The 144,179-nt window shown below is 43.7% G+C and overlaps 1 long non-coding RNA gene across 1 annotated transcript; it reads right to left on the bottom strand.

Moving 5' to 3' along the window:
* Positions 1 to 44,510: 44,510 nt before the first annotated feature.
* LOC143787333 (uncharacterized) lies at positions 44,511 to 138,389 on the bottom strand. Its single transcript, XR_013218329.1, has 3 exons — positions 138,279 to 138,389; positions 72,770 to 72,815; positions 44,511 to 44,866 (listed from the first exon to the last, which is right to left on the bottom strand). It is a non-coding gene; the product is annotated as an uncharacterized LOC143787333 (long non-coding RNA).
* Between the last annotated feature and the right edge of the window lie 5,790 nt (positions 138,390 to 144,179).

Raw genomic sequence — 144,179 nt, 5'->3', positions numbered from 1 at the left:
CATAAGATGTTCCATATTAAATTGGCCCCATAAGATGTTCCATATTAAATTGGCCCCATAAGATGCTCCATATTAAATTGGCCCCATAAGATGCTCCCTATTGAATTGGCCCCATAAGATGTTCCATATTAAATTGGCCCCATAAGATGCTCCATATAGAATTGGCCCCATAAGATGCTTTCTATTAAATTGGCCCCAAAAGATGCTCCCTATACAATTGGCCCCATAAGATGCTACATATTAAATTGGCCCCATATACTGCTCCATATGGAATTGGCCCCATAAGATGCTCCATATTAAATTTGTCCCATAAGATGCTCCCTATAGAATTGGCCCCATAAGATGCTTCCTATTAAATTGGCCCCATCAGATGCTCCCTATACAATTGTCCCCATAAGATGCTCCATATTAAATTGGCCCCATAAGATGTTCCATATTAAATTGGCCCCATAAGATGCTCCCTATAGAATTGGCCCCATAAGATGCTCCCTGTAGAATTGGCCCCATAAGATGCTCCCTATTAAATTGGCCCCATAAGATGCTCCCTATACAATTGGCCCCATAAGATGCTCCGTATTAAATTGGCCCCATAAGATGCTCCCTATAGAATTGACCCCATAAGATGCTCCCTATTGAATTGGCCCCATAAGATGCTCCATATTAAATTTGCCCCATAAGATGCTCCCTATAGAATTGGCCCCATAAGATGCTCCCTATTGAATTGGCCCCATAAGATGCTCCATATTAAATTGGCCCCATAAGATGCTCCCTATAGAATTTGCCCCATAAGATGCTCCCTATACAATTGGCCCCAATAAGATGCTCCATATTAAATTGGCCCCATAAGATGCTCCCTATAGAATTGGCCCCATAAGATGCTCCCTATAGAATTGGCGCCATAAGATGCTTCCTATTAAATTGGCCCCATAAGATGCTCCCTATACAATTGGCCCCATAAGATGCTCCATATTAAATTGGCCCCATAAGATGTTCCATATTAAATTGGCCCCATAAGATGCTCCCTATAGAATTGGCCCCATAAGATGCTCCATATTAAATTGGCCCCATAAGATGTTCCATATTAAATTGGCCCCTTAAGATGTTCCATATTAAATTGGCCCCATAAGATGCTCCATATTAAATTGGCCCCATAAGATGCTCCATATTAAATTGGCCCCATAAGATGCTCCCTATAGAATTGGACCCATAAGATGCTCCCTGTAGAATTGGCGCCATAAGATGCTTCCTATTAAATTGGCCCCATAAGATGCTCCCTGTACAATTGGCCCCATAACATGCTCCATATTAAATTGGCCCCATAAGATGTTCCATATTAAATTGGCCCCATAAGATGCTCCATATTGAATTGGCCCCATAAGATGCTCCATATTAAATTGGCCCCATAAGATGCTCCCTATTGAATTGGCCCCATAAGATGCTCCATATTAAATTGGCCCCATAAGATGTTCCATATTAAATTGGCCCCATAAGATGCTCCATATTGAATTGGCCCCATAAGATGCTCCATATTAAATTGGCCCCATAAGATGCTCCATATTAAATTGGCCCCATAAGATGCTCCATATTAAATTGGCCCCATAAGATGTTCCATATTAAATTGGCCCCATAAGATGCTCCCTATAGAATTGGCCCCATAAGATGCTTTCTATTAAATTGGCCCCATAAGATGCTCCATATTAAATTGGCCCCATAAGATGCTACATATTAAATTGGCCCCATATACTGCTCCATATGGAATTGGCCCCATAAGATGCTCCATATTAAATTGGTCCCATAAGATGCTCCCTATAGATTTGGCCCCATAAGATGCTTCCTATTAAATTGGCCCCATAAGAAGCTCCCTATACAATTGGCCCCATAAGATGCTCCCTATACAATTGGCCCCATAAGATGCTCCATATTAAATTGGCCCCATAAGATGCTTCCTATAGAATTGGCCCCATAAGATGCTCCCTATAGAATTGGCCCCATATGATGCTTTCTATTAAATTGGCCCCATAAGATGCTCCCTATACAATTGGCCCCATAAGATGCTCTGTATTAAGTTGGCCCCATAAGATGCTCCCTATAGAATTGGCCCCATAAGATGTTCCATATTAAATTGGCCCCATAAGATGTTCCATATTAAATTGGCCCCATAAGATGCTCCATATTAAATTGGCCCCATAAGATGCTCCCTATTGAATTGGCCCCATAAGATGTTCCATATTAAATTGGCCCCATAAGATGCTCCCTATAGAATTGGCCCCATAAGATGCTTTCTATTAAATTGGTCCCAAAAGATGCTCCCTATACAATTGGCCCCATAAGATGCTACATATTAAATTGGCCCCATATACTGCTCCATATGGAATTGGCCCCATAAGATGCTCCATATTAAATTTGTCCCATAAGATGCTCCCTATAGAATTGGCCCCATAAGATGCTTCCTATTAAATTGGCCCCATAAGATGCTCCCTATACAATTGGCCCCATAAGATGCTCCATATTAAATTGGCCCCATAAGATGTTCCATATTAAATTGGCCCCATAAAATGCTCCCTATAGAATTGGCCCCATAAGATGCTCCCTGTAGAATTGGCCCCATAAGATGCTCCGTATTAAATTGGCCCCATAAGATGCTCCCTATACAATTGGCCCCATAAGATGCTCCGTATTAAATTGGCCCCATAAGATGCTCCCTATAGAATTGACCCCATAAGATGCTCCCTATTGAATTGGCCCCATAAGATGCTCCATATTAAATTTGCCCCATAAGATGCTCCCTATAGAATTGGCCCCATAAGATGCTCCCTATTGAATTGGCCCCATAAGATGCTCCATATTAAATTGGCCCCATAAGATGCTCCCTATAGAATTTGCCCCATAAGATGCTCCCTATACAATTGGCCCCAATAAGATGCTCCATATTAAATTGGCCCCATAAGATGCTCCCTATAGAATTGGCCCCATAAGATGCTCCATATTAAATTGGCCCCATAAGATGCTCCATATTAAATTGGCCCCATAAGATGCTCCCTATAGAATTGGCCCCATAAGATGCTCCCTATAGAATTGGCGCCATAAGATGCTTCCTATTAAATTGGCCCCATAAGATGCTCCCTATACAATTGGCCCCATAAGATGCTCCATATTAAATTGGCCCCATAAGATGTTCCATATTAAATTGGCCCCATAAGATGCTCCCTATAGAATTGGCCCCATAAGATGCTCCATACTAAATTGGCCCCATAAGATGTTCCATATTAAATTGGCCCCATAAGATGTTCCATATTAAATTGGCCCCATAAGATGCTCCATATTAAATTGGCCCCATAAGATGCTCCATATTAAATTGGCCCCATAAGATGCTCCCTATAGAATTGGCCCCATAAGATGCTCCCTGTAGAATTGGCGCCATAAGATGCTTCCTATTAAATTGGCCCCATAAGATGCTCCCTGTACAATTGGCCCCATAACATGCTCCATATTAAATTGGCCCCATAAGATGTTCCATATTAAATTGGCCCCATAAGATGCTCCATATTGAATTGGCCCCATAAGATGCTCCATATTAAATTGGCCCCATAAGATGTTCCCTATTGAATTGGCCCCATAAGATGCTCCATATTAAATTGGCCCCATAAGATGTTCCATATTAAATTGGCCCCATAAGATGCTCCATATTGAATTGGCCCCATAAGATGCTCCATATTAAATTGGCCCCATAAGATGCTCCATATTGAATTGGCACCATAAGATGCTCCATATTAAATTGGCCCCATAAGATGCTCCCTATAGAATTGGCCCCATAAGATGATTTCTACTAAATTGGCCCCATAAGATGCTCCCTATACAATTGGCCCCATAAGATGCTCCCTGTAGAATTGGCCCCATAAGATGCTCCCTATTAAATTGGCCCCATAAGATGCTCCATATACAATTGGCCCCATAAGATGCTCCGTATTAAATTGGCCCATAAGATGCTCCCTATAGAATTGGCCCCATAAGATGCTCCCTATTGAATTGGCCCCATAAGATGCTCCATATTAAATTTGCCGCATAAGATGCTCCCTATAGAATTGGCCCCATAAGATGCTCCCTATTGAATTGGCCCCATAAGATGCTCCATATTAAATTGGCCCCATAAGATGCTCCCTATAGAATTGGCCCCATAAGATGCTCCCTATACAATTGGCCCCAATAAGATGCTCCATATTAAATTGGCCCCATAAGATGCTCCCTATAGAATTGGCCCCATAAGATGCTCCATATTAAATTGGCCCCATAAGATGCTCCATATTAAATTGGCCCTAGAAGATGCTCCCTATAGAATTGGCCCCATAAGATGCTCCCTATAGAATTGGCCCCATAAGATGCTCCCTATACAATTGGCCCCAATAAGATGCTCCATATTAAATTGGCCCCATAAGATGCTCCCTATAGAATTTGCCCCATAAGATGCTCCATATTAAATTGGCCCCATAAGATGCTCCATATTAAATTGGCCCCATAAGATGCTCCCTATACAATTGGCCCCATAAGATGCTCCCTATACAATTGGCCCCAATAAGATGCTCCATATTAAATTGGCCCCATAAGATGCTCCCTATAGAATTGGCCCCATAAGATGCTCCATATTAAATTGGCCCCATAAGATGCTCCATATTAAATTGGCCCTAGAAGATGCTCCCTATAGAATTGGCCCCTTAAGATGCTCCCTATAGAATTGGCCCCATAAGATGCTCCCTATACAATTGGCCCCAATAAGATGCTCCATATTAAATTGGCCCCATAAGATGCTCCCTATAGAATTTGCCCCATAAGATGCTCCATATTAAATTGGCCCCATAAGATGCTCCATATTAAATTGGCCCCATAAGATGCTCCCTATACAATTGGCCCCATAAGATGCTCCCTATACAATTGGCCCCAATAAGATGCTCCCTATTAAATTGGCCCCATAAGATGCTCCCTATAGAATTGGCCCCATAAGATGCTCCATATTAAATTGGCCCCATAAGATGTTCCATATTAAATTGGCCCCATAAGATATTCCATATTAAGTTGGCCCCATAAGATGCTCCATATTAAATTGGCCCCATAAGATGCTCCCTATAGAATTGGCCCCATAAGATGCTCCCTATACAATTGGCCCCAATAAGATGCTCCATATTAAATTGGCCCCATAAGATGCTCCCTATAGAATTGGCCCCATAAGATGCTCCATATTAAATTGGCCCCATAAGATGCTCCATATTAAATTGGCCCTAGAAGATGCTCCCTATAGAATTGGCCCCATAAGATGCTCCCTATAGAATTGGCCCCATAAGATGCTCCCTATACAATTGGCCCCAATAAGATGCTCCATATTAAATTGGCCCCATAAGATGCTCCCTATAGAATTTGCCCCATAAGATGCTCCATATTAAATTGGCCCCATAAGATGCTCCATATTAAATTGGCCCCATAAGATGCTCCCTATACAATTGGCCCCATAAGATGCTCCCTATACAATTGGCCCCAATAAGATGCTCCCTATTAAATTGGCCCCATAAGATGCTCCCTATAGAATTGGCCCCATAAGATGCTCCATATTAAATTGGCCCCATAAGATGTTCCATATTAAATTGGCCCCATAAGATATTCCATATTAAGTTGGCCCCATAAGATGCTCCATATTAAATTGGCCCCATAAGATGCTCCATATTAAATTGGCCCCATAAGATGCTCCCTATACTACTGGCTCCATAAGATGCTCCCTATATTACTGGCCCCATAAGATGCTCCCTATACTACTGGCTCCATAAGATGCTCCCTATACTACTGGCCCCATATAATGTTCCATATTTGGGCCCTGACTGATGGTCCCCATATATTGCTCCAAATATAAAAAAAAGAAATACTCACCTCTCGTTGCTTGTCACTGCTCTGTCTCCTCAGCGTCTTCCTGTTCTGCGCTGTGACTGCTCAGGCAGAGGGCGCACACTGGTGACGTCATTGTGCCCTCTTACCTGAACGTCACAGTCAGAGGATGGAAGACGCTGCAGCACTGGAACCGGGAGAGGTAAGTATCGCAAGTGCTGGGGCCTGGAGCACGCCAGTGTCCCCGACGGCGAGTAGGCCCCCTGCCTGCTCAGGGCCCTACCACTTGCCCGGTTGCTTACGCCCGCCCTGGGAGGGTATTACAGGCAGCAGGGCGGCTCCCTAGGGACTTTTTTTCTGTGATCGTGAGCCACATGTCAGGAGCAGGCGAGTCACATGTGGCTTGCGAGCTATGGGTTGGGGACCCCTGATATAGGATATAGAAGGATTAAAGGGAATCTGTCACCAGGTTTTTGCTACCTCATCTGAGAGTAGCATGATGTAGAAAAAGAGACCTTGATTACAGCGATGTGTTAACTGGGTGCAGCAATTGTGATACAATCAGAGTTTTTCAGATGTAGCATGTAGCAGAGCTGAGAAAGCGGACCCTGCCCACACCACAGCTTTCTGTGTACAGTACATTTTATATTAAGAGTGGGGTATAATCGCACAGCTTGGGAGCCAGTCTGGGCAGTCATGATCTCATGATGATAAAACAAGCCCCAACATCATGCTGTCCTCAGATTACATTACGGAAAGCTGCTGGCATATTCAATTAAAAAGAAATTGGAGTGGAGAAAACTTTATACATCAAAAATGAAGTAAAAAAACAAGCAAGATTTTTCAGCCACAGTGGTGTGAAAAAGTGTTTTTCCCTTCCTAATTTCCCATTCTTTGACATATTTGTCACACTTAAACGTTTCAGATTACTAAACAAATTTAAATAGTGGACAAAGATGACACAAGTAAACCCAGAATGCAGTTTTTAACCCCTTTATGACCCCAGCTTTTTTCGGTTTTGCGTTTTCGTTTTTCGCTCCCCTCCTTCCCAGAGCCATAACTTTTTTATCTTTCTGTTAATATGGCCATGTGAGGGCTTATTTTTTGCGGAACAAGTTGTAATTTTGAATGACGTCATTGTTTTAGCATATCATGTACTAGAAAATGGGAAAACAATTCCAAGTGCGGTGAAATTGCAAAAAAAGTGTAATCTCACACTTGTTTTTCGTTTGGCTTTTTGCTAGGTTCACTAAATGCTAAAACTGACTTGCCCTTTCATTCTCCTGGTCATTACAAGTTTATAGACACCAAATATTTCTAGGTTATTTTTTATCTAAGTGGTAAAAAAAAATTCCAAACTTTGCTAGAAAAAAAAAATTGCACAATTTTCCGATACCCGTAGCGTCTCCTTTTTTCGTGATCTGGGGTTGGGTGAAGGCTTATTTTTGCATGCCGAGCTACATTTTTTATGACACCATTTTGGTGCAGATACGTTCTTTTGATCGCTCGTTATTGCATTTTAATGCAATGTCGCGGTGACCAAAAAAACCGGAATTCTGACATTCTGAATTTTTTTCTCGCTACATAGTTTAGCGATCAGATTAATTCATTTTTTTATTGATAGATCGGGTGATTCTGAACTCGACAATACCAAATATGTGTATATTTGGTTTTTTTATTGTTTTATTTTGAATAGGGGGGTGATTTAAGCTTCATATATATTTTTTTTCATATTTTATAAAACTTTTTTTTTTACTTTTGCCATGCTTCAATAGCCTCCACGGGAGGCTAGAAGTTGGCATAGCCTGTTTGACTCTGCTGCATAGGAGAGATGCTCAGATCGCTCCTATGTAGTAGAATTGCTGCATTGCTATGAGCGCTGACCACGGGGTGGCGCTTACAGCAATCTGGCATCAACAACCATAGAGGTCTTCAATAAACCTCTGGTTGTTATGCCGATGCATCGCTGACCCCCATTCGGGGGCGCATATGCGCATTTCCGTCCCGATGGCCGGAAGTGCTAGTTAAATGGAGCTGTCAGCGTTTGACAGTGGCATTTAACTATTTAATAGCGGAGGGTGGATCATGATTCCACCCACCGCTATTGCGGGCACATGTCAGCTGTACAAAACAGCTGACATGTCCCGGCTTTGATGCGGGCTCACCGCCGGAGCCCGCATCAAAGCGGGGGTTCTGACCTTGGATGTATTATCCCGTCCGAGGGCAGAAAGGGGTTAAATAAAGGTATTTATTATTAAGGGGAAAAGAAATCCAAAACAACAGAACCCTGTGTGAAAAACAATGATTGCTCCCTAAACCTAATAACTGGTTGGGCCACCCTTAGCAACAACTGCATTCAAATGTTTGCGATAACCGGCATTGAGTCTTTTACACTGCTCTGGAGGAATTTTGACCCTCTCATCTTTGCAGAATTGTTATTTAATTTAGCCACATTGGAGGGTTTCCAATCATGAACTGCCTTTTTATGGTCATGCTAAAGCATCTCAATCAGATTAAGGCCAGGGCATTGACTAGGCCACTCCAAAGTCATAATTTTGTTTTTCTTAAGACATTCAGAAGTGGATTTACTAGTGTATTTTGGATCATTGTTCTACTGGATAGCCAGAGTGCGCTTCAGTTTGAGGTTGTGAACAGATGGCCGGACATTCTTCTTCAGGATTTTTTGGTAGACAGCAGAATTCATGGTTCCATTTGCCACTGCAAATCTACTAGGTGGTGAAGCAGCAAAACAGCTCCAGATGATCACACTACCACCACAATATTTTACTGTTGGTATAATGTTCTTTTTCTGAAATGCTGTGTTACTTTTACGCCAGATGTAATGGGATATACATCTTCCAAAATATTTAACTTTTGTCTCGTCAGTCCACAGAATTTTCTCCCAAAAGTTTTGGGAATCATCAAGATGTTTTCTGGCAAAACTCAGCCGAGCTTTTATGTTTTTATTTCTCAGCAGTGGTTTTGACTTGTAACTCTGCCATGCAGGCCATTTTTGCCCAGTATCATTCTTATGGTGGAGTTATGAACACTAACCTTAACTATGTCAACAGAGGCTACAGGTTTTTGGATGATGTTGGAGGGTCTTTTGTGACCTGTTGGATGACTTGCTGTTGCACACTTTGGGTAATTTTGGTCAATCAGCCACTCCTGGGAAGGTTCACCACCTTGGTCAGGCAGGTCCTATTTAAGTGACTTCTTTATTGAGAACAGTGATTTTGAAGTGAGCTTCACAAATATGTGATAAAACACAGTTAATTTATGTTTTAAGTGGGAGACATTCACTTTTTTACACAGTGCACTGGAGGTTTGGATTTCTTTTTCCCTTAATAAAAAAGACCTTTTAAAAAACGGCAATTTGTGTTTACTTGTGTTATCTTTGTCTAATATTTAAATTTGTTTGATGATCTGAAACATTTACATGTGACAAACATGCAAAAGAGTAGGAAATCAAGATGGGGCAAACACTTTTTCACACCACTATAAATACTCTAAAACTAGTCGGATTCAGAAATGAAATTGAACTGATTGCCCTTATGATATAAAATTATTGATCCTCATTTAGTGCACTACTGATCAGATAAAGCTCAGAACAACACTCATAATGAATCGATAAAGATGCCATCATGTCATGTTAATCCAATATACCAGATGAGGGAGGATGCTATCGCCGAAATGTGTTTGGTGTTTGTAGTCTTTCATGTCACATCTAAAGAGCGGTTCTTACACGTGCTTGGAGGAAAAGTACGGATGGTGGTAGGGACCAAACAACCCTACCGCCATCCGTACTTTTCCTCCAAGTCACGTGCGCGGTCACGCTGCTCACTTCGGCACGCAGGTCCTTTGCGAGCGCCGCTCTCACTATTCACATCGGGTGGGACGCCTGCTTGCCTGGACGCCGCCACGAGCTGTGCTCAGAGGAGGGATATGCTGCCACCGGCCGGGGCAGCTATCGACTGACATTTGGACAATTGGATTCCATTGACATTTCTTCAGTGAGACTTTCCTCATCTTTATGGACTTCCGGTTAGGGTAAGAACTGTATTTATTTATTAGGGGTCCTTTCAATTTCTCTTGTGCAGCCTATTGGATTCGGGGGAAGTGCTTCGGATCCATGTCATAGTGCAGATTTGTTTCATTTTATCCTCATTTATTGCACATTGGTCTTTCCCCATAAGGGCTATAATCAGCGCGAATACCTACATATGCTATTCCTGCATATACCGATTTTTTGTCATTTAATAATAATAATTGTACTAAAAGAAAGCCAACATATTCCGCAGCACTATAAAATTATGCACAAACATGTACGAACAATGAAAACCTCACAAAGTAAGTATGAGGCTGAGGATGAGGATACTGGCTATGTACAGCATATGTTATTAGTTGTTATTTTAATAAAGCTAATTTGTAAGCAACTTCTTTTGGCTTACAAGTTATGTCTTACAAAACATCTTTTTCCCATTCTTTCAACTTTAAAAAAAAAATTCCCATCACTGTATACCATTTGTAAATGATGCAGGTAAATCTACTGCTGCTAAAAAGCTGTTTTTCATTTTTTCCCTTGCACAAACATAAGTTTGGTGAAGTAAGTTTGGTTTGAAAGGTTTTTGTATTTTTTCTCACTTTTTTTCCTTACCATTTTCAAGATCTCTGTTTGCTCTCAGAAAATTAGTCTTGCATTGTTACACTATGATATGTTGATAAAATACCTAAAACTCATATACAATCTCTTACTCGCTCTTGTCGCTTGCATCTAAAGAACATCTCTAGAATCCACCCCTTTCTCAGAATGGAAACAAGAAAAAACTTTCACTGTTGCCCTGATCTACTCCCTCCTGGACTACTATAATGCTCTATTAATTGGCCTCCCCCTCCCTTGAATTTCTCCTCTCCAGTCCTTCCTTAATGCAGCTCTCAGGGTCATCTATTTTGCTAATCGTTACTCGGATGCTTCCGCTCTGTGCCAGTCATTGCACTGGCTGCTCATACATTATAAGATCCAATTTAAACTGCTTGTTCTCACCCACAAGGCTCTCCACAGTGCGGCACACCCTGCATCTCCTCCCTCATTCCTGTTTATCAGCCTACCCACTCGTTATGCTCCGCAAGTGACTTTCGACTAACACCCACAGTAATCTGTACCTCTCACTTCAAGCTCCAAGACTCCTCCCATGTTGCCCCAATCCTCTGGATTGCTCTTCCCAGGACTAACCACAAATTATACAGGTTTAGGTGCACACTGAAAACACATTTGTTTAGGGTGGGCTATCATGTTCCTTAATCAAAGTCCTTTTATACATAGCCCATTTACTATTTCTCTGAACATAACTCTCTATCAAATTCCACCGCACCCAAAAGCACTGCAAATATTTTCTGGTGACCAGCTCATGCAGCCTTAATCTATCCCCAATTTCCTAAAGATGGCTGTACTATCATTGTAAATAAGCACCTGTATTTTGTTTCTCCCCCACCTCATTGTAGATTATAAACTCTTACGGGCAGGGTTGTCATTATTTTGCTTTAATTATTGTATTCTCTTTAACATTGTTTCTTATGACTGTGGGGTATGAACTATTAAACTGTAAATCGCTGAGGAATATGTTGGCACTATATAGATAAAGATTATTATTATTATTATTATTATTATTATTATTATTATAAATACTCAGTGCTGTTTTTTATATGTATCCAGTCCATATAACACTATGAATAACAAAAAACTGACCTCCACTTCCAAACAGAAAACTGGTGTATGGATGCATAGAGTAGCCATCTCTATGGATAACTAAGAAATAAAGTTGCACTCAGTAGTGCTATAGCATGTAAACATGAAATATATGAAATTTAAATAGGATTACTGCTCTAGAACATAGGAAAAAATGAAGATGCTTAGCATACAATTTGGCCAATTCATGCATGCCCAGCAGCAAACGACAAGGTGATCTCCTGCTGCAGGGAATCTAACTTAATGTGAATCCTCTCCTAGGCTGAAGTCTGCATTTATAAATGATAGTAGGATCCTGCTGTACTTAAAATAAGCACAGGCTGATGGGTGGGATCCTCAGTCAGAGCGCCTATATATTCAGTGCCTTGTGAAAGTATTCGGACCTCTGGAACTTTTCAACCTTTTCCCACTTATTATGCTTCAAACATAAAGATACCAAATGTAAATTTTTGGTGAATAATCAACAACAAGTGGAACACAATTGTGAAGTTGAACGAAATTTATTGGTTATTTTAAATTTTGTGGAAATTCAAAAACTGAAAAGTGGGGCGTGCAATATTATTCGGCCCCTTTAACTTAATACTTTGTTGCTCCACTTTTTGCTGCGATTACAGCTGCAAGTCGCTTGGGGTATGTCTCTATCAGTTTTGTACATTGAGAGACTGAAATTCTTGCCTATTCTTCTTTGGCAAACAGCTCGAGCTCAGTGAGGTTTGATGGAGATCGTTTGTGAACAGCAGTTTTCAGCTCTTTCCACAGATTCTCGATTGGATTGAGGTATGGACGTTGACTTGGCCATTCTAACACCTGGATACGTTTTTTTTTTATACCATTCCATTGTAGATTTTGCTTTATGTTTGGGTCATTGACTTGTTGGAAGACAAATGTACATCCCAGTCTCAGGTCTTTTGCAGACTCCAACAGGTTTTCTTCAAGAATGGTCCTGTATTTGGCTCCATCCATCTTCCCATCAATTTTAACCATCTTCCCTGTCCCTGCTGAAGAAAAGCAGGCCCAAACCATGATGCTGCCACCACCATGTTTGACAGTGGGGATGGTGTGTTCAGGGTGATGAGTTGTGTTGCCTTTACGCCAAACATATCGTTTGGCATTGTTGCCAAAAAGTTCGATTTTGGTTTCATCTGACCAGAGCACCTTCTTCCACATGTTTGGTGTGTCTCCCAGGTGGCTTGTTGCAAACTTTAAATGACACTTTTTATGGATATCTTTGAGAAATGGCTTTCTTCTTGCCACTCTTCCATAAAGGTCAGATTTGTGCAATGTACGACTGATTGATGTCTTATGGACAGACAGTCCCACCTCAGCTGTAGATCTCTGCAGTTCATCCAGAGTGATCATGGGCCTCTTGGTTGCATCTCTGATCAATCTTCTCCTTGCTTGACATGAAAGTTTAGAGGGACGGCCGGGTCTTTGGTAGATTTGCAGTGGTATGATACTCCTTCCATTTCATCTGATCGCTTGCACAGTGCTCCTTGGGATATTTAAAGTTTTGGAAATCATTTTGTATCCAAATCCAGCTTTAAACTTCTCCACAACAGTATCACAGACCTGCCTGTTGTGTTCCTTGGTCTTCATGATGCTTTCTGTGCTTCAAACAGAACCCTGAGACTATCACAGAGCAGGTGCATTTATACGGAGACTTGATTACACAGAGATGGATCATATTTATCATCATTAGGCATTTAGGACAACATTGGATCATTCAGAGATCCACAATGAACTTCTGGAGTGAGTTTGCTGCACAGAAAGTAAAGGGGCCAAATAATATTGCACGCTCCACTTTTCAGTTTTTGAATTTCAACAAAAATTTAAAATAACCAATAAATTTTGTTCTACTTCACAATTATGTTCCACTTGTTGTTGATTCTTCATAAAATGTACATTTGGTATCTTTATGTTTGAAGCATGATATGTGGGAAAAGGTTGAAAAGTTCCAGGGGGCCGAATACTTTTGCAAGAAACTGTAAATAACAAAAGACTGACAGTCGCTTCCCAACCGAAAACTGGTGTGTACAGGTTAATTTTTTCCTATTATTCATAGCCGTAATGCAATTCAAATTTCATATATTTCATGTTTACATGCTATAGCGCTACAGAGTGCAACTTTACATATAAGAGTATAAGTGAAATATATTTTCATTTAGTTTTACTAAAGTCTAACATTCACCAGAAATGTCAAACTAGAGGTCTGTATGTAGGGGAGACAAGGCAAAAACTTAGAATATGGATAAATTCTCATTGCCACGCAGTAAAAAAAGTATAAATCTAACTGTGGCCTAAAGTGATATTTCTTGTATTAAAAGGTAACTTTACACCTCAGAGAGACAGAAAAATTTGTGAGTACAAACTTATGGCAACCTTTGACACACTCAGAGCAGGAATGAACGTGTTGCATGGATTTATGACTTTCTACATCAACTAAGAAATTTGCTCCTCATACCTTTTGGGGCATCACAACCATGGACCAAACCTCAATCACGGGACAATAAAACTTTCACACTTCTTTTCTGTGAACTTCTCCAATATTTACTACCTTGACTTTCTCTCCCCTTCCCTCATTGATAGTTCTGCTTCTTGTCACTTGTCTTATCTATTGCATTATTCCTGTGCCCTGTTGTGAATAAATGTGTGACTCTTCAAATTTTCTACTATTCTATATACATTATGTTAAAGAGAACTGAGTAGTATTGAAAGCTTGCATTTTTTTACTAACTTTTTAGTTACCTGTTAAAAGATATCAACCAATGAGGACTCTCAAATTTTAACATTAGTTCTATCAATTTATTTGATTGGATACAATTGTATCAGCCCCTCAGTATTAGGCCAGTAGATGATTAAATATAGAGAATGTTCTAAAATAGACCTTGGAGAACACTATAACGAATCTAACAAAATAAGCCACTCGAAGCTACCCCGAGCTATAACGGCTGATGGATGGAGGTTGAGGGAGCAATCAGCCAATCTCTGGGGTTACTTCAGTCAGTGAAGCTGTTGACCATATGGTACAATCCCTTTATTAAATAATTTGCCGTCAAAAACCTTAAATCTCCTGTTATCTTTGCCTTGAACAGGCTGGGAAAAAAATGCAATATTTTCTTTTTTTTTTGTCTTGCAGTGCCTTACTTCTCTTCTACTGTGGATGAGTTAACAGCAATGATTTATAGACCGCAATAATCTAAAATGATAAAATATTCTTTACATCAGACAAAATATATAATCAAAACCTCTTATTGCATATGGAAAAAAGAAAATGTGCCCTTAGTTCCCCTCTTACAGAGAGCGTCACCCAGCCCCCCCTTATAGGGTATGAATTACCCATCTCATTCTGTTTACTGCCTGTGGGCTATTCTCAATCTTTCCATATGACTCCTGCTCCTGCTTCATTTCTATAGAGATGAAAGTAAAGTCTTTTAGCTTCAGCTCTCATACTTAATAATCTTTCGAAAGAACGACGCCTTCTGAGTAAATCAGAGAAATGACGATTTAAGATACATACTGCAGGGAAAACTCTGCAAATACTTTAATCGCATATTTATTTGTCATCCATTAGTGCAATACCAGTTATAATTTATTTATGGAGCAATATTCTATTCAGAGCTGCTGTGAAATGCCTTTTATACATTTCATTCAATACTTAGCTCCTTGCCTAAGTTTGCAGGCTGCTTTTTTTAGTTTATTTTTCATGTTATTGGAGACTACAAAAGAGAACAGAATCAATTTTGACTGATGGGAAAAAATGTAAGAACAGGACTAAAGATTATTTTCTTGCTTTTTAGAAGCATTCTTCATTTTTTTGTTGTGTATGTTTTTATTGGTATGTATAATAATTAATATGGTACAGGTACTCTACATAGACACCAATGAACAGCATGTCGTGAGATCAACAGCCCTCATATTAGTATCTCCTAAACTAGATTATGACATTTATTTAGATTTTATTTAGCTGCATTAATTCTGATCATTTTCGCATGTGACATTTCTAGTGCTCGAGCATAATGATGGTGTTCACATAAAGAAGGCACAAAACATAATATGTGTGGAAAAAATAACAGATGTGTCCTTTCTTACCTTATTGGTTCAACATCGTGCGAGATGTGTGATATAGGGTTGAGCGACTTTCATTTTTTTAAGATCGAGTAGGGTTTTGGGAAACCCGATTTTGTCCAGAGTCGAGTCGAGTGCAGTCGGCCGATTATCGCTAAAAGTCGGGGATCGACCGAAACACGAAACCCAATGCAAGTCAATGGGGAAGCATAGTCGGCAGTGAGTGGAGGCCAGGAAAACACCTACAGTGCCCATTTTAATGCCAAAAACATCCATTCTTGTTTCTGAAGCTTGCCAATCTTAATTAACTGTATAATAATAGTTGGGCATAGGGAATTGGGGGAAAGTTGTGGGGGGAGTAGGGCTGGCTCAAGTTTTTCGTGGGCCCAGGAAATGCGGACTACGTCACGGCGGTGTTGCAGGGAAAGGTAAGTATTTAAAAGTTGCAAGTGCTGTGATCCTGAGCAAGCAGGGGGGGGGCCCACTCGTTCGCATTGCCACTGGCACAGGGCCCCTCAAAGTACGGCGGTGTGTTTGCATGGCGGGGGCGCCTCCCACCAGCAGCGACACTTTTGCGTACTCTGAGGGGCCCTGTGCCAGTGACGTCGCCAACGAGTATGCCCCCCCACCTGATGAAGGAACCTGCACTTTCATCTGCACCTTCCTCTTTGTCCCTGTGTAAGGTGGTATAACATGCGGGAAGGGGAACCTTACTTTCAGCAGGGACAGATTCTGGCTGTGTAGAGTACAAGGGGAATGTAGTGGTCTAGGTCAATGTACCAGCAGACTCATTTAGCAGTGGCTGGGCAATGGGCAGGATGAGGAGGAAACAGATATAGGGCCAAAGAATAAAGTAGGCTACATGCAGTTCAAAATTGGTAACAGGACTAAACAGGCGGCATTGCTTTGTTCAGTGGAGTAGCAAACCCAAGAGCAGCAGACACTGTTTCAAGGGCCTAACCACACTAGTAGGCCAAATGCAGTTTAATATCTGATAGTATAGGGCGAAAGCCAGAATGTGGAAGCTCAGCTTTGTTCAGTTGAGGACAACACCAGGGAGGGGCAGACACCTTTAGTAGGCCGGAAAAGCCTATTGCATTTTTTAAAATGGTAATTTGGAGCAGAAGGTTGAAGCTCAGCTTTATTTAGTTGAGGGCAACACCAGGCAGGGGCACACAGACAGACACCTTTAGTAGGCCGGAAAAGCCTATTGCATTTTTCAAAATGGTAATTTGGAGCAGAAGGTTGAAGCTCAGCTTTATTTAGTTGAGGGCAACACCAGGGAGGGGCAGAAGCCGTTAGTAGGCCCTAACCACCATTTTTTTTTTAAAACCACTTAATGAGAGCCGGAAGGTTGAAGCTCAGCTTTATTTAGTTGAGGACAACACCAGGGAGGGGCAGAAGCCGTTAGTAGGCCCTAACCACCATTTTTTTTTTTTAAAACCACTTAATGAGAGCCGGAAGGTTGAAGCTCAGCTTTATTTAGTTGAGGACAAAACACCAGGGAGGGGCAGAAGCCGTTAGTAGGCCCTAACCACCATTTTTTTTTTTAAAACCACATAATGAGAGCCGGAAGGTTGAAGCTCAGCTTTATTTAGTTGAGGACAACACCAGGGAGGGGCAGAAGCCGTTAGTAGGCCCTAACCACCATTTTTTTTTTTAAAACCACATAATGAGAGCCGGAAGGTTGAAGCTCAGCTTTATTTAGTTGAGGACAACACCAGGGAGGGGCACACAGACAGACACCTTTTGTAGGCCTGAAAAGCCTATTGCATTTTTCAAAATGGTAATTTGGAGCAGAAGGTTGAAGCTCAGCTTTATTTAGTTGAGGGCAACACCAGGGAGGGGCAGAAGCCGTTAGTAGGCCCTAACCACCATTTTTTTTTTTAAAACCACATAATGAGAGCCGGAAGGTTGAAGCTCAGCTTTATTTAGTTGAGGACAACACCAGGGAGGGGCAGAAGCCGTTAGTAGGCCCTAACCACCATTTTTTTTTTTAAAACCACATAATGAGAGCCGGAAGGTTGAAGCTCAGCTTTATTTAGTTGAGGACAACACCAGGGAGGGGCACACAGACAGACACCTTTAGTAGGCCTGAAAAGCCTATTGCATTTTTCAAAATGGTAATTTGGAGCAGAAGGTTGAAGCTCAGCTTTATTTAGTTGAGGGCAACACCAGGGAGGGGCAGAAGCCGTTAGTAGGCCCTAACCACCATTTTTTTTTTTAAAACCACATAATGAGAGCCGGAAGGTTGAAGCTCAGCTTTATTTAGTTGAGGACAACACCAGGGAGGGGCACACAGACAGACACCTTTAGTAGGCCTGAAAAGCCTATTGCATTTTTCAAAATGGTAATTTGGAGCAGAAGGTTGAAGCTCAGCTTTATTTAGTTGAGGGCAACACCAGGGAGGGGCAGAAGCCGTTAGTAGGCCCTAACCACCATTTTTTTTTTTAAAACCACATAATGAGAGCCGGAAGGTTGAAGCTCAGCTTTATTTAGTTGAGGACAACACCAGGGAGGGGCAGAAGCCGTTAGTAGGCCCTAACCACCATTTTTTTTTTTAAAACCACATAATGAGAGCCGGAAGGTTGAAGCTCAGCTTTATTTAGTTGAGGACAACACCAGGGAGGGGCACACAGACAGACACCTTTAGTAGGCCTGAAAAGCCTATTGCATTTTTCAAAATGGTAATTTGGAGCAGAAGGTTGAAGCTCAGCTTTATTTAGTTGAGGGCAACACCAGGGAGGGGCAGAAGCCGTTAGTAGGCCCTAACCACCATTTTTTTTTTTAAAACCACATAATGAGAGCCGGAAGGTTGAAGCTCAGCTTTATTTAGTTGAGGACAACACCAGGGAGGGGCACACAGACAGACACCTTTAGTAGGCCTGAAAAGCCTATTGCATTTTTCAAAATGGTAATTTGGAGCAGAAGGTTGAAGCTCAGCTTTATTTAGTTGAGGGCAACACCAGGGAGGGGCAGAAGCCGTTAGTAGGCCCTAACCACCATTTTTTTTTTTAAAACCACATAATGAGAGCCGGAAGGTTGAAGCTCAGCTTTATTTAGTTGAGGACAACACCAGGGAGGGGCAGAAGCCGTTAGTAGGCCCTAACCACCATTTTTTTTTTTAAAACCACATAATGAGAGCCGGAAGGTTGAAGCTCAGCTTTGTTTAGTTGAGGACAACACCAGGGAGGGGCAGAAGCCGTTAGTAGGCCCTAACCACCATTTTTTTTTTTAAAACCACATAATGAGAGCCGGAAGGTTGAAGCTCAGCTTTATTTAGTTGAGGACAACACCAGGGAGGGGCAGAAGCCGTTAGTAGGCCCTAACCACCATTTTTTTTTTTAAAACCACATAATGAGAGCCGGAAGGTTGAAGCTCAGCTTTATTTAGTTGAGGACAACACCAGGGAGGGGCACACAGACAGACACCTTTTGTAGGCCTGAAAAGCCTATTGCATTTTTCAAAATGGTAATTTGGAGCAGAAGGTTGAAGCTCAGCTTTATTTAGTTGAGGGCAACACCAGGGAGGGGCAGAAGCCGTTAGTAGGCCCTAACCACCATTTTTTTTTTTAAAACCACATAATGAGAGCCGGAAGGTTGAAGCTCAGCTTTATTTAGTTGAGGACAACACCAGGGAGGGGCAGAAGCCGTTAGTAGGCCCTAACCACCATTTTTTTTTTTAAAACCACATAATGAGAGCCGGAAGGTTGAAGCTCAGCTTTATTTAGTTGAGGACAACACCAGGGAGGGGCACACAGACAGACACCTTTAGTAGGCCTGAAAAGCCTATTGCATTTTTCAAAATGGTAATTTGGAGCAGAAGGTTGAAGCTCAGCTTTATTTAGTTGAGGGCAACACCAGGGAGGGGCAGAAGCCGTTAGTAGGCCCTAACCACCATTTTTTTTTTTAAAACCACATAATGAGAGCCGGAAGGTTGAAGCTCAGCTTTATTTAGTTGAGGACAACACCAGGGAGGGGCACACAGACAGACACCTTTAGTAGGCCTGAAAAGCCTATTGCATTTTTCAAAATGGTAATTTGGAGCAGAAGGTTGAAGCTCAGCTTTATTTAGTTGAGGGCAACACCAGGGAGGGGCAGAAGCCGTTAGTAGGCCCTAACCACCATTTTTTTTTTTAAAACCACATAATGAGAGCCGGAAGGTTGAAGCTCAGCTTTATTTAGTTGAGGACAACACCAGGGAGGGGCAGAAGCCGTTAGTAGGCCCTAACCACCATTTTTTTTTTTAAAACCACATAATGAGAGCCGGAAGGTTGAAGCTCAGCTTTATTTAGTTGAGGACAACACCAGGGAGGGGCACACAGACAGACACCTTTAGTAGGCCTGAAAAGCCTATTGCATTTTTCAAAATGGTAATTTGGAGCAGAAGGTTGAAGCTCAGCTTTATTTAGTTGAGGGCAACACCAGGGAGGGGCAGAAGCCGTTAGTAGGCCCTAACCACCATTTTTTTTTTTAAAACCACATAATGAGAGCCGGAAGGTTGAAGCTCAGCTTTATTTAGTTGAGGACAACACCAGGGAGGGGCACACAGACAGACACCTTTAGTAGGCCTGAAAAGCCTATTGCATTTTTCAAAATGGTAATTTGGAGCAGAAGGTTGAAGCTCAGCTTTATTTAGTTGAGGGCAACACCAGGGAGGGGCAGAAGCCGTTAGTAGGCCCTAACCACCATTTTTTTTTTTAAAACCACATAATGAGAGCCGGAAGGTTGAAGCTCAGCTTTATTTAGTTGAGGACAACACCAGGGAGGGGCAGAAGCCGTTAGTAGGCCCTAACCACCATTTTTTTTTTTAAAACCACATAATGAGAGCCGGAAGGTTGAAGCTCAGCTTTGTTTAGTTGAGGACAACACCAGGGAGGGGCAGAAGCCGTTAGTAGGCCCTAACCACCATTTTTTTTTTTTAAAACCACTTAATGAGAGCCGGAAGGTTGAAGCTCAGCTTTATTTAGTTGAGGACAACACCAGGGAGGGGCAGAAGCCGTTAGTAGGCCCTAACCACCATTTTTTTTCTTAAAACCACATAATGAGAGCCGGAAGGTTGAAGCTCAGCTTTATTTAGTTGAGGACAACACCAGGGAGGGGCAGAAGCCGTTAGTAGGCCCTAACCACCATTTTTTTTTTTAAAACCACATAATGAGAGCCGGAAGGTTGAAGCTCAGCTTTATTTAGTTGAGGACAACACCAGGGAGGGGCACACAGACAGACACCTTTTGTAGGCCTGAAAAGCCTATTGCATTTTTCAAAATGGTAATTTGGAGCAGAAGGTTGAAGCTCAGCTTTATTTAGTTGAGGGCAACACCAGGGAGGGGCAGAAGCCGTTAGTAGGCCCTAACCACCATTTTTTTTTTTAAAACCACATAATGAGAGCCGGAAGGTTGAAGCTCAGCTTTATTTAGTTGAGGACAACACCAGGGAGGGGCAGAAGCCGTTAGTAGGCCCTAACCACCATTTTTTTTTTTAAAACCACATAATGAGAGCCGGAAGGTTGAAGCTCAGCTTTATTTAGTTGAGGACAACACCAGGGAGGGGCACACAGACAGACACCTTTAGTAGGCCTGAAAAGCCTATTGCATTTTTCAAAATGGTAATTTGGAGCAGAAGGTTGAAGCTCAGCTTTATTTAGTTGAGGGCAACACCAGGGAGGGGCAGAAGCCGTTAGTAGGCCCTAACCACCATTTTTTTTTTTTAAAACCACTTAATGAGAGCCGGAAGGTTGAAGCTCAGCTTTATTTAGTTGAGGACAACACCAGGCAGGGGCACACAGACAGACACCTTTAGTAGGCCTGAAAAGCCTATTGCATTTTTCAAAATGGTAATTTGGAGCAGAAGGTTGAAGCTCAGCTTTATTTAGTTGAGGGCAACACCAGGGAGGGGCAGAAGCCGTTAGTAGGCCCTAACCAAAGTTGAAGGCCAAATGCAGTTTAATTTCTGATACTATAGGCCGAAAGCCAGAAGGTGGAAGTTCCGATTTAGACAGTGGAGGACAATTTGAATTAGGGACTGCAGACAGACTTAGTAGGCTGTCCCCTGTGGACCATGCATCCACCACATTAACCCATTGCGCCGTAATGGACACGTAATCTTCCGTGGCCATGCCTACAGGTCCATGCGTCTGTTGTCAGGTGCACCTTTGTACTCACAGATTGCCAGAGTGCATGGACAATGCGGTCTTCTACATGCTGGTGGAGGGTTGGGATGGCTTTTCTCGCAAAAGAAGTGTCGACTGGTTAGCTTGTAGCGTGGTACAGCGTAGTCCATCATGGCCTTATTAATAGTAAATAAAATATATAACTAGGCTCTATGAACTTTTAAATAGGTTCCAGGGGTACACGGGCAGCATTGGTGTGGTCAGTGGAGGAGTATTGCAAGTAGGGGCTGCAGACAGGCTATCAAAGGCCTAAAATAACAAACAGTAGGCAGTCATGGCAGTTTTACATCGGTTACATGGATACACAGGCAGGCACTCCAGGCAGCATTGTGGTCAGTGGAGGAGTATTGCAAGTAGGGGCCGCAGACAGGCTATCAAAGGCCTAAAATAACAAACAATAGGCTCATGGCAGTTTTACAGCGGTTACATGGATACACGGGCAGGCAGCTTGGTGGTCAGTGGAGGAGTATTTAAAGTAGGGACCGCAGACAGGCTATCAAAGGCCTAAAATAACAAACAATAGGCTCATGGCAGTTTTACAGCGGTTACATGGATACACGGGCAGGCAGCTTGGTGGTCAGTGGAGGAGTATTTAAAGTAGGGACCGCAGACAGGCTTCAAAGGCCTAACATAAGAAAATGGGCTGGCTGTAGGCACTTTATAATTGGTTCCAGGGGTACACGGGCAGCAGTGGTCTGGTCAGTGGAGGAGTATTTAAAGTAGGGACCGCAGACAGGCTTCAAAGGCCTAACATAAGAAAATGGGCTGGCTGTAGGCACTTTATAATTGGTTCCAGGGGTACACGGGCAGCAGTGGTCTGGTCAGTGGAGGAGTATTTAAAGTAGGGACCGCAGACAGGCTATCAAAGGCCTAACATAACAAACAATAGGCTCATGGCAGTTTCACAGCGGTTACATGGATACACGGGCAGGCAGCTTGGTGGTCAGTGGAGGAGTATTTAAAGTAGGGACCGCAGACAGGCTATCAAAGGCCTAAAATAACAAACAATAGGCTCATGGCAGTTTTACAGCGGTTACATGGATACACGGGCAGGCAGCTTGGTGGTCAGTGGAGGAGTATTGCAAGTAGGGGCCGCAGACAGGCTATCAAAGGCCTAAAATAACAAACAATAGGCTCATGGCAGTTTTACAGCGGTTACATGGATACACGGGCAGGCAGCTTGGTGGTCAGTGGAGGAGTATTTAAAGTAGGGACCGCAGACAGGCTATCAAAGGCCTAAAATAACAAACAATAGGCTCATGGCAGTTTTACAGCGGTTACATGGATACACGGGCAGGCAGCTTGGTGGTCAGTGGAGGAGTATTTAAAGTAGGGACCGCAGACAGGCTTCAAAGGCCTAACATAAGAAAATGGGCTGGCTGTAGGCACTTTATAATTGGTTCCAGGGGTACACGGGCAGCAGTGGTCTGGTCAGTGGAGGAGTATTTAAAGTAGGGACCGCAGACAGGCTATCAAAGGCCTAACATAACAAACAATAGGCTCATGGCAGTTTCACAGCGGTTACATGGATACACGGGCAGGCAGCTTGGTGGTGGTGAGTGGAGGAGTATTTAAAGTAGGGACCGCAGACAGGCTTCAAAGGCCTAACATAAGAAAATGGGCTGGCTGTAGGCACTTTATAATTGGTTCCAGGGGTACACGGGCAGCAGTGGTCTGGTCAGTGGAGGAGTATTTAAAGTAGGGACCGCAGACAGGCTTCAAAGGCCTAACATAAGAAAATGGGCTGGCTGTAGGCACTTTATAATTGGTTCCAGGGGTACACGGGCAGCAGTGGTCTGGTCAGTGGAGGAGTATTTAAAGTAGGGACCGCAGACAGGCTATCAAAGGCCTAACATAACAAACAATAGGCTCATGGCAGTTTCACAGCGGTTACATGGATACACGGGCAGGCAGCTTGGTGGTCAGTGGAGGAGTATTTAAAGTAGGGACCGCAGACAGGCTATCAAAGGCCTAAAATAACAAACAATAGGCTCATGGCAGTTTTACAGCGGTTACATGGATACACGGGCAGGCAGCTTGGTGGTCAGTGGAGGAGTATTGCAAGTAGGGGCCGCAGACAGGCTATCAAAGGCCTAAAATAACAAACAATAGGCTCATGGCAGTTTTACAGCGGTTACATGGATACACGGGCAGGCAGCTTGGTGGTCAGTGGAGGAGTATTTAAAGTAGGGACCGCAGACAGGCTATCAAAGGCCTAAAATAACAAACAATAGGCTCATGGCAGTTTTACAGCGGTTACATGGATACACGGGCAGGCAGCTTGGTGGTCAGTGGAGGAGTATTTAAAGTAGGGACCGCAGACAGGCTTCAAAGGCCTAACATAAGAAAATGGGCTGGCTGTAGGCACTTTATAATTGGTTCCAGGGGTACACAGGCAGCAGTGGTCTGGTCAGTGGAGGAGTATTTAAAGTAGGGACCGCAGACAGGCTATCAAAGGCCTAACATAACAAACAATAGGCTCATGGCAGTTTCACAGCGGTTACATGGATACACGGGCAGGCAGCTTGGTGGTGGTGAGTGGAGGAGTATTTAAAGTAGGGACCGCAGACAGGCTTCAAAGGCCTAACATAAGAAAATGGGCTGGCTGTAGGCACTTTATAATTGGTTCCAGGGGTACACGGGCAGCAGTGGTCTGGTCAGTGGAGGAGTATTTAAAGTAGGGACCGCAGACAGGCTTCAAAGGCCTAACATAAGAAAATGGGCTGGCTGTAGGCACTTTATAATTGGTTCCAGGGGTACACGGGCAGCAGTGGTCTGGTCAGTGGAGGAGTATTTAAAGTAGGGACCGCAGACAGGCTATCAAAGGCCTAACATAACAAACAATAGGCTCATGGCAGTTTCACAGCGGTTACATGGATACACGGGCAGGCAGCTTGGTGGTCAGTGGAGGAGTATTTAAAGTAGGGACCGCAGACAGGCTATCAAAGGCCTAAAATAACAAACAATAGGCTCATGGCAGTTTTACAGCGGTTACATGGATACACGGGCAGGCAGCTTGGTGGTCAGTGGAGGAGTATTGCAAGTAGGGGCCGCAGACAGGCTATCAAAGGCCTAAAATAACAAACAATAGGCTCATGGCAGTTTTACAGCGGTTACATGGATACACAGGCAGCTTGGTGGTGAGTGGAGGAGTAGTGCAAGGAGTGTCTGTCCCAGTACTCCCAAAATATAAATAGATGTTAATGTCTCGCAAAACAACCAAAACAAAAAAAAAAGGTGGCATACTTAGGTACAGGGGTGGGCTCATCTACTGAGTTTCTGACATAGTAATTTGGCAGTAACTATTTAATGGTGCCAATATAGGACACAGACACAGACTACTTTAAGTTGCATCATAGATGTCTACAAATTTGTATTGTCAGTGCCAGACATTGAATGATGTCAGCGAATAGACTAAAGATTGGTGGAGCTGTGCGACATAATTTTGCACGTGGTAGAGCACATTTTGAGCTGGGGTAGGGGGGAACTCTCTTGAGGCCGGCGGGACCGCCCCAAGGCCCCTCATGTTACAACGGTGTGTCTGACGTTGGGTGCGCACCACCACCGCCAGAGACACTACATTGTACTATGAGGGACCCAGTAGCAATGCCGTCAACCAAAAGCGAGCACACCCACCTCTTCAGACAAACAGCAGTCTCACGGGTGCTTGCGCCAAGTCGCGATACCACGGCCCCGTGTGGGGAGTTTTGCCATTTAGGGAGGTGTAAACATGTCGTATGCTGTACAATCAGCTGCAGCAAATTAGACATTAGAAAAGTAATTCACAGGCAAGAGCTTTTCATAGGAAAGCTAGGTGTCGGCCGGGCAAGGTGGGGCAAAAGATTTCGAAATCCAGTTGTGGTTCATTTTAATGAATGTTAGATCGTCAACATTTTGGGTAGCCAGACGAGTCCTTTTTTCGGTTAATATTGAACCTGCAGCACTGAATACTCTTTCTGATAGGACACTTGCTGCCGGGCAAGCAAGCTCCTGCAATGCATATTCTGCCAATTCTGGCCAGGTGTCTAATTTGGAGGCCCAGTAATCAAATGGGAATGACGGTTGAGGGAGAACATCGATAAGGGATGAAAAATAGTTAGTAACCATACTGGACAAATGTTGTCTCCTGTCACTTTCAATTGATGCAGCAGTACCTGTCCTGTCTGCGGTCATAGCAAAATCACTCCACAACCTGGTCAGAAAACCCCTCTGTCCAACGCCACTTCTGATGTGTGCACCCCTAACACTCCTAGTCTGCTGCCCCCTGGAGCTCGTGTGAGAACGATCACGTGCGCTGTGTGCTGGGAATGCCTGAAGCAAACGGTCAACAAGAGTTGATTGTTTGGTTGCTAATATTAGTTCCAAGTTCTCATGTGGCATAATATTTTGCAATTTGCCTTTATAGCGTGGATCAAGGAGGCAGGCCAACCAGTAATCGTCATCGTTCATCATTTTCGTAATGCGTGTGTCCCTTTTTAGGATACGTAAGGCATAATCCGCCATGTGGGCCAAAGTTCCAGTTGTCAAATCTCCGGTTGTGATTGGTTGAGGGGCAGTTGCAGGCAAATCTACGTCACTTGTGTCCCTCAAAAAACCAGAACCCGGCCGTGACACGCAACCAAATTCCTGTGCCCCCGGGAAAGGTTCGGCATTAAAAATATACTCATCCCCATCATCCTCCTCGTCCTCCACCTCCTCTTCGCCCGCTACCTCGTCCTGTACACTGCCCTGACCAGACAATGGCTGACTGTCATCAAGGCTTTCCTCTTCCTCTGGTGCAGACGCCTGCTCCTTTATGTGCGTCAAACTTTGCATCAGCAGACGCATTAGGGGGATGCTCATGCTTATTACGGCGTTGTCTGCACTAACCAGCCGTGTGCATTCCTCAAAGCACTGAAGGACTTGACACATGTCTTGTATCTTAGACCACTGCACACCTGACAACTCCATGTCTGCCATCCTACTGCCTGCCCGTGTATCCTCCCACAAATAAATAACAGCACGCCTCTGTTCGCACAGTCTCTGAAGCATGTGCAGTGTTGAGTTCCACCTTGTTGCAACGTCTATGATTAGGCGATGCTGGGGAAGGTTCAAAGACCGCTGATAGGTCTGCATACGGCTGGCGTGTACAGGCGAACGTCGGATATGTGAGCAAAGTGCACGCACTTTGAGGAGCAGGTCGGAGAACCCAGGATAAGTTTTCAATAAGCACTGCACCACCAGGTTTAAGGTGTGAGCCAGGCAAGGAATGTGTTTCAGTTGGGAAAGGGAGATGGCAGCCATGAAATTCCTTCCGTTATCACTCACTACCTTGCCTGCCTCAAGATCTACTGTGCCCAGCCACGACTGCGTTTCTTGTTGCAAGAACTCGGACAGAACTTCCGCGGTGTGTCTATTGTCGCCCAAGCACTTCATAGCCAATACAGCCTGCTGACGCTTGGCAGTAGCTGGCCCATAATGGGACAACTGGTGTGCAACAGTGTCATCTGCCGATGGAGTGGTTGGCAGACTGCGTTCTGTGGAAGAGCTGTAGCTTCTGCAGGAGGACGAGGAGGAGGAGGAGGAGGGAGTGCGAACGCCTACAGCCAACTGTTTCCTAGACCGTGGGCTAGGCACAACTGTCCCTAAATTGATGTCGCCTGTGGACCCTGCATCCACCACATTCACCCAGTGTGCCGTGATGGACACATAACGTCCCTGGCCATGCCTACTGGTCCATGCATCTGTAGTCAGGTGCACCTTTGTACTCACAGATTGCCTGAGTGCATGGACGATGCGCTGTTTAACATGCTGGTGCAGGGCTGGGATGGCTTTTCTGGAAAAAAAGTGTCGACTGGGTAGCTCGTATCGTGGTTCAGCGTACTCCATCAGGGCTTTGAAAGCTTCGCTTTCAACTAACCGGTAGGGCATCATCTCTAACGAGATTAGTCTAGCTATGTGGGCGTTAAAACCCTGTGTACGCGGATGCGAGGATAAGTACTTCCTTTTTCTAACCAGAGTCTCATGTAGGGTGAGCTGGACTGGAGAGCTGGAGATCGTGGAACTTTCGGGTGTGCCGGTGTACATGGCAGACTGAGAGACGGTTGGAGACGGTATTGTTTCCGCCGGTGCCCTAGATGCAATATTTCCTCCTACAAAACTGGTGATTCCCTGACCCTGACTGCTTTTGGCTGGCAAAGAAACCTGCACAGATACTGCCGGTGGTGCGGAAAATGGTGGCCTTACAGTGACGGAAGGGATGTTGCGTTGCTGACTAGCTTCATTGGCCGAGGGTGCTACAACCTTGAGGGACGTTTGGTAGTTAGTCCAGGCTTGAAAATGCATGGTGGTTAAGTGTCTATGCATGCAACTAGTATTTAGACTTTTCAGATTCTGACCTCTGCTTAAGCTAGTTGAACATTTTTGACAGATGACTTTGCGCTGATCAGTTGAATGTTGTTTAAAAAAATGCCAGACTGCACTCTTCCTAGACTCGGATCCCTTTTCAGGGATTGCAGACTGAGCTTTAACCGGATGGCAACGCTGTGCTCCAACAGGTTTTGGCTTTGACACGCGTTTTGGGCCAGATACGGGCCCGGCAGATGGAACCTGTTGCGATGTTGATGCCTGCTGCGGCCCCTCCTCCACCTCCGCTTCTGAACTACTGCCGCCTGCACCCTGTTCCCCCAATGGCTGCCAATCGGGGTCAATAACTGGGTCATCTATTACCTCCTCTTCGAGCTCGTGTGCAACTTCGTCTGTGTCACTGTGTCGGTCGGTGGTATAGCGTTCGTGGCGGGGCAACATAGTCTCATCAGGGTCTGATTGTGGATCTGTACCCTGAGAGGGCAATGTGGTGGTCTGAGTCAAAGGAGCAGCATAGTACTCTGGCTGTGGCTGTGCATCAGTGCACTCCATGTCAGAATATACTTGTAATGGGCATGGCCTGTTAAATGTTTCACTTTCTAAGCCAGGGACGGTATGTGTAAAGAGCTCCATGGAGTGACCCGTTGTGTCGCCTGCTGCATCCTTCTCTCTTGTTGTAGTTTTTGCTGAGGAGGACAAGGAAGCGACTTGTCCCTGACCGTGAACATCCACAAGCGACGCGCTGCTTTTACATTTACCAGTTTCGGAAGAGGAGGCAAAAGAGCTAGAGGCTGAGTCTGCAATGTAAGCCAAAACTTGCTGTTGCTGCTCCGCCTTTAAAAGCGGTTTTCCTACTCCCAGAAAAGAGAGCGTTCGAGGCCTTGTGTAGCCTGACGACGAAACTGGCTCCACAGCTCCAGACTTAGGTGGAATATTTTTATCCCCACGACCACCTGATGCTCCACTACCACTACCATCATTACCAGCTGACAATGAACGCCCACGACGACCTCTTGCACCAGACTTCCTCATTGTTTTAAAATCTTAACCAAAGTAACTTTATTTGTTGCTGTCAAACAACTTACACGGTGAGCTATAACTTCAGTATGATTTCAATATCCCTTAACAGGTTGGTGAGACCACAAGGAAAATCAGGCACAATGTTACACACTCTGTTTTCTGTGGCACAAAATCACAGAGATGACACACACGCAGGACTGTCACTCAAGCACTAATGTCAATATTAATCTCCCACCTAATTTATTTATTTTTTTTTCTCAGGGAGACTTTAGAAACCAAATAATATTAAAAAAAAAAAAAAAAAAGGCTTTCTATGGCCCACAATTAGAGAGAGAGAGGTGGCACAACCAGGAGTCAAGACTGGCGCACAAGCTGAAAGGGCAATATTACTCTCCCACTGTTTTTTATGTTTTTTTTGTTTTTTTCAGGGAGACTTTAGAAACCAAATAATATTAAAAAAACCAAAAAAAAAAAAGGCTTTCTATGGCCCACTGAATGAGAGGGAGAGAGGTGGCACACCCAGGAGTCAAGACTGGCACACAAGCTGAAAGGGCAATATTACTCTCCCACTGTTTTTTATGTTTTTTTTGTTTTTTTCAGGGAGACTTTAGAAACCAAATAATATTAAAAAAAAAAAAAAAAAAAAAAAAATAGGCTTGCTATAGCCCACTGAATGAGAGATAGCACACACAGCAGTGGCACACAAGCCCTGACTGAGGCCAATATTTTTCTCCCACTGATTGATGTAGTGTTTTTGTGTTGAGGTAGAATTTAGAACACAAATCACGGAAAAAATAAATAGGCTTTCTATGGCCCACTGAATGAAAGGGAGAGAGGTGGCACACCCAGGAGTCAAGACTGGCACACAAGCTGAAAGGGCAATATTACTCTCCCACTGTTTTTTTATGTATTTTTTGTTTTTTCAGGGAGACTTTAGAAACCCAATAATATTTAAAAAAAAAAATAAATAGGCTTTCTATGGCCCACTGAATGAGAGGGAGAGAGGTGGCACACCCAGGAGTCAAGACTGGCACACAAGCTGAAAGGGCAATATTATTCTCCCACTGTTTTTTTAGGTTTTTTTTTTTTTTTTCAGGGAGAATTAGAAACCAAATAATATTAAAAAAAAAAAATAAATAGGCTTTCTATGGCCCACTGAATGAGAGGGAGAGAGGTGGCACACCCAGGAGTCAAGACTGGCACACAAGCTGAAAGGGCAATATTACTCTCCCACTGTTTTTTTAGGTTTTTTTTTTTTTTCAGGGAGACTTTAGAAACCAAATAATATAAAAAAAAAAAAAAAAAAAAAAAAATAGGCTTGCTATAGCCCACTGAATGAGAGATAGCACACACAGCAGTGGCACACAAGCCCTGACTGAGGCCAATATTTTTCTCCCACTGATTGATGTAGTGTTTTTGTGTTGAGGTAGAATTTAGAACACAAATCACGGAAAAAATAAATAGGCTTTCTATGGCCCACTGAATGAAAGGGAGAGAGGTGGCACACCCAGGAGTCAAGACTGGCACACAAGCTGAAAGGGCAATATTACTCTCCCACTGTTTTTTTATGTATTTTTTGTTTTTTCAGGGAGACTTTAGAAACCCAATAATATTTAAAAAAAAAAATAAATAGGCTTTCTATGGCCCACTGAATGAGAGGGAGAGAGGTGGCACACCCAGGAGTCAAGACTGGCACACAAGCTGAAAGGGCAATATTATTCTCCCACTGTTTTTTTAGGTTTTTTTTTTTTTTTTCAGGGAGAATTAGAAACCAAATAATATTAAAAAAAATAAATAAATAGGCTTTCTATGGCCCACTGAATGAGAGGGAGAGAGGTGGCACACCCAGGAGTCAAGACTGGCACACAAGCTGAAAGGGCAATATTACTCTCCCACTGTTTTTTTAGGTTTTTTTTTTTTTTTCAGGGAGACTTTAGAAACCAAATAATATTAAAAAAAAAAAAAAAAAAAAAAAAATAGGCTTGCTATAGCCCACTGAATGAGAGATAGCACACACAGCAGTGGCACACAAGCCCTGACTGAGGCCAATATTTTTCTCCCACTGATTGATGTAGTGTTTTTGTGTTGAGGTAGAATTTAGAACACAAATCACGGAAAAAATAAATAGGCTTTCTATGGCCCACTGAATGAAAGGGAGAGAGGTGGCACACCCAGGAGTCAAGACTGGCACACAAGCTGAAAGGGCAATATTACTCTCCCACTGTTTTTTTATGTATTTTTTGTTTTTTCAGGGAGACTTTAGAAACCCAATAATATTTAAAAAAAAAAATAAATAGGCTTTCTATGGCCCACTGAATGAGAGGGAGAGAGGTGGCACACCCAGGAGTCAAGACTGGCACACAAGCTGAAAGGGCAATATTATTCTCCCACTGTTTTTTTAGGTTTTTTTTTTTTTTTTCAGGGAGAATTAGAAACCAAATAATATTAAAAAAAAAAAAAATAGGCTTTCTATGGCCCACTGAATGAGAGGGAGAGAGGTGGCACACCCAGGAGTCAAGACTGGCACACAAGCTGAAAGGGCAATATTACTCTCCCACTGTTTTTTTAGGTTTTTTTTTTTTTTTCAGGGAGACTTTAGAAACCAAATAATATTAAAAAAAAAAAAAAAAAAAAAAAAAAAATAGGCTTGCTATAGCCCACTGAATGAGAGATAGCACACACAGCAGTGGCACACAAGCCCTGACTGAGGCCAATATTTTTCTCCCACTGATTGATGTAGTGTTTTTGTGTTGAGGTAGAATTTAGAACACAAATCACGGAAAAAATAAATAGGCTTTCTATGGCCCACTGAATGAAAGGGAGAGAGGTGGCACACCCAGGAGTCAAGACTGGCACACAAGCTGAAAGGGCAATATTACTCTCCCACTGTTTTTTTATGTATTTTTTGTTTTTTCAGGGAGACTTTAGAAACCCAATAATATTTAAAAAAATAAATAAATAGGCTTTCTATGGCCCACTGAATGAGAGGGAGAGAGGTGGCACACCCAGGAGTCAAGACTGGCACACAAGCTGAAAGGGCAATATTATTCTCCCACTGTTTTTTTAGGTTTTTTTTTTTTTTTTCAGGGAGAATTAGAAACCAAATAATATTTAAAAAAAAAAATAAATAGGCTTTCTATGGCCCACTGAATGAGAGGGAGAGAGGTGGCACACCCAGGAGTCAAGACTGGCACACAAGCTGAAAGGGCAATATTACTCTCCCACTGTTTTTTTAGGTTTTTTTTTTTTTTTCAGGGAGACTTTAGAAACCAAATAATATTAAAAAAAAAAAAAAAAAAAAAAAAATAGGCTTGCTATAGCCCACTGAATGAGAGATAGCACACACAGCAGTGGCACACAAGCCCTGACTGAGGCCAATATTTTTCTCCCACTGATTGATGTAGTGTTTTTGTGTTGAGGTAGAATTTAGAACACAAATCACGGAAAAAATAAATAGGCTTTCTATGGCCCACTGAATGAAAGGGAGAGAGGTGGCACACCCAGGAGTCAAGACTGGCACACAAGCTGAAAGGGCAATATTACTCTCCCACTGTTTTTTTATGTATTTTTTGTTTTTTCAGGGAGACTTTAGAAACCCAATAATATTTAAAAAAAAAAATAAATAGGCTTTCTATGGCCCACTGAATGAGAGGGAGAGAGGTGGCACACCCAGGAGTCAAGACTGGCACACAAGCTGAAAGGGCAATATTATTCTCCCACTGTTTTTTTAGGTTTTTTTTTTTTTTTTCAGGGAGAATTAGAAACCAAATAATATTAAAAAAAAAAAATAAATAGGCTTTCTATGGCCCACTGAATGAGAGGGAGAGAGGTGGCACACCCAGGAGTCAAGACTGGCACACAAGCTGAAAGGGCAATATTACTCTCCCACTGTTTTTTTAGGTTTTTTTTTTTTTCAGGGAGACTTTAGAAACCAAATAATATTAAAAAAAAAAAAAAAAAAAAAAATAGGCTTGCTATAGCCCACTGAATGAGAGATAGCACACACAGCAGTGGCACACAAGCCCTGACTGAGGCCAATATTTTTCTCCCACTGATTGATGTAGTGTTTTTGTGTTGAGGTAGAATTTAGAACACAAATCACGGAAAAAATAAATAGGCTTTCTATGGCCCACTGAATGAAAGGGAGAGAGGTGGCACACCCAGGAGTCAAGACTGGCACACAAGCTGAAAGGGCAATATTACTCTCCCACTGTTTTTTTATGTATTTTTTGTTTTTTCAGGGAGACTTTAGAAACCAAATAATATTAAAAAAAAAAAAAAAAAAAAAAAAATAGGCTTGCTATAGCCCACTGAATGAGAGATAGCACACACAGCAGTGGCACACAAGCCCTGACTGAGGCCAATATTTTTCTCCCACTGATTGATGTAGTGTTTTTGTGTTGAGGTAGAATTTAGAACACAAATCACGGAAAAAATAAATAGGCTTTCTATGGCCCACTGAATGAAAGGGAGAGAGGTGGCACACCCAGGAGTCAAGACTGGCACACAAGCTGAAAGGGCAATATTACTCTCCCACTGTTTTTTTATGTATTTTTTGTTTTTTCAGGGAGACTTTAGAAACCCAATAATATTTAAAAAAATAAATAAATAGGCTTTCTATGGCCCACTGAATGAGAGGGAGAGAGGTGGCACACCCAGGAGTCAAGACTGGCACACAAGCTGAAAGGGCAATATTATTCTCCCACTGTTTTTTTAGGTTTTTTTTTTTTTTTTCAGGGAGAATTAGAAACCAAATAATATTAAAAAAAAAAATAAATAGGCTTTCTATGGCCCACTGAATGAGAGGGAGAGAGGTGGCACACCCAGGAGTCAAGACTGGCACACAAGCTGAAAGGGCAATATTACTCTCCCACTGTTTTTTTAGGTTTTTTTTTTTTTTCAGGGAGACTTTAGAAACCAAATAATATTAAAAAAAAAAAAAAAAAATAGGCTTGCTATAGCCCACTGAATGAGAGATAGCACACACAGCAGTGGCACACAAGCCCTGACTGAGGCCAATATTTTTCTCCCACTGATTGATGTAGTGTTTTTGTGTTGAGGTAGAATTTAGAACACAAATCACGGAAAAAATAAATAGGCTTTCTATGGCCCACTGAATGAAAGGGAGAGAGGTGGCACACCCAGGAGTCAAGACTGGCACACAAGCTGAAAGGGCAATATTACTCTCCCACTGTTTTTTTATGTATTTTTTGTTTTTTCAGGGAGACTTTAGAAACCCAATAATATTTAAAAAAAAAAATAAATAGGCTTTCTATGGCCCACTGAATGAGAGGGAGAGAGGTGGCACACCCAGGAGTCAAGACTGGCACACAAGCTGAAAGGGCAATATTATTCTCCCACTGTTTTTTTAGGTTTTTTTTTTTTTTTTCAGGGAGAATTAGAAACCAAATAATATTAAAAAAAATAAATAAATAGGCTTTCTATGGCCCACTGAATGAGAGGGAGAGAGGTGGCACACCCAGGAGTCAAGACTGGCACACAAGCTGAAAGGGCAATATTACTCTCCCACTGTTTTTTTAGGTTTTTTTTTTTTTTTCAGGGAGACTTTAGAAACCAAATAATATTAAAAAAAAAAAAAAAAAAAAAAATAGGCTTGCTATAGCCCACTGAATGAGAGATAGCACACACAGCAGTGGCACACAAGCCCTGACTGAGGCCAATATTTTTCTCCCACTGATTGATGTAGTGTTTTTGTGTTGAGGTAGAATTTAGAACACAAATCACGGAAAAAATAAATAGGCTTTCTATGGCCCACTGAATGAAAGGGAGAGAGGTGGCACACCCAGGAGTCAAGACTGGCACACAAGCTGAAAGGGCAATATTACTCTCCCACTGTTTTTTTATGTATTTTTTGTTTTTTCAGGGAGACTTTAGAAACCCACTAATATTTAAAAAAATAAATAAATAGGCTTTCTATGGCCCACTGAATGAGAGGGAGAGAGGTGGCACACCCAGGAGTCAAGACTGGCACACAAGCTGAAAGGGCAATATTATTCTCCCACTGTTTTTTTAGGTTTTTTTTTTTTTTTTCAGGGAGAATTAGAAACCAAATAATATTAAAAAAAAAAAATAAATAGGCTTTCTATGGCCCACTGAATGAGAGGGAGAGAGGTGGCACACCCAGGAGTCAAGACTGGCACACAAGCTGAAAGGGCAATATTACTCTCCCACTGTTTTTTTAGGTTTTTTTTTTTTTTCAGGGAGACTTTAGAAACCAAATAATATTAAAAAAAAAAAAAAAAAAAAAAAATAGGCTTGCTATAGCCCACTGAATGAGAGATAGCACACACAGCAGTGGCACACAAGCCCTGACTGAGGCCAATATTTTTCTCCCACTGATTGATGTAGTGTTTTTGTGTTGAGGTAGAATTTAGAACACAAATCACGGAAAAAATAAATAGGCTTTCTATGGCCCACTGAATGAAAGGGAGAGAGGTGGCACACCCAGGAGTCAAGACTGGCACACAAGCTGAAAGGGCAATATTACTCTCCCACTGTTTTTTTAGGTTTTTTTTTTTTTTTCAGGGAGACTTTAGAAACCAAATAATATTAAAAAAAAAAAAAAAAAAAAAAAAAATAGGCTTGCTATAGCCCACTGAATGAGAGATAGCACACACAGCAGTGGCACACAAGCCCTGACTGAGGCCAATATTTTTCTCCCACTGATTGATGTAGTGTTTTTGTGTTGAGGTAGAATTTAGAACACAAATCACGGAAAAAATAAATAGGCTTTCTATGGCCCACTGAATGAAAGGGAGAGAGGTGGCACACCCAGGAGTCAAGACTGGCACACAAGCTGAAAGGGCAATATTACTCTCCCACTGTTTTTTTATGTATTTTTTGTTTTTTCAGGGAGACTTTAGAAACCCAATAATATTTAAAAAAAAAAATAAATAGGCTTTCTATGGCCCACTGAATGAGAGGGAGAGAGGTGGCACACCCAGGAGTCAAGACTGGCACACAAGCTGAAAGGGCAATATTATTCTCCCACTGTTTTTTTAGGTTTTTTTTTTTTTTTTCAGGGAGAATTAGAAACCAAATAATATTAAAAAAAAAAAATAAATAGGCTTTCTATGGCCCACTGAATGAGAGGGAGAGAGGTGGCACACCCAGGAGTCAAGACTGGCACACAAGCTGAAAGGGCAATATTACTCTCCCACTGTTTTTTTAGGTTTTTTTTTTTTTTTCAGGGAGACTTTAGAAACCAAATAATATTAAAAAAAAAAAAAAAAAAAAAAATAGGCTTGCTATAGCCCACTGAATGAGAGATAGCACACACAGCAGTGGCACACAAGCCCTGACTGAGGCCAATATTTTTCTCCCACTGATTGATGTAGTGTTTTTGTGTTGAGGTAGAATTTAGAACACAAATCACGGAAAAAATAAATAGGCTTTCTATGGCCCACTGAATGAAAGGGAGAGAGGTGGCACACCCAGGAGTCAAGACTGGCACACAAGCTGAAAGGGCAATATTACTCTCCCACTGTTTTTTTATGTATTTTTTGTTTTTTCAGGGAGACTTTAGAAACCCAATAATATTTAAAAAAAAAAATAAATAGGCTTTCTATGGCCCACTGAATGAGAGGGAGAGAGGTGGCACACCCAGGAGTCAAGACTGGCACACAAGCTGAAAGGGCAATATTACTCTCCCACTGTTTTTTTAGGTTTTTTTTTTTTTTCAGGGAGACTTTAGAAACCAAATAATATTAAAAAAAAAAAAAAAAAATAGGCTTGCTATAGCCCACTGAATGAGAGATAGCACACACAGCAGTGGCACACAAGCCCTGACTGAGGCCAATATTTTTCTCCCACTGATTGATGTAGTGTTTTTGTGTTGAGGTAGATTTTAGAACACAAATCACGGAAAAAATAAATAGGCTTTCTATGGCCCACTCAGTGAGAGATGGCACACACAGGGATGGCACTGTAGCAGAAATGCCAATCTTAATCTCCCACAAAAAAAAAACAAAAAAAAAAAAAAAACTGTCCTACAATTACTATCTCCCTGCAGTAATGTAAGCCAGGTATGGCAGGCAGCAATAGGAGTGGACTGATGCACAAATTAAATAAAAAGTGTGGACAAACAAAAAAGATAGCTGTGCAGAAAGGAAGGAACAAGAGGATATGTGCTTTGAAAAAAGCAGTTGGTTTCCACAGTGGCGTACACACAGCAATACAGCTATCACGGAGCCTTCTAGGGCAGCCCAATGAGCTACAGCGCTGAGGGGAAAAAAAAAAAAAAATAGCTTCCACAGTCCCTGCACACCGAAGGTGGTGTTGGACAGTGGAAATCGCTGCAGCACAAGCGGTTTGGTGGTTAGTGGACCCTGCCTAACGCTCTCCCTGCTTCTGACGAAGCGGCAGCAACCTGTCCCTAAGCTCAGATCAGCAGCAGTAAGATGGCGGTCGGCGGGAACGCCCCTTTATAGCCCCTGTGACGCCGCAGACAGCAAGCCAATCACTGCAATGCCCTTCTCTAAGATGGTGGGGACCAGGATCTATGTCATCACGCTGCCCACACTCTGCGTTCACCTTCATTGGCTGAGAAATGGCGCTTTTCGCGTCATTGAAACGCGACTTTGGCGCGAAAGTCGCGTACCGCATGGCCGACAAGCACAGGGGTCGGATCGGGTTTCATGAGACGCCGACTTAGCCAAAAGTCGGCGACTTTTGAAAATGATCGACCCGTTTCGCTCAACCCTAGTGTGATACAAGATTACAAGTTTACAAAATAGAAACAATGACGTTTATTTCATATCTATTATGTGGAACCAGTAAGGGGATGTGACATTGGTTGCCGACTGTCATGGGTCCTGCTATCATGTTATCATGTATCAATATTTTATTGAATTTTTATTATGAAAAGTTGAAGCCTTTCAAGTCCAATAAAATATAAGGGTGGACACACTAGAAAGCACATTAATTATCAGATTTAATTTAAGGTTCTTTGTGTTAAGGGAAACAATGACAAATTGTAACATTACTTTTCCTGATAATCAATAGCCTATATCATTCCTTATTGATGATATACACAGTATATGGACAAAAGCATTGGGACACCTCCTGCACTCGCCCGGACACCTCCCCGCATGTGTGCATTGATGCTGGAAACCTTTTCAGCATATGCCGGGACCTTTTAGGATCACTGTGCATGCGCCATTTGACGCCACTATGATTGGTGAATTTCTAACATGTGATTTGTCACCTGGGGCTTAAGAAGGTCCTGTGCATCCAACACAGTACATTCCCTTGAGAAAGCGGGATGCTACGCCTGCGAAACGTACGTCGGGACTTCCTCACCTGACCAGGGGGGTCACCGTCTTGCTTCTGGGTAAGGGCCGATGAGCGATAGGTATAGTATATAGTTACTTTAACTAAATACATTTGCTCCATGGAATGGTACCTTCCCCTTACACACTGCACTATAGCACCTTTTTTTTTCCCTTCCCTCTTTCCCTTTCTGCGTAGATTGAGGGGCATGTGCAATTTTGTAATAGACACTGGTTGCAGCACCTTCATGTCTCAGGTGGGATACACCTTATCAGGTTTTGGCACGGTCTTTTGAATTATGATACACATTAAGATACAAATACATTTATGGATACGCTTGCCTGACCTAGTGCCTTTTTGACCCGTATTGGTGCATTGACATAATAACACTGTGATTGCTTGATATCATGTGCGAGTGCATGGTTATACAACTATAGACAGTGACCTCAATATCTCTGTGTTTCCCTGAATGTATTTTTTGCATTGTAATGTTTTTTATACATATATCTTTTGATAGACAAATAAAATTACAAAATTTTTTATATGCACTTATGTACTCCGTGTACTCCTATTTTGTTGTACATTACACCAATAGTAGTTTATATGATATCCCATTCTAAATTGATAGGTATTAAAGGCAATCTGTTACCCCTGGACGCTTTTAAGCTTTTACTAAGGGCATACAGGTAATAGAATATGCCAGTGTTACCTGTATGCCTCATAGCTGTGGTCTAGATGTTGAGAAATGCACTTTTAATATCTTATGCTAAGGATTTCTTCCAGATTCCAGGGAATAAGGTGCCTGGAAGAAATACCTACCTCCTCTCTTCATTACAATACCATCACTCTCCCATGCACGTCACACTGACCTGTGGCATGCAGTTGCAGCACCATAAGTCCGAGCATAAGCCATGCACTCGAGTGGTTATCGGGACCTTATCTACCCTTCTAATGGGAGTGTCTTCATCCTGCTTCTGCGCAGGCACCGGCAAGTCCCAGGGGGTGACAGTTTTTCTTTAACATGGGGTTCATCTCCTAATTGTAGCTGTGATACTGGGGTAAATCATTCTTCAGCAGAAGAAGCCTCTCCCAAAGTTATTTCTACAAATTTTACAAATTTAGAAGTATACAATCTACCAAAATGTCTCTTGACATGATGAAACTTTAACTGCTTCACTGCATTTGATGTACATGTACATCAAAGTTAGAGTCCCTACCTCACACACCGAGCCCACCTCTTTTCCTGCACTTCATGGTTGATTTATTCAACCTTCAAGAGCTTTTAATAGGCGTGCTCCACCAGCGGCTGTTAATCAGTTAAATCCCACTATCAATCACTGATAACAGGATTTAACACATGCCAGCTGGAAGTGCGTCAGAAATCTCATCCACTAGCGCCTCTGTCACTTGATCATGGTGCACCAATGGATTGTCATGACAGGCGTGGGTCTGCACAAGACTCCTGTGCCTGTCATTATGATACTGCTGTGGAAAAGTCTTTCCCAAACTGTCTCCACAAAGTTATAATCATAAAATCTACCAAAATGGCTTGTCATGTTGAAATATTAATTCCTTCACTAACTTTGACGCACATGTACAGTGCGTCCAATGTATTATCACTGCATTTGATGTGTGCTCACGCACTAAGCCCACGTCTTTCCTTGCACTTAATGGCTGATTTAATCAGCCATCAAGTGCCTTTTACAGCTGCGGGTGAAGCAGTGCTCCACCCACAGCTGTTATCCAGCTAATTCCCACTGTCAATCACTAACAGCAGGATATAAAAAGTGCCAGCCGGAAGTGCATCACAAATCTCGTCCAACTGCACCCTTGTAACATGATCGCCAGGCACTGATAGGTTATCATGACAGCCAGGGGTCTGCAAAAGACCCCCGTGCCAGCCATTAAGAAACTCTTGTGATGCTGGCTTGTGGCCACCATTCAAAGGAGATTGTGGTTTGTGCTAAGGCACTGCTTTGTATAGCACAGGCGATCAGACAATGTCAGCTTTAAAAAAGTTTTAAAAATATAAAAAAACACAAAAAATCAAATCACCCCTTTTTGCTCAATTTAAAATAAAACAGGAAAAAAATGAAAAAAATACCCATATTTGGTATCGCTGCATTTAGAAAAGTCCGATCTATCAAAATCTAAGATAAATAAATCCTATTGGTAAATGGCTCAATGAGAAAAATATCAAAAGGAGCAAACAAAACATCGTATCTACCCCCAATGTATATCACTAAAAATGTCAGCATAGAATGCAAAAAATATGCCATCACATAGCCTCAGATCCCAAAAATGGAAACGCTATGGGTCTCGGAAAATGGCGACAATAGCAATTCAGTTATCCATTATTCGCCTCAGCACTGGGGGAACCCCAATCTGTAATTTCTGCTACACAGTGGTGTGGTTGATGTGGTTCCTAAACACTTCCCATTTTTAATAATACTACTCATAGTTAATTCTGGAGTACAGTAGACCACAGGTTCATTTGTTGAGGTTTATGAAGTGGTGCGAGTCACATGTGAACAAACCGCTGATTAGATATGATTTTTCTATTTGAGAATGTGAGCTATGGTCTGACCTGATGATGATAGAGCAGCTGGCGCAGTGAAGGAAGGGGAAGATGCCATGTTGTCTGTTGCCTAAAAGTTTCTGTGGCAAGACTTTACAGCTGCCTATGTCTACTTGTCCAAGATGGTACTTGATATTACGGGGTCTTTTGAGACACATTAGGCCATGATTTCTGAATAGTGATGAACCAGTGTGTTCGCCATTGCTCCTTACTTGGGGGGGTAGGGCATGCTCGCTACTAGATCCAGTATCACAAGTGCTCGTGCTCTCAGCTCACAACTTTGGCACCTATTAGACAGCCAATAAACATGCAGTGATTGACTGACATACACTGTAATGCCGTAGATATATTGGATACTGGCATTAATATAATTGGCCTGCCGCACTGCATCTTGGGATCTTATATAAGACCCTGTGATGTGATGCTTGGCACTATGTCCCCAGGAAGCCTTTCAAAGAGAGTTGTTATAGGAGGCAGAGCGTATTTTAGAGCAGGCATATAATCAGAGCTTATTGCCTTAGAGTCCTTGTATACAGTAGGTATACTGCTGCTGCAACCTAAAACAAGTCTTTTTCAGAGCTAAATATTTTCCTTTCTGTAGTAAAACCGCTATACCTGCATTCAGTTGAGGGATAGTTTTTAATTAGAGGCATCTAGGCAGGGTTTAATATTGCTATTGCAGTACTTGCAAACTGCTGCTGCCAACCTAAAAACAACAGTCCTCTCTAGGGTTAAATAAATTCATTTCTGTAGTAAAACTGCTGTTACCTGCATTCAGTAGAGGGATAGTTTTGGATTTGCAGCATGGTTTAATATTGCTATTGCAGTACTTGTATACCTCTGATGCGCCATTAAAATAATAGTCATTTTTGCAGGCATATATAGTACATATATACCAAATTTAAAATGTGCAAGGTGTGCGGTAAGAGATGAGGAAGTGGATGTGCTGCTAATGGTGCACATGTAGGAAGATGGACTGGGCTAGTGGTCTCTCTTGCGTGTCCGGGATGGAACTGTCAGGGCTGTCACCATTGTTGCTGGGAAAAGTCTTTCTGACTAGAGCAGACTTTTGCACCTGACTGTTATGATATAAAAGGGACTGAGCTCGCAAGAATGAGGCTTTTGGCCAGTACTGAGCGTGTGCAACAAGAGAGGGTTGACTCCACCTCCACTGACTGTCACCATCCTGCAGGGCCTCGTGATTCCATTCCAGTCCCCACGCATACAGACTGTGTACCTCAAGGGGACATTTCCACGCTACCCTCTGACCTCGATAGTACTAACCGGTCTGTACCACTGACAACATCAGACATGCAATGCAGCACCGATCTTACAGTGCACGCTGGTTGTAGTAATGAGACTGAGGCCTCCACTCCGGGACTTTGTACACCACTTGCGGTGCTTCAGACCTCCCTTTTAGGCAGCACCTCATTCCAGGACCAAGAGACAACGTGTAGGAAGGCCAGGATACTTTGCTGCCATGCAGAGACAGTGCTTCACTTTTCTCCAGGATCGGCTCAGAGAATTCTGGTGTCAACTACGGCGCCATCGTGGGAATTTCCAACCTCCACCATCCAGGAACCAGAGACTGATAAGTTAACTCGTTATTTGACCCTCTGTTATTACTCTGTTACCGTTAACACTTTGTGTTTTTACATATTTCCACCCCCAAACTCCCTGTGTGGAGTATTTACTGGTGTGAAAACTATTTAAAAAACCCGCTAACTCTTGCTCTGTCTCCTGCCTGTCACTGCATCCCGCATATCTGCTAGTACCTTACACACAGTGGCTGAGGCCATGGCCAGGTGAAATTGTGCCTGCTGCAGGAGCACAACAGACACACTCATCCACGGGACCCAGCTTCCTGTCCTATTTTGCAGGGGTTGAGGGACACCACTCTTGAAGCCAGAATAGTGCAAACAGGTGGTCAGTTCGATAGCAGATAATGCTTCCAGTAGGTTTCCAGCACCACCCTGTCTTCTCACTTGTCAAGAGTCTTGATCACATAATCTTCACCCTGATGCTCCTTCCTCCTACCATGGTGACTCAAAAGAGACAAGTGACCCTATTGTTAGACACTCTGAAGTGCTCTTTACATCTCAATTTATTGATTCTGGCCTCTCATCCTGCACATTTCAAGAGGGACATGAGGAACTCATGAATAGTGATTCCCAAGTATTTTAGCAGCCACAGTCAGAAGAAGACAATGGTGGGGAATGGCAATTAGTGTCTCAAGAGGTAGATGATGATGTCACACAGTTGACAACAAGTAATTTTGTTAAGTCAACAAGTAAGGAGGACCAGAGTGCAGAAGTGGTGGTGTGCAATGAAATCACTGACCCAATCTGGGAAAGTGCCATGCAAAGGGAGGCGAGAAGCATAGAGGGGGATGCATCCGCAGCACCTCAACAGGTATAAGAGGCAGTGGGGTGGCCAGAGGGAGAAGGTGGGCAACTATTCCCCAGAGCACCTACAATCATCAAGTTCCCAAGTCAAGGGTTAAGTGTTCCCCAATATAGAGCTTTTTTAAAAGAAAGTGCGAAGTGCTCAGGCACATGCCATCAAAGCACCCAACTAGGTGGGCCAAACACCTGGTTCCACAATCAATGCCAGCAGGTGACACCATTGATTCTTCCCTTGGGCTACGTGCAGATGCCTCCCACCCTGCACCTGTAGTTGCTGCCACTAGCGTTTTGTCAGACTGGGTTTTAATGCCACCACAGGTGTAAAAACTGATAGGTGTATCTGCCTATCAGCTGAAAATGGTTATAGGCTGACTCCTGTCAAAATGAACAAAGCCTGGATTGACCCAGACCTCTCAGTACCACTGTATGACAGCAGCAGAGCATAAAGCCAATGGAAATGTATTGTCATCAGGTGTCCCTCACTCAAAATAATTAGAGGATCATTATGCGGCTCTCACTCAAAATCTTTATAGGGTCATCAGGTGTCTCTCAGCCAACATTTTTAGAGGATCATCATGTGACCCTCCCTTTTAATTTTTCCAAGTTGATTCCCTCTTTCCTTATTTTTACATGATGTGTATGAACCCTACCAATACAATTGTCTTACATATATACTGTATACATATATAGGAGTCCCACTACTTAAATATGGGAGAAAAAATGTTTTCTGAGACCCTTCTCTACGTCTCTTCCAGGGTGTATTGCAGTCCCTCCTTCTAATTTTTAGCAGTCCTTGCACTTTGTACATAGGCTTTACCAGTCAAGGAATCCCACTCCTTTAAAATGGAAAACAAATGTTTTATGAAGCCTTCCTCTACGTGTATTCCAGGGTATATTGCAGTCCCTTCTTCTAATTTTTGACAGTCTTTGCAATTAGTGCATAGGCTTTATGAGTCTAGGTGTTGCACTATCTAACAATTTAAACAGAATGTGTATGAGGATCTCCTCTATGTCTAATACAGGGTGTATCAGAGGTGTTTTCTTTGTTTTATTTTTTCTGTTTTTAATTTTGCCTAACATATCAGTCATTATATAGGAAAGAACATTTTTTTTCTGCAAAATACATTTTTTTTCAGGTTTATATGTTTTATTGTTAATCCATTAAAATGGAGTAATAATCTGAGAACATTGTTCCCAGCGGCGACATGGAAGTCAGAGATTCATCCAGACATCTTCTTCATGCTGTTCCCATTCCATATGAGCACTGTTTACATCCATTTCAGTTATTTTCCAGCCCCCTCCAATCCATCATGTAAGGGTCTTCCGGAAAAATGCTTCAGTATCCCATTAATTTTCATTAAATACAGTAAAGAATACGACACTCTAAAATCAAAGAAAAAATCTTGAATTTATTATGTATAATCCAGACAGTCAAGTACTGTGCATATACGTATATGTGATGTTTCAGTCAATCACACATTTTTCAAACATGCACAGGATGGCTGGAGTAAGAGGGGTGTGATGAAAAGCACAGCAGAAATGCGACAGCACCACTGTAAGTAAGGGGTGCTTTATATAGGGGGAACCTCAGTCATTTTTTTAGTCTGGTCATCAATATTATAACCAGTAATAGCTATGCAAACAGCTGTGAGCGGATAATAATAGCCTGAGAACCTTTATGGCTATTGGACCATTCCCAGAATATTAACATTAGAGCCCACTGCTTTCAGTTTTGCCTGCCCTGTTTGTCAAGAATAGAGGGAACCACACGTCTTTTTTTTATGGCGCAGGCACCGGATGGTGAATGCTCTGCTCATCGTGCACCTGCTCTCACTGCTATCAGCAAGAGCAGGCATAAGATGCTGAGAGTAGTGCTGTATAACAGTTTGGGAAATGCAGCGCTCTGACGTGCGGTAATGAACTTACCACCGATCAGAGCCGGAGTATCTCTCACTGTCGCACAGATGATAGGATGAGAAACACCTGATGTTAGGGCTGCCAAACACGAATAGTAGCACAGACTTCCTGGAGAAGTCTGTGTTTGGGGTCTGCGCACGGACACTAGATGTTCGGTACAGACTCCGAACTTTACCGCTCGGGTTTGCCCATCACTATTAAAGATTTTTTTCTTTGATTTTGGAATGCCACACTCTTCATTGTATACATTACGGGGTTAGATCCTGTCTATCCACCCTCTGGAATTTGGAGTGCTGTACTTAACTATACAATATACACAGCTCTGGCACAAATTAGGAGACCGCTGCAAAATGTTCAGTTTGTCTGATTTTTCTCTTTATAGGTATATTTTTGAGATAAATGTAAATTGTTCTTTTATTCTATAAACTTTTGACAACATGTCTCCGAATTTCCAAGCAATAAATTTTGTATTATTTTTCTGAAAAGGAGAAATGGTAAAATTAAAAAAAAAAAACCTCAGTGCTTTCAGATCTCAAATAATGCAAAGAAAACAAGCTCATAATCATTTAGAAACAACAATACTAATTTTTTCACTCAGGAAGAGTTCAGAAATCAATATTTTGTGGAATAACCATGATTGTTAATCACAGCTTTCATTCATCTTGGCATGCTTTCCATCAGGCTTTCACACTGCTTCAGGTACAAAAATGTAAGCAGTTCTTTGTTTGATGGCTTGTGACTATCCATCATCCTCTTGATTATATCCCAGAGGTTTTCAATGGGTTTCAGGTATGGAGATTGGGCTGCCCATGACAGGGTTTTGATGTGGTAACATAGTTATTAAGGTTGAAGGACGACTTTAAGTCCATCTAGTTCAACCCATAGCCTAACATAACATGCCCTAACATGTTGATCCAGAGGAAGGCAAAAAAAACCCATGTGGCAAATTGTAAGCTCCACTTTTGGGAAAAAAATTCCTTCCCGACTCCACATACGGCAATCAGATTAGTTCCCTGGATCAACGCCCTATCAAGGAATCTAGTGTATATACCCTGTAACATTATACTTTTCCAGAAAGGTATCCAGTCCCCTCTTAAATTTAATCATTACAACATCATACGGCAGAGAGTTCCATAGTCTCACTGCTCTTACAGTAAAGAATCCGCGTCTGTTATTATGCTTAAACCTTCTTTCCTCCAGACATAGAGGATGCCCCCTTGTCCCTGTCTCAGGCCTATGATTAAAAATATCATCAGAAAGGTCTTTTTACTGTCCCCTCCTATATTTATACATTAAAATAAGATTACCCCTTAGCCTTCGTTTTTCCAAACTAAATAGCCCCAAGTGTAATAACCTATCTTGGTATTGCAGACCCCCCAGTCCTCTAATAACCTTGGTCACTCTTCTCTGCACCCGCTCCAGTTCAGCTATGTCTTTCTTATACACGGAGACTAGAACTGTGCACAGTATTCTAAGTGTGGTCGAACTAGTGACTTGTATAGAGGTAAAATTATGTTCTCCTCATGAGCATCTATGCCTCTTTTAATACATCCCATTATTTTATTTGCCTTTGTAGCAGCTGCCAGATACTGGCCACTGAATATGAGTTTGTCATCCACCCATACACCCAGGTCTTTTTCAGTGACGGTTTTGCCCAGAGTTTTAGAATTAAGCATATAGTTATACATCTTATTACTTCTACCCAAGTGCATGACCTTACATTTATCCCCATTAAAGCTCATTTGCCATTTATCAGCCCTAGCATCTAGTTTACATAAATCATCCTGTAATATAAAATTGTCCTTCTCTGTACTGATTACCCTGCAGAGTTTAGTGTCATCTGCAAATATTGAAATTCTGCTCTGAATGCCCCCTACAAGGTCATTAATAAATATTTTAAAAAGAAGAGGGCCCAATACTGACCCCTGTGGTACCCCACTGCTAACCGCGACCCATTCCGAGTGTGCTCCATTAATAACCACCCTTTGTTTCCTATCCCTGAGCCAGCTCTCAACCCACTTACACATATTTTCCCCTATCCCCACTATTCTTATTTTATTTATCAACCTTTTGTGTGGCACCGTATCAAAAGCTTTTGAAAAGTTCATATACACTATGTCCACTGGGCTCCCTTGGTGGTCTCTTAATTTTTGCCAGAGCTGTGTGTATATATATATATACTTATATATATATATATATATATATATATATATATATATATATATATATATATATATATATGTGTGTGTGTGTTACAGTGAATGAAATAGTTATTTGATCACTTGCTGATTTTGTAAGTTTGACCACTGGCAGACACATGAACAGTCTATGATTTTAATAAGTCAGGCTCTAACCTCTACAACATGGGCAAGACCAAAGAGCTTTATAAGGATGTCATCAGGGACAAAATGATAGACCTGCACATAGCTGGAATGGCCTACAAAACCATAAGTAAGACACTGGGTGAGAAGGAGACAACTGTTGGTGCAATAGTAAGGAAATTGAAGGAATACAAAATGACTGTCAATCAACATAAATCTGGTGCACCATGCAAAATCTCACCTCGTGGGGTATCCTTGATCATGAGGAAAGTGAGAGACCAGCCTAAAACTACACAGGGGAATTTGTTGATTATCTCAAGGCAGTTGGTCCCACAGTCACCAAGAAAATGATTGCTAACACATTACGTCATAAAGGTTTAAAATCCTGCAGTGCCTGCAAGGTCCCCATGCTCAAGAAGGCACATGTGCAGGACCATCTGATGTTTGCCAATGAATTCTGTGAGTGATTGGGAGAAGGTGCTGTGGTCTTTGGCATTAACTCAACTCGCCGTGTTTGGAGGAAGAGAAATGTTGCCTATGACCAAAAGAACACAGTCCCCACCATCAAGCATGGAGGTGGAAACATTATATTTTGGGGGTGTTTCTCGGCTAAGGGTACAGGACTACTTCACCGCATCAATGGGAGAATGGATGGAGCCATGTACCATAAAATACTGAGTGACAATCTCCTTCCTTCTGCCAGGACATTGGGTCTTTCAGCAAGACAATGGCCCAAAACAAACTGCCAAGGCAACAAAGGAGTGGCTCAAAAAGAAGCACAGTATAGTTAAAAGAGACACACCAAGTACTCAAAGGACTATGCATTGAGTTTAAGAAGCAAATAATGTCTAGTGAAGGGTTTTAAAATGTATTAAAATCACCAATCATGAGGACAGGATCAGGACGTTGAAGTGAAATTTGATACACTATAAGTGTTACAAGTATACATGGCCCGTGGAGAGAAAGCCATAAAAAGGCTGTCCGACCTAAGACTATAAATCTACAGTCACTCTACGCAGTGCACGCTGTGAGTATTCTTCAGTGCTGGAGGCAACAGAGGCAGATTCATGACCAGAAGTATGTGACTTGCATATATGTTGTCACGTGCCGATTAAACATGCATAGCCTCGATCTTTGTAAATGTATTGACCAAAGCCAGACATGTCTAGTGAGAATAAAATGACTGCAGACCTACTGTATAGAGGATGGTCAGACAACCCCTTTAAACAAAACAAAGAGCAACAATCCCCAATAATTTTTCTCAGCGAGGATGAAGAAACCCTTCTACACCAGTTTCTAGCACTAATCATTAAACAATGTGCAGACGTAGACCTTAACCAAATAACTAGAAGTCCAAGAAGTCTATACCTTGAGGAAGGAAAATAAGGGAAAAACATTGTGCAGAGTTTCAGATCTCTTGTGGGAGCCTAATCATGTAGAGCCTAGTCATGGGAGCCTAGTCATGAAGGTAATAATAACAGCTGTAAAAGTAGAATTTAACATTACAATTACTATGTGCCTCAGTCATACCGCCCAAATTTTACAGAACAGAAAGATGGGAGAAATAAGCAATGAGCTTAGCATACCGCCCCAAATTCTAACCATGCCCTTAGGCACACTCTATAACCCACATTCATTTACTATTTATTTCTATTCTGGCAGTGGGAGATGTCAGAGGTCACAGGGTAACAGTGGACATTCAGGAAACCTACAGAACAGCAGGGCATAGACCCAAATCCAGGATTGTACCTCTGTATCTAGAATACTTGGGATCTGTGGATTCATTTTTTTCTTCATTCATTTATAGTTGAATTAACAATATTTTTTTCATTTTTATGTAAACTTAACAATATGGGTACTTGCTTTTTTGTGTTTAGTGCATTTTTTTTAGCATTTTTTATATGCTTTCCCCCTTATTTGATTACTTTTTTGTGCAGATTTGAAGCCGCATTTTAATGTGTTTTTTATAGTATGGAAAAGCTTTAATTCTGCACTTAAAATAGCAAATTGCATTTTTTACATACATTATTTCCAGGCTCCTCGTAGAAGTCCATAATGAATAAAGCATCATAACAGCACAGTTCAACAGTGTCTTTAGATGCAAAGTGGGCAGCAATTTTCATATAATCAAATCCAATTTGCTTGGACAGTTGAACACAACAGAATTCCTGCGCAAAAAAACTCAGCATTTATGTTGCATGTGAATACAACCTAAATGTGCAAGAAAAGTGGACATAGATATGTCCTGGCATAAGGAAATGTATGTCTGTGTACCATTACAATTTGTCGGTACTTTAGGAGAAACACTGTCACGACTCTTGGGTATTACTACTGCAGGGAAAGCTGTGCGCTACAGCAAAGGAGCTGAGAGCAGAGCAGCGGGGAACTCACAAGGTATCAAACAGGAAGTGAAAGGGAAGAAGGTGGTCGAGGGCGGCACCAGATGCCGGGGTGCAGATGAGACGATGTACACTGAAGAGTAGTTATACGTGCCAAGATCAAAACCAGGAGATAACGAGATAACGAAGGGGTGAGGCGGAGGAATAGTCAGAAAGGGAGCCAAAGGTCAGAAAACCAGCAGAACAAACAAGCAGAGTAATGCACGGAGCATAAAGCAAACAAATGCAAACCAAGCACATACTCAAGGAGACAAACACACATACTAAATGAAAGTATAGCTGACAGGGAATCCTTGCCTGGAGTGTGTATAAATACCCCTCCCAGATCCAAAGAGAGGCCAGCAATATTAACTCCTTTCTGACCTCGGACGGGATAGTACGTCCGAGGTCAGAAGCCCCGCTTTGATGCAGGCTCTGGCGATGAGCCCGCATCAAAGCTGGGACATGTCAGCTGTTTTGAACAGCTGACATGTGCCCATAATAGGTGCGGGCAGAATCGCGATATGCCCGCACCTATTAACTAGTTAAATGCCGCTGTCAAATGCAGACAGCGGCATTTAACTACCGCATCCGCCCGGGCGGCCGGAAATGATGGCATCGCCGACCCCCGTCACATGATCGGAGGTCGGCGATGCTGCAGAATAGTAACCATAGAGGTCCTTGAGACCTCTATGGTTACTGATCCCGGATAGTTGTGAGCGCCACTCTGTGGACGGCGCTCACAGCACACCTGATTTTCTGCTACATAGCAGCGAACAGCAGATCGCTGCTATGTAGCAGAGCCGATTGTGCTGTGCCTGCTTCTAGCCTCCCATGGAGGCTATTGAAGCATGGCAAAAGTAAAAAAAAAGTTAAAAAAAATGTGAACAAAATAAAAAAAATATAAAAGTTTAAATCACCCCCCTTTCGCCCCAATCAAAATAAATCAATTAAAAAAAATCAAACCTACACATATTTGGTATCACCGCATTCAGAATCGCCCGATCTATCAATAAAAAAAGCATTAACTTGATCACTAAACAGCATAGCGATAAAAAAATTTTAAACACCAGAATTACGTTTTTTTGGTCGCCACAACATTGCATTAAAATGCAATAACGGGCGATCAAAAAAACGTATCTGCACCAAAATGCTATCATTAAAAACATCAGCTTGGCACGCAAAAAATAAGCCCTCACCCGACCCCAGATCATGAAAAATGGAGACGCTACAAGTATCGGAAAATGGCGCAATTTTTTTTTTTTTTTAGCAAAGTTTGGAGTTTTTTTTCACCACTTAGGTAAAAAATAGCCTAGTGATGTTAGGTGTCTATGAACTCGTACTGACCTGGAGAATCATAATGGCAGGTCAGTTTTAGCATTTAGTGAACCTAGCAAAAAAGCCAAACAAAAAACAAGTGTGGGACTGCACTTTTTTTGCAATTTCACTGCACTTGGATTTTTTTCACGTTTTCTAGTAAACAACAAAACGACATTCTAAAACCAATGATGTTGTTCAAAAGTACAACTCGTCCCGCAAAAAATAAGCCCTCACATGGCCAAATTGACGGAAAAATATAAAAGTTATGGCTCTGGGAAGGAGGGGAGTGAAAAATGAATATGGAAAATCCCAAGGTCATGAAGGGGTTAACCCTGAGAGCAGGACATGAACCATGTCCTATATCAATGTTCCCCAACTCCAGTCCTCAAGAGCCACCAACAGGTCATGTTTTCAGGATTTCCTTAGTATTGCCCAGGTGATAATTGCATCATATTCACAGGCATTAATTCCATCACATGTGAAATACTAAGGAAATCCTGAAAACATGACCTGTTGGTGGTTCTTGAAGACTGGGGTTGGGGATCACTGTCCTACACCATGACAAAGACATTGTAGTAGAGAACATTCTCCCATGTTTACCAGTGCAGTCTGTGGCTCATTGTTTTTGATGCTGCTTCCAATAGTGCAGGTTTGGTGTTTGAATCCCGGGGAGATCATTCCTCCAGAAAAAAAGAAGACTTGTTTATTTCATAAAATGTAAATATGTAAAGAGCAGAGAGATGCCTCCCCATCACCCCCTGAGTCAGGAGAGGAGGAAGAATTATAAAACAGTGAAGACAACAGGAGACATCACACAGAATGAGTGGAAGTCGGAATGCAGCTTTAACCACCTCAGATGGCAAAACAACCTCTTCAAATTGGGACAGTCTTGGTGGATCCAGGTTAGTTGGAAACTACTTTATGCCTAAGCAGCCTCCCAGAGGGGGATGTCTTCGGACCACCTTAGAAGCAGACTCAATCTATGCCATTGCCTCTGCAGTGGAGGAAAAGCAGGATCTGTTATTTGTCACAAAGATTAAGCAATGACCTACAATTTGTTATGAAAACTCACTAATGACAATCAGCCAGAGATTTTGCATAAAATATAATTATGCTGGTTTTCCTACCAGATCTCTGCTAGTTCGTATTCTGTGGGAATTCCAAGTGGTGTAATATTTCTTTATTTTTCATAAATGCTTTACAGCAACCTCACTTCTAAAAGTCCACTGGGAGACCGACACATTTCACAAATGTTTTACATATCATCAATATAGTTTTATTGTTTTCTAGCTACTTACTAAAGAGCCATGTTTATGGCTTTGTAAAGGCGAGGTTGTACATGGCCACTCATTTTCCATTCAGTGTACACACTCTAATCCATATGGACATGGCGTACAATGTTCAGATAACTATTTTAAGGTATATTAGGCCAAAAGAGGTGGATAGTCAGCTGTGTATAGCTCTGCAGTAAAATGGTGCCATTATGGTATTTACTACTCTGCTGTTGAGTAAGCCTGAAACTGTCCTAGATCTCGGTAAAATTTGTGATCTTAGCTTTCAAGTCTTGCGTTTTCTTAATTATTTATAAATTAATATTATCCATCCGTGAGGAACATACACATTTTATTGATATTCACTCCTAAAGACAGAAGGCTAAGACGCAACATTACTGCTACATTGAATGATCCCCAAGTGCCATCACTTTCTTAGTGGTGGAGAGTTATTTTGTTGCATGGTTCAGTTTAATGTGTGAAAGAAGTAAGCAGAGCTGCTCCCCCCTCACTCACAGCACGCCGTCACTGAATCTCCTTTCTTTCATGGCAAAATAACCCTCTGGAACATCAGAGCCATGGAAATGAATCACCGTTCTACCAGGAATTTGCACAGTGTTCGGCTCTGGAAGGTAACCTTGACTTCAAAGCGAAGCTTGGTCTGAGCCATCCCGCGCTGGCAGAATCTGCCGCCGCCAAGATGAGGTTACTTTTGTCTTCGGAAGAAAGTCCCTTACTATTGATTCTTAGGTTCCTTTGAACAAACTTCTAAAAAAAGTGAAGTTTCTTTTTCCGAAAATAATGCAGTTACTTTGAAATTCATGAGGACAAAGTTTCCTTGTGAGAATAAATATCGTATGTGTAACATAATAGATCCTATTGAGATAAAGGAATAAAGAATTGACAGAAAACTAGATAATATATAAATATATAGATAGAGAGATAAACTTAAAGAAATATTAATAGTGATGGATCAACACGTACAGTTACAATCAAAATTATTTAACCCCATAGTATATTAGCAAAATGTTCAATGTAAATCAATGTAAAAACTTCAGCACAACTGGAGTCCATTGTCCAAGAAGAATGTACTAAAACATTTCAATAATGCCTCCATAAGCTGATGTCTGGCAATACATCATTTTTACAGCATGCTGTAAGGTTAATAATGCTCTGCAAACTAAAGATGCTTGCCATGAGAGGTTGGAAAATTCTAAGATTGCAGTCATCATTAAAGGTTCCTATATGTTAAAATTGTAGAAATGACTTGATCTATTAGTTCAACTGAGCTACTTAAATTGTTTTTGTTTGGTCTATTGCAAACAGTAGACAGTTTGCACATTTTATTAATAAACCTAATTTACAATTGAGGTTTAATAATTTTGATTGCAACTGTAGGTACATGGATAATTGATATTAAATATGAGTTAATCTTTTGACATTGGAATTTGCCAGCTTTCATCAATGTTGCCCAAAAAACTGATTCACAGCAAATCAATTCACAACAAATATTGTAAAGCTTCTACTTGCCTGGAATAGTCATTTGGAACACTCTGAAGTCTCCTATTGAACTCCTTTCCAAACTTTAAGACCTTTTTTCCATAGGGACATAACTGTACATCCTAAAGTGTAGGTGAAGAAGATAAGCTCCCTCCACATGCAGCTGGTGCCAGCTATATTATATAGCTAGCATCTGTCTCTTACATGTATCTGTTATAGTTCCAACCACTATCAATCTTTGACAGCAGCATTTAAATGACATCACAGCTGGTGCATGGGCGCCGAATCCCATCGTCAACATGTGATGCGATTGTGGTGCGCCGATAGGTTACTATAACAGCTGGGAATGACATCAATAATGCCACAGTTGTGTCCAAACTTACAAATGCAGTATCCTATTTAAAGTACTTTAATAGACAACATGCATCCATCATCAGCTGCCATGGGCAGATTTCAAAGACTCCCAATCTGTAGTTTGGCTGCTGCATGATACAAATAGTCACTGCGATATGCTGTTTGTACAGAAGCTGCATTATTTGCAGCATTAAATTTCAACTTCAAGTGGGCAAAATTCCTTAAAGGGAATCTGTTACCCCCGGGATGCATATAACTTTTTAATATGGACATATAGGAAATAGAAATGATACACTAGCCTTACCTGTATGCTTCATATTAATGGTCTTGTTGTGTAGAAATTTTATATTCTGCCTTTATGTTAATGATTTTTTCCAGGCTCTGGTGCATAGTGTGCCTGGAAGAAGTCCCTGCCTCCTGTCTTCATTGTAATACTACTCCCTCCCATTAACATCAGTTACAGCCCCAAATCCTGCGCCTGAACACTACACACCCTCAGAAATGCATACCTCATCCTCCCTTCGATGGGGATTTCAGGGATCTTCTGCACAGGCGTTTGCAATTTCCACTCCAGTGAAGTTCAGTGTGCGCATCGATAGGGTGCTCTTCCAACTTCTTCCCTGCATAGTCATCACTATGTACACATAGTTCCTAGCGATGACTGTGCAGGGAGGAAGTGGGGAGAGCATCTTATTGGTGCGCACATAAGAGGTGACAGTGACTGCCTGTGCAGAAGATCCCTGAATGCAGCACCCTTAGAAGAGAGGAGGAGGAATGCATTTCTGAGGGAGTGCATGGTGCAAGCGAAGGATTATGGGGCCATAACTGACATGCATGGGAGTGGGACAGTATTGTAAATAGGAGAGGAGGCAGGGATTTCTTCCAGGCACCACACACCATGGAGCTTGAAAGAAATCATTAACAAAGACAGAATATAAAATTTCTCCACAACAAGGCCATTAATTTGAGGCATACAGTCAGGACTAGTGTAATGTTTTTATTACCAGTATGCTCATATAAATAGGTCATATATGTCAAGGGGGGTAAAAGATTCCCTTTAAGAAATTATGTTCAATTAAATTCAGGACATTTACTATGCAACCAGTATAAGTACATTTATCCAAACGTACAGCTTGTCATGAGCGACATGGTTAAGTCCAGCGGACGACACAACATATATCAACAACGGGAAGGAATGAGAAGGTGTAAAGTCCTAACTGTAAGGAACAAGGGATGGGGCACTTCTTGAACTCCAACCTGTGCCCAAATCTCCCCTAAAGCCCTAAGCGGGTCCTTCCCCCCGTCACGGGCCTAGTCCCTGATTGTCACTTCACTATTCCCTGGCTAGTGCACTGGCTGTCAAGGATGCTAGCCTCACCACTGCAGATGGTGAACAACAAAGGGAGAGGGACAACAACGTGACAGAGAGAAAAAATAGTACTTAACACTGTCCCTGCTGTAAAGCACCACATAGCGGAGGATTAGTCACCAGGACTACAAACTCCACGAAAACAGCAGATTCACCACTGAAACCAGAGAGCTCTATACTCCAGGCTAGTCAACATATATTACTCTATCATCGACAGTCAGCTGATGGGTCATGTGACTTTTTAAAGAATGGTGGAAGTGGTCACTTCCCACATCAGTTGATTAGCAATAAAGCAGCTGGGAGCAAGGAAACTGACATTAACCCTTACAGGCCTGAAAAAGAAGATACATTTAAATTACAGAGGAACTAGAGATGCCACAAATTCAAACATGATTTGTGATAGTACCCCCTTTCAACGAGGGGCCTCTGGAACCTCAGCACCGTACTTCACCAGAAATGACATCTCAACCCACTAGGATTCACCTCTGCAGTGACCTGATCGTCAAGATAACCACAAATGCAGCCTGATGGAGATGGCAATAGCATAGGCTCCGGAGGGGCAACATATTTCCAGAGCACTGACCTGTAGAAAACGTTATGTATCTGCATTACTGGAGGAGCAGAGTCAATTGATCAAACAGTAATGGGTCTTGACAGCATCCTACCGATCAGACCATGGGTCTGAACAAAGCGAGAATCCACCAAATTGACTCCAGCTCCATTATCCACAAGAGCCGGTATAGTGTCAGTTTCCCAACCAACCACCACTTCAGCCGGAATTGTACACTGAGATGTGAAGGAGGAAGAAATGTACACATTCTGGTCATCTCCCTTCACATGACCAGGGGAATGCGACTTTTGTGATGGAGTACATACTTTGGTGTAAACTGGGCAGACATTGATGTAATGATAAGTCAGACTACAGAAAAAACATGCCCCCCTCCCATGGAGAACTGCAGATAACCTAGTTTGAGAGGAGGCTCCTCCAACCTGCATGGGTTCGCCCACCTGCACCAGTGTGTCCTCCTTCTTAGAAAGAACAACAGGGGGTAGATTTGATGTACGTCTCTCAGTGAGATGTCTATCCACCCATATTGCAAGGGCCATGGCGGCCTCCAAGGAGTAGCGTATTGCACCAGAGTATCCTGAAGCCTAGCTGACAGACCCTGACAGAAATGGCTCCTAAGAGCAAGGTCATTCCTCTGCTTGTCAGTGGCCCATCTTCGAAACCCTGAGCAGTACTCATCAGCCAGCCAGCCCCCTGCTTGATTTTACAGAATCTAGACTCAGCCAGAGAGACACCATCAGGGTCCCCAAACATCTGCGCCAATGCCATGAAAAACATGCCCACCAACCGCAAAGATGGTGAATTGGTCTGCAGAGAGAAGGCCCAGGATTAGGGATCACCCTAGAGAAGGAAGACTATAATTCCCACATGCTGTTCCTCACTACCTGAAGAACAAGGGTGAAGCCTGAAATAAAATTTGCAGTCTTCTTTGAAGACCATAAATTTATCTATCCCTCCAGGAAATCTGTCACGGAGAGATATTTTTGGTTCTGGTTGAGCCAGGACTTGAGTCGCAACCAAGAACCTCGTCACCTGCTGAAACAGCAGCACCACCTGAGTCCACAACTAGGTAACCTCCTCCGTGAGGGTCTGGATCAGGCTAGGAAAAGCCTCAGCCTGAGCCATGGGTTCACTGGAAAAAAATACGGGTCGGTGATAATGTCACGAGTGCAACCAGAGATGCCACAAATCCAAAAATTAATTGTGACACAGCTACAATGTACTGGGCATTATTAATTATGACATTGCACAGTTGCAGTTGAAGGTAGCCATCCAGCATGAGATTTACTGCTTGAGAAGAGGACCCACTCATCTGTTGCATGGCTTTTGTTGCCCATGCTCATAAATTGTAAAACAGATTGGTAGTGCTTAACCTTACAGAAACCATAGCCAGCAGCATAACCAGACCCAGAATTTAGTCATGGAGACTTCACCCACCTCTTTGTTGCAGTGATGAATTGCCAAAGCTCAAAATATTAAATTATTATGCCATGAAAGATATATTCTGTTACTGTCCATAGCTGATACTGCATGTGCCTATGATGCAGTGCACTTTTGAGTTGAACGCCTGCACTTTAGATCTAAGAGCTGGCACCCATTTGTGTGAGAAATGATGGTGCCTGGATATCTTCCATTAACGATGAATGCACACCATTATTTCTCGAAAGACAGTCTATTTAATATACGGCAGTAAATTCACTACCACCAACTTAACCAAGTGGTAATTGAATTAGCACACTCTCTGAATATTGGGAGCATACAGTTGTCTCCACACCACACAATCAGGGATGGATATCTGAAAGTGCTACAGAGGAGAAGGAGGAGTACGACATGTTAAAGTTGGAGAGGATAATGAGGATGATGATGATGATGATGACGATGTTGTTGATGATAATAATGAAACTGACCAGATAATAATTGGGAATACAGCCTGATTGTCAGAAAGACAATAAAGAGGAGAAGGTGTAGGAGAATAGTTTCACCCTAACTTATATTGATAGCCAACTTGCTATTATCAAATAATCAGGGGATAGTGCTTAATGTGCTGATGGAGAGCCTTAGTTCCCAGTCTATTTATGGCAGAGGAAGAGGAGGAATGTGCAGAATTGACATAAAGTGATGGTGTCACTGTCAGAGATAATAGCATCCTGCTGTGGCTGAAGACAAGTGATATGCCATATATTTATTTACTTTGCCCACTTCCTACCCACTAATATATTGTACTTGCTAGAGTTAAAGGAGGCAAATTATAACTTGTATTTGGTAGTGCTGCTGCCCTAATAGCTGCTGCTCGTATTGTTGTGGGAGCTGATGTTTGTTGCTCCACTTTCCTATTCTTTCCTTTTCATGGTATGGAATTTTTGTTTATTTTTACCATACTACATACATTGTAATTGCCACTTTTTCTTTTTACCAAGAAATGCTAAGTAGGTAGGTCCAAAATGTCAGAAATTGCAATAGACAGCTCTACTAGTGTAACATACAGGTACATCTCACAAAATTAGAATATCATCAAAAAGTTAATTTATTTCAGTTCTTCAATACAAAAAGTTAAACTCATATATTAGATAAAGTCATTACAAATAGAGTGATGCATTTTGATTGTTTATTTCTGTTAATATTGATGATTATGGCTTACAGCCAATGAAAATCCAAATGTCATTATCTCAGCAAATCAGAATACTTTATAACTAGTGTTGAGCGATACCGTCCGATACTTGAAAGTATCGGTATCGGAAAGTATCGGCCGATACCGGCAAAGTATCGGATCCAATCCGATACCCGATACCAATACAAGTCAATGGGACTCAAGTATCGGACGGTATCCCTGATGGTTCCCAGGGTCTGAAGGAGAGGAAACTCTCCTTCAGGCCCTGGGATCCATATTAATGTGTAAAAGAAAGAATTAAAATAAAAAATATTGCTATACTCACCTCTCCGAGGGAACCGGCAGCGTTGTTTGCTTAAAATTCGCGCGTTTCCTTCCTTACGTGAAGTCCCGGCTTGTGATTGGTCGCGTCGCCCATGTGGCCGCGACGCGACCAATCACAGCAAGCCGTGACGTAATTTTAGGTCCTTCAGGATTTTAAAATTACGTTCCGGCGCTGTGATTGGTCGCGTCGCGGTCACATGGGCGACGCGACCAATCACAAGCCGTGACGTCACGGGAGGCTGGACACGCACGCATTTTAAAATGCGCGCTTGTCCTGCCTCCCGTGACGTCACGGCTTGTGATTGGTCGCGTCGCCCATGTGGCCGCGACGCGACCAATCACAGCAAGCCGTAACGTAATTTTAGGTCCTTCAGGATTTTAAAATTACGTTCCGGCGTTGTGATTGGTCGCGTCGCGGTCACATGGGCGACGCGACCAATCACAAGCCGTGACGTCACGGGAGGCAGGACAAGCGCGCATTTTAAAATGCGCGCGTGTCCAGCCTCCCGTGACATCACGGCTTGTGATTGGTCGCGTCGCCCATGTGACCACGACGCGACCAATCACAACGCCGGAACGTAATTTTAAAATCCTGAAGGACCTGAAATTACGTCACGGCTTGCTGTGATTGGTCGCGTCGCGGCCACATGGGCGGCACGCGACCAATCACAAGCCGGGACTTCACGTAAGGAAGGAAACGCGCGAATTTTAAGCAAACAACGCTGCCGGTTCCCTCGGTAAGGTGCAGGCTGCGTCGGAGAGGTGAGTATAGCAATATTTTTTATTTTAATTCTTTATTTTACACATTAATGTTGTTTCGATACGATACCCGATACCACAAAAATATCGGATCTCGGTATCGGAAATCCGATACAGCAAATATCGGCCGATACCCGATACTTGCGGTATCGGAATGCTCAACACTATTTATAACACCAGCATGAGAAAATGATTTTAACATCTGAAATGTATGTTCAAAGAATGCACTCAATACTTGGTCAGGGCTCCTTTTGCATCAGTTACTGAATCAATGTGGCATGGAGGCGATCAGCCTGTGGCACTGCTGAGGTGTAATGGAAGCCCAGGTTGCTTTGATAGCAGCCTTCAGCTCGTCTGCATTGTTGGGTCTGGTGTCTCTCATCTTCCTCTTGACAAGTTAAGAGGAAGGTTAAGGTTAGGCGAGTTTGCTGGCCAATCAAGCACAGTGATACTGTTGTTTTTAAACCAGGTATTGTGTTGTGAATTTGGTTTTTGGGCTCCCCCGGTGGTCGCTGGTGGTACTGGACTTGTGTGCTTCACTTTCTCTGTTCACCTGTTTCCATCAGGATGTGGGAGTATCCTATTTAGCCTTGCTGCTCAGTTATTCTAGTGCCGGCCATCAATGTAACCAGAGCCTTTCTGTTGCATGTTCCTGCTTCTAGACTACTATCAGCTAAGTTGGACTCTTAGTCCTAAGTTTGTTTGCATTTTTGTTCCAGTTCACAGTTATGTTATGTTTCTGTAGCTGGAAGCTCTTGTGGGCCGAAATTACCACTCCGGTGTCATGAGTTGACACATGAGTCTTAAAGTAATTTCTGGATGGTATTTTAATAGGGTTTTCAGCTGACCGTGAAGTTCCCTATTGTATCTTCTTACTATCTAGTAAGCGGACCTCGCTTTGCTGAACCTACCTTCATACTGCGTATGTCTTTTCCTCTGAACTCACCGTCAATATATGTGGGGGGCTTCTGTCTCCTTTTTGGGGGAATTTCCCTAGAGGTAAGCCAGGTCTGTTTTTTCCTCTATTAGGGTTAGTTAGTTCTCCGGCTGGCGCTGGGCGTCTAGGGATAAAACGTAGGTACGTCACCCGGCCACTGTTAGTTGTGTGGTAGGTTTAGCTCACGGTCAGCTCGAGATTCCATCACCCAAGAGCTAGTCTGTTATTTAAGTTCTCTGACGTTCCCTTGCCATTGGGAACCATGACAGTATGGCCGGCCAAGGGTTAAAACCGTTGGCAGAAGAAAGGAGAGAAAAAGAAGTCTGCAGATTTTATTTTTTTTTTCTTCTGAGCTTGCTCTATAGTTTACTCAGTTGCATTTCTGCTCTAATTGCAGCCTTTGCCTCTCTCTCTCCTTCTAATCCTAGAATGGCTCTGATCTCACCTGATTAAAATGGATCCTCAGAGTTTGGCTACAGGTTTGAATAATCTTGCTACGAAGGTTCAAGATTTACAGGATTTTGTTATTCATGCTCCTATATCTGAACCTAGAATTCCTATACCAGAATTTTTCTCCGGGGATAGATCTCGTTTCCTGAATTTCAAATATAATTGTAGATTATTTCTTTCCCTGAGATCTCGCTTCGCTGGAGATCCCGCACAGCAGGTTAGGATAGTAATTTCCTTGCTGCGGGGTGACCCTCAAGACTGGGCATTTGCATTGGCACCCGGGGATCCTGCGTTGCTCAATGTGGATGCGTTTTTTCTGGCTTTGGGGTTGCTTTATGAGGAACCTAATTTAGAGATTCAGGCTGAAAAAACCTTGATGGCCCTATCTCAAGGGCAAGATGAAGCTGAAATATACTGCCAAAAATTTCGTAAATGGTCTGTGCTTACTCAGTGGAATGAGTGCGCCCTGGCGGCGAATTTCAGAGAGGGTCTCTCTGATGCCATTAAAGATGTTATGGTGGGGTTCCCTGCACCTACAGGTCTGAATGAGTCCATGACAATGGCTATTCAGATTGATCGGCGTTTGCGGGAGCGCAAACCTGTGCACCATTTGGCGGTGTCTTCTGAGAAGGCTCCAGAAAATATGCAATGTGATAGAATTCTGTCCAGAAGCGAACGGCAGAATTTTAGGCGAAAAAATGGGTTGTGCTTCTATTGTGGTGATTCAACTCATGTTATATCAGCATGCTCTAAACGTACAAAAAAGGTTGATAAGTCTATTTCAATTGGCACTTTACAGTCTAAGTTTATTTTGTCTGTGACCTTGATTTTTTCATTATCGTCAATTACCGCGGATGCCTATGTCGACTCTGGCGCCGCTTTGAGTCTCATGGATTGGTCCTTTGCCAGGCGCTGTGGGTTTGATCTAGAGCCTCTGGAAGTTCCTATACCTCTGAAGGGTATTGACTCTACACCATTGGCTAGTAATAAACCACAATACTGGACACAAGTGACTATGCGTATGAATCCAGACCATCAGGAGACGATTCGCTTCCTTGTGTTGTACAATCTACATGATGTTTTGGTGCTAGGATTGCCATGGTTACAATCTCATAACCCAGCTCTTGACTGGAAAGCAATGTCTGTGTTAAGCTGGGGATGTCAGGGGGCTCATGGGGACGTACCTTTGGTTTCCATTTCGTCATCTATTCCCTCTGAGATTCCGGAATTTTTATCTGATTATCGTGATGTTTTTGAGGAGCCTAAGCTTGGTTCACTACCTCCTCACAGAGATTGCCATTGTACCATAGATCTGATTCCGGGCAGTAAATTTCCAAAGGGTCGTTTATTTAATCTATCTGTACCTGAACATGCTGCGATGCGAGAATATATTAAGGAGTCCTGTCATGATCTCAATGGCAAGAGAACATAGCATCAGCATATATAGGAACTAGCTCTTGGAAGATGGGAACTGAGCTGACCATGAACTAAACCTAACACACAACTAGCAGTGGCCGGGTAGCATGCCTACGTTGATTCTAGATGCCCAGCACCAGCCGGAGGACTAAATAATGCTAGCAGAGGGAAATATTAGTCCTAGCTCACCTCTAGAGAAATACCCCGAAAGGAGACAGAGGCCCCCCACATGTATTGGCGGTGAATCAAGATGAAATAACAAACGTAGTATGAAAATAGGTTTAGCAAATTTGAGGTCCACTTACTACATAGCAGAAGACAGAAAGGGCACTTTCATGGTCAGCTGAAAACCCTATCAAAACACCATCCAGAAATTACTTTAAAACTCTGACATTAACTCATAACACCAGAGTGGCAATTCCTGTTCACAAGAGCTTTCCAGACACAGTAACGAAACTACAGCTGTGAACTGGAACAAAAATGCAAAACAAACATGGACAAGAGTCCAACTTATCTAGTAGTTGTCTAGGAGCAGGAACAAGCACAGAGAGGCTTCTGATAACATTGTTGACCGGCAAGCAACTAACAGAGCAGCAAGGTTATATAGCGACTCCCACATCTTGATGGGAACAGGTGAACAGAGAAGATGAAAACACCAGTTCAATTCCACCAGTAGCCACCGGGGGAGCCCAGAATCCAAATTCACAACAGTACCCCCCCCTCAAGGAGGGGGCACCGAACCCTCACCAGAACCACCAGGGCGATCAGGATGGGTCCTATGAAAGGCACGAACCAGATCAGAGGCATGAACATCAGATGCATTCACCCAAGAATTATCCTCCTGGCCGTATCCCTTCCACTTGACCAGATACTGGAGTCTCCGTCTGGAAACACGAGAGTCTAAGATTTTCTCCACAACGTCAGGGGACCAATCAGCAACATCAGCACCCTTCATAGTCAAATCGGTCAATGGCTTAGCAATATCCGAAAAACCAGCAATAAATCGACGATAAAAGTTAGCAAAGCCCAAAAATTTCTGAAGACTCTTAAGGGAAGAGGGCTGCGTCCAATCACAAATAGCTTGAACCTTGACAGGATCCATTTCAATGGAAGAGGGAGAAAAAATATATCCCAAAAAGGAAATCCTCTGTACCCCAAAAACACACTTAGAACCCTTCACACACAAAGAATTAGACCGCAAAACCTGGAAAACCCTCCTGACTTGCTGGACATGAGAGTCCCAGTCATCCGAAAAAATTAGAATATCATCCAGATACACAATCATAAATTTATCCAAATAATCGCGAAAAATATCATGCATAAAGGACTGGAAAACTGACGGAGCATTAGAAAGACCAAAAGGCATCACTAAATACTCAAAGTGGCCCTCGGGCGTATTAAATGCGGTTTTCCACTCATCCCCCTGCCTGATTCGCACCAAATTATACGCCCCACGAAGGTCAATCTTAGAGAACCACTTGGCCCCCTTTATGCGAGCAAACAAATCAGTCAGCAACGGCAATGGGTATTGATATTTTACAGTGATTTTATTCAAAAGCCGATAATCGATACATGGTCTCAAAGAGCCGTCTTTTTTTGACACAAAGAAAAAACCGGCTCCTAAGGGAGATGACGATGGACGAATATGTCCCTTTTCCAAGGACTCCTTTATATATTCTCGCATAGCAGCATGTTCAGGCACAGACAGATTAAATAAACGACCCTTTGGGTATTTACTACCCGGGATTAAATCTATGGCACAATCGCACTCTCGGTGCGGAGGTAATGAACCAAGCTTGGATTCTTCAAAGACGTCACGATAGTCAGACAGGAACTCAGGAATTTCAGAGGGAATAGATGATGAAATGGAAACCACAGGTACATCCCCATGAGCCCCCTTACATCCCCAGCTCAACACAGACATAGCTTTCCAGTCGAGGACTGGGTTGTGAGATTGCAGCCAAGGCAATCCCAGCACCAAATCATCATGTAGATTATGCAGCACCAGAAAGCGAATAATCTCCTGGTGATCCGGATTAATACGCATAGTTACTTGTGTCCAGTATTGTGGTTTATTATTAGCCAATGGGGTGGAGTCAATCCCCTTCAGAGGAATAAGAGTCTCCAAAGGCTCTAAATCATACCCACAGCGTTTGGCAAAGGACCAATCCATAAGACTCAAAGCGGCGCCAGAGTCGACATAGGCGTCCGTGGTAATAGATGACAAAGAGCAAATCAGGGTCACAGATAGAATAAACTTAGACGGTAAGGTGCAAATGGAAACAGATTTATCAAGCTTTTTAGTGCGCTTAGAGCATGCTGATATAACATGAGTAGAATCACCACAATAGAAACACAACCCATTTTTCCGTCTAAAATTCTGCCGCTCGCTTCGGGACAGAATTCTATCACACTGCATACTCTCTGGCGACTTCTCAGTGGACACCGCCAGATGGTGCACTGGTTTGCGCTCCCGCAAACGCCTATCGATCTGAATAGCCATTGTCATGGACTCATTCAGACCCGCAGGCACAGGGAACCCCACCATAACATCCTTAATGGCATCAGAGAGACCCTCTCTGAAAGTCGCCGCCAGGGCGCACTCATTCCACTGAGTAAGCACAGACCATTTACGGAATCTTTGACAGTAAATTTCCGCTTCATCTTGCCCCTGAGATAGGGACATCAAAGTTTTTTCTGCCTGAAGCTCCAAATGAGGTTCGTCATAAAGCAACCCCAAGGCCAGAAAAAACGCATCCACATTGAGCAACGCAGGATCCCCTGGTGTCAATGAAAAAGCCCAGTCTTGAGGGTCGCCCCGGAGCAAGGAAATCACAATCCTGACCTGCTGTGCAGGGTCTCCGGCAGAGCGAAATTTCAGGGACAAAAATAATTTGCAATTATTTCGAAAATTCTGAAACCCAGATCTATTCCCCGAGAAAAATTCCGGCAAAGGAATTCTCGGCTCAGATATAGGTGCATGACAAACAAAGTCTTGCAAATTTTGTACCCTCGTAGCGAGATTATTCAAACCTGCAGTTACACTCTGAAGGTCCATTACAAACAGGTGGACACAGAGCCATTCAAAGATTAGAAGGAGAAAAAAAAAAAAAAAAAATTCTCAGCAGACTTCTTATTTCTCTCCTTTCTCAGCCAAGGATTTTAACCCTTTAGTGGGCCGGTCAAACTGTCATGATCTCAATGGCAAGAGAACATAGCATCAGCATATATAGGAACTAGCTCTTGGAAGATGGGAACTGAGCTGACCATGAACTAAACCTAACACACAACTAGCAGTGGCCGGGTAGCATGCCTACGTTGATTCTAGATGCCCAGCACCAGCCGGAGGACTAAATAATGCTAGCAGAGGGAAATATTAGTCCTAGCTCACCTCTAGAGAAATACCCCGAAAGGAGACAGAGGCCCCCCACATGTATTGGCGGTGAATCAAGATGAAATAACAAACGTAGTATGAAAATAGGTTTAGCAAATTTGAGGTCCACTTACTACATAGCAGAAGACAGAAAGGGCACTTTCATGGTCAGCTGAAAACCCTATCAAAACACCATCCAGAAATTACTTTAAAACTCTGACATTAACTCATAACACCAGAGTGGCAATTCCTGTTCACAAGAGCTTTCCAGACACAGTAACGAAACTACAGCTGTGAACTGGAACAAAAATGCAAAACAAACATGGACAAGAGTCCAACTTATCTAGTAGTTGTCTAGGAGCAGGAACAAGCACAGAGAGGCTTCTGATAACATTGTTGACCGGCAAGCAACTAACAGAGCAGCAAGGTTATATAGCGACTCCCACATCTTGATGGGAACAGGTGAACAGAGAAGATGAAAACACCAGTTCAATTCCACCAGTAGCCACCAGGGGAGCCCAGAATCCAAATTCACAACAGAGTCCCTGGAAAAGGGACATATTCGTCCTTCTTCATCTCCCTTAGGAGCCGTTTTTTTCTTTGTATCTAAAAAAGATGGCTCTTTGAGGCCGTGTATTGATTATCGACTCTTGAATAAAATTACAGTCAGATATCAGTATCCTCTGCCACTGCTGACTGATTTGTTTGCTCGAATAAAAGGGGCTAAGTGGTTCTCTAAGATTGATCTCCGTGGGGCGTATAATTTGGTGCGAATTAAGCAGGGGGATGAGTGGAAAACCGCATTTAATACGCCCGAGGGCCATTTTGAGTATTTAGTAATGCCTTTTGGTCTTTCAAATGCCCCTTCAGTCTTTCAGTCCTTTATGCATGACATTTTCCGGGAATATTTGGATAAATTCATGATCGTGTATCTGGATGATATTTTGATTTTTTCGGATGACTGGGATTCTCATGTCCAACAGGTCAGGAGGGTTTTTCAGGTTTTGCGGGCTAATTCCTTGTGTGTGAAGGGTTCTAAGTGTATTTTTGGGGTTCAAAAGATTTCTTTTTTGGGGTACATTTTTTCCCCCTCTTCCATTGAGATGGATCCTGTCAAGGTTCGGGCTATTTGTGATTGGACGCAACCTTCTTCGCTTAAGAGCCTTCAGAAATTTTTGGGCTTTGCTAATTTTTATCGTCGATTTATAACTGGTTTTTCTGATGTTGCTAAACCTTTGACTGATTTGACCAAAAAGGGTGCTGATGTTGCTGATTGGTCCCCTGCTGCTGTGGAGGCCTTTCGGGAGCTTAAGCGCCGCTTTTCTTCCGCCCCTGTGTTGCGTCAGCCTGATGTTACTCTTCCTTTTCAGGTTGAGGTCGATGCTTCCGAGATCGGAGCTGGGGCGGTCTTGTCGCAGAAAAGTTCCGATTGCTCCGTGATGAGACCTTGTGCGTTCTTTTCTCGAAAATTTTCGCCCGCCGAGCGAAATTATGATATTGGTAATCGGGAGCTTTTGGCTATGAAGTGGGCTTTTGAGTAGTGGCGTCATTGGCTTGAGGGGGCTAGACATCAGGTGGTGGTATTGACCGATCACAAGAATTTGATTTATCTTGAGTCTGCCAGGCGCCTGAATCCTAGACAGGCGCGCTGGTCGTTGTTTTTCTCTCGGTTTAATTTTGTGGTCTCATACTTACCAGGTTCTAAAAATGTGAAGGCGGATGCCCTTTCTAGGAGTTTTGAGCCTGATTTCCCTGGTGATTCTGAACCTACAGGTATCCTTAAGGATGGGGTGATATTATCTGCTGTTTCCCCAGACCTGCGACGGGCTTTGCAGGAGTTTCAGGCGGATAGACCTGATCGTTGCCCGCCTGGTAGACTGTTTGTTCCTGATGATTGGACCAGTAGAGTCATCTCGGAGGTTCATTCTTCTGCGTTGGCAGGTCATCCCGGGATCTTTGGTACCAGGGATTTGGTGGCTAGGTCCTTCTGGTGGCCTTCTCTGTCTCGAGATGTACGAGTTTTTGTGCAGTCTTGTGATGTTTGTGCTCGGGCCAAACCTTGTTGTTCTCGGGCCAGCGGATTGTTGTTATCTTTGCCTATTCCAAAGAGGCCTTGGACTCACATCTCTATGGATTTTATTTCTGATCTCCCTGTTTCTCAGAAAATGTCTGTCATCTGGGTGGTGTGTGACCGTTTTTCAAAGATGGTTCATTTGGTGCCCTTGCCTAAGTTGCCGTCCTCTTCCGAGTTGGTTCCTCTGTTTTTTCAAAATGTGGTTCGCTTGCATGGTATTCCGGAGAATATCGTTTCTGACAGGGGGACCCAGTTCGTGTCTAGATTTTGGCGGGCGTTCTGTGCTAGGATGGGCATTGATTTGTCTTTTTCGTCTGCGTTCCATCCTCAGACTAATGGCCAGACTGAGCGAACTAATCAGACCTTGGAGACTTATTTGAGGTGTTTTGTGTCTGCGGATCAGGATGACTGGGTTGCCTTTTTGCAGTTGGCGGAGTTTGCCCTCAATAATCGGGCTAGTTCTGCCACTTTGGTTTCTGCTTTCTTTTGCAATTCGGGGTTTCATCCTCGCTTTTCTTCTGGTCAGGTGGAGTCTTCGGATTGTCCTGGAGTGGATACTGTGGTGGATAGGTTGCATCGGATTTGGGGACAGGTGGTGGACAATTTGGAGTTGTCCCAGGAGAAGACTCGGCATTTTGCTAACCGCCGTCGTCGTGTTGGTCCTCGTCTTCGTGTTGGGGACTTGGTGTGGTTGTCTTCTCGTTTTGTCCCTATGAGGGTTTCTTCTCCTAAGTTTAAGCCTCGGTTCATCGGCCCGTATAAGATTTTGGAGATTCTTAACCCTGTGTCCTTTCGATTGGACCTCCCGGCATCTTTTTCTATCCATAATGTCTTCCATCGGTCATTATTGCGCAGGTATGAGGTACCGGTTGTGCCTTCCATTGAGCCTCCCGCTCCGGTGTTGGTTGAGGGTGAGTTGGAGTACGTTGTGGAGAAGATCTTGGACTCCCGTGTTTTCCAGACGGAAACTTCAGTATCTGGTCAAGTGGAAGGGCTACGGTCAGGAGGATAATTCTTGGGTGACAGCCTCTGATGTTCATGCCTCTGATTTGGTCCGTGCCTTTCATAGGGCTCATCCTGATCGCCCTGGTGGTTCTTGTGAGGGTTCGGTGCCCCCTCCTTGAGGGGGGGGTACTGTTGTGAATTTGGTTTTTGGGCTCCCCCGGTGGTCGCTGGTGGTACTGGACTTGTGTGCTTCACTTTCTCTGTTCACCTGTTTCCATCAGGATGTGGGAGTATCCTATTTAGCCTTGCTGCTCAGTTATTCTAGTGCCGGCCATCAATGTAACCAGAGCCTTTCTGTTGCATGTTCCTGCTTCTAGACTACTATAAGCTAAGTTGGACTCTTAGTCCTAAGTTTGTTTGCATTTTTGTTCCAGTTCACAGTTATGTTATGTTTCTGTAGCTGGAAGCTCTTGTGGGCCGAAATTTCCACTCCGGTGTCATGAGTTGACACATGAGTCTTAAAGTAATTTCTGGATGGTATTTTAATAGGGTTTTCAGCTGACCGTGAAGTTCCCTATTGTATCTTCTTACTATCTAGTAAGCGGACCTCGCTTTGCTGAACCTACCTTCATACTGCGTATGTCTTTTCCTCTGAACTCACCGTCAATATATGTGGGGGGCTTCTGTCTCCTTTTTGGGGGAATTTCCCTAGAGGTAAGCCAGGTCTGTTTTTTCCTCTATTAGGGTTAGTTAGTTCTCCGGCTGGCGCTGGGCGTCTAGGGATAAAACGTAGGTACGTCACCCGGCCACTGTTAGTTGTGTGGTAGGTTTAGCTCACGGTCAGCTCGAGATTCCATCACCCAAGAGCTAGTCTGTTATTTAAGTTCTCTGACGTTCCCTTGCCATTGGGAACCATGACAGTATTGGTACTTTTGGCAGTGTGGACAGGTGCCAAGTTCTGCTAGACAGGTAAATATCCATCTCCAAAAAACTTGTTGGCAGAGGGAATCATGAAGCGCTCTAAAATTTTCTGGTAGGCTGCTGCGCTAACTTTGGTCTTGATAAAACAGAGTGGACCTAAACCAGCAGATGACATGGCTCCCGAAGCCATCACTGATTGTGGATACTTCACACTAGGCGTCAAGCAGGTCACACTAACTTTATCTAATATATGAGTTTCATTTCTTGTATTGAAGAACTGAAATAAGTTAACTTTTTGAAACTCACTCAGTTTTTATGCACACACACTGACTACAAGCAAACAAGTCACAGGTGAGGATGTTACCTTTAGTAGCCATTCAAACCCATTTGTGTCAACATCTGTGCATGTTATCAGGTCAAAATCACCAGGGAATGTTAACTTTTGATCAGGGTCATTTGGATGTTTTGGGTTGTCATTATGAGTTAAAAATAGAAAACAATAAATGGCTTCACCCAACCACTAATCATGAGTGGATAAAAAGCTTTAGTGTTATCATTCATATTTTCTGAAAAAAAGCCAATAAAACAAAAATTCTGCTGGGGTATACAGGTCCTTCTCAAAAAATTAGCATATAGTGTTAAATTTCATTATTTACCATAATGTAATGATTACAATTAAACTTTCATATATTATAGATTCATTATCCACCAACTGAAATTTGTCAGGTCTTTTATTGTTTTAATACTGATGATTTTGGCATACAACTCCTGATAACCCAAAAAACCTGTCTCAATAAATTAGCATATCAAGAAAAGGTTCTCTAAACGACCTATTACCCTAATCTTCTGAATCAACTAATTAACTCTAAACACATGCAAAAGATACCTGAGGCTTTTAAAAACTCCCTGCCTGGTTCATTACTCAAAACCCCCATCATGGGTAAGACTAGCGACCTGACAGATGTCAAGAAGGCCATCATTGACACCCTCAAGCAAGAGGGTAAGACCCAGAAAGAAATTTCTCAACAAATAGGCTGTTCCCAGAGTGCTGTATCAAGGCACCTCAATGGTAAGTCTGTTGGAAGGAAACAATGTGGCAGAAAACGCTGTACAACGAGAAGAGGTGACCGGACCCTGAGGAAGATTGCTGAGGAAGCAGTGGACTGAGTCTGGTGTGGAAACATCCAGAGCCACCGTGCACAGGCGTGTGCAGGAAATGGGCTACAGGTGCCGCATTCCCCAGGTAAAGCCACTTTTGAACCATAAACAGCGGCAGAAGCGCCTGACCTGGGCTACAGAGAAGCAGCACTGGACTGTTGCTAAGTGGTCCCAAGTACTTTTTTCTGATGAAAGCAAATTTTGCATGTCATTCGGAAATCAAGGTGCCAGAGTCTGGAGGAAGACTGGGGAGAAGGAAATGCCAAAATGCCTGAAGTCCAGTGTCAAGTACCCACAGTCAGTGATGGTGTGGGGTGCCATGTCAGCTGCTGGTGTTGGTCCACTGTGTTTCATCAAGGGCAGGGTCAATGCAGCTAGCTATCAGGAGATTTTGGAGCACTTCATGCTTCCATCGGCTGAAATGCTTTATGGAGATGAAGATTTAATTTTTCAGCACGACCTGGCACCTGCTCACAGTGCCAAAACCACTGGTAAATGGTTTACTGACCATGGTATTACTGTGCTCAATTGGCCTGCCAACTCTCCTGACCTGAACCCCATAGAGAATCTGTGGGATATTGTGAAGAGAAAGTTGAGAGACGCAAGACCCAACACTCTGGATGAGCTTAAGGCCGCTATTGAAGCATCCTGGGCCTCCATAACATCTCAGCAGTGTCACAGGCTGATTGCCTCCATGCCACGCCGCATTGAAGCAGTCATTTCTGCCAAAGGATTCCCGACCAAGTATTGAGTGCATAACTGAACATTATTATTTGTTGGTTTTTTGGTTTGTTATTAAAAAACACTTTTATTTGATTGGACGGGTGAAATATGCTAATTTATTGAGACAGGTTTTTTGGGTTATCAGGAGTTGTATGCCAAAATCATCAGTATTAAAACAATAAAAGACCTGACAAATTTCAGTTGGTGGATAATGAATCTATAATATATGAAAGTTTAATTGTAATCATTACATTATGGTAAATAATGAAATTTAACACTATATGCTAATTTTTTGAGAAGGACCTGTATAAACTTTTGAGCACAAATGTATTTATTCTATAACGGTTGATGATTTAATCATTGTGCATTTGCATTGGCCATTTGGGAAAATCAGAGACAAATAGCATTTGCATGATAATTTAGAACTCATTTTTGCCAAAAAGTGTTGACACTTTGACATGAGAGACTGAGAAAAAAAGGCAAATTGTACATAATTTCACACAAATCCCCAAAAAAGGACCAGACAAAATTGTTTGGCACCTTTCCAAAAGTAAAGGTAAACAACTTTGCAACATGTGATGAATGATTGTTCAAACTCACCTGTAGCAAGTAACAGGTGTGGGCAATATGAATTTCACACCTGCAACTAAATAAAAAAGGGAGAAGTTGACTCAATACACATAAAGGAAATAAACACGTGGATAACAAAACATGTTTAATTGCAATCATTTTCTGGGAGAAATATTTCATTTTCTAGAACAATTTCTAGAACAAGGGTGCTAATTCTTTCTTCCATGTGCTTAACTAGAACAAGAATATCCCAGTACCTTGAGCTGTGAAATGGTTGAGAATAGGGTTGAGCGAAACGGGTCGGCAATTTTCAGAAGTCGCCGACTTTTGGCAAAGTCGGGTTTCATGAAACCCGACCCCTGTGTGGGGTCGGCCATGAAGTCGGTGATCTTCTGAATCTGGAATCGGAATTCCGATACCGATTCCCGATATGTTTAAGATATCGGGAATTGGTATCGGAATTCAGATTTAATTGTAAAATAAAGAATTAAAATAAAAAATATCGCTATACTTACCCTCTGACGGGCCCTGGTACTAACCGGGAACCTTCCTTCCTTAGAATCAGCCTTCCAGGACCTTGCGGTGACGTCGCGGTGACGTCGCGGCTTGTGATTGGTCGCGCAGCCACCCATGTGACCGCTGCGTGACCAATCACAAGCCGCGACGTCACCGTGACGTCACCGTAGGTCCTGGAAGGGCTGATTCTTAGGAAGGAAGGCTGCCGGAACGAAGCCGAGGGTGAGTATATTCCTATTAGGTATATACTCACCCTCGGACACGCCCTGCTTCTTTCCGGCAGCCTTCCTTCCTAAGAATCAGCCTTTCCAGGACCTTCGGTGACGTCACGGTGACGTCGCGGCTTGTGATTGGTTGCGCAGCGGTCACATGGGCGGCCGCGCGACCAATCACAAGCCGCGACATCACCGTGACGTCACCGCAAGGTCCTGGAAGGCTGATTCTAAGGAAGGAAGGTTCCCGGTTAGTACCAGGGCCCGTCAGAGGGTAAGTATAGCGATATTTTTTATTTTAATTCTTTATTTTACACTTAAATATGGATCCCAGGGCCTAAAGGAGAGTTTCCGCTCCTTCAGACCCTGGGAACCATTGGAAACCCAATGCACTGCTTTGGGTTTCGAGTTTCGGCCGACCCCGACCCCGACTTTTTTATAGGATCGGCCGATTTCACTCGACCCGACTTTTGAAAAAGTCGGGTTTCGTGAAACCCGACCCGATCTTATTAAAGTAAAGGTCGCTCAACCCTAGTTGAGAATGTTCTTTTTGCATATACACTTTTTTTGGATACACTGATAAGTGACCACTTCCAATGCTACCTGATTGATGTTATTCTATTATACTTTGTGATACTGATGCACACATTTGTTTAATAAGGCATTGCCACTATCAAGACCACTATTCCTACTACAAAAAAAGCATCAGTTGTTTTTGCCTATATGTTTACATCATATATTTGTGGTTTATACCATTAACCCCTTTACCCCCAAGGGTGGTTTGCACATTAATGACCAGGCCAATTTTTACAACACTGACCACTGTCCCTTTATGAGGTTATAACTCTGGAACACTTCAACGGATCCTGGTGATTCTGACAATGTTTTTTCGTGACATATTGTACTTCATGATAGTGGTAAATTTTCTTTGATATTACCTGCGTTTATTTGTGAAAAAAAGGGAAATTTGGCAAAAATTTTGAAAATTTTGCAATTTTCCAACTTTTAATTTTTATGCCCTTAAATCACAGAGATATGTCACGCAAAATACTTAATAAGTAACATTTCCCACATGTCTACTTTACATCAGCACAATTTTGGAACCAAATTTTTTTTTTGTTAGGGAGTTATAAGGGTTAAAAGTTGACCAGAAATTTCTCAATTTTACAACACCATTATTTTTTAGGGACCACATCTCATTTGAAGTCATTTTGAGGGGTCTATATGATAGAAAATACCCAAGTGTGACACCATTCTAAAAACTTCACACAAAATTTATTTCAGCTCCAATTTGTTTTATTTTACCAAGGGTAACAGGAGAAAATGGACCCTAAAAGTTGTTGTACAATTTGTCCTGAGTACGCTGATACCCCATATGTGGGGGTAAACCACTGTTTGGGCGCATGGCAGATCTCGGAAGGAAAGGAGCGCCATTTTACTTTTCAATGCAAAATTGACTGGAATTGAGATGGGACGCCATGTTGCGTTTGGAGAGCCCCTGATGTGCCTAAACAGTGAAACCCCCACAAGTGACACCATTTTGGAAAGTAGACCCCCTAAGGAACTTATCTAGATGTGTGGTGAGCACTTTGAACCACCAAGTGCTTCACAGAAGTTTATAATGCAGAGCCGTAAAAATAAAAAATCATATTTTTTCACAAAAATGATCTTTTCACCCCCATTTTTTTATTTTCCCAAGGGTAAGAGAAGAAATTAGACCACAAAAGTTGTTGTGCAATTTGTCCTGAGTACGATGATACCCCATATGTGGGGGTAAACCACTGTTTGGGCGCATAGCAGAGCTCGGAAGGGAAGGAGCGCCATTTTGCTTTTCAATGCAAAATTGACTGGAATTGAGATGGGACGCCATGTTGGGTGTGGAGAGCCCCTGATGTGCCTAAACATTGAAACCCCCACAAGTGACACCATTTTGGAAAGTAGACCCCTTAAGGAACTTATCTAGATGTGTGGTGAGCACTTTGACCCAACAAGTGCTTCACAGCAGTTTATAATGCAGAGCCGTAAAAATAAAAAATCATATTTTTTCACACAAATGATTTTTTCGCCCCCAATTTTTTATTTTCCCAAGGGTAAGAGAAGAAATTGGACCCCAAACGTTGTTGTGCAATTTGTCCTGAGTATGGTGATACCCCATATGTGGGGGTAATTGACTGTTTGGGTGCATACCAGAGCTCGGAAAGGAAGGAGCGCTGTTTGAATTTTCAATGCAAAATTGACTGGAATTGAGATGGGACACTGTTGTGAAATTGGATTCTGGGCTCCCCCGGTGGCCACTGGTGGAATTGAACTTGTGTGCATCATCCTCTCTGTTCACCTGTTCCCATCAGGATGTGGGAGTCTCTATATAACCTTGCTCCTCTGTCAGTTTCATGCCGGTCAACAATGTAATCAGAAGCCTTTCTTTGCATGTTCCTGCTACTAGACAACTCCCAGCTAAGTTGGACTTTCGTCCTTGTTTGTTTTTGCATTTTGTTCCAGTTCACAGCTGCTGTTTCGTTACTGTGTCTGGAAAGCTCTTGTGATCTGAAATTGCCACTCTGGTGTTATGAGTTAATACTAGAGTCTTAAAGTAATTTCTGGATGGTGTTTTGATAGGGTTTTCAGCTGACCATGAAAGTGCCCTTTCTGTCTTCCTGCTATCTAGTAAGCGGACCTCGATTTTGCTAAACCTATTTTCATACTACGTTTGTCATTTCATCTAAAATCACCGCCAATATATGTGGGGGCCTCTGTCTGCCTTTTGGGGAAATTTCTCTAGAGGTGAGCCAGGACTGTATTTTCCTCTGCTAGGATTAGTTAGTCCTCCGGCTGGCGCTGGGCGTCTAGGGATAAAACGTAGGCACGCTACCCGGCCACTGTTAATTGTGCGGCAGGTTTAGTTCATGGTCAGTTTAGATTCCATCTTCCAAGAGCTAGTTCTTATATATGCTGGGCTATGTTCTCTCGCCATTGAGAATCATGACAGTTTGACCGGCCAAAAAGGGTTAAATTATTGGCTGAGAAAGGAGGGAAAAAAGAAGTCTGCTGAAATTTTTTTTTTTTTTTTTTTCTCTAGTTCTGAGTGTGCTCATAATTGAATCACTTGCTATTCTGCCTATACTGCAGCCTTCCTCTCTTTCTCTCCTTCTAATCCTTGAATGGCTCTGTGTTCACCTGTTTGAAATGGATCTTCAGAGTGTAGCTACAGGTTTGAATAATCTCGCCACGAAGGTACAAAATTTGCAAGATTTTGTTGTTCATGCACCTATGTCTGAACCTAGAATTCCTTGGCCTGAATTTTTTTCAGGGAATAGATCTTGCTTTCAAAATTTTAAAAATAATTGCAAATTGTTTTTGTCCCTGAGGTCTCGCTCTGCCGGAGATCCTGCACAGCAGGTCAGGATTGTGGTTTCCTTGCTCCGGGGCGACCCTCAAGATTGGGCTTTTGCATTGACACCAGGGGATCCTGCGTTGCTCAATGTGGATGCGTTTTTTCTGGCCTTGGGGTTGCTTTATGAGGAACCTCATTTAGAGCTTCAGGCGGAAAAAGCTTTGATGTCCCTATCTCAGGGGCAAGATGAAGCTGAAATATACTGCCAAAAATTCCGTAAATGGTCTGTGCTTACTCAGTGGAATGAGTGCGCCCTGGCGGCGATTTTCAGAGAAGGTCTCTCTGATGCCATTAAGGATGTTATGGTGGGGTTCCCTGTGCCTGCGGGTCTGAATGAGTCCATGACAATGGCTATTCAGATCGATAGGCGTCTGCGGGAGCGCAAACCTGTGCACCATTTGGCGGTGTCTACTGAGAAGACGCCAGAAAATATGCAATGTGATAGAATTCTGTCCAGAAGCGAGCGGCAGAATTTTAGACGAAAAAATGGGTTGTGCTTCTATTGTGGTGATTCAACTCATGTTATATCAGCATGCTCTAAGCGTACTAAGAAGCTTGACAAGTCTGTTTCAATTAGCACTTTACAGTCTAAGTTTATTCTATCTGTGACCCTGATTTGTTCTTTATCATCTATTACCGCGGACGCCTATGTCGACTCTGGCGCCGCTTTGAGTCTTATGGATTGGTCCTTTGCCAAACGCTGTGGGTATGATTTGGAGCCTTTGGAAGCTCCTATACCTCTGAAGGGGATTGACTCCACCCCATTGGCTAGTAATAAACCACAATACTGGACACAAGTAACTATGCGTATTAATCCGGATCACCAGGAGATTATTCGCTTTCTGGTGCTGTATAATCTACATGATGTTTTGGTGCTAGGATTGCCATGGCTGCAATCTCATAACCCAGTCCTCGACTGGAAAGCTATGTCTGTGTTAAGCTGGGGATGTAAAGGGACTCATGGGGACGTACCTTTGGTTTCCATTTCATCATCTATTCCCTCTGAGATTCCTGAATTCTTGTCTGACTATCGTGACGTTTTTGAAGAACCCAAGCTTGGTTCACTACCTCCGCACCAGGAGTGCGATTGTGCCATAGATTTGATCCCGGGTAGTAAATACCCTAAGGGTCGTTTATTTAATCTGTCTGTGCCTGAACACGCTGCTATGCGAGAATATATAAAGGAGTCCTTGGAAAAGGGACATATTCGTCCTTCGTCATCTCCCTTAGGAGCCGGTTTTTTCTTTGTGTCTAAGAAAGATGGCTCTTTGAGGCCGTGTATTGATTATCGGCTTTTGAATAAAATCACGGTTAAATATCAATATCCGTTACCACTGCTGACTGATTTGTTTGCTCGTATAAAGGGGGCCAAGTGGTTCTCTAAGATTGATCTCCGTGGGGCGTATAATTTGGTGCGAATCAAGCAGGGGGATGAGTGGAAAACCGCATTTAATACGCCCGAGGGCCACTTTGAGTATTTGGTGATGCCTTTTGGTCTTTCAAATGCCCCTTCAGTCTTCCAGTCCTTTATGCATGACATTTTCCGCGATTATTTGGATAAATTTATGATTGTGTATCTGGATGATATTCTGATTTTTTCGGATGACTGGGACTCTCTTGTCCAGGAGGTCAGGAGGGTTTTTCAGGTTTTGCGGTCTAATTCCTTGTGTGTGAAGGGTTCTAAGTGCGTTTTTGGGGTTCAAAAGATTTCCTTCTTGGGATACATTTTTTCCCCCTCTTCCATCGAGATGGATCCTGTCAAGGTTCAGGCTATTTGTGATTGGACGCAACCCTCTTCTCTTAAGAGTCTTCAGAAATTTTTGGGCTTTGCTAACTTTTATCGTCGATTTATTGCTGGTTTTTCTGATGTTGTTAAACCATTGAGTGATTTGACTAAGAAGGGTGCTGATGTTGCTGATTGGTCCCCTGCTGCTGTGGAGGCCTTTCGGGAGCTTAAGCGCCGCTTTTCTTCCGCCCCTGTGTTGCGTCAGCCTGATGTTGCTCTTCCTTTTCAGGTTGAGGTCGACGCTTCTGAAATCGGAGCTGGGGCGGTGTTGTCGCAGAGAAGTTCCGACTGCCCCGTGATGAGACCTTGTGCCTTTTTTTCCCGTAAATTTTCGCCCGCCGAGCGGAATTATAATATTGGGAATCGGGAGCTTTTGGCCATGAAGTGGGCTTTTGAGGAGTGGCGTCACTGGCTTGAGGGGGCCAGACATCAGGTGGTGGTATTGACTGACCACAAAAATTTAATTTACCTTGAGTCTGCCAGGCGCCTGAATCCTAGACAGGCGCGCTGGTCGTTGTTTTTCTCTCGGTTTAATTTTGTGGTGTCATACCTACCGGGTTCTAAGAATGTTAAGGCGGATGCCCTTTCTAGGAGTTTTGAGCCTGACTCCCCTGGTAATTCTGAGCCCACAGGTATCCTTAAGGATGGAGTGATATTGTCTGCCGTTTCTCCAGACCTGCGGTGGGCCTTGCAGGAGTTTCAGGCGGATAGACCGGATCGTTGCCCACCTGGTAGACTGTTTGTTCCTGATGATTGGACCAGTAGAGTCATCTCTGAGGTTCATTCTTCTGCGTTGGCAGGTCATCCTGGAATCTTTGGTACCAGGGATTTGGTGGCAAGGTCCTTCTGGTGGCCTTCCCTGTCACGAGATGTGCGAGGCTTTGTGCAGTCTTGTGACGTTTGTGCTCGGGCCAAGCCTTGTTGTTCTCGGGCTAGTGGATTGTTGTTGCCCTTGCCTATTCCGAAGAGGCCTTGGACGCACATCTCGATGGATTTTATTTCGGATCTGCCTGTTTCTCAGAAGATGTCTGTCATCTGGGTGGTGTGTGACCGTTTTTCTAAGATGGTCCATTTGGTTCCCTTGCCTAAGTTGCCTTCTTCTTCCGAGTTGGTTCCTCTGTTTTTTCAAAATGTTGTTCGTTTGCATGGTATTCCGGAGAATATCGTTTCTGACAGAGGGACCCAATTCATGTCTAGATTTTGGCGGGCATTCTGTGCTAGGATGGGCATAGATTTGTCTTTTTCGTCTGCTTTCCATCCTCAGACTAATGGCCAGACCGAGCGGACTAATCAGACCTTGGAGACATATTTGAGGTGTTTTGTGTCTGCGGATCAGGATGATTGGGTTGCTTTTTTGCCATTGGCGGAGTTCGCCCTCAATAATCGGGCCAGCTCTGCCACCTTGGTGTCCCCGTTTTTCTGTAATTCGGGGTTTCATCCTCGATTTTCCTCCGGTCAGGTGGAATCTTCGGATTGTCCTGGAGTGGATGCTGTGGTGGAGAGGTTGCATCAGATTTGGGGGCAGGTAGTGGACAATTTGAAGTTGTCCCAGGAGAAGACTCAGCTTTTTGCTAACCGCCGTCGTCGTGTTGGTCCTCGGCTTTGTGTTGGGGACTTGGTGTGGTTGTCTTCTCGTTTTGTCCCTATGAGGGTTTCTTCCCCTAAGTTTAAGCCTCGGTTCATCGGCCCGTACAAGATATTGGAGATTCTTAACCCTGTGTCCTTCCGTTTGGACCTCCCTGCATCTTTTTCTATTCATAATGTTTTTCATCGGTCATTATTGCGCAGGTATGAGGTACCGGTTGTGCCTTCCGTTGAGCCTCCTGCTCCGGTGTTGGTTGAGGGTGAGTTGGAGTACGTTGTGGAAAAGATCTTAGACTCCCGTGTTTCCAGACGGAAACTCCAGTATCTGGTCAAATGTAAGGGATACGGTCAGGAGGATAATTCTTGGGTGACTGCCTCTGATGTTCATGCCTCCGATCTTGTCCGTGCCTTTCATAGGGCTCATCCTGATCGCCCTGGTGGTTCTGGTGAGGGTTCGGTGCCCCCTCCTTGAGGGGGGGGTACTGTTGTGAAATTGGATTCTGGGCTCCCCCGGTGGCCACTGGTGGAATTGAACTTGTGTGCATCATCCTCTCTGTTCACCTGTTCCCATCAGGATGTGGGAGTCTCTATATAACCTTGCTCCTCTGTCAGTTTCATGCCGGTCAACAATGTAATCAGAAGCCTTTCTTTGCATGTTCCTGCTACTAGACAACTCCCAGCTAAGTTGGACTTTCGTCCTTGTTTGTTTTTGCATTTTGTTCCAGTTCACAGCTGCTGTTTCGTTACTGTGTCTGGAAAGCTCTTGTGATCTGAAATTGCCACTCTGGTGTTATGAGTTAATACTAGAGTCTTAAAGTAATTTCTGGATGGTGTTTTGATAGGGTTTTCAGCTGACCATGAAAGTGCCCTTTCTGTCTTCCTGCTATCTAGTAAGCGGACCTCGATTTTGCTAAACCTATTTTCATACTACGTTTGTCATTTCATCTAAAATCACCGCCAATATATGTGGGGGCCTCTGTCTGCCTTTTGGGGAAATTTCTCTAGAGGTGAGCCAGGACTGTATTTTCCTCTGCTAGGATTAGTTAGTCCTCCGGCTGGCGCTGGGCGTCTAGGGATAAAACGTAGGCACGCTACCCGGCCACTGTTAATTGTGCGGCAGGTTTAGTTCATGGTCAGTTTAGATTCCATCTTCCAAGAGCTAGTTCTTATATATGCTGGGCTATGTTCTCTCGCCATTGAGAATCATGACAGGACACCATGTCACGTTTGGAGAGCCCCTGATGTGCCTAAACATTAAAAACTCCCACAAGTGACACAATTTTGGAAAGAAGACCCCCTAAGGAACTTATCTAGATGTCTTGTGAGAACTTTGAACCCCAAGTGTTTCGCTACAGTTTACAACGCAGAGCCGTGAAAATAAAAATTCTTTTTTTTTCTCACAAAAATGATTTTTTAGCCCCCTGTTTTGTATTTTCCCAAGGGTAACAGGAGAAATTGGACCCCAAAAGTTGTTGTCCAATTTGCCCTGAGTAAGCTGATACCCCGTATGTGGGGGGGAACCACTGTTTGGGCGCATGTCAGAGCTTGGAAGGGAAGGAGCGCCATTTGGAGTGCAGAATTAGATGGATTGGTCTGCAGGTGTCACGTTGCATTTGCAGAGCCCCTGATGTACCCAAACAGTAGAAACCCCCCACAAGTGACCCCATATTGGAAACTAGACCTCCCAAGGAACTTATCTAGATGTGTTGTGAGAACTTTGAACCCCCAAGTGTAAATAAAAAATATTTTTTTTCCACACAAAAAACATTTTTAGCCCCCCAATTTTTTATTTTCCCAAAGATAACAAGAGAACTTGGACCCCAAAAGTTGTTGTCCAATTGGTCCCAAGTACGCTGATACCCCATATGTTGTGGTAAACCCCTGTTTGGGCGCACGGGAGAGCTCGGAAGGGAAGGAGCACTGTTTTACTTTTTCCACGCAGCATTAGCTGGAATTGAGATCGGATGCCATGTTGCGTTTGGAGAGCCCCTGATGTGCCTGAACAGTGGAAACTCCCCAATTCTACCTGAAACCCTAATCCAAACACACCCCTAACCCTAATCCCAATGGTAACCCTAACCACACCCCTAACCCTGACACACCCCCAACTCTAATCCCAACCCTAATCCCAACCGTAAATGTAATCCAAACCCTAACCCTAACTTTAGCCCCAACCCTAAACCTAAGTTCAGCCCCAACCCTAACCCAACTTTAGACCCAACCCTAACCCTAACTTTAGCCCCAACCCTAACCCTAACTTTAGCTCCAACCCTAGCCCCAACCCTAACCCTAGCCCTAACCCTAACCCTAGCCCTATCCCTAATGGGAAAATGGAAATAAATACATTTTTTAATTTTATTATTTTTCCCTAACTAAGGGGGTGATGTTATGATCCTAGTGGTAGAGGATCTCAGGAGTTGTAGCTAAGTCCGCAACCACAAAAACCAGCTCATAGGGAGGTGGTAACTTGGCTGACCGCATACCTAATCCTAGCACAACAACTAGAAGCAGCCGGGGAACGTACCTACGTTGGTTCTAGACGTCTCGCACCAGCCGGAGAACTAACTAACCCTTTCAGAGAAAATAAGACCTCACTTGCCTCAAGAGAAAGGACCCCAAAGTTAATATACAAGCCCCAACAAATAATAACAGTGAGGTAAGAAGAAAATACAAACATAAGAATGAACTAGATATAGCAAAGAGAGGCCCACTAATTAATAGCAGAAAATAGGAAGCGGACTTATGCGGTCAGCAAAAACCCTACAAAAATATCCACGCTGAATATCCAAGAACCCCCGCACCGACTAACGGTGTGGGGGGAGAATATCAGCCCCCTTAGAGCTTCCAGCAAAAACAGGAATCACATTTTGTACAAGCTGGAACAAAATAAGAACAAATGCAATAAACCAAAATAAGAAAGCGGACTTAGCTTTTCTTGCAAAAATCAGAGGACCAGGAGTCAGGAGAAAACAGACATAGACTGATTACATCGATTCCAGGCACTAGACTGAGTTTCCAGGAAGTCTAAATAGGAACACCCAAGGCCTAACGAACCAGGTGGGAACCAACCTGGGGAAAGACAATCAAAGTGTCATACCGCTAGTGATCACAAGAGGAAGCCAAGAAATACAGTTCACAACAGTACCCCCCCTTTAAGGAGGGGTCACCGAACCCTCACCACGACCACCAGGGCGATCAGGATGAGCAGCGTGAAAGGCACGAACCAAATCGGTCGCATGAACATCAGAGGCGACCACCCAGGAATTATCCTCCTGACCATAGCCCTTCCATTTGACCAGATACTGAAGCCTCCGTCTAGAGAGACGAGAATCCAAGATCTTCTCCACCACGTACTCCAACTCGCCCTCAACCAAGACCGGAGCAGCAGGGTCAACAGCAGGAACCACAGGCACAACGTACTGCCGCAACAAAGACCTATGGAACACATTGTGAATGGCAAACGACACCGGAAGATCCAAACGAAAAGACACCGGATTAAGGACTTCCAAAATTTTATAAGGACCAATAAAGCGAGGCTTAAACTTAGGAGAGGAAACCTTCAGAGGGACATACCGAGAAGACAACCAAACCAAATCCCCAACAAGAAGTCAGGGACCCACACCGCGGCGGTGGTTGGCAAAACGCTGAGCCTTCTCCTGTGACAACTTCAAGTTGTCCACCACATGATTCCAAATCTGCTGCAACCTATCCACCACGGAATCCACCCCAGGACAGTCAGAAGATTCATCATGCCCCGAGGAAAAACGAGGATGAAAACCAGAGTTGCAGAAAAATGGCGAAACCAAAGTAGCAGAACTAGCCGGATTATTGAGGGCAAACTCAGCCAATGGCAAGAAGGTCACCCAATCATCCTGATCCGCAGAAACAAAACATCTCAAATAAGCCTCCAGTGTCTGATTAGTTCGCTCCGTTTGGCCATTAGTCTGAGGATGAAAGGCAGATGAAAACGACAAATCAATGCCCATCTTAGCACAAAAAGATCGCCAGAATCTGGACACAAACTGGGATCCTCTGTCAGACACGATTTTCTCAGGAATGCCATGCAAACGAACCACATTCTGAAAGAACAAAGGAACCAGATCGGAAGAGGAAGGCAACTTAGGCAAGGGCACCAAATGGACCATCTTGGAAAAGCGATCACATACCACCCAGATGACAGACATTCCTTGAGACACCAGAAGATCTGAAATGAAATCCATGGAAATGTGTGTCCAGGGCCTCTTCGGGACGGGCAAGGGCAAAAGCAACCCGCTGGCACGAGAACAGCAAGGCTTAGCCCGAGCACAAATCCCACAGGACTGCACAAACGAACGCACATCCCGCGACAAGGAAGGCCACCAAAAGGACCTAGCTACCAAATCTCTGGTACCAAAAATCCCAGGATGCCCTGCCAACACTGAGGAATGAACCTCGGAGATAACTCTGCTGGTCCATTTATCAGGAACAAACAGTCTATCAGGTGGGCAAGGATCAGGTCTACCAGCCTGAAATCTCTGCAACACACGTCGCAAATCAGGAGAAATGGCCGACAAGATTACTCCCTCTTTAAGAATACCAGCTGGCTCTGAGACTCCCGGAGAGTCAGGCACAAAACTCCTAGAAAGAGCATCAGCCTTCACATTCTTTGAACCAGGCAGGTATGAGACCACAAAGTCAAAACGGGAGAAAAACAACGACCAACGAGCCTGTCTAGGATTCAGGCGCTTAGCAGACTCGAGATACATCAAATTTTTGTGATCAGTCAAGACCACCACACGATGCTTAGCTCCCTCGAGCCAATGACTCCACTCCTCAAATGCCCACTTCATGGCCAACAACTCCCGATTACCAACATCATAGTTCCGCTCCGCAGGCGAAAATTTCCTAGAAAAAAAAGCACAAGGTCTCATCACAGAGCAACCAGAGCCTCTCTGCAACAAAACAGCCCCTGCACTGATCTCAGAAGCGTCCACTTCAACCTGAAAGGGAAGTGAGACATCAGGCTGGCACAAAACAGGCGCCGAAGTAAACCGGCGCTTCGGCTCCCGGAAAGCCTCGACGGCTGCCGGAGCCCAATTAGCAACATCAGAACCTTTCTTGGTCATATCCGTCAAAGGTTTAACAACGCTAGAGAAATTAGCAATAAAACGACGGTAGAAATTAGCAAAACCCAAGAACTTCTGTAGACTCTTAACAGACGTGGATTGAGTCCAATCATGAATAGCTCGGACCTTGACTGGGTCCATTTCCACAGCAGAAGGGGAGAAAATGAAACCCAAAAAGGAAACCTTCTGCACTCCAAAGAGACACTTTGAGCCCTTCACAAACAAAGCATTATCACGCAAAACCTGAAACACCATCCTGACCTGTTTTACATGAGAATCCCAATCATCAGAAAAAAACAGAATATCATCCAGATAAACAATCATAAATTTATCTAGATACTTCCGGAAGATGTCATGCATAAAGGACTGAAACACTGAAGGAGCATTAGAGAGCCCAAAAGGCATCACCAAGTACTCAAAATGACCTTCGGGCGTATTAAACGCAGTTTTCCATTCATCTCCCTGCTTAATGCGCACAAGGTTTTACGCACCCCGAAGATCTATCTTGGTGAACCACTTGGCACCCTTAATCCGGGCAAACAAGTCAGACAATAGTGGCAAAGGATACTGAAATTATCCTAGTGGTAGAGGATCTCAGGAGTTGTAGCTAAGTCCGCAACCACAAAAACCAGCTCATAGGGAGGTGGTAACTTGGCTGACCGCATACCTAATCCTAGCACAACAACTAGAAGTGGCCGGGGAACGTACCTACGTTGGTTCTAGACGTCTCGCACCAGCCGGAGAACTAACTAACCCTTTCAGAGAAAATAAGACCTCACTTGCCTCAAGAGAAAGGACCCCAAAGTTAATATACAAGCCCCCAACAAATAATAACGGTGAGGTAAGAAGAAAAGACAAACGTAAGAATGAACTAGATATGGCAAAGAGAGGCCCACTAATTAATAGCAGAAAATAGGACGCGGACTTATGCGGTCAGCAAAAACCCTACAAAAATATCCACGCTGAATATCCAAGAACCCCCGCACCGACTAACGGTGTGGGGGGAGAATATCAGCCCTCTTAGAGCTTCCAGCAAAAACAGGAATCACATTTTGTACAAGCTGGAACAAAATAAGAACAAATGCAATAAACCAAAATAAGAAAGCGGACTTAGCTTTTCTTGCAAAAATCAGAGGACCAGGAGTCAGGAGAAAACAGACATAGACTGATTACATCGATTCCAGGCACTAGACTGAGTTTCCAGGAAGTCTAAATAGGAACACCCAAGGCCTAACGAACCAGATGGGAACCAACCTGGAGAAAGACAATCAAAGTGTCATACCGCTAGTGATCACAAGAGGGAGCCAAGAAATACAGTTCACAACAGGTGATGAAGGGGGGTTTGATGTACTTTTGTAGTGTTTTTTTATAGCGGATTTTTATGATTGGCAGCTGTCACACACTAAAACACGCTTTTTATGGCAAAAAAGTTTTTGCGTCTCCACATTTTGAGACCTATAATTTTTCCATATTTTGGTCCACAGAATCATATGAGGTCTTGTTTTTTGCAGGACGAGTTGACGTTTTTATTGGTAACATTTGCGGACATGTGACAGTTTTTTATTTCTTTTTATTCCGATTTTTGTGAGGCAGAATGACCAAAAACCAGCTATTCATGAATTTCTTTTGGGGGAGGCATTTATACCGTTCCACATTTGGTAAAATTGATAAAGAAGTTCTATTTTTCGGGTCAGTATGATTACAGCGATATTTCATTTATATCTTTTTTTATGTTTTGGCGCTTTTATACGATAAAAGCTATTTTATAGAAAAAATAATTATTTTGGCATCGCTTTATTCTGAGGACTATAACTTTTTTATTTTTTTGCTTATGATGCTGTATGGTGACTTTTTTTTTGCGGGACAAGATGACGTTTTCAGCGGTACCATGGTTATTTGTATCTGTCTTTTTGATCGCGTGTTATTCCATTTTTTGTTCGGCGGTATGATAATAAAGCATTTTTAGCCTCGTTTTTTTTTTCTTACGGTGTTCACTGAAGGGGTTAACTAGTGGGACAGTTTTATAGGTTGGGTCGTTACGGACGCGGCATTAATAAATATGTGTACATTTATTGTTTTTTTTTTTCTTAATTTAGATAAAGAAATGTATTTATGGGAATAAAAATTTTTTTTCTTTATTTAGGAATTATTATTTATTTATTTATTTTTTTACACATGTGGATTTTTTTTTTTTTACTTTTTACTTTGTCCCGGGGGGGGGGACATCACAGATCGCTGATCTGACAGTTTGCACAGCACTCTGTCAGATCAGCGATCTGACTTACAGCGCTGCAGGCTAACCAGCGCCTGCTCTGGACCCGGAAGTAGTCCCTGCAGGACCCGGATGCAGCCCTGTGGCCATTTTGGATCCGGGGCCTACAGGGATAGGAGGTAAGAGACGCTCGGAGCAACGCAATTACATCGCTCTGCTCCGGGGGTCTCAGGGATGCCCGCAGGGATTGCGCGATGCTTCCCTATACCGCCGGAACACTGCGATCAAGTTTGATCGCAGTGTGCCGGGGTTAATGTGCCGGGGGTGGTCCGTGACCGCTCCTGGCACATAGTGCCGGATGTCAGCTGCAATAGTCAGCTGACACCCGGCCGCGCTCCCCCCGTGAGCGCGGCCGATCGCGCTGGACATACTATCCCGTCGGTGGTCATACGGGCCCACCCCACCTCAACGAGATTGTACGTCCGATGTCAGAAAGGGGTTAATGGTTAGCCTCAATAATAAGACAAACTAATCTTGTGCATTGCTCCATTGTTTTGTTGAGACAGATAACCTTTACTCGACTTCTGGTCATTGGGTCACTGATTTTAAATATATTGTATTATGCCATTCATTTTATTAAGGCATTTAGTAAAAGTGAACTAATGTGAGTTTGCCACTCTGGATCATTCATTTTTTCATAGTAGAGTTTTAGAGTAATTATTTATTATGCTTAGCACTAAATAGGTTAGATTCTTGAGTCAGACAAAACCTAGGAAAAAAGGTATCTAGCAAACACATAAAAAAGTAAAAAAAACCCTCAGCACAACAGTTATTTATTCAAAATATGGAAATGTATCTATATTTTTAATTTTCACTTGACAAAATGTGCTAAAGGCTAAGTTGTTTACATTTCTGATTTAGTTGTTGTAAGCCAGGCTGTAAATGATTTCACATTAAGCTAACTGAAATAATTAATGGCAAAATCACCAATTGCATATGGTCTAAAACTCTGTCTGCATCTTAATTTGCCACATTATGCAGGACAAATGTTATCTGTGAAAAATTTGATCAAGTCTCCATTAATTGAGGCATTGAACCTCAAGCCATCAGAAACACGTGACTACAATTTTTTTCATTTGTAGGGTTACTGGTCTTCTCTAACAAAAACAATTCTTTCACGGTAAAAAGACTAGCTGCTTAAATACCACTCAACCTTACAATCATCTATGAAATAAGTCAAAATAATATTTCCAGCAAATCCAAACTGTATTTTCTCAGCAAGATCAGCAAGAGGGAGGTAAACTTTGATTAGCAAGTGACTTTCTCCACTGAATGTCTGCTTTTCTGTTAATGAGCTGTGAATAGTGGTAAATGACTGATTATATGTTGGGTAGAGTAGACATCCACCAATCTCTAGCAGGAGGAAGTAAAACAACTATAGATAATAGATTCCTTCTCAAAACGTCAAATGAAATATATAGAACACAGCTCTCCGAACAGTATAATAGCCCCAGCTTAGCCCTCTGAATAGTATACTCAGGGCCGTTTCTTCAACAGGGCGGGCAGGGCGGCCACACGGGGCGCCGTGGGGCCGGGGGGCGCAGGAGAGGCCTCGGGCCCCGGTGGTCCCCTGCCCGCTGCTGCTGCTGTTTAAGGGCTGTCAGGGGCGCGGATGCCGCGCTCAGTGCTGAGCGCGGGCGCGCCCTGCCCGAACTCAGCTGCAAATCTGACAGCTGAGCGGTCAGATCATCGCCTCGCGTCGCCGCGCCCCCCCCCCCGCACCGCACATAATGGTTGCGGCCACCTCGGCGCCGCCACTCACCTCCGCTCCGCGCTGGTATGTGGAAACATTTAGCTCCTGCTGATTTCTACTTGGCACCAGGCGACAATGCAAAGGTGTCAGTGACAGCGACATGCCCCAGTTATCTGCCTCTTCTCTCAAAAGTGACTGCCCCGATATACTATGCCATTCACATGCCCCCCAATATACTGTACCATTCACTTGCCCCCAATATACCGTGCCGTTCACCTGCCCCCAATATACCTTGCTGTTCACCTGCCCCCCAAATTACTGTGCCATTCACCTGCCCCAATATACCGTGCCGTTCACCTGCCCCCAATATACCGTGCCGTTCACCTGCCCCCAATATACCGTGCCGTTCACCTGCCCCAATATACTGTGCCATTCACATGCCCCCAATATACCGTGCCGTTCACCTGCCCTAATATACTGTGCCATTCACCTGCCCCAATATACTGTGCCATTCACTTGCCCCCAATATACCGTGCCATTCACCTGCCCCAATATACCGTGCCGTTCACCTGCCCCCAATATACCGTGCCGTTCACCTGCCCCAATATACTGTGCCATTCACATGCCCCCAATATACCGTGCCGTTCACCTGCCCTAATATACTGTGCCATTCACATGCCCCCAATATACTGTGCCATTCACATACCCCCAATATACTGTGACGTTCACCTGCCCCCAATATACCGTGCCGTTCACCTGCCCCAATATACTGTGCCATTCACATGCCCCCAATATACCGTGCCGTTCACCTGCCCTAATATACTGTGCCATTCACATGCCCTAATATACTGTGCCATTCACCTGCCCCAATATACCGTGCCATTCACCTGCCCCAATATACCGTGCCGTTCACCTGCCCCCAATATACCGTGCCGTTCACCTGCCCCAATATACTGTGCCATTCACATGCCCCCAATATACCGTGCCGTTCACCTGCCCAAATATACTGTGCCATTCACATGCCCCCAATATACTGTGCCATTCACATACCCCCAATATACTGTGACGTTCACCTGCCCCCAATATACTGTGCCGTTCACCTGCCCCAATATACTGTGCCATTCACATGCCCCCAATATACCGTGCCGTTCACCTGCCCTAATATACTGTGCCATTCACGTGCCCCAATATACTGTGCCATTCACCTGCCCCCAGTATACCGTGCCATTCACCTGCCCCCCAATACACTGTGCCATTCACCTGCCCTAATATACCATGCCGTTCACCTGCCCCCAATATACGGTGCCATTCACATACCCCCAATATACCGTGCTGTTCACCTGCCCCCAATATACCGTGCCGTTCACCTGTCCCAATATACTGTGCAGGGGCGCCGCGCTCTCGGCTGAGCACGGGCGCTCCCTGAGACAGTGATCAAAGAGCTAAGCACACACACTATCACTGTCAGACTAGGCTGCCTGGCTGTTGCCAATTTCAATGTGAACATGTGAAGCATCTTACGCTGAAGAAGGTATGTGCTACTCGTTGGGAATGCCGTGTTGAAAGCTTAAAGGCAGTACGCTATCAATATCCGGAAATTCACGAGGCTCTCCTAGATTTGGAGCAAAAGGTTGATGATCCCACTCTTGCTTCTGAAGCAAAGTCACTGTCAGTGATGTTGGAAGACTTTGCCTTTCTAATCACACTGGTAGTATGGTATGACCTTTTATTTCAGGTACAAATCGTAAGTAAATCTATGCAGTCAAAAAATATGGAGATGACTCGATGCAACGATTTGTTGAAGAAGTGTACCATATTTGTAAAAGAATATCGTGATTCTGGCTATGAATCTGCAAAGACCGTGGCCACTGAAATGGCTACAGACTTGGGCATCGAAGCTAAATTTACAATAAATAAAAGGCCCAGTAAAAAAAAAAAATTGTTTGACTATGAAAGTCAGGATGAGTTAATTACAGATGCAGAGCAACATTTTAAGATTTCTGTTTTCTACCCTCTTGTAGATAACATGGTTGCATCACTGGAGAGGCGTTTCTCACAACTGTCTGAGCATAATAAATGTTGGGGCTTTCTATACAACATTAAAGATTTGCCAGAAAAAGAACAACTTAAAAATATGTGCAAATCGTTGGAAAATATGCTAAGCCATACTGCAGAGGTAGACAAACTACAATGTGACATTGACGGCAATGAATTGCTGGAAGAATTAAAACATATTCAGCCAATGATTTCAAATTCTTCTATAACACCACTGGAGGTTTTGAAGCACATAAATTACACGCACTCTCATGACCTGTTTAAAAACATATGGATTGCCATGAGGATATTACTAACTATTCCGATTACAGTTGCAAGCAGTGAGAGAAGCTTTAGCAAACTGAAGCTGATAAAAACATATCTTCGTACCACAATGACAGATGAGAGGTTATCATCTCTTGCTATTTTATCAATAGAAAATGAACTGGCAGAAAAGCTGAATTATTCGGAAGCTATTAATGCTTTTGCAGCGGCTAAATCTAGAAGAGTCAGTTTCTCATAAATCTGCAACCTACAATTTTTAGGATCTGTTTCCAAAATAATTAATAGATATTATTTACCTACAACTTTGTTCTCACCGTTAATAATTAGCATACTTGTCCCTTTTCCCCAAGTTCTATATAAGTTAAAGGCAAATTATAATTTATTAAAAAAAGGGAAGATACAAGCCTGCTCTCTATTTATTACTCAAGCCCACAAAAATAATGTTTATTATTTTCGGTGCCGGGGGGGGGGGGAGAAATTTCCTACTCTCGCCCTGTGTCATTTTTGGGCTAGAAACTGCCCTGAGTATACTGACCCCCACATAACAAATTAAAACAGCATATTGGCCCCCACATAGCTCTCCAAACTGTATAAATGTCCTCACATAGCCGTCCAGGCAGTATAATGGGCCATAACTACTTTAGCACTAGGAATTTTTCTCCACTGAAAGCAGTGAACCCGGATTACCTTTCATCTCTTTCGTCCATCTTTCCCTGCAGCACTGCAGGCTAACCATGTCCAATGGCCCCGACGTCAATCTCGAGGTCCCAGGGCCAACAGATGGATTTGCATGGACTGGTTGTATTGCAATCCACTTCCCTGAGTAAGATGGTCATGTTAGCTCCAGCAGCATTTGATCTCTGCAATTTTCACTACACTTTCTCTAACTCACTAACTTCACTTCCTGTTCTTGACACTAACCCTCAGTTCTCCTTCCCAAACTGGGTCTGCCATTATAGTTAATGCTGTCTATACTTCAGCCCAGGTAGATAACTATTAATTACAATGCAGGACAGTTAAAATACAGTAAAATTCATGTAAAATACATTGTCACACATTTAACCACTATGGGATGTTAGAGGATGGAAAATCATCCTCACCTCCCCTACATTCCCCCGCACATTAAATATGGTCGTCTTTGACCATAGAATACCTTAAAAGAAATATTAGTGCACATATCAGAAAACAATTCAAAACAGTCTGAATGAAGTCTTGCCCTGACATAGTCTCCTCAGTGGATATCTGGCGCTATCGCTTAAGGACCCCTTAATAACACACGACACAAAAAATAAAATGTTTCTTTTTTTTAAATTTTACCAAGACTGGTCCTTCTTGGTTAGGACCCTGTAATAAAGTTTCCATGTCCACATTAAACAGAAACCCATAACTTAATACAGTAGCAACTCTTTTCATCCAAGAGCACAGTTCTTAAAGATACTGACCTGGCTGGAGCATCAACCTGGTTGGGCTCTGCAACCCTTAGCTATCAGTGTTATCAAGGTTGGTTATCAAGAATAGAAGGGTCCCTATGCTTTTTTAAAATTATTTAAATAAGAATTAAAAAAAAACACATGGGGTCCCTCCATTTTTTGACAACCAGCCTTGCTAAAGTAGACAGCTGGAGGCTAGTATTGTCAGACTGGTAAGGGGCCATGGACATTGGCCCCTAATCTAAAAATAGCCCACAGCCTCTCAGAGAAGGCGCATCTATTAGATGCACCAATTCTGGCACTTTACCCGGTATTTCCACTTGCCCTATAGAGGTGGTAAGTGTGGTTCATATTTGTGGGAGTGATGCCACCTTTCTATTGTCTGGTAATAGTTGTGCCTTTTCTTGGCAGCTGCGGGCTGCTATTTTTAGGCAAGAGGGGGACAATATCCATGACCCCTTACCAGCCTGAGAATACCAGCCCCCAGCTGTCTGCTTTAGCTTGGTTGGTTGTCAAAAATGCAGGGGACCACACACCGTTTTCTTTAATTATTCATTTAAATAATTGAAAACGTCGGAGTGAGGCCTCCTCTATTTTTGATAACTAACCTTACTGAAGCTGAGGGGGGGAGGGGGGTTGCAGCCCCCAGCTGTGGGTTTTGTCTGGCTGGTTGTCAAAAAATTATTTATTTACAGCACAGGCGCCAGCTGGTGGTTACTCCCATCAGCCACCGCTTGCTCTCGCTGTTGGTAGCTGCAGCAGGCATAGGCTGATGGGAACAGTTAGGCCAGTGACTGGAGGTAAGTTTTTACCTCTGATCACAGCTGCGGGCTGTCTGACTGGCGGTAATGATTTTACTGCCTATCAGAAGCAGTGTTTGCCATGCTGTCATGCACATGACTGAGCGACAAATACCCGGTGTTCCAGGGACCGAACCCGAACAGTAACACGGACTTCCTGGTTAAGTCCATGTTCGGTGTCTGTGCCCAAACAGTAGGTGTTCAGAATGGACTCCGAACTTTACTGTTTGGGTTTGCCCATCTCTACTCATAGTCTCTGTTGTTGAGAGTAGCAGACACTTTCAATTGCACAATCGGCTTCAATCCAGCAGGAAAAGGACCAACAGGTGCAACAAAACAAAAATGTAAAACAAAAGAGTTCTGCCTCCTTTGCTCTCTTAAGCTCATCCGGCCTTGAGGGTATTCAGAAAAGTCCCTCCAACTCCTTTTAGGAGCAACAAAACAGAGCACACTGTCATGGTTCCCAATGGCAAGGGAACGTAAGAAACATATAAATAACGAACGAGCTCTCGGGTGATGGAAACTCGAGTTGACCGTGAGCTAAATCTACCACACAACTAATAGTAGCCAGGGAGCATACCTACGGCTTCCTAAATGCCACGCGCCAGCCGGAGGACTAACTAAGCCTGGTAGAGGAAGAAACAGACCTGGCTTACCTCTAGGGAAATACCCCAAAAGATGATAGCAGCCCCCCACATGTAATAACGGTGAAATAAGAGGAAAAGACATACACAGTATGAAAATAGATTTAGCAAAGAGAGGTCCACTTACTAGATAGCAGAAGGATACAAAAGAGGACTTCACGGTCAACTGAAAACCCTTTCAAAAAACCATCCTGAAATTACTTTAAGACTCCTGTGTCAACTCATGACACAGGAGTGGCAATTTCAGCCCGCAAGAGCTTCCAGCTACAGAGAATTACAAAAACTGCAAACTGGACTAAAGATACAAAACAAAAGGACAAAGTCCACTTAGCTGATCAGCAGACTAGTAGCAGGAACATGCAACCGAAGGCTCTGGTTACAATGATGACCGGCAAGGAAATGACTGGAGAGCAAGGCTAAATAGGAAACTCCCAAACGCTGATGGAAGCAGGTGAACAGAAGCAGCAAAGTGCAAACAAGTCACCAGTACCACCAGCAACCACCAGGGGAGCCCAAAAAGCGGATACACAACAGTACCCTCCCCTTAAGGAGGGGGCACCGAACCCTCACAAGAACCGCCAGGGCGATCTGGATGAGCCCTATGAAAGGCACGAACCAAATCCGAGGCATGAACATCAGAGGCAGTTACCCAAGAATTATCTTCCTGACCATAGCCCTTCCATTTAACCAGATACTGAAGTCTCCGTCTGGAAATACGGGAGTCCAAGATCTTTTCTACCACGTACTCCAATTCACCCTCCACCAGCACAGGAGCAGGAGGTTCAGTAGAAGGAACCACCGGTACCTCATATCTCCGCAACAGCGACCGATGGAACACATTATGGATAGCGAAAGATGCCGGGAGGTCCAAACGAAAGGAGACAGGGTTAAGAATCTCCAAAATCCTATAAGGACCGATGAACCGAGGCTTAAATTTAGGAGAAGAAACCCTCATAGGGACAAAACGGGAAGACAACCACACCAAGTCCCCAACACGAAGGTGGGGGCCAACACGACGACGGCGGTTAGCAAACTGCTGAGTCCTCTCCTGGGACAATTCCAAATTATCCACCACTTGTCCCCAAATCTGATGCAACCGATCCACTACCGCATCCACTCCAGGACAATCCGAAGATTCAACCTGACCAGATGAAAAACGCGGATGAAACCCTGAATTGCAAAAGAAAGGAGAAACCAAAGTGGCAGAACTAGCCTGATTATTAAGAGCAAACTCCGCCAACGGCAGAAAGGCAACCCAATCATCCTGATCCGCAGACACAAAACACCTCAAATAAGTCTCCAAAGTTTGATTAGTTCGTTCCGTCTGGCCATTGGTCTGAGGATGGAATGCAGACGAAAAAGACAAATCAATGCCCAACCTGGCACAGACTGCCCGCCAAAATCTAGACACGAACTGGGTACCCCTGTCAGAAACGATGTTTTCCGGAATACCATGCAGGCGAACCACATTTTGAAAAAACAGAGGGACCAACTCAGATGAGGAAGGCAACTTAGGCAATGGCACCAAATGAACCATTTTAGAAAAACGGTCACACACCACCCAGATGACAGACATCTTCTGAGAAACAGGGAGGTCCGAGATAAAGTCCATAGAGATGTGCGTCCAAGGCCTCTTCGGAATAGGCAAGGGCAACAACAACCCACTAGCCCTAGAACAACAAGGCTTGGCCCGAGCACACACATCGCAAGACTGCACAAAAACACGCACATCTCGAGACAGGGAAGGCCACCAGAAGGATCTAGCCACCAAATCTCTGGTGCCAAAAATTCCCGGATGACCTGCCAGAGTAGAAGAATGAACTTCCGAGATGACTCTAGTGGTCCACTCGTCAGGAACAAACAGTCTACCAGACGGACAACGATCAGGTCTATCCGCCTGAAATTCTTGCAAAGCACGTCGCAAATCAGGAGAGACAGCAGACAAAACCACTCCATCCTTAAGGACACCAGCAGGTTCAGAATTCCCAGGAGAGTCAGGCTCAAAACTCCTAGAAAGAGCATCTGCCTTCACATTCCTAGAACCCGGTAAGTACGAGACCACAAAATTAAACCGGGAAAAGAACAACGACCAACGTGCCTGTCTAGGATTCAGGCGCCTGGCAGACTCCAAATAAATTAAATTCTTGTGATCAGTCAAAACTACCACCTGATGTTTGGCACCCTCAAGCCAATGACGCCACTCCTCAAATGCCCACTTCATGGCCAAAAGCTCCCGATTACCAACATGATAGTTTCGCTCGGCGGCCGAAAATTTTCGCAAAAAGAACGCACAAGGTCTCATCACTGAGCAGTCGGGACTTTTCTGCGACAAAACCGCCCCCACTCCAATCTCGGAAGCATCGACCTCAACCTGAAAGGGAAGGGAAACATCAGGCTGGCGCAACACAGGGGCAGACAAAAAGCGGCGCTTAAGCTCCTGAAAGGCCTCCACGGCAGCAGGGGACCAATTGGCAACATCAGCACCCTCTTTAGTCAAATCCGTCAGAGGTTTAGCAACGCCAGAAAAACCAGCTATAAATCGACGATAAAAATTAGCAAAGCCCAAGAATTTCTGGAGACTCTTCAGAGAAGTAGGCTGCGTCCAGTCGTAAATAGCCCGAACCTTGACAGGGTCCATCTCAATAGAAGAAGGGGAAAAAATGTACCCCAAAAAGGAAATTTTTTGAACCCCAAAAACACACTTTGAACCCTTTACACACAAAGAATTCTCCCGCAAAACCTGAAAAACCCTCCTGACCTGCTGAACATGAGACTCCCAGTCATCAGAAAAAATCAAAATATCATCCAAGTACACTATCATAAATTTATCCAAATATTCACGGAAAATATCATGCATTAAGGACTGAAAGACAGAAGGTGCATTAGAAAGGCCGAAAGGCATTACCAAATACTCAAAATGGCCCTCAGGCGTATTAAATGCGGTTTTCCACTCATCCCCCTGCTTAATTCGCACCAAATTATACGCCCCACGAAGATCAATCTTAGAGAACCACTTAGCCCCCCTTATGCGAGCAAACAAATCAGTCAGCAAAGGCAACGAATACTGATATTTGACTGTAATTTTATTCAGGAGTCGATAATCAATACAAGGCCTCAGAGAGCCATCCTTTTTAGAGACAAAGAAAAAACCGGCTCCTAAAGGTGATGAAGAAGGACGAATATGTCCCTTTTCCAGGGACTCCTTAATATACTCGCGCATAGTAGCATGTTCAGGTACAGATAGGTTAAACAAATGACCCTTTGGAAATTTACTGCCAGGAATCAGATCTATGGCGCAATCACAATCCCTGTGAGGAGGGAGTGAACCAATCTTAGGCTCTTCAAAAATATCACGATAATCAGACAAAAATGCCGGAATCTCAGATGGAATAGATGACGAAATGGGCACCATAGGAGTGTCCCCATGAGCCCCCCGACATCCCCAGCTTAACACAGACATAGCTTTCCAGTCAAGGACTGGGTTATGAGACTGTAACCATGGTAATCCAAGCACCAAAACATCATGTAAATTGTACAACACAAGGAAGCGAATCACCTCCTGATGGTCTGGAGTCATACGCATAGTAACTTGCGTCCAGAACTGTGGTTTATTACAAGCCAAAGGTGTAGAATCAATACCCTTCAGAGGTATAGGGACTTCCAGAGGCTCTAAATCAAACCCACAGCGCCTGGCAAAGGACCAGTCCATAAGACTCAGAGCGGCGCCAGAGTCCACATAGGCATCCACGGTAATAACTGATAATGAACAAATCAAGGTTACAGACAAAATAAATTTGGACTGTAAAGTGCCAATTGAAATAGACTTGTCAACCTTCCTAGTACGTTTAGAGCATGCCGATATAACATGAGCAGAATCACCACAATAGAAGCATAACCCATTTTTACGCCTATAATTCTGCCGCTCGCTTCTGGACATAATTCTGTCACATTGCATTTTCTCTGGCGTCTCTTCAGAAGATACCGCCAAATGGTGCACGGGTTTGCGCTCCCGCAAACGCCGATCAATCTGAATTGCCATTGTCATGGACTCATTCAGACCTGTAGGCGCAGGGAACCCGACCATAACATCTTTAACGGCATCAGAAAGGCCCTCTCTGAAATTTGCCGCTAAGGCGCACTCATTCCACTGAGTAAGCACAGACCATTTACGAAAATTTTGGCAGTATATCTCAGCTTCATCTTGCCCTTGAGATAGGGCTATCAAAGTTTTTTCAGCTTGAATCTCCAAATTAGGTTCCTCATAAAGAAACCCTAAAGCCAGGAAAAACGCATCCACATTGAGCAACGCAGGATCCCCTGGTGCCAATGAAAATGCCCAATTTTGAGGGTCACCTCGCAGCAAAGAAATTACAATCTTAACCTGCTGGACAGGATCTCCTGAGGAGTGAGGTCTGAGAGAAAGGAATAATTTACAATTATATTTGAAATTCAAAAACCGAGATCTATCTCCGGAAAACACCTCTGGTGTAGGGATTTTAGGTTCAGAAATAGGAGTATGCATAACAAAATCTTGTAAATTTTGAACCTTCGTAGCAAGATTATTTAAACCTGCAGCCAAACTCTGAGGATCCATCTTTAAACAGGTGAGCTCAGAGCCATTCAAGGATTATAAGGAGAGAAAGGCAAAGGCAGTAATTAGAGCTGAAATACAACTGATCCAACTATGGAGCAAGCATAGGGAAAAAGAAAAAAAAAAATTTACAGACTTCCTTTTTCTCTCCTTTCTTCTGCCAATAAGTTTAACACATGGCCGGTCATACTGTCATGGTTCCCAATGGCAAGGGAACGTAAGAAACATATAAATAACGAACGAGCTCTCGGGTGATGGAAACTCGAGTTGACCGTGAGCTAAATCTACCACACAACTAATAGTAGCCAGGGAGCATACCTACGGCTTCCTAAATGCCACGCGCCAGCCGGAGGACTAACTAAGCCTGGTAGAGGAAGAAACAGACCTGGCTTACCTCTAGGGAAATACCCCAAAAGATGATAGCAGCCCCCCACATGTAATAACGGTGAAATAAGAGGAAAAGACATACACAGTATGAAAATAGATTTAGCAAAGAGAGGTCCACTTACTAGATAGCAGAAGGATACAAAAGAGGACTTCACGGTCAACTGAAAACCCTTTCAAAAAACCATCCTGAAATTACTTTAAGACTCCTGTGTCAACTCATGACACAGGAGTGGCAATTTCAGCCCGCAAGAGCTTCCAGCTACAGAGAATTACAAAAACTGCAAACTGGACTAAAGATACAAAACAAAAGGACAAAGTCCACTTAGCTGATCAGCAGACTAGTAGCAGGAACATGCAACCGAAGGCTCTGGTTACAATGATGACCGGCAAGGAAATGACTGGAGAGCAAGGCTAAATAGGAAACTCCCAAACGCTGATGGAAGCAGGTGAACAGAAGCAGCAAAGTGCAAACAAGTCATCAGTACCACCAGCAACCACCAGGGGAGCCCAAAAAGCGGATACACAACAGCACACTAGCCCTTCGGCCCTGAAGGTAGAGTAAACAGTCTTTAATTTAATTAATAGTTTTTTTTCTTTAACTTTGACACAAGTGCATTTGGCACCAGCCCTTCTTTTCTTCAGGACTTCTTCAATGTCTTCCACCTCTCCTCTATAAAGGCTGCCCAGGTGATAAGGAAGGTGGTCTCTTATATTTCAAGGGCTGATCTGTGTACTTGATCTGTCCTGGATCATTTTTGACGGACATGGCAGTTCCACAGCCCACTTGGATAGGCCCATAACTGGTCAACTGAAAACTATGGACACTTGGCCCTCTGTGGTGGCCTTGTTACCCTCAATTGGCCCCTGATTTGGCTCAAGTTTCACACTTCCTGAGCCTTCTCTCTGCAGATCCAGCAAGATTGGTGACCTCACTGGGTCAGACAGTTTAGACAGTTCATGACCCTCTTGGGGGTTTTGATGGGTCACTTCTGACTCCATCAGGGAAGGCTCTTCAGGTGTTGCCTTTCACGATTCCCACAGGGAATTACTGTCTCTCGGGACCTGAAAAAGCTTCTTTGTGGCCTCCTCTGTCCATCTCATCTAGGCCTCCCTCTTATACTTTTGCCGGAGTACATCTCGGTCCCATTCTATCACATCTTCAAACTCATAAGGACTTAAAAGAGCCATCATATACCAGCCTTTCCTGCACTGGCATTTCACAAACTCCGCAATTTCACCTGGGTACAGACTATGGAGCCGGGGAGGCAGGTATTTTCTTTTCACCATGTTGTGACTCACATATACCACATGCCCACTCCATTCTTCTTCAAGGAACCAGAACCCCCTATTTCCATCAAATTCCACCACTGGGCCTCTGGTCTCAGCATCCTCTACAGCTTCTTGAAGGACACTATTGGAACCTTTCAGCCACTGCTTCAGATAGAGCTCAATACTCTTTCTCTGCTACCAACTCATCCATCTCTGGTTTATGCTTTTTCAAGCACCTCGGCCGGTAATCAGGGCAGCTATCGGTTGGCGGACTATTGGGTATGTCTTGCTCTATCCTTCACCAATTTATGCAGGGAGCCTTCGGTTTTCTGGCTTTACCTCATATGCCGCCTTTTGTTTTTTGATAAGGACTGGAACAGGAACCAGCCAAGCAGAGGCCAGTCAGCTCTCTTCAGTAGATGTTGCATCCTCGCTTGCAGTCTTGGGGTTATCTGTCTCTGAGCCAAGGGATCCAGCACATCACCCTCAATTTATGGACCAAAAGCCCTACCTCTGGCCACAGAGTGGTTGATCGCTTGATCATTATCCACGGTGGCGGTCAATGCCCTCAGACAGCTGGTGTCTTCCCATAGTGACCTCAGAGGTGATGATCTTCGGCATCTTCTCCTCTGCTTTTGTTTCTCCCTCACTAACATCCATGGAGCAGTCATAGGGCACACCTGGGTCTAGACTGCTATGTGCCATTTTCGATCAGGGGTTCTTCTCCCAGCTCCTCACCTCTCATATGCTGAGATGCAAATGGCGCTGGTCACTCACTAACTACATGGTTCCTGCGGGTTTGGCTCCGCCTATTCCTGGGATGGATTTCTGATGCATCCTCTGAGTCATGTTTCACTTCAGATGACTTTGCCTTCAGCCATGCATCCTGTATTTTCCATCTTCCACCTGATAGGCCATGTCTCACACTGTGCCATGCCCTCCTTAGGTGTGCACCTCCTACTCTGGGCTGGATCCTGGCTGTGGGACACAGCCCTCTTTTAGCCTACACTCTTGGGAGCACATTTTTGCGCTCTCAGGTACCGTACACGGCCACAAAACGTGGTCCTTTTCCTTCTCTTCACCGCCACCGCTGCCATCTTGTAGTCCATGCTTTTGGCCTCCATCTTGGGCTGCATATATTCAGGTGCTCTTCCATCTGCGCCACAAGTCTTCTCTACCATTTTCTTCATGCAAGGGACTTGCATCCTGCTGTCTACATCAAATTTAAGGTAACTGAGCAGACTGGAGGAGTTGCTGGTTCTGCACACTCTGGTACCCTACAGGAATACTGTGTCCCAGTCCTGGTTTGCTACTATGCATGGGTTGCATCTTACTTATTTTTCAGCCATAGGTCTCCTTCGACCCCAGGTTTCCATCTTCCAGAACCACAGCACACAATCCAGTTGAGACAAAATACTATATAACAGTCAAATGTTTACTGGGTAGATTGTGGTTATTACAATAAAGCATGTGGGATAGGGCACACCAGGTTACAGTATTTCTCACAGGTAACAAACATGACTTCAGCCCTAGTACTCGGTATAGGAATTCTTCTCCACTGAAGGCAGTGCACCCAGATTCCATTACCTTCTGCCTCTGAGATTCTGAGTCCATCTTTCCCTTCAGCAGAAAAAGCCATGACATCTATCTAGAGGTTCCAGGGCCAACAGATGATTCACACGGAATGGTCGTATGGCAATCCACTGCACCGAGTATCAGTTTCATGTTGGCCCTAGCAGCCCACTGCATTTGACCTCTACGATCTTTACCACATTTTCTTTATCTCATAACATTCAACCTGTCTAGGCTATACTGCAGCCCCAGGGACATAACTATCTTAATATATACTTACCTTGTAATGTTTTCACATTCTGTTCCCTCCAGGTGTGTCCAGATCCCAGTATTCCAAGCGGTGGAAGTTCACTGACCTCCATATTGGGACACCCAAGTGATGGGTGTCTCAATATGGAAACCGCTGGTGGTACCAGCCTCTTGCGCGGTACCATCAGCTTAACACCGTTGCCACACACACATACACACACACACTATACACACTGTATGTACCACACAAACACACTGTGTATGATCTTATTCACCACACACTATATGCCGTACACACCACACGCACACTGTATACGCCATACGCAGCCTCTTGCGCGGTACCACCAGCAGAACACCGTCATGAACACGTCGCCTCCGGGATCAGCCGAATGATTCACTGACCACCACCATCTTCATACAGGAGGAGCGCATGCGCAGACTTAATGTGACTGCCGCTATCTGTCTGCACAAATATGGCGGCAGTCTGATTTACTGCACCTGAGCGAATTCCGCTGAGGCGCAGTGAATCATTCGGCTGATCCTGGCGGCAGATGCGCGACGTGTCTACAGGCAGACAAAGCTGGTCACATTAAAGAGGTTTTCCCACGAACTAAAGTTCATTTTAAAAATTGTCTGTGTCTGACCATGTACGGAGCATACCACACCTCCTTGGCAGGGGAGGGAGCAAAAGACAATACTGACATTACAGCAGGCGATTACAGAGGATTTCTTTTGTCAGTTAAAATATTTCACTGACTGTTTTTAAACAATATTTTACCTCACAAAATGCATCATCTGCGATCTCCTGCTGTAATGTCAGTATTGTCTTTGAGGGGAGAAAACAGCACAGGAAGGAGAGAGACAGCAGACAAGGAGAGAAAGCACATGGGGTAGACAGGACAAAGAAGATAGCACGGACGGGAGACGTCAGCACATGGGGAAAGAGAGAGTGGAGTGGATAGGTGGGGGAGCACATGGGGGGAGAGATTCTCAGCGCTGCAAAGCCTGCCCCCATTGTGACATTACCGCCCTCCCAATGCAATAGCATCGGGCCTCCATCTAGTTAACTATAATGCAAGACAGTTACAATACAGTAAAACTCTTTTAAAATACATTCTAATATATTTAAGGGAAACTGAAACTGAAAATAAAGATTAAAGAACAGCCACAAGATGGATTTCATCAACTAAGGTATCATTTTAATCAGTATAATGGCACCAACCTGACAGTGTCTGTAGGTTACTGAGCACAATCCTGATGACAGGTTCCCACTAGAATATGTTAGAGGATGGACCACCATCCTTACCACCCTTACACAGACACAGTATATAAATTACCCAAGAAAGTGAGGTGCCATCCAGAGCATACACAGTGTGCACAAGAAGTCAGCGCCAATACACCTCATCCCTCACAATTTATGTGCTGGGTTCCCCATAATATACTTGCAAAATTTATATACAGCATGAAATGCATGCAAACTTCATTGTGTACATAATTCTACAACAGTGTTGTTTTGAAATTAATATGAGTCATTGATCAAAATCACCCATACAAGTTTATTTGTCCATGGAAATCACTGATAGCATGCCATGCATAAGCCATCTACGTGCCATTCATTTGATCTCCATTTTAAAAATTGCAATGGACAAGACGATTTGACATTTTTTTTCTTAAGAAAAAATGACTGATAAAACATTGGAACACTAACCAAACATTTTTGAAAATCTCATCAAACACATTGGTGAAAAATAACCAATTTTGCATACTCGAAAAATCACTAACATCTGAATGAATCTTAAGTGGTAAATCACAGCCCAAAAGCACCCCAAACTTTTTGCCTAAGCCAGTTTTTTTTTGTGTAAAACATTGTAACCTTATGGGAGCCACACTTGGAGATGATGGCTCCCACTGGAATGGGTTTCCCACTGTTATGTAATTTTTTGAGATAGTGGCAATACCATTGAGCTATTGAATTGAGATTCCACTTACAGCTCACTCTGTATAATGTATACTGAATGTCCTAGTGGTGGAAAGTCTCTACTTGGAGCTTATACCTTAAAAAGGAGATATGGTTTATAGTAGGCATTGTATAGAGCAGGCATCGTTGGCAGCTGTTATAAGGAATCCAACATGTGGCTGATTCTGTATAGAGTTTAACTGTTAACACTGTTTTGTTGGTAAAAGTTCTGCACTTTTTACTATCAGAGACAATGGAGGCAGATTTGAGATATTTACTATTTCATTTTCTTTGTCTGGGTGTAGTTTAATTTGAAAATCTAGAAATTAAAATTTACTCTGGTCTGGCTCATACTGAATTTGACAGAAGGCTCCCGTTTGAAACCGAAGGTATACTGAGGTTTAGTAATATTCTTCACTTTTAATTAGAATATATGCATGTCAATTTGCAGAACTAAGTCTATTTGCCATTTCAGTAATCTATGACTGCTAAACAGCAGTCTTGAAAATTACATCCTACCTCCTAAAATCCACAGCTCTTCTTTTGATTAGCCACCCTGGCACAATGTCACATGTGCATCGCGGAGCAAAGGTGATGTTGCCCCAGGGCAACTATTTAAAAGAAGAGCAGCAGATATCTTGAGGTAGCATGTGATTCTTAGAGCTCTCTTCAAGACCTTTACAGTTCTAGCGGCAAACTGGCCACCATCTTGCAAAATTTATGCTGAGTGAATTGCAAAAACAATCTGCATTCTAGAGAACATGGCTTTTTATAAAATTTCAGAAGAATTCAATTCCTCTGAAAACTCCACAATAATTTGCCCATCTCTCACAGTGACACATTGCTTCACAGCCTTTTGGCTAAGACCAAGATAAAGTGTAATATATGTTTTTTTCAGTGGTATTAGCTTAGTCTGCTCATGTAGAGCAGATACACTAGTGCACATTTAGTGGAAGTGGCTCAAATAGCCATTTGGTTAGGTGTCACAAATCCCAGGCTCAAAGTTATGGGCCGAGTAATTCGAGAACCCAAGGTGCAGAAGTGGACCATGATTGGTGATCCCGGAGTGGCTGAAGTTGAGTCAAAGCACATTGCATGCACTTCTCAGTTATACTCTTTAACACACACACTTATTCCTGGTCGTCTGACATGAATGTGGACTATTAAAGCTCAATGTTGGGTCAGTATTTCACTGAAAAGGTCGTCATTATTTATTTTGATTATTTTCATTGTGTATCTGTCACAAGTGTGTCATTCCCTCCTAGGAGATCTGATGTTAGAAAATCATTGCATAGTGTGAATTGCAGGTCTTCCATTTAGGCTGTGTGTTTTAAATGGATTTTGTTTCCTTTGGTGCTGAAGACAACTTACCTTTTGGCATAAAGTATCACATTTTATCATTTCAGCTTTACATAAAAATTGCAAAAATATTGCTAATTTTAGACAAATCATAGGTATCTTAAATAGATGTGAACAAGTACATTTGTTTAATTATTTTGAACAGTCATAACAAGGTGCATTTTATGCAAAATTCTATATTAACATGCAACATTTGACAAAATGGTCTCCTGCTCTTTTCTAAGATTGGTAAGTATACAAATTGGGGAAAAAATAGCTGAATTACACCATTTAAAAAGAACCTGTCAGGGTCCCCATGCCCTCCAAATCAGCAGCATTAATCTATGTGTGATTATACTCTCTCTCTGACTAGCCCTGTATAACAGAATTCAGTTAAATAAATGCTTAAAAAAGGATTTTTAACCTCCGCTTTTCCTATAATAATGAAGGCTTTGATTGCTCGATGAGGTGTTAGTTCCCCAGACTAGTCAGCCCTCTTCCCATGTTATTACGCCTTTGTGCGTGTGATAACATAATTTGCACTAGTGGTCTCATCGCCAGGCCTTGCAAACCTGTGCATGCGTGCCACTCATTCCTGCAGTGTCACTGCATCTCTGAAGCAAGGTGTGCGCTTCCCTGTTTCAGAGACGAGCACCGAACATGACCAGAAGTCATCCCCTGAACTTATGGACATGCGCAATGCACACCTCTAAGGTTGGGAAGCATACACACTGGGCTTGCCTAGAAGCCATCTTCTGAACCTCCAGACATGCACAGTACGCGTCTCTGAAACCTAGCTTCAGAGACGCAGTGATAATGCTGGATTGAGATTTACATGAGCTGGCGATGTGGCGACTCGTGCACATTATGTTATCATGCCCACAGTGGCATGATAACATGGAAAGAGGGCTTACTAGTCTGAGCAACTAATGTCCCATGGACTAGTCGAATCCATCATTAGCATAGGAAAAGCAGAGGTTAAAAATGCTGTTTTAAAGAATTAATTTAACAGTATGATGATATACAGGGCTGGTTAGGGAGGGAGTTTAATCACACATAGCTGAATGATGCTAGATTGGAGGGCATGGGGGACCTGACAGGTTCTAACTAAACATTGTAAATTCTACTTCTAGTCCTAAATGGAATGTGTCATCAGAAAATAACCTATTAGTTAGATCAGCTTGTTATGTTAAATGGATTTATCAATTTCATGTTGTGAGCTGTATTAAAATGATTTAAACGCAAAATTAGTAAACTTTCACATATCCACTCTGGCCACTAAAACATTATAGTGATTCTGTCAATAGGATCAACCTTCCTATGCTATCAATATGGCCATAAAGGTCTTAGGAAGATGAATAAGATAATACCTTGATATCTGCGATCCGGTGTCTTAGTCCCGAGAAATCCTTATTTTTCCCTTTTGTGTAAATGAGCTTTTAAGATCTATGGACCAGGCACTGATCTTCCAGACAATCAGCCTCAAGAGCTTATTTTAAATAAAAGGGGGCATTACCAGTCTAAGATATGTAGATCAGGAGAGCAGACTGTCTGTTATTACATGTCTCACACTGGTAACAGCCCTGTGAGGAGATGGCCGCTTACTAAAGACTGCAGGACGAATGGATGTAGAATGGAGTCTACAGCTCTACAGGACACAGACTTTTTCCAGCACCGGACACTGGTTACATCAATATTATTATAATTTAACTAGATGGTGGCCCGATTCTAACGCATCGGGTATTCTAGAGTATGCATGTCCACGTAGCATATTGCCCAGTCACGTAGTATATTGCCCAGCGACGTAGGATATTGCGCAGCCACGTAGTATATTGCACAGAGCCACATAGTATATTGCACAGCTTTGTAGTATATTGCCCAGCCTTGTAGTATATTGCCCAGCCACGTAGTATATTGCCCAGCCACGTAGTATATTGCCCAGCCATGTAGTATATTGCCCAGCCTTGTAGTATATTGTCCAGCCACGTAGTATATTGCCCAGCCTTGTAGTATACAGCAGAGCCACGTAGGATATTGCCCAGTGATGTAGTATATTACCGAGGCACGTATAGGGCCAAAAAATAAAAAATAAACATACTCACCTAACGATCCGAGGGCCCCTTGTAGTGTATCATACTCACCATTCTTGTCGCTGCTCCTCTGCGTCCTGCCTCTTCTCTTCCTGGGATCCTGTGCAGATGGTAGTGGTCGGCTTCAGGAAAATGGCCGCTGGATGCTGCGCGTGCGCAGATCGAGATCGCGGCGGCCATTTTCCTGAAGCCGAGTTCCATTGCAACTGCCAGGGCTGGTGGGAGCAGGACCTATGAAGACGTCGCGGTCACATGACCGTGACGTCACGGCAGGTCCTTGCCGCACACCAGCCCTGGGACGGGACTGGACCGCAAGCTGACGCTTGTAATGGAGCGGTCCGGGGAGCGTGGCGAGGAGCGAGAAAGGCGGCGGAGGGTAAGTATAGCAGGTTTTTTTTATTTATTTATTATTTTTAACATTACATTTTGTACTATTGATGCCGCATAGGCAGCGTCAATAGTACAAAGTTGGGGACACACAGGGTTAATAGCAGCGGTAACGGAGTGCGTTACCCGCGGCATAACGCGGTCCGTTACCGCCGGCATTAACCCTGTGTGAGCAGCGTATGCGGGCGCCGGCAGTGAGTGCGGGGAGTAAGCGGCCATTTTTTTCTGGACTGTGCGCGTCGCTGATTGGTCGAGGCAGCCATGACAGGCAGCTGCCGAGACCAATCAGCGAACGAATAACGGTGACAGACAGAAGGACAGACGGAAGTACCCTTAGACAATTATATATATAGATAGATATTTGCTAGGTCCGTTGTGTGGATGGGGATTGTAGACCCAGGGGAGCCGTCACTGCAGGCGGTCTCACATGCAGTCCCGCTGATGGAATATTCTTCATTCTGTAACCTAAAGGAAAATGTTTAAGGGGGAGGGAGAAAAAGACACAAAGGTTAAATCAGGCAGTTGTTGGAGTGACTTCGAATGGAGAGGATCCAAGCTGAGTTTTTAAGATCGGTGGCCGGTTGGGTTGTATCCTCCTGCTACGGTTGAGGGATCTGTCATCTGGATTTAACAAATTTTCTTAAGGATTGTTGATCCTGGATACATGGACATCTTTTGTGATATTTGCCATTTGGAGGAGCCTGAACTGTGACTACAGACTATACTGGTGGGAAATATGAAATCTGTAGGTCAACCAAAAGTTGGGACACAGTGACTGTCACCTGATACCTGCGCAGTGGGACTTTCGGTCCCGGGGAGGGGATCTTGTGCACTGAGGACATTGCATTTTGGCCATCTACCTGAATTTGTTGTACAACCATGGATGTATGGAATGACAAATAGCTGCATCGCTAACCTGCCTAGGTGATTTTTATAATCCACAACCTGAGATCCTCACAGCCTCTTTTCATTTAAAATAATTTCTGAAGGCAGATTCTCATACTGATCAATGTCCGGCCCATGGATATTAACAGTTCATTTACATAATAAGAAAAACGTGGATTACTCTAAAGCAAGACATCAGATCGCAGAGATCAAGGTATCATTTTATTCAACTTTCTATGACCTCCATGCCCATGTAGATGGTTTAAGAGTAGTGTTGAGCATTCCGATGCTGCAAGTATCGGGTATCGGCCGATACTTGCTGTATCGGAATTCCGATACCGGGATTCCGATACTCTTGTGGTATCGGGTATCGGGTATCGCAACAACATTAATGTTAAAATGTGTAAAAGAGAGAATTAAAATAAAAAATATCGCTATACTCACCTCTCCGACGCAGCCGGGACTTCAGCGAGGGAACCGGCAGCGTTGTTTGTTTAAAATTCGCGCTATTACTTGGTTACGTGAATTCCCGGCTTGTGATTGGTCAGGTCGGCCACGTTGCCGGGACGCGGACCAATCACAGCAAGCCGTGACGAAATTACGTCACGGCTTGCTGTGATTGGTCCGCGTCCCGGCAATATGGCCGCCCTGACCAATCACAAGCCGTGACGTCACGGGAGGCTGGACACGCGCCCATTTTAAAATGAGCGCGTCCAGCCTCCCGGCTTGTTATTGGTTGACCGCGGCGCAACCAATCACAAGCCGTGACGTCACGGGAGGATGGACACGCGCCCATTTTAAAATGAGCGCGTCCAGCCTCCCGGCTTGTGATTGGTTGACCGCGGCGCAACCAATCACAAGCCGTGACGTCACGGGAGGCTGGACACGCGCCCATTTTAAAATGAGCGCGTCCAGCCTCCCGGCTTGTGATTGGTTGACCGCGGCGCAACCAATCACAAGCCGTGACGTCACGGGAGGCTGGACACGCGCCCATTTTAAAATGAGCGCGTCCAGCCTCCCGGCTTGTGATTGGTTGACCGCGGCGCAACCAATCACAAGCCGTGACGTCACGGGAGGCTGGACACGCGCCCATTTTAAAATGAGCGCGTGTCCAGCCTCCCGTGACGTCACGGCTTGTGATTGGTCAGGGCGGCCATATTGCCGGGACGCGGACCAATCACAGCAAGCCGTGACGTAATTTCGTCACGGCTTGCTGTGATTGGTCCGCGTCCCGGCAACATGGCCGACCTGACCAATCACAAGCCGGGAATTCACGTAACCAAGTAATAGCGCGAATTTTAAACAAACAACGCTGCCGGTTCCCTCGCTGAAGTCCCGGCTGCGTCGGAGAGGTGAGTATAGCGATATTTTTTATTTTAATTCTTTCTTTTACACATTTATATGGTTCCCAGGGCCTGAAGGAGAGTTTCCTCTCCTTCAGACCCTGGGAACCATCAGGAATACCGTCCGATACATGAGTCCCATTGACTTGTATTGGTATCGGGTATCGGTATCGGATTGGATCCGATATTTTGCCGGTATCGGCCGATACTTTCCGGTATCGCTCAACACTATTTAAGAGCATTGATCCAACTGGCAGATTTCCTTTAACCTCTTTCTCGGCCACTGAATGGATGTGCTCATCACTAGGCCTGAATAAACAACAGAATGTTGCCTTCTTCTTGTAAAGTTATTATCATTGTCATGTGTCCTATATATTCATGAACACTGCATTTTATTTTTATGTGGGAATTATGATACAAATACTGTATGTAACATATGTACTGTATGGTACATATGAATTAATTTGTTCCTATTTTTTTAGCCTAATTTTTTTTAATATCTACGTTCCACAGTTTTTCGAATTGAAAGCTGAAATCCAATCATGCCTACTAAACTAAAGTCACACAACAATTCATTTTTCTCCAAGAAAGCAAATGAAACAAAACAGTCAGATTTTATAAATTTACTCTCAACACGTGCCCTGGGGCAGCTGAAGAAAAAAGAGGAAATTTAGTGTACTTGTTCATTCTTATTACAGAAAAAAAGACCTGTCTGCAGCTCCAGCAGATTTACTGATCTATAAAGATAATTCAGGTTTAACAGCATCAATAGGTCTTACAGATTGTCCCATTTACAAATCATTATGGTTCTATATTTGTGTATGCAGAACAAGCACAGGATAAGAGCATAAAGAGGCCTCTAGAGAAGTTCTACAATCTATCCTAGTGAATAATCGCTAGTTCTACACAAAAATGGAGTTGATAAGTTGACTCACTACTCAGTCATTATAGTTTCTAACACTATAAATGTAAAAAAATGAACTACCATTGTTTAAGTTGCGCCATGAATTAAAATTATTTGGTATAAGTGAAATTTTGACATTGCACCCATAAACTGTCCTCCAATTTTGGAGATTAAGGGTTGGGTATGTCACCTACGATAAAATAATTGTAATGGGATTTCAACAACACAGGGACTACTGTTGTACTTCAGTCTGTGATAATTTAATGAGGCACTGCCTGTTAGAGGTCGAGTTCCCGCCTCTGTACAGGGGGAAACTCGGGCCATCTCCGCTGTGGTCTCCCATACTTCTCCTGCCGCAGTGGAGCCTGCTCAGCGAAGACATCGGTCCCAGCGTCTCGCTCAGTCTGACTCTCTACAAAGAGTTACTGCTGCTTTTCCTGCTTCTGCCATTGAAGTCAGTGCTGGGCAGCGGCGAGCAGACGCTTCTGGGACTAAGTCCTGCTTTTCTCGTTCTGAGCATGCCCAGAGTAAGATCTCTCAGTGGAGATCGAGGGTCACATGATCAGATACTGCAGCTAAGGCCATTGGTCCTTCAGGAAGGTCCTGTAGGTGCTCACGATCTGTGGCAGCCTCTCATTGGTCCTTCTAGAAAGGTCCTGTACGTGCTGTAACTATTTAAGGCTCGCATGGCCGCACGGCCATGCGCTAGTATTGTTCTTTGCGCCAGCGTGGTCACGTGAGAAAGTGTTCAGGGACCCGGCTGAAATAAGCCCCTAGAATGCTGGCACCTCCAGCGAGGAGTTTGTGTTTGTATGTATTCAGGGACCTGGCTGAAATAAGCCCTTAGAATGCTGGCACCTCTGTCATGATCTCTGCAGGCAGAGATCATAGCAAGCCTATAGAGGGACAAGCTCTCGGAAGATGGAACTATACTGACCATGAACTAAGCCTGCCGCGCAACTAGAAATAGCCAGGTAGCATTTCCTATTTATCGCTAGATGCCCAGCTCTGGCCTAAGACCTAAATAGCTAGCAGAGGGAAATATAAGACCTGGCTCACCTCTAGAGAAATATTCCAAAGAAGACAGTAGCCCCCCACATATAATGACGGTGAGTTCAGATGAAACAACAAACGCAGCAGGAAAATAGTCTTAGCAAATTTGAGGTCCGCTTACTAGATAGCAGAAGACAGATAGTATACTTTCATGGTCAGCAGAAAAACACTAACAAAACACCATCCAGAGATTACCTTAAACTCTGGCATTAACTCATAACGCCAGAGTAGCAATCCCTGATCAACGAGAGCTTTCCAGACACAGTAACAAAACTTCAGCTGTGAACTGGAACAAATAGGCAAAACAAAACATGGACAAAAGTCCAACTTATCTAGTAGTTGTCTAGAAGCAGGAACAAGCACTGAGAGGCATCAGATAACATTGTTGACCGGCAAGAAACCACCAGAGAAATGAGCTTAAATAGCGACACCCACTACTGATGGAATCAGGTGAAACAGGAAAGAGGATGACAAGTCCAATTCCACAAGCGGCCACCGGGGGAGCCCAGAATCCAAATTCACAACAGTACCCCCCCCTCAAGGAGGGGGCACCGAACCCTCACCAGATCCACCAGGGCGACCAGGATGAGCCCTATGGAAGGCACGAACAAGATCAGAAGCATGAACATCAGATGCATTGACCCAAGAATTATCCTCCTGGCCGTAACCCTTCCAGTTGACCAGATACTGGAGTTTCCGTCTGGAAACACGAGAGTCCAAAATTTTCTCCACAACGTACTCCAACTCACCCTCAACCAACACCGGAGCAGGAGGCTCAACTGAAGGTACAACAGGTACCTCATACCTGCGCAATAACGACCGATGAAAAACGTTATGAATGGAAAAGGACGCAGGGAGGTCCAAACGGAAAGAAACAGGATTAAGAATCTCCAATATTCTATAAGGGCCGATGAACCGAGGTTTAAACTTAGGAGAAGAGACCCTCATAGGGACAAAACGAGAAGACAACCACACTAAATCTCCAACACAAAGCCGAGAACCAACACGACGATGACGGTTGGCAAAACGCTGAGTCTTCTCCTGGGACAACTTCAAATTGTCCATAACCTGCCCCCAGATGTGATGCAATCTCTCCACCACCGCATCCACTCCAGGACAATCCGAGGATTCCACCTGACCGGAGGAAAATCGAGGGTGAAACCCCGAATTACAGAAAAACGGGGACACCAAGGTGGAAGAACTGGCCCGATTATTGAGGGCGAACTCTGCCAATGGCAAAAAAGCAACCCAATCATCCTGGTCAGCAGAGACAAAACACCTCAGATATGTCTCAAGGGTCTGATTAGTCCGCTCGGTCTGGCCATTAGTCTGAGGGTGAAAAGCAGATGAAAAAGACAAATCTATGCCCATCCTAGCACAGAATGCCCGCCAAAATCTAGACACAAATTGGGTACCTCTGTCAGAAACAATATTCTCAGGAATACCGTGCAATCGGACAACATTCTGAAAAAACAGAGGAACCAACTCAGAAGAAGAAGGCAACTTGGGCAGAGGAACCAAATGGACCATTTTAGAGAAACGGTCACAGACCACCCAGATGACAGACATCTTCTGGGAAACAGGCAGATCTGAAATAAAATCCATCGAGATGTGTGTCCAAGGCCTCTTAGGAATAGGCAAGGGCAACAGCAGTCCGCTAGCCCGAGAACTACAAGACTTGGCCCGAGCACAAACGTCACATGACTGCACAAAGACTCGCACATCTCGTGACAGAGAAGGCCACCAGAAGGATCTTGCCACCAAATCCCTGGTACCAAAAATTCCGGGATGACCTGCCAATGCAGAAGAATGTACCTCAGAGATGACTCTGCTGGTCCAATCATCCGGAACAAACAGTCTATCAGGCGGACAACGATCCGGTCTATCCGCCTGAAACTCTTGCAAGGACCGCCGCAGATCAGGAGAAACGGCCGACAAAATTACTCCCTCCCTAAGGATACCTGTGGGTTCAGAATTACCAGGAGAGTCCGGGTCAAAACTCCTAGAAAGGGCATCTGCCTTAACATTCTTAGAACCCGGTAGGTATGACACCACAAAATTAAAGCGAGAAAAAAATAAAGACCAGCGCGCCTGTCTAGGATTCAGGCGTCTGGCAGTCTCAAGATAAATCAAATTTTTGTGGTCAGTCAATACCACCACCTGATGCCTAGCCCCCTCGAGCCAATGGCGCCACTCCTCAAACGCCCACTTCATGGCCAAAAGCTCCCGATTCCCAACATCATAATTCCGCTCTGCGGGCGAAAATTTGCGAGAAAAGAAGGCACAAGGCCTAATGACGGAGCAGTCGGAACCTTTCTGCGACAACACTGCCCCAGCTCCGATCTCCGAAGCGTCAACCTCAACCTGAAAAGGCAGATTCACATCAGGCTGACGCAACACAGGGGCAGAGGCAAAACGGCGCTTAAGCTCCTGAAAGGCCTCTACAGCATGAGGGGACCAATTAGCAACATCAGCGCCTTGTCTGGTCAAATCAGTCAGTGGTTTAACGACATCCGAAAAACCAGCAATAAATCGGCGGTAAAAGTTGGCAAAGCCCAAAAATCTCTGAAGACCCTTAAGAGAGGAGGGCTGAGTCCAGTCACAAATAGCTTGCACCTTGACGGGATCCATCTCAATGGAAGAGGGAGAAAAAATATACCCCAAAAAGGAAATTTTCTGGACCCCAAAAACGCACTTAGACCCCTTCACACATAAAGAATTAGACCGCAGAACCTGAAAAACTCTCCTGACCTGCTGGACATGAGAGTCCCAGTCATCAGAAAAAATCAGAATATCATCCAGATATATTATCATAAATTTATCCAGAAAATCGCGGAAAATATCATGCATAAAAGACTGGAAAACTGAAGGGGCATTAGAAAGACCAAAAGGCATGACCAAATACTCAAAGTGGCCCTCGGGCGTATTAAATGCGGTCTTCCACTCATCCCCCTGCCTGATCCGCACCAAATTATACGCCCCACGAAGATCAATTTTAGAGAACCACTTAGCACCCTCTATACGAGCAAACAAATCAGTAAGCAATGGCAATGGGTATTGATACTTAACAGTGATCTTATTCAGAAGCCGATAATCAATACATGGTCTCAAAGAGCCGTCTTTTTTTGAGACAAAGAAAAACCCAGCTCCCAAGGGAGAAGAAGATGGACGAATATGTCCCTTTTCCAAAGACTCCTTTATATATTCCCGCATAGCAGCATGTTCCGGCACAGACAAATTAAACAAACGACCCTTTGGATATTTACAACCCGGTATCAAATCTATGGCACAATCGCACTCACGGTGCGGAGGTAACGACCCAAGCTTGGGTTCGTCAAAGACGTCTTGATAATCAGAGAGGAACTCAGGGACTTCAGAGGGAATGGACGACGAAATAGAAACCAAAGGTACGTCCCCATGAATACCCTTACATCCCCAGCTCAACACAGACATTGCTCTCCAGTCCAAGACTGGGTTGTGAGACTGCAACCATGGCAATCCCAGTACCAAATCGTCATGTAAATTATACAGCACCAGGAAACGAATAATCTCCTGGTGATCCGGATTGATACGCATGGTTACTTGTGTCCAGTATTGTGGTTTATTATTAGCCAATGGGGTGGAGTCAATCCCCTTCAGAGGAATAAGAGTCTCCAAAGGCTCTAAATCAAAACCACAACGATTGGCAAAGGACCAATCCATAAGACTCAGAGCGGCGCCAGAGTCAACATAGGCGTCCGTGGCAATGGATGACAAAGAGCAAATCAGGGTTACAGACAAAATAAACTTAGACTGAATGGTGCCAATGGAAACAGACTTATCAAGCTTCTTTGTACGCCTAGAGCATGCCGATATAACATGAGTAGAATCCCCACAATAGAAACACAATCCATTCTTCCGTCTAAAATTCTGTCGCTCGCTCCTGGACAGAATTCTATCACACTGCATACTTTCTGGCGTCTTTTCCATAGACACCGCCAGATGGTGCACCGGTTTGCGCTCCCGCAGACGCCTATCAATCTGAATAGCCATTGTCATGGACTCATTCAGACCTGCAGGCAAAGGGAACCCCACCATAACATCCTTAACGGCATCAGAGAGACCTTCTCTGAAAGTTGCCGCCAAGGCGCACTCATTCCACTGAGTAAGCACAGACCATTTACGGAATTTTTGGCAGAAAACTTCAGCTTCGTCTTGCCCCTGAGATAGTGCCATCAAAGTTTTTTCTGCCTGAAGTTCCAAATGAGGTTCCTCATAAAGCAAGCCCAAGGCCAGAAAAAACGCATCCACATCGCGTAACGCAGGATCCCCTGCTGGCAATGAGAAGGCCCAATCTTGAGGGTCACCCCTGAGCAAGGAAATCACAATCCTAACCTGCTGAGCAGGGTCTCCAGCTGAACGAGACTTCAGGGACAAATAAAGCTTACAATTATTTCGGAAATTCTGGAAGCTAGCTCTATTCCCTGTGAAGAACTCCGGCAAAGGAATTCTCGGCTCAGATACCGGAGCATGTACCACAAAATCTTGTAAATTTTGTACTTTCGTGATGAGATTATTCAAACCCGCAGTTACACTCTGGAGATCCATTATTGTCAGGTGCACACAGAGCATACAGAGATTAGGAGGAGAGAGAGAAAAAAGACTGCAGCAAGGCAGACTGGAGGAAAAAAAAAAAAAAAAAAAAAAATTCCAGCAGACTTCTTATAACTCTCCTTTCTCAACCTGGGTCTTTAACACTTTACTGGCCGGTCAAACTATCATGATCTCTGCAGGCAGAGATCATAGCAAGCCTATAGAGGGACAAGCTCTCGGAAGATGGAACTATACTGACCATGAACTAAGCCTGCCGCGCAACTAGAAATAGCCAGGTAGCATTTCCTATTTATCGCTAGATGCCCAGCTCTGGCCTAAGACCTAAATAGCTAGCAGAGGGAAATATAAGACCTGGCTCACCTCTAGAGAAATATTCCAAAGAAGACAGTAGCCCCCCACATATAATGACGGTGAGTTCAGATGAAACAACAAACGCAGCAGGAAAATAGTCTTAGCAAATTTGAGGTCCGCTTACTAGATAGCAGAAGACAGATAGTATACTTTCATGGTCAGCAGAAAAACACTAACAAAACACCATCCAGAGATTACCTTAAACTCTGGCATTAACTCATAACGCCAGAGTAGCAATCCCTGATCAACGAGAGCTTTCCAGACACAGTAACAAAACTTCAGCTGTGAACTGGAACAAATAGGCAAAACAAAACATGGACAAAAGTCCAACTTATCTAGTAGTTGTCTAGAAGCAGGAACAAGCACTGAGAGGCATCAGATAACATTGTTGACCGGCAAGAAACCACCAGAGAAATGAGCTTAAATAGCGACACCCACTACTGATGGAATCAGGTGAAACAGGAAAGAGGATGACAAGTCCAATTCCACAAGCGGCCACCGGGGGAGCCCAGAATCCAAATTCACAACACACCTCCGGCGAGGAGTTTTGTCTGCATGCATGACCATTGACTGCTCTCTGTTTGGGCAGTTAGCCTGTGCCTCTGTGAAGTCTAACAGGGCACAGTGCTTTGCTTTCACGGCTACTCGGTGAATAAACTAAGTTAGTCCATACCGCCATATAGTGCCGCCGTTTGCTAGCAGCAGGTACTCCTGCACGGTAGACCCTGGGCTGCAAACGCACCAATATCAATAAAACCATCTCTATTTACTCGGTGCGTTCCGCTAGCCCTAACAGAATGCTAGCGCCAGGGTCTGGCTGGTAAATGGCGGACATTCAGCAATCCTTGCGGTATATCCAGCAGCTGGAGGGTAGGTTGGCGGCTCTCAAGAGCTCAACCTCAGCTGTGGATGTTACCGCAGTTGCTGTACAGGCTGCTAGCGTGGCTGCAGCAACCTTGTCCACTGCCACCCCTGTTCCGACATTATCTCGCCTCCCGCTGCCACAAAAATTTTCTGGAGATAGCAAATCTTGTAGGGGATTCGTGAGTTAGTGCTCTTTTCATCTCGAGCTCCTGGCTGCACGTTTTCCCACTGAGCGGGCTAAGGTGGGATTTATTCTGTCTCTCTTGTCGGACAGGGCGTTGGAATGGGCTACGCCGCTGTGGGAGCGTGGCGATCATGTGGTGCAGAGTGCTCCACTGTTCCTGAACACTCTGAAACAGGTCTTTTTAGGACCTCAAGTCACCCATGACACGGCGCTCCAACTGTTGGCATTAACTCAGGTTGAGTCCTTGGTCAGCCATTTTGCCGTCCGCTTTCATACTTTAGCTTCTGAGCTGGAGTGGTTTTATAAAGCCCTTATCACCATATTGTGGAGGGGCCTGGCTGATCACGTTAAGGATGCTCTGGCCACTATGGAGATTCCTGCCACACTGGAGGAGTTAATAACTGTCTCTACTCGAATTAACCTCCGTTTTAACGAGCGGAGGCTAGAGCGAGCCCAGTGTAGGCAGAGGTTTCGGCTGGCTCCCACCTTCGCCAAACCTCAGGAATCTCTGGTCCTGGTTCCTGAGTCACATGAGGCCATGGAAGTGTCACTAGCGGGATCTAAGTCCCGGACCGCTTGTGCACTCAAGGTCTGTCATGTTTGCCAGCAGGCAGGACATCTTGTCACCAGATGTCCCCAGTGGTCGAGTAAACATCAGCGTCTAGTGGTAGTAGGTGGAGGTACACTAGAAACGGTGACGTTTGCCTCAAAATTGTCCTTTAAGGGGACAATTATTATAGGCTCATCCTCCCACTCGGAAGAGCTCTGCGTGGATTCTGGGGCGGAGGGCAATTTTATGTCTTCTGCCTTCACCCAATGTCACGCAATACCCCTGGTTATGCTAGCTCAACCAGTAACGGTACGAGTGGTGAATGGGTTGACACTGCCCTCACAGATAACACACCAGACCATCCCTCTTACTCTGTCCATGTCGCCATCCCATCTGGAGATTATATCTCTGCTCGTCATTCCTGAGGGAATTGATGAGGTCCTGTTGGGGATACCTTGGCTACGGTACCACTCTCCTCATATCGAGTGGTCCTCAGGCAGAATTCTGGGATGGGGTGAATCTTGTGGGGGTAGGTGTCAGAGGGAGTGCGTTCAGGTTGCGACTACAGAGATACCCGCAGATCTATCCTCTCTCCCCAAGCAATATTGGTCTTATGCAGACGTGTTCTCCAAAAAGGCGGCGGAGACCCTTCCGCCCCATCACCCCTATGACTGTCCTATTGATTTCTTGCATGGTGCTGAGCCTCCCCGGGGTCGAGTTTATCTGTTATCTCTCCCGGAGATGGAGGCAATGTCTCAGTACATTCAAGAGAATCTGGCAAGAGGGTTCATCAGGAAGTCAGTGTCACCTGCTGGGGCTGGGCTCTTCTTCCTGCAGAAGAAGAATGGGGAACTGCATCCACGTATAGACTACAGGGGTCTTAATGCCATCACCATTAAGAATAAGTTTCCTTTGCCCTAGATATCTGAGCTCTTCGATAGGCTTCGGGGAGCAAGGGTGTTTACTAAACTAGATCTGCGGGGTGCTTACAACCTGATTCGCATCCGTGAGGGGGACAAATGGAAGACGGCTTTTAACACCAGGGATGGGCACTATGAATATCTAGTGATGCCCTTCGGGCTCTGTAATGCCCCTGCCGTTTTCCAAGACTTTGTGAACGACATCTTCCGGGATATGCTCACCACCTTGGTCATAGTCTATCTGGATGATATTCTCATCTACTCTCCAGATATTGACTCCCACCAGAGAGATGTTTGCAAAGTCTTCGACCTCCTACGGGCAAACTCCCTCTATGCCAAGTTGGAGAAGTGTATGTTCGAGCAGGAGTCCTTACCTTTTCTAGGCTATATCATCTCCGCCCAGGGATTGGCTATGGATCCTGCCAAACTACAAGCTGTGATGGACTGGCAGGAACCCCATTCTCTTAAAGCGGTGCAGCGCTTTATGGAGTTCATTAATTATTATCGCCAGTTCATTCTGCACTTCTCAACTTTGGTAGGTCCCTTGTTTGCCCTCACCAAGAAGGGGGCAAATCCCAAATTGTGGTCTGAGGAGGTCTCCAAGGCCTTTAACTCCATAAAGTCACACTTCGCTAGCGTTCCCATCCTACATCGCCCAGATGTAGATAAGCCATTTATCATGGAGGTGGATACCTCATCTGTTGGTGCTGGAGCAGTCCTCTTCCAAAAGGATGCTCAAGGTCGGAAGCATCTTTGCTTCTTCTTTTCTGAGACCTTCTCACCAGCAGAGAGTAATTATTCCATCGGGGACAGGGAGTTGCTAGCCATGAAGTTGGCGTTCTCGGAGTGGAGACATCTCTTGGAAGGAGCTCGTTTTCCCTTCCAAGTCTTCACAGATCATAAAAATTTGGTGTACCTGCAGACAGCCCAGTGGTTAAATTCTTGCCAGGCCAGATGGTCCTTGTTCTTCTCCCGGTTTCATTTCACCCTCCATTTTCTTTCTGGGGAGAAGAACATTCGTGCCGACGCTCTCTCTCGCTCCGTGGTGTCATCAGTGGAGGAGGAAGAGGAGCCTCGGCTTATTGACCCCACCGAGAGCCTGAGAACTGTGGCCCCGGTTTCGCTAGAGTCTGTGCCTCCGGGCAAGACTTTTGTACCATCCAGTTTGCGACCGGAGGTTCTCTCTTGGGCACACTCGTCGAGGGTGGGTGGACATTTTGGTTCCAAAAGGACATCTGAGTTACTGGCGAGGACATACTGGTGGCCGCATATGGCTCGTGATGTCGCAGACTATGTTCGGGCATGTGTCTCTTGCGCCAAGAACAAGTCCCCTCGGCAACAGCCGGCTGGGTTGCTTTACCCTCTGCCGGTGGCAGACAGGCCCTGGGAGATGGTCGGGATGGACTTTGTGGTGGGCTTACCCAAGTCTCGTAGTTGCACCATTATCTGGGTGATCACCGACCATTTTTCCAAAATGGTTCATTTGGTGCCTCTTCCACGGCTACCTTCTGCACGGGCTCTGGCAGCCTTGTTCATCAAGCATATCTTTCGCTTACACGGTATGCGGGACAAGATTGTCAGTGACCGGGGTCCCCTGTTTGCGTCTCGATTCTGGAGGGAGCTTTGTCGTCTACTCAGTATTGAGTTAAATCTCTCCTCAGCTTATCATCCCGAGACGAATGGGTTGGTTGAGAGAGCCAATCAGACTCTGGTCACTTATTTACGACATTTTGTTTCTGCCAGGCAGGATGACTAGGCATCCTTGTTACCGTGAGCAGAGTTTGCCCTTAACAACGCTGTAGCCGACTCCACCGGTCAGACTCCTTTCCTCCTTAATTACGGCCAGCATCCGCGGGTTCCTGTGCCTATGCCCGTGTCCTCTGCTGACTCCAGGGTGGCAGACTGGGCAGTGGAGGCACGAGACATTTGGGACCGCACTCAGGATGTCATCCGGGCCTCCAAGGAGAGAATGAGGTCCTCCGCCGATGCACATTGGTGCCCTGCACCGACCTTTGCTCCTGGCGACTTAGTGTGGCTCTCCGCTCGTAACATCAGGCTGCGTGTTGAGTCCACTAAGTTTGCTCCTCGCTACTTGGGTCCCTTCAAGGTCCTCGAACAGGGTAATCCTGTGGTCTACCGTCTAGCCCTTCCTCCACGCCTAGGTATCACCGACACCATTCATGTGTCCCTCCTTAAGCCCGTATACATGTCCCGGTTTTCGGCTACGGACGATTACGAGGTGAACGCTATTTTGGGGTGCAAGGTGGTTCGTGGCAAAAAATTTTATTTGGTGGACTGGAATGGTTACTGTCCTGAGGATAGGTCCTGGGAGCCTGCTGAGCACATTCGGGCTCTGCAGCTCATTGCTGCCTTCGAACGTATTGAGGCCCTAGGAGGGGGGGTAATGTTAGGGGTCGAGTTCCCGCCTCTGCTCAGGGGGAATCTCGGGCCATCTCCGCTGCGGTCTCCCATTCTTTTCCTGCCGCAGTGGAGCCTGCTCAGCGGAGACGTCAGTCCCAGCATCTCGCTCAGTCTGACTCTGTACAAAGAGAAACTGTTGCCTTTCCTGCTTCTGCCATTGAAGTCAGTGCTGGGCAGCGGCGAGCAGACGCTTCTGGGACTACGTCCTGCTTTTCTCGTTCTAAGAATGCCCAGAGTGAGATCTCTCAGTGGAGATTGAGGCTCACATGATCAGATACTGCAGCTAAGGCCATTGGTCCTTCAGGAAGGTCCTGTAGGTGCTCACGCTCTGTGGCAGCCTCTCATTGGTCCTTCTAGGAAGGTCCTGTACGTGCTGCAACTATTTAAGGCTCGCATGGCCGCACGGCCATGCGCTAGTATTGTTCTTTGCTATGTGCTTTGCGCCAGTGTGGTCACATAAGAGTGTGTTCAGGGACCCGGCTGAAATAAGCCCCTAGAATGCTGGCACCTCCTGCAAGGAGTTTGTGCTTGTATGTATTCAGGGACCTGGCTAAAATAAGCCCCTAGAATGCTGGCACCTCCGGTGAGTTTTGTGTGCATGCGTGACCACTGACTGCTCTCTGTTTGGGCAGTTAGCCTGTGCCTCTGTGAAGTCTAACAGGGCACAGTGCTTTGCTTTCACGGTTACTCGGTGAATTAACTGAGTTAGTCCATACCGCCAGGTCGGACCCTGGCAGGTCGGACTAGCTAAGTAACTGAACAGACTACTAGCTCTGGGGAAGTGGTAACTAGATTGACCGCAACCTGATCCTATCCGCAAACAACTATAGGCAGCCGTGGAACGTTACCTAAAAATCCTAGCCGTCTCGTCATGGCCTGAGAAACTGACTATTCCTGGAGGGAAAGTAAGTCCTCACTTGCCTCAGTGGAATGACCCCCAAAGATATAGAATAGCCCCCCACAAATATTAACGGTGAGTTAAGGGGAAAGCACAAACGCAGAGATGAAATCAGATTTAGCAAATGAGGCCCGCTAATACTAGATAGCAGAAAATAGGAAGGAAACTGTGCGGTCAATAAAAAACCCTATTCAAAATATCCACGCAGAGATTGCTCGAGCCCCCGCACCAACTAACGGTGCGGGGGAAGCAACTCCATACCCCAGAGCTTACCAGCAAAAAGAAATCACATGTTAGCAAGCTGGACTAGACTCATCATACACAGAAATCATATTGCAGGCAGATGAGCAAAAAATATTCAAACAGAACTTAGCTTATCCTGAAGAGGCAGAAAACGAGATAATCAGGAGTAATCAGAATAGCACTGAATACATTGACAGCCGGCAACAAGTGGAAGTGAAGCAGAGCTAAATAGGAGCCTCCCTGGTGAATAACGAGGCAGCTGATCCAGCAGACCCGCAGGATAATAAACCAAACCACCAGGGGGAGCCAAAAAACCAAAGTCACACAATACCATCTGTGACCACAAGAGGGAGCCTGAAAACGGAGTTCACAACAGTACCCCCCCCTTGAGGAGGGGTCACCGAACCCTCATCAAAACCCCCAGGGCGATCAGGGTGAGCCACATGGAAGGCACGAACCAAATCGGCTGCATGAACATCAGAGGCGACAACCCAGGAATTATCCTCCTGACCATAGCCTTTCCACTTAACCAAATACTGAAGCCTCCGTCTAGAAATACGAGAATCCAAGATCTTCTCCACCACGTATTCCAATTCTCCCTCAACCAGCACAGGGGCAGGAGGCTCAACCGAAGGAACCACAGGCACCACATACCTCTGCAACAAGGACCGATGGAACACATTATGAATAGCAAACGATGCCGGGAGGTCCAAACGAAATGACACAGGGTTAAGGACTTCCAAAATCTTATAAGGACCGATAAACCGAGGCTTAAACTTAGGAGAGGAGACCTTCATAGGAACAAAGCGAGAAGACAACCACACCAAATCCCCAACGCGAAGTCGGGGACCCACACAGCGACGGCGGTTGGCAAAGCGCTGAGCCTTCTCTTGTGACAGCTTCAAATTGTCCACCACATGATTACAAATCTGATGCAACCTATCCACCACAACATCCACTCCTGGACAGTCAGAAGACTCCACCTGACCCGAGGAAAAATGAGGATGAAACCCTGAATTACAAAAAAAAGGCGAAACCAAAGTAGCAGAACTAGCCCGATTATTAAGGGCAAACTCGGCCAATGGCAAAAAAGTCACCCAGTCGTCCTGATCAGCAGAAACAAAACATCTTAAATAGGTTTCCAAAGTCTGATTAGTGCGCTCGGTTTGGCCATTCGTCTGAGGATGGAAGGCCGACGAAAAAGACAAATTAATGCCCATCTTAGCACAAAAGGTCCGCCAAAATCTAGACACAAACTGGGATCCTCTGTCGTAAACAATATTTTCAGGGATCCCGTGCAAACGAACCACATTTTGAAAAAACAGAGGAACCAACTCGGAGGAGGAAGGCAACTTAGGCAAGGGCACCAAATGGACCATTTTAGAAAAACGATCACACACCACCCAAATGACCGACATTCTCTGAGAGACAGGGAGATCTGAAATAAAATCCATGGAAATGTGCGTCCAAGGCCTCTTCGGGACAGGCAAAGGCAACAACAAGCCACTGGCACGAGAACAGCAAGGCTTAGCCCGAGCACAAATTCCACAAGACTGCACAAAGGAACGCACATCCCGCGACAAGGAAGGCCACCAGAAGGACCTAGCCACCAAATCTCTGGTACCAAAAATCCCAGGATGGCCTGCCAACACCGAAGAATGAACCTCGGAAATAACTCTGCTGGTCCATCTATCCGGGACAAACAGTCTCTCCGGTGGACAACGGTCAGGTCTATCCGCCTGAAACTCCTGCAGCACTCGTCGCAAATCTGGGGAGATGGCAGACAAAATCACCCCCTCTCTGAGGATACCAGCTGGCTCTGAATCACCAGGAGAGTCAGGCACAAAACTCCTAGAAAGAGCATCAGCCTTCACATTCTTCGAACCAGGCAGGTATGAGACCACGAAATCAAAACGAGAGAAAAACAACGACCAACGAGCCTGTCTAGGATTCAGCCGCTTGGCCGACTCGAGATAAATCAAATTCTTGTGATCAGTCAAGACCACCACACGATGCTTAGCTCCCTTGAGCCAATGTCACCACTCCTCAAATGCCCACTTCATAGCCAACAACTCCCGATTACCAACATCATAATTCCGCTCGGCAGGCGAAAACTTTCTTGAAAAGAAAGCACATGGCTTCATCACAGAGCCATCAGAGCTTCTCTGTGACAAAACAGCCCCCGCTCCAATCTCAGAAGCATCAACCTCGACCTGGAAAGGAAGGGAGACGTCTGGCTGACATAAGACCGGAGCCGAAGAAAACCGGCGCTTCAGCTCCCGAAAGACCTCAACAGCCGCAGGAGACCAATTAGTAACAACAGAACCCTTCTTGGTCAAATCCGTCAATGGCTTAACCACGCCAGAAAAATTAGCGATGAAGCGACGGTAAAAATTAGCAAAACCCAAGAACTTCTGAAGACTCTTAACAGATGTAGGCTGAGTCCAGTCATGAATAGCCTGAACCTTGACTGGGTCCATCTCAATAGCAGAAGGAGAAAAAATGAAACCCAAAAAAGAGACCTTCTGGACTCCAAAAAGACATTTTGAGCCCTTCACAAATAAAGCATTGGCACGCAGGACCTGAAACACCATCCTGACCTGCTTAACATGGGACTCCCAATCATCCGAAAAAAACAGAATATCATCCAGATACACAATCATAAATTTATCCAGATATTCGCGGAAGATGTCGTGCATAAAGGACTGAAAGACAGAAGGAGCGTTAGAAAGTCCAAAAGGCATCACCAAGTACTCAAAATGGCCTTCGGGGGTATTAAATGCAGTTTTCCATTCATCACCCTGCTTAATACGCACAAGGTTATACGCACCACGAAGATCTACCTTGGTGAACCAACTAGACCCCCTAATGCGAGTAAACAGATCAGATAACAATGGCAAAGGATACTGAAATTTGACCGTGATTTTGTTTAGAAGGCGATAATCAATACAAGGTCTCAAGGAACCATCCTTCTTAGCCACAAAAAAGAACCCCGCACCAAGAGGGGAGGAGGAGGGGCGAATAAGTCCTTTCTCCAAAGACTCCTTTATATAACTCTGCATAGCAGCATGCTCCGGCACTGACAAATTGAAAAGTCGTCCCTTAGGAAACTTACTACCAGGAATCAAATTTATAGCACAATCACAATCCCTATGAGGAGGTAGAGAACTGAGTTTGGGCTCATCAAATACATCCTGGTAATCTGACAAAAACGCAGGGACCTCAGAAGGAGTGGATGAAGCAATTGACACCACAGGAGCGTCGCCATGAATTCCCTGACAACCCCAACTTGACACAGACATTGCTTTCCAATCCAGGACTGGATTATGAGTCTGCAACCATGGCAGGCCCAACACGACAACATCATGCAAATTATGCAATACAAGAAAGCGAATCACCTCCTGATGAACAGGAGTCATGCACATGGTCACTTGTGTCCAGTACTGAGGTTTATTCGTAGCCAATGGTGTAGCATCAATTCCCCTTAGTGGAATAGGGAATTTTAAAGGCTCCAAAACAAAACCACAGCGCCTGGCAAATGACAAATCCATCAGACTCAGGGCAGCACCTGAATCCACAAAAGCCATAACCGGGTAAGATGACAGGGAACAAATCAGGGTAACAGACAAAATAAACTTAGGCTGTAAAGTACCGATGGTGACAGATTTATCAATCTTTTTTGTGCGCTTAGAGCATGCTGAGATAACATGAGCTGAGTCACCACAGTAAAAGCACAACCCATTTTGCCGTCTATAATTTTGCCGTTCACTTCTGGTCAGAATTCTATCACATTGCATAGACTCAGGTGTCTGTTCAGAAGACACCGCAAAATGGTGCGCAGGTTTGCGCTCCCGCAAATGCCGATCAATCTGAATGGCCAGAGTCATTGACTCATTCAGACCTGCAGGCATAGGGAACCCCACCATGACATTCTTAATGGCTTCAGAAAGACCTTTTCTGAAATTTGCAGCCAGGGCACACTCATTCCACTGAGTAAGCACCGACCATTTCCGAAATTTCTGGCAGTACACCTCTGCATCATCTTGCCCCTGAGAGAGGGCCAACAACGCTTTTTCAGCCTGGTTCTCAAGATTAGGTTCCTCATAGAGCAATCCAAGGGCCAGAAAAAACGCATCCACACTGAGCAATGCAGGATCCCCTGGAGCCAATGCGAAAGCCCAATCTTGAGGATCGCCACGCAAGAAAGAAATAATAATCTTAACTTGCTGAACAGAATCCACAGAGGAACGAGGTTTCAAAGAAAGAAACAACTTGCAATTGTTCTTAAAATTCAGGAACCTAGATCTATCTCCAGAAAACAACTCCGGAATAGGTATTCTAGGCTCTGACATAGGACTGTGCACAACAAAATCCTGAATACTTTGTACCCTTGCAGCAAGATGATCTACACTGGAGGCTAAACTCTGGATATCCATATCAGCAGCTGAACTCAGAGCCACACCAAGATTAAGAGGAGGAGAGAAGCCAGACACACAGCAGCTAGACACACGGCAGCAAAAAAAAATATATATCTCCAAGCTTCTTTTCTCCTGCTTCTGCCATGCAATTAACACTTTATAGGCTGGCTGTACTGTTATGATCCTAGTGGCAAGGATCGCAGGTCGGACTAGCTAAGTAACTGAACAGACTACTAGCTCTGGGGAAGTGGTAACTAGATTGACCACAACCTGATCCTATCCGCAAACAAATATAGGCAGCTGTGGAATGTTACCTAAAAATCCTAGACGTCTCGTCACGGCCTGAGAAACTGACTATTCCTGGAGGGAAAGTAAGTCCTCACTTGCCTCAGTGGAATGACCCCCAAAGATATAGAACAGCCCCCAACAAATATTAACGGTGAGTTAAGGGGAAAGCACAAACGCAGAGATGAAATCAGATTTAGCAAATGAGGCCCGCTAATACTAGATAGCAGAAAATAGGAAGGAAACTGTGCGGTCAATAAAAAACCCTATTCAAAATATCCACGCAGAGATTGCTCGAGCCCCCGCACCAACTAACGGTGCGGGGGAAGCAACTCCGTACCCCAGAGCTTACCAGCAAAAAGAAATCACATGTTAGCAAGCTGGACTAGACTCATCATACTCAGAAATCATATTGCAGGCAGATGAGCAAAAAATATTCAAACAGAACTTAGCTTATCCTGAAGAGGCAGAAAACGAGATAATCAGGAGTAATCAGAATAGCACTGAATACAATGACAGCCGGCAACAAGTGGAAGTGAAGCAGAGCTAAATAGGAGCCTCCCTGGTGAATAACGAGGCAGCTGATCCAGCAGACCCGCAGGATAATAAACCAAACCACCAGGGGGAGCCAAAAAACCAAAGTCACACAATACCATCTGTGACCACAAGAGGGAGCCTGAAAACGGAGTTCACAACAATAGTGCCGCCGTTTGCTAGCAGCAGGTACTCCTGCACGGTGGACCCCGGGCTGCGATTGCACCAATATCAATAAAAACATCTCTATTTACTCAGTGCTTTCCACTAGCCCTAACACTGCCATGATTTTTTGCACTTTTCCAGAGTACATTTGTTAAATCCAATAATGCGTTTTTTTAAATATCTAATATGAATTGGATTACAACACACAAACACTCTTGTTTATTTTAATGCAATCTCTGACAATTTAATAAGGCAGAATCCTAATTCGTTACATCTCTCCAGGAAGAATTTTCCACACCCAATATTGCTACAAAATAAGGATTTCTAAATATGTCTGTCTTTTGCATATGAGTTCCATTTGTGTTTTTCATGGATAGAGAACGTAGCTAAAATAGTTTAGGGGGCTGATCACATGTCTAATTTTTTCTACAGACTAAGTGGTCCAAGCAAAATCGCAGATGTATGTCTGATACTTATCTGAGTATTGGATACATTTTAGCAAGTCTAAAAGTCCATGAAAAAATCAAACATAACTTGAATGGCATTTGAGCAAGGTCCATTTTTCATGGACTGATAAAAACGAAAAGCTAAAGAATTTTTTTCCAATCTAACAAAAAAGTTGCTGAAACTTAAAGCCAGACACAAATGAAACTTGGATAAAACTCTGAACAAAATCATTGATGAAACTAGAATCATCAGTCTCACATGTGAAAAAAAGGACATCTGATGAAAAAAAAGCTGTGTAATAAATTATAGGGTCCACTTTCACCTATTAATCCTTGTGAACCAGACAAATTTGCAGCAGATACAAAAAATAATGTTTTACCACTAAATTGTCATATTTCCACTTCTCAATGTTATTAAATTCTATTAGGCACCTATGGGTTCAAAACACTTACTACACCCCTTGATGAATTCCTTACCTAGTGAAGTTTCCAATAGTGGGTCACCTGCAAAGCACAGCTAATGGAGCCCACAATGTATTCAAATGGAATCTGCTTTCTAAAAACAAATAGTGTTCTTTCCCATCCGGTCCTTGCCATGTGCTAGTGTACAACCACATATGGAGCACTGTCACATTCAGGAGAAATTGCATAGCAAATTGTGGGGTCCAATTTCTTTGATTACCCCTAGTGTAAATTATAGATTTTAATATAAAATGTTGTAACGTTTTATGAGTTACCTGTAGGTAAAAAAATGCTCAGTACACACCTAGATAAATTACTTAAGGGGTCTAGTTTCCAAAATGGGGTCACTTGTGGGGGGTTTCTACTGTTCAGGTACATCAGGGACTCTCCAAATGCGACATGGTGTCCGCACTTGATTCCAGCTATTTTTGCGTTCAAAAAGACAAACTGTGCTCCTTCCCTTCCAAGCCCTACTGTGCACCCAAACAGTAGTTTTCCCTCATATGTGGGGAGTCGGCATACTCAGGAGAAATTGCCCAACAATTTTTGTTGTCAATTTTCTCTTGTTACTCTTGTGAAAATAAAAAAAAATATATAGTTAAAATAAGCTTTTTGGGAAAAAAGTAAAATGTTCATTTTTTCCTTCCACATTGCTTTAGTTCCTGCGAAATACATAAAGGGTTAATAAACTTCTTGAATCTGGTGTTGAGGACTTAAATGGGTACAATTTTTAGAATGGTGTAACTTCTGGGCATTATCTGTCACATAGACCTCCCAAAGTCACTTTAAATGTGATGTGGTTACTAAATGAAAGGTTTTATAAATTTTGTTGGAAAAATGAGAAGTCGCTGATCAAATTTAATCCTTCCAACTTCCTAACAAAAATAAATTTTGTTTAAAAAATGATGCAGATGTAAAGTACTTGTGTCAAATGTTATTTATTAACTGTGTGAAATAACTTTCTGGTTTAAGGGCATAACAATTAAAAGTTTGAAAATTGCAAACTTTTCCAAATTTTTGCCAAATTATCGATGTTTTCACAACTAAACACAAGTCATATCAAACACATTTTACCAATAACATGAAGTACAGTATGTCAGAGTCAGTGGGGTCCGTTGAAGCTTTCCAGAATTATTACCTCATAAAGTGACACTTGTCAGATTTCATAAAATTGGCCTGGTCATTAGGGTTAAAATTGGCTTAGTCACTGAGGGGATGAACAACGACACCAACTTTTATTTTAGCTCAAACTGTGACAATATAGTGAAGCAGAGCATTCAATTTTTGCACCAATCCAGAGTACATTTACCACATTCATTATTATTGTATATCTGTGCCATGTCAGCTGTTTGTAGGCATTTGAGTATCAAACCTTAGGACCAGTCCTCCTGGCAGCAGATGCAAGCCACAGTTTTCATTGACCTCCTGTATATGTATTATTGCAGACAAAGTGATGAACATTGTGGACTGGATGGTACATTACAAATTTCTGTCACAAGTAGAAGGGCTGGAGAAGAAATACCAACAAACATTAAAATTAAGAATAGCAGATTATGCTAGCCTGTTCTGTAGAATTATGTGTTTTGGAATGTTGTTCAGCTGCTGTGGTTCCACAGGTCATCAGAGTGATTGCAATAAACACAAGGAAAATTTGTGGACTTGTTTGAAAGATGCTGATTATTAAAGACGCCAAAATTCAAAAGGTTAAATATGCAAATTGTCTCTTCAGAGAGGAAGAGGACTAGAACTCTAGTGCCACCTATTGGAAGTAGCAATCCTAACAGTCAATGTCGACTCTTTAACGAGCCTTGTCACATGACTTAGGCTGGGGTCACACATGGCGTAAGAAAATACGCCACGTATTATACGTCCGTACTACGGCCGTAATACGGAGAAATGTCCCCAAAATATTGATCCGTAGTCAGGGTGTTTCAGCGTATTTTGCGCATGGCATCCTCCGTATGTAATCCGTATGGCATCCGTACTGCGAGATTTTCGCGCAGGCTTGCAAAACCGACATCTAATGGATTTATGTGCTCAAATGTTAGGGAAAACATATATACAGTATATATATATATATATGTCATTGAGACACATATATATATATTCTGTATTTAGATTTCATTCAGCGCGATATCTGTGAACAGCCGCTAATTCAATTGCCGGCTTTTCGTTTCTCCTGCACAAACCCGACAGGATATGAGACATGGTTTACATACAGTAAACCATCTCATATCCCCTTTTTTTTTGCATATTCCACACTACTAATGTTAGTAGTGTGTATGTGCAAAATTTCAGCGCTGTAGCTGCTGAAATAAAGGGTTAAATGGCGGAAAAAATTGGCGTGGGCTCCCGCGCAATTTTCTCCGCCAGAATGGTAAAGCCAGTGACTGAGGGCAGATATTAATAGCCAGGAGAGGGTCCTTGGTTATTGGCCCCCCCGTGGCTAAAAACATCTGCCCCCAGCCACCCCAGAAAAGGCACATCTGGAAGATGCGCCTATTCTGGCACTTGGCCACTCTCTTCCCACTCCCTGTAGCGGTGGGATATGGGGTAATGAAGGGTTAATGCCACCTTGCTATTGGAAGGTGACATTAAGCCAGATTAATAATGGAGAGGCGTCAATTATGACACCTATCCATTATTAATCCAATTGTAGGAAAGGGTTAAAAAACACACACACACATGATTTAAAAGTATTTTAATGAAAAAAACACAGCGGTTGTTGTAATAATTTATTGTACTCTCAGTCCATCAGGAACACCCTCGCTTGGAAAAATAATAAACGCACAAGATACATACCTTCTGCTGTCAGATCAGGTCCCACGAAGTAATCCATCTGAAGGGGTTAACTAATATTACAGGCAGAGCTGCGATAATCCACTCGCTCTGCCTGTAATCCCCGGGTGCTGAAAGGAAAGCAGTGATCTATACTTACATTCAGTTGCGGTGATGCGCCCCTGCTGGATGTTCTCATGAACTGCAGCCTGGGAACTTTTTCCCACGCTACAGGTCATATGAGGACATCCACCAGGGGGCGCATCACCGCGACTGAAGGAAATGTAGGTCATTGACCTACATTTCATTCATTCGCGGTGATGCGCCCCCTGGTGGATGTCCTCATATGACCTGTAGCGTGGGAAAAAGTTCCCAGGCTGCAGTTCATGAGAACATCCAGCAGGGGCGCATCACCGCAACTGAATGTAAGTATAGATCACTGCTTTCCTTTCAGCACCCGGGGATTACAGGCAGAGCGAGTGGATTATCGCAGCTCTGCCTGTAATATTAGTTAACCCCTTCAGATGGATTACTTCGTGGGACCTGATCTGACAGCAGAAGGTATGTATCTTGTGCGTTTATTATTTTTCCAAGCGAGGGTGTTCCTGATGGACTGAGAGTACAATAAATTATTACAACAACCGCTGTGTTTTTTTCATTAAAATACTTTTAAATCATGTGTGTGTGTGTTTTTTAACCCTTTCCTACAATTGGATTAATAATGGATAGGTGTCATAATTGACGCCTCTCCATTATTAATCTGGCTTAATGTCACCTTCCAATAGCAAGGTGGCATTAACCCTTCATTACCCCATATCCCACCGCTACAGGGAGTGGGAAGAGAGTGGCCAAGTGCCAGAATTGGCGCATCTTCCAGATGTGCCTTTTCTGGGGTGGCTGGGGGCAGATGTTTTTAGCCACGGGGGGGGCCAATAACCATGGACCCTCTCCTGGCTATTAATATCTGCCCTCAGTCACTGGCTTTACCATTCTGGCGGAGAAAATTGCGCGGGAGCCCACGCCAATTTTTTCCGCCATTTAACCCTTTATTTCAGCAGCTACAGCGCTGAAATTTTGCACATACACACTACTAACATTAGTAATGTGGAATATGCAAAAAAAAAGGGGATATGAGATGGTTTACTGTATGTAAACCATGTCTCATATCCTGTCGGGTTTGTGCAGGAGAAATTAAAAGCCGGCAATTGAATTACCGACTTTTCACTAACACCGCTGCGTATTTCTCGCAAGTCACACTGCTGGTCAGTGTGGAATCCGTATTTTTCACGCCCCCATAGACTTTCATTGGCGATTTTTTTGCGCAGTACGCTGACAAACGCAGCATGCTGCGATTTTGTACGGCCGTAGAAAGCCGTATAATACTGAACCGTAATATACGGCTAATAGGAGCAGCCCCATTGAGAAGCATTGTGCCGTATGTAATGCGAGTTTTACGGACGTAGTTTCTGCGCTCTTACGTCCGTAAAACTCGCATGTGTGACCCCAGCCTTAGGATAATAGCCAAACCAGAATCTCAATTTGCAGACACTGTGTTTCGGGGTACTGCCCCTCCTCAGTGCAAAGTGGAGATCTGGTTTGGCTGATTGAGATGCGTCTGACCGGGATCCAAAAAGTATTGTTTCTCCTTGTGGAGAGTGATATGATAAGCATGTCAAGGTGAGGAGACTTAAAGCTGCAATGCTCCTCTGGGAAATATGCAAATTGTCTCTTCAGAGAGGAAGAGGACTAGAACTCTAGTGCCACCTATTGGAAGTAGCAATCCTAACAGTCAATGTCGACCCTTTAACGAGCCTTGTCACATGTTTACATTGACTGTTAGGATTGCTACTTCCATTATTCATTATTTCATTATTTCATTATTTGCATTTTGACAGAGGAGAAGAGTTGGTTCTCTGCAGCAAGAAGCAAATTTCCGACCATTTACAACTAAGCAACGTAGTTTTTGACAGGAGGAGAAACACTGTGGCTTCACGATGATTGGTTAATCTAACAGGGTAAATATGTTAAACAAGAAACTGCTGCCTAAAAAATTATATATTTTTTTAATAACTAAAAGAAACCATTAGTTATTGCTTTCTAAACACCGAGCATGTTACTACTCCACAAAACTGGATAATCTTTTAACAGCATGTTCAAAAATCATTGTGTCTTCCAACAGCACCATATAAACTGGAATTGAAATGTTTTGAGATTGAATTTGTGGTTTACAGAAAAAAAACCTTCCTCATCATCATTTCACAAACTGGTGAAGCGGCAGAGAGCAGGCTAATGTAATTTTATGTGGCCATATGGGCCTTTCAATAATGCCCTGAAGCTATGACATCTTACAGATTATCATAACTTATACAGTGGAGGCCAATACTCGGGGCCATCACAGATCAGTGGTTCCAAGTGGAGCAGAGTTTGTACAGCAGAGTCGTTTTCCAACTTCAGAGTAACTGGGTTAGTCTCTCTCCTGTAGAGTGTAATCACTTAAGGCAGAGAGTTCCTTTTCTCTACCATGTATGTGCTTAGGGTAAGCAGGGTTCTCCCACTCCTGTAGAGAGTAAGCTCTTATATTCATCAGGATCTACTCTCTCCTGTAGAGCATTAGCTCTTATGGCCAGTGGGGTTCTCTCCCTCTTGTCCCCCACATGTATTTTCCAAGCAATTACAAGCTTTCCAGTAGAGAGATTTATGCACATTTATTCACGGCAAATCGAATATTGGGGGAAAATTCAGCTTAATTGGTAAATTTGAATTTGGCAAGATTCACTCATCTTTAGCATCTACAATTTTTTAATTTTGAAAAGCATAAAATATCCAATGGTGCAGTGTGTTATTGTACAGACTGTTTGGTATGACTTTTTGCCCTCCATTTACGTGTAGCAATATATGTTGAAGTTACTTTGTCATTACTTAGGCTGTATTTGCATTAAAGAGCTAGAAAGTGGTTGGAAAAAAGTCCAAAGAGACCTCGGGACTAGTGTTGAGCATTCCGATACCGCAAGTATCGGGTATCGGCCAATACTTGCGGGTATTGGAATTCCGATACCGAGATCCGATACTTTTGTGGTATCGGGTATCGGTATCGAAACAACATTAATGTGTAAAAGAAAGAATTAAAATAAAAAATATTGCTATGCTCACCTCTCCGACACAGCCTGGACCTCCCCGAGGGACCCGGCAGCGTTCTTTGCTTAAAATGCGCGCGTTTACTTCCTTCCGTGACGTCACGGCTTCTGATTGGTCGCGTGCCGCCCATGTGGCCGCGACGCGACCAATCACAGCAAGCCGTGACGTAATTTTCAGGTCCTCAATGCCTAATTCTAGGCATTCAGGATTTTAAAATTACGTTCCGGCTTGTGATTGGTCGCGTCGCGGTCACATGGGCGACGCGACCAATCACAAGCCGTGACGTCACGGGAGGCAGGAGATGCGCGCATTTTAAAATTACGTCACGGCTTGTGATTGGTTGCGTGCCGCCCATGTGACCGCGACGCGACCAATCACAGCAAGCCATGACGTAATTTCAGGTCCTGAATGCCTAATTCTGCATTCAGGACCTGAAAATTACGTCACGGCTTGCTGTGATTGGTCGCGTCGCGGCCACATGGGTGGCACGCAACCAATCACAAGCCGTGACGTCACGGAAGGAAGTAAACACGCGCATTTTAAGCAAAGAACGCTGCCGGTTCCCTCGGTGAGGTCCAGGCTGCGTCGGAGAGGTGAGTATAACAATATTTTTTATTTTAATTCTTTCTTTTACACATTAATATGGATCCCAGGGCCTGAAGGAGAGTTTCCTCTCCTTCAGACCCTGGGAACCATCAGGGATACCGTCCGATACTTGAGTCCCATTGACTTGTATTGGTATCGGGTATCGGTATCGGATTAGATCCGATACTTTGCCGGTATCGGCCGATACTTTCCGATACCGATACTTTCAAGTATCGGACGGTATCGCTCAACACTACTCAGGACTTCATACACATCTTTTCAGAGCAATTTGAGATTTGAAGCACTCTTAATTCATGAACTTGATCCAAATTGAATTCTTCACCTGATTGGTTAAAACAAACCCAAACTAAGATTTGGGAAGTTTGCTCACCTGTAGTGTGTGCTGTGCATGGCCTAGAGAAAGAACAGTGAGTTGCAGGTTCCCATAATCACTGCTATAATTACTACTTTACATAATGCAATAATTATTGATTTGCCAAGGTAAGAAGAAAACATCATCCTTAAGATTACTGAATGTTCAACAATGTTCCTCTCGGGGTTGTTATTTACAGTCAATACACACAGAAAAATCTAAAGGTTAATATTAAAAATTTATTTCCTTTTTATATACAGTATCTTAGATTTTCAGAAAGCCCACTGAAATTGTTTAGAAATAAATTGTCCTAATTAGCAAGTCATTTTATCTTTTGGAATACAAATTGGATGCTGCTACCTTTGCATTTTTATTTTACAATAACATCTGCAGACTACAACTTTAATACAATTAAAAATAACATCATGCTCAGTATCCTAAAGTCAGCACAACACTGCATGTAGTTTCTCAACTATTCTGCATTCCATTAATGATATGCCATATATGTCACATGTGACTCTATTGCCAGTTCCATGCAGGGACAGCGGCCGTGTGGCACAGTTTCCTGGCATACTCCCTGCTTCTTCCTCTACTTAGTGCCTGTGGCGCGTTCTCCTTGCTCTTAAAGGGGCAGCACGAATATAGTAAAATGTCTTCAGCCTTTAACTGAGATTCAGTGTAATTTTGCACCTGCAAAATTACTCCCAGCCAATAGCTGTGAGGCATCTTAAATAAAAGACTCCCTCTACCTTAGGGAGTCACCAAGCAATACATTCAGTTTTTAGGTAGTGTGGTGTTTTACCAGTGCCTGAACCTCATCCCCAGTCCATGTGTAAACAATTCTGAGCCCCTGGTGCTAGTGTGGCCAGTTCCTGAAGCTCGATCCCTGGTACATGTGCAGCTGTTGGTGGTACCAGTATCCAAGATGTGTGTCTGTATGTGCACCTCTGAATATTCAGTGTTTCTGGAATGCTAAAACCAGTCTCTGAATAAGACCAGTCTGAGCGTAGCCTCAGTCCATTTCAGCGAACCTGACCCCGGAGATCTGCAGCTGCAGTTCTGGGTACTACATTGAAGTGGTACCTGCCCCCTGACGAAGGTTGTTTTTCCGAAACGCGCGTTGGGGTGGAGGCGCATCCCAGGAGATCCGGTCTTCATTGCGGTGGGTAAATAGTGGCTTATACTGCACTTTGCATGGATTAAATGTTTGGCTACTGGTGCTATAATGGCGATGAGTGGTATTTGCTGGCTATAGGTATTTTGGCAGCACTAATCAATTTGTAATGGATGCTTGCCGTTAATTGCAGCAATAGTTATAAATATCATATTTTCTTAATCAGTTGTAATATCTGAACAATTATTGGTGATTATTATTGGATCCCTGGGTACAAAACCTCCTGCTGTTTTTGCACAATATCCTTTTATATATAACTTTACATTGTCATCTCCGTTCACACTCTGTGTCTAAATGATTTTAATAATAAAGTTGTTATAGTTTGATACTTTATTAGACCTAGTATCATCTTTTTTCTTGTGGTGGTGTTATAGAAGTGGTACCTGAAGCCCAGCCTGTCTCCACCATCAAGAGCTCCAATAAATTCCAGGCAGCCACTTAGCTAGTCCCCTTCCGACACTGGCCTGGCACAGTGCGTCCACGAACCATGTCACAGGTGTAACATCATGTAGCCTATAAAAAATATCAATATAAAGTAGTTTTATTAATAATAATTGAAGTTTATATTGTAACATACTCACCTGTCCCCACTTTTGCATTGAACTGCTTTGCTATTATATGCAAAGTTCCATTTCTAGAGGTAGTGGCTAACTGACAACTAGGTGTGTATCACTTGACCCAGCCAGTGAACCAACGAATGTATGGGTTTGTTAGACTTGAACTCAGCTATTTTGTCATTTTCTACATTTCTATGGTTCAACTTGTGACCCACTTGTCAACTTGCTCTACCAGCCAACAGTTACCCAGTGCTCTAGCAGTAATATCCAAATCTCTAAGTAGGGTTGAAAGAATAAACAGGGTGCCCTTAGAATTTGCTAAACGGACTGGTAGGTTTCTCCCATTATTATAGATGATCAGATCTATCTCTGGGGAATTGAATTCGACTTAAATTTCCAGAAATACATGGGTCCCTGCAAATTCTAACACTTTGTGATCAATTTGCACAGATTGGCCTAGACAGACAGGTTGTAGCCATTTCACAAAGAGGATGTAGCATCTAAGGGCTATCAGCACTCTTGACTGAGTTTAAAAGGTAGGAAAGCATGTCGCATGCCAGGGCAACAGCCGAGAGAAAAGCTGGAAGAACCAAATGGCAGGTGGCGGCAGAGGAACATAGCGGCAAAGTGGCTATTATTATTTTTTTTTACACATTTCTTATAATTAGGAACATTGAATTTTTGGTAATATCTTTGGTGCAAATCAAATTCCTCTGCCTAATGTGTCTGGTCTGCCGAATTTGAATCTTGGCAGATTTCCTAATCTCTAGTGGAATAAATTACCTGCATTTTTTTAAACATAGAAACCAACAAAATATTTTCTACAATCCAGAATAAACTGGACTCTTGCAAACAACAAATTCATTGTCATCTTCTAAGCATTGCCTTAACTGGGCTCATAGTAATGGAACAAATGGAATTTTACACAGCTCATAAAAGCAAGTGATGGTATATAAACATTACAGGAAGATGCAAGTGTTTATGGCATAATAGCCGTGAAATTGCATTAGGAGGTAATAGAATTAAGGTTTTATTTAACTGCACATAAATAAAACTTTCACAGCGTATTACAGCACTCTGCTATTTGTAGCTTACTAACCCCTTCATAGCTCTACTTTAAATACTATTTGAAAGGGCCATTTTATGTATATAATAACAAAATTACCAATGCAAAATGTCAAACTATTTCCTAAAATGTAAAAAAAGCTTACAAAAATATGCTTATTTAGTTCTACTTATTAATGAGGAAGCTGGATGACATGAAAATGGCCATTATAAAACAGCATTAAATTATTCTTAAAATATTACATTATTTAATATAGATAGTTATGAATTTAATTAACCCCTTAAGCCCCGAGGGTGGTTTGCACGTTAATGACCGGACCAATTTTTACAATTCTGACCACTGTCCCTTTATGAGGTATAACTCTGGAACGCTTCAACGGATCTTGGCGATTCTGACAATGTTTTCTCGTGAGATATTGTACTTCATGATAGTGGTTAAATTTATTCGATATAACTTGTGTTTATTTGTGAAAAAAATGGAAATTTGGCAAAAATTTGGAAAATTTCACAATTTTCCAACTTTGAATTTTTATGCCCTTAAATCACAGAGATACGTCACGCAAAATACTTAATAACATTTCCCACATGTCTACTTTACATCAGCACAATTTTGGAACCAAAATTTTTTTTGTTAGGGAGTTATATGGGTTAAAAGTTGACCAGCAATTTCTCATTTTTACACCATTTTTTTTAGGGACCACATCTCATTTGAAGTCATTTTGAGGGGTCTATATGATAGAAAATACCCAAGTGTGACACCATTCTAAAAACTGCACCCCTCAAGGTGCTCAAAACCACATTCAAGAAGTTTATTAACCCTTCAGATGTTTCACAGGAATTTTTGGAATGTTTAAATAAAAATGAACATTTAACTTTTTTTCACACAAAATTTACTTCAGCTCCAATTTGTTTTATTTTACCAAGGGTAACAGGAGAAAATGGACCCCAAAAGATGTTGTACAATTTGTCCTGAGCACGCCGATACCCCATGTGTGGGGGTAAACCACTTTTTGGGCACATGACAGAGCGAAGGAGCGCCATTTGACTTTTCAATGCAAAATTGACTGGAATTGAGATGGGACGCCATGTTGCGTTTGGAGAGCCCCTAATGTGCCTAAACATTGAAACCCCCCGCAAGTGACACCATTTTGGAAAGTAGACCCCTTAAGGAACTTATCTAGATGTGTAGTGAGCACTTTGACCCAACAAGTGCTTCACAGAAGTTTATAATGCAGAGCCGTAAAAATACAAAATCATATTTTTTCACAAAAATGATTTTTCGCCCCCAATTTTTTATTTTCCCAAGGGTAAGAGAAGAAATTAGACCACAAAAGTTGTTGTGCAATTTGTCCTGAGTACAACGATACCACATATGTGGGGGTAAACCACTGTTTGGGTGCATAGCAGAGCTCGGAAGGGAAGGAGCGCCATTTGACTTTTCAATGCAAAATTGACTGGAATTGAGATGGGACACCATGTCGCGTTTGGAGAGCCCCTGATGTGCCTAAACATTAAAACCCCCCACAAGTGACACCATTTTGGAAAGTAGACCCCCTAAGGAACTTATCTTGATGTGTTTTGAGAGCTTCGAACCCCCAAGTGTTTCACTACAGTTTATAACGCAGAGTCGTGAAAATAAAAATTCCTTTTTTTTTTCAGAAAAATGATTTTTTAGCCCCCAGTTTTGTATTTTAGCAAGGGAAACAGGATAAATTGGACTCCAAAAGTTGTTGTCCAATTTGTCCTGAGTACGTTGATACCCCATATGTGGGAGGGAACCACTGTTTGGGCGCATGGCAGAGCTCGGAAGGGAAGGAGCGCCATTTGGAATGCAGACTTAGATGGATTGGTCTGCAGGCGTCACGTTGCATTTGCAGAGCCCCTGATGTACCCAAACAGTACAACCCCCCCACAAATGACCCCATATTGGAAACTAGACCTCCCAAGGAACTTATCTAGATGTTTTGTGAGAACTTTGAACCCCCAAGTGTTTCACTACAGTTTACAACGCAGTGCCGTGAAAATAAAAAATCCTTTTTTTCCCACAAAAATGATTTTTAGCCCCCCAAATTTTTATTTGCCCAGAGATAACAAGAGAACTTGGACCCCAAAAGTTGTTGTCCAATTTGTCCCGAGTAAGCTGATGCCCCATATGTTGGGGTAAACCCCTGTTTTGGCGCACGGGAGAGCTCGGAAGGGAAGGAGCACTGTTTTACTTTTTCAACGCAGAATTGTCTGGAATTGAGATCGGACGCCATGTCGCGTTTGGAGAGCCCCTCATGTGCCTGAACAGTGGAAACTCTCCAATTCTACCTGAAACTAATCCAAACACACCCCTAACCCTAATCCCAACTGTAACCCTAACCACTCCCCTAACCCTGACACACCCCTAATTCTAATCCCAACCCTAATCCCAACCGTAAATGTAATCCAAACCCTAACCCTAACTTTATCCCCAACCCTAACTTTAGCCCTAACCCTATCCCTAACTTTAGCCCCAACCCTAACTTTAGCTCCAACCCTAGCCCCAACCCTAACCCTAGCCCTAACCCTAGCCCTAACCCTAGCCCTAACCCTAATGGGAAAATGGAAATAAATACATTTTTTTAATTTTATTATTTTTCCCTATCTAAGGGGGTGAGGAAGGGGGGTTTGATTTACTTTTATAGCGTTTTTTATATCGGATTTTTATGATTGGCAGCTGTCACACACTAAAAGACGCTTTTTATAGCAAAAAAGTTTTTGCGTCTCCACATTTTGAGACCTATAATTTTTCCGTATTTTGGTCCACAGAGTCATGTGAGGTCTTGTTTTTTGCGGGACGAGTTGATGTTTTTATTGGTAACATTTTCGGAGATGTGACAGTTTTTGATCACTTTTTATTCCGATTTTTGTGAGGCAAAATGACCAAAAACCAGCTATTCATTAATTTCTTTTGGGGGAGGCGTTTATACCGTTCCACGTTTGGTAAAATTGATAAAGCAGTTTTATTCGTCGGGTTAGTACAATTACAGCGATATCTCATTTATATCATTTTTTTATGTTTTGGCGCTTTTATACGATAAAAGCTATTTTATAGAAAAAATAATTATTTTGACATCACTTTATTCTGAGGACTATAACTTTTTTATTTTTTTGGTTATGATGCTATATTGCAGCTAGTTTTTTGCGGGACAAGATGACGTTTTCAGCGGTACCATAGTTATTTATATCTGTCTTTTTGATCGCGTGTTATTTCACTTTTTGTTCGTCGGTTTGATAATAAAGCGTTGTTTTTTGGCTCGTTTTTTTTTTTTCTTACGGTGTTCACTGAAGGGGTTAACTAGTGGGACAGTTTTATAGGCTGGGTCGTTACGGATGCGGCAATACTAAATATGTGTACTTTTGTTGTTTTTTTTGTTTTTTTTAGATAAAGAAATGTATTTATGGGAATAATATTTTTTTTTCTTCATTATTTAGGATTATTTTATTATTATTTTTTTTTTTTACACACGTGGAATTTTTTTTTTTAAAACTTTTTTACTTTGTCCCAGGGGGGGACATCACAGATCGCCATCTGATAGTTTGCATAGCACTCTATCAGATCGGCGATCTCACTCACATCGCCGCAGGCTTACCAGCGCCTGCACGGCACCCGGAAGTACTCCCTGCAGGACCCGGATGCAGCCCCGCGGCCATTTTGGATCTGGGGCCTGCAGGGAGGAGATGCTCGGTACAAGGTGAGTACATTCCCTTGTACCGATCGTCTCAGGGAAGCCCGCAGCGAGCCCCCTCCCTGCACGATGCTTCCCTGTACCGCCGGAACACCGCGATCATGTTTGATCGCGGTGTGCCGGGGGTTAATGTGCCGGGGGCGGTCCGTGACCGCTCCTGGCACATAGTGCCGGATGTCAGCTGCGATAGGCAGCTGACACCCGGCCGCGATCGGCCGTGCTCCCCCCGTGAGCGTGGCCGATCGCTATGACGTACTATCCCGTCACTGGGAATTAAGTCCCAGGTCTGTTGTGATTTTGCTTTTTGCTCCCTCTAGTGGTCATTAGTGATTTGACTCTGGAGCGTCTGTCTTTTCCTATATCCTCACCTGGGCCGTTAGTTCAGGGGCGTTGCTATATAAGCTCCCTGGACCTTCAGTTCAATGCCTGGCATCGTTGAAATTAGAGCTAATCTGTTGTGCTCTTGTCCTCTGATCCTGGTTCCTGTTTTTCAAGCTAAGTCTGCTTCTTTGCTTTTTGCTTTTGTTTTGTTTGGTATTTTTGTCCAGCTTGTTCCTATCTGTATCCTGACCTTTGCCTGAAGCTCTAGGGGGCTGGTGTTCTCCCCCCGGACCGTTAGACGGTTCGGGGGTTCTTGAATCTCCAGCGTGGATTTTTATAGGGTTTTTGTTGACCAGATAAGTTATCTTGCTTTATTCTGCTATTAGTAAGCTGGCCTCTCTTTGCTGAACCTGGTTCATTTCTGTGTTTGTCATTTCCTCTTACCTCACCGTTATTATTTGTGGGGGGCTTGTATCTTGCTTTGGGGTCCCTTTCTCTGGAGGCAAGAGAGGTCTTTGTTTTCTTCTCCTAGGGGTAGTTAGATTCTCCGGCTGGCGCGAGTCATCTAGCGATCACCGTAGGCATGATCCCCGGCTACTTCTAGTGTTGGCGTTAGGAGTAGCTATTT

The sequence above is a fragment of the Ranitomeya variabilis genome, chromosome 8 (genome assembly GCF_051348905.1).
Source record: "Ranitomeya variabilis isolate aRanVar5 chromosome 8, aRanVar5.hap1, whole genome shotgun sequence".
NCBI lineage: Eukaryota > Metazoa > Chordata > Amphibia > Anura > Dendrobatidae > Ranitomeya > Ranitomeya variabilis.
This window is presented reverse-complemented; position numbering and strand designations above follow the sequence as displayed.